At 36.6% G+C, this 144,179-nt stretch overlaps 1 protein-coding gene across 1 annotated transcript; it reads left to right on the top strand.

Annotated features, from left to right (window-relative positions):
• The first annotated feature begins 52,131 nt into the window (after nucleotides 1-52,131).
• Nucleotides 52,132-105,617, top strand: GNAT3 (G protein subunit alpha transducin 3). Its single transcript, XM_036087129.2, has 8 exons — nucleotides 52,132-52,249; nucleotides 74,298-74,340; nucleotides 80,142-80,283; nucleotides 84,650-84,807; nucleotides 90,053-90,181; nucleotides 101,866-101,995; nucleotides 102,200-102,353; nucleotides 105,427-105,617. Exons 1-8 carry the CDS (start codon nucleotides 52,132-52,134, stop codon nucleotides 105,615-105,617), a joined length of 1,065 nt encoding a protein of 354 aa, XP_035943022.2.
• The last annotated feature ends 38,562 nt before the right edge of the window (nucleotides 105,618-144,179 follow it).

Genomic DNA, 144,179 nt, shown 5'->3' with positions numbered 1-144,179 from the left:
TAAGACTTTCCCCAGTTCTGTGATCTTATGGAACAAAACCTGCCACAAATTTCAGAGAAAAAAGCTCAAACAATATTAGTGAGCTTACACTCTAACTTTGTATATCCTAGCTCCACTAAGGAGATCCCATACTCTGTGCTACAAAGGAAATGTCTTTCTTGTCTCTGATCATGGATCAAGTGGCCTAATAAGTTTCCATATAATTAGATTCTGGATTTTATTTAATCCTTCTTTCAGTAAACTCTCTAACAGTATGGTTGCAGAAGCAGCTCAGCCTATTCTGCTTCTAGTACATTGTGATAGCAGTTCTGTGGCTTTCTCCTTTTCACTTTTACTCTGCCTTACTTCCTTGCTTCCCTTGGCCACTTTGTCCTGTGTCACAGTATTGGAGTACGTGATCAAGGCACTTACACAATGTGTTGGCAACACCTCCTGCCTCCCTAGTACCTGGATCAACGTGCTCACGGCAGAGATTATCATGTGAATCTTTGGTTCGGTCTATTTAAGATAATGGAGCAACACACATAATATCAAAGGCAAAGTACAAAAGGTGCTTTGGAAACAGAGAAAAAGATGGAGAAAAATAGAGAATAATAGTCGAATAAGTGAAGAACAAATGGGGACAGGATGGAAGCAAACATGACAAGGTTTTATTAGAATCACATACCTGAAGTGTGATTTGTAGATGGTCTACTAAGAGCAATGAGGAGACCCAGATTCTTTTTTTTTTTTTTAAAGATTTTATTTATTTATTTGAGAGAGAGAGAATGAGAGAGAGAGAGCACATGAGAGGGGGGAGGGTCAGAGGGAGAAGCAGACTCCCTGCCGAGCAGGGAGCCCGATGCGGGACTCGATCCAGGGACTCCAGGATCATGACCTGAGCCGAAGGCAGTCGCTTAACCAACTGAGCCACCCAGGCGCCCGGAGACCCAGATTCTTGATGCAGTTCTTAACCTCAGGAAAGTCACTTATGTAAGTTCTCTGGGCCTCAGTTTTCTTGCCTGTTAAATGGAAAGAAAAATATTTGCCCTGCTAATTTGGTAGCCTTGTTGTTTACTGCAGAATGGTCCAATGGTCTATTACAAAGTCTGGTGACAAGCAGGAGCGCAGTAGAGCTGTGTACACCTAGATGGGAACCCTTGCAGACAAACTCCGAAGGCTCATTTTAGGCAAAAATTTGAAGTAGAAGTCTTAGTTTGATTCCTTGGCTTTCCATTCTTGTGAAATTATTCTCGATTTGGCATCTCTCTTCTTCCATCAAAAGCTATTGTGCCATTTCCATTTGTACCCTCTTTTGAAAATTTGCATTTAGGGCTACCTGGGTGGCATAGTCAGTTGAGTGTCTCTTGGTTTCCGCTCAGGTCCTGATCTCAGGGTTGTGAGATTGAACCCCACATTGAGCTCTGTGCTCAGCATGGAGTCTGCTTGAGAGTCTCTCTCCCTTTCCCCCTGCTCCTCCTGCTCATGCTCTCTAAAATAAATCTTTAAAAAAATTAATACTTATGAAAACTTCCACTTATACTGCTTAATATTTAAAACAGGCAAATCTTATTCATGTGCCTTAAGGATATAAGTATTTTAAGGCTTGGTTTTAATTGCAGAATGGGCTCTTTTTATTTCATAGGTAGGCCCATGTTTTATCACTATGCTGCTCAATTCAAAAAAAGGTAAAAAGGACTGGTAGAATGTAACCTCAATTCAGGTATTGATGGCAAAGGAAAGTGGTCAAAGAGGGCTATGTGAGGAGATGAAGGGAACCCAAGATAGGCCAGTAGGAAGGTCTGCAGAGCTGAAGTCATAGCACAGAGAAGAGAAATAGGAATACAGAAGATAAAATGCCACTATGTACTGTGTCTGCAGTCAAGTGTTCTTGGGTTACCTAATGTCTAAAACTTGAGGCATCCCAGACCCCAAATCAGTAAACTTTATGGAGTATGAGTGTTTGAGTAGGGAATGGGGGAAGAAGCAAAACTGTCACTACTTTCAGATGACATGATATTACATACAGAAAACCATAAAAACTCCATCAAAAATCTGTTTGAATAAACAAATCCAGTAAAGTTGCAGGATATGCAATCAATATGCAAAAGTCTGTTGCATAGATTATTAACAAAATATTGGAAGGGTAATATTAAGAAAACAATCCCATTTATAATTGCATCAAAAACAATAAAATACCTAGGAATACATTTTACCAATACATTGTCAAAGACTTGCATATTGAAAAGACAATTATGAAAGAAATTGAAAAAGACACAAATGAATAGAAAGATATTCTGTGCTCATGGATTATAAGAGTCAGTATTGTTAAAATGCCCACACTACTCAAAGCAATCTATAGAGTCAATGCAATCCCTATCAAAATTCCAATAGCATTTTTCAAAGATACACAACAAATAATCTTAAAAGTTGAATGCAATAACAAAAATATGCAAATAGCCCAATATTAAGAAAGAAGAACAAACTGGAGGCATCATGTTCCCTCTCTTCAAACTATATTACAAAGCTATAGTAATTAAAACAGTAGAGTATTGGGTCGCCTGGGTGGCTCAGTCGTTAAGCATCTGCCTTTGGCTCAGGTCATGATCCCAGGGTCCTGGGATCGAGCCCCATATCGGGCTCCCTGCTCAGTGGGAAGCCAGCTTCTCCCTCTCCCACTCCCCCCGCTTGTGTTCCCTCTCTCGCTGTATCTCTATCAAATAAATAAATAAAATATTTAAAAAACAAACAAACAAAAAGCCAGTATAGTACTGGCATTAAAACAGACACACCGATCAATTAAACGGAATGAAGAGCCCATAAATAAACTCGTGCATACATGGTCAATTAATTTACAAGAAAGGAATCAAGAATATGCAATAAGGAAAGGACAGTCTCTCAATAAATTGTGTTGGAAAGAACTGGACAGCCGCATGCAAAAGAATGAAACTTGACCTGTATCTTGTCCTATACACAAAACATTAACCCAAATGGACTAAAAATTTGAACATAAGACCTGAAACAATAAAACACCAAGCAGAAAACATAGATGGTAAACTCCCTGACATCAGTCTTGGTGAGGAGTTTTTGAATCTGACATCAAAGGCACAAGCAACAAAAGCAAAAATAAACAAGTGGGAATATATCAAACTACAAAGATTCTGCACAGCAAAGGAAACCATCAACAAAATGACAAGGTGAACTACTGAATGGGAGAAAATATTTGCAAATCATATGTCTGATAAAGGGATAATATCCAGAATATATAAAGAACTCATACAACTCACTAGCAAAAAAAAAAAAATCCCAAACAATCCAATTCAAAAATGGACAGAATACTTGAATAGACAATTTTCTAAGGAAGTCATATACATGGTAAATAGACACATGAAAAGATGCTCAGCATCATTAATCATCAAGGAACTGCAATTCAAAACCACAATGAGAAATGAAACAAAACCACACCAGTTTGGGGGCACCTGGCTTGCTCAGTGGAGCATGTGACTCTTGTTCTCAGGGTTGTTTGAGCCCCACATTGGATGTAAAGATTACTTTAAACAATAAATAAAATCTTGATATAGGAGCAAGATGGCAGAGGAGTAGGAGACCTAAATTTCATCTGGTCCCAGGAATTCAGCTAGATAGGGATTAAACCATTCTGAACACCTACAAACTCAATAGGAAATCAAAGAAAAGAATAGCAGCAACTCTCTGAACAGAAAAGTGACCACTTTCTGGAAGATAGGACGTGTGGAGAAGTGAATCCCAGGCGATATTCGGGAAGATGGACGGCGGGGGAGGGGCCTCCATCAGCCACTTCTGGCAAGTGATAGAGCTGCGGAGCACAAAATCAAAAATTTTAGAAGTCTGCTCCGCTGAGGGACGTCGCTCTGGTGGCTAAGCGGGGGGTGGAACCCTCGCAGAACAGTGTGGTCTCAGGACCCTCGGGGTCACAGAAAGACCGGGGGTGCCTGAGTGCAGCAGAGCTCCCAGGTATCGGAGCAGGGAAGCCGGCTGCAGAGACAGAGCCGAGGTGCGGGCTCTCAGCTCGGGGTTGCCATAAACTGTGATCCGCGGCACAGTCGGGCCACTGCTCCTCCAGCAGGGACCCAACAAGTGGCAGATGCGGGGAGACTCCCCTTCCTCACCCAGGAGGAGCGGCGCGGGAGCTCACCGCAGGGCTCTGCTGGGTTTGGAGACTCCAGACGGGGTCATGTGCCAGAGATAGAAATGCTCGGTCACAGGCCGGGTGAGCACGGAGTGCGGCCGGAGACCGGGGAGACGGGAGTGATTGACTGTTTTTCTCTGGGGGCTCACTGAGGAGCGGGGCCCTGAGTTCTGGGCTCCTCCGGGGCGGAGACTGGGAGGCCGCCATTTTCACTCTCCGCCTCCAAAGCTGTACAGAAAGCTCGCAGGTAACAAAAGCTCCCGAAAGCAAACCCAAGCAGATTACTTAGCCTGGACCGGGCAAGGGCGGGGCGATTCCGCCTCCGGCAAAGACATTTGGGAACCATGGCAACAGGCCCCTCCCCCAGAAGGTCAGCGAGAACAGCAGCCAAGACCAAGTTTACCGATCAATGAGAACGGCAGAACTCCAGTGCTAGCGGAATACTGCACATAGAATCCATGGCTTTTTCCCCATGATTCTTTAGTCTTTCAAAGTTAATTTTTTCTTTTTTTTTCATTTTTCTTTTTCCCCTTTTCAACCAACATCTGATTAATCCCTTTTTTAAAAAACATTTTTATTTTTCATTTTTAGAGTCATATTCTATCCCTTCATAGTAGTTACCCTTATTTTTGGTATATATACATAAGTTGTTCTCTCTTTAAAATTTTGGGATACAGTTTCTTCTAACAGACCAAAATATACCCTAAATCTCTACTGTATGGCTTTGTTGTAGTCTCCTGCCTGATCAAATTCTCTTCCTTTTTTTTTTTTAATCCTCTTCTTTTTTTTTCAACCAACTTCTTGTCTTATCAATTCCTTTTATAAAATTTTTTATAATTTTCATCTTTACAATTATATTGCATCCCTTCATCATATTTACCCTTATTTTTATACATATATGTTTTTCTTTCTTTAAAATTTTGGGAGGCACTTTCTTCTAACAGACCAAAATATGCCCAAAATCTAGAGTGTGGCACTGATCTATGCACCAGCCTGATCATATTTGATCATATTCTGTTTTATTGTTTTTTTGTTTTTTGTTTGTTTGTTTTTATCATTTTCTTTTTTTTTTCTCTTTTCTCTTTCTTTCCCTTTCTTTTCTCCTGGTTTCAGGTCTCTTCTGATTTGTTTAGGGACTATTTTTCTGGGGTCATTGTTACCCTGTTAGCATTTATTCTCTAATTCACCTATTGTCCTCTGGACAAAATGACAAGACGGAAAAAAATCACCTCAAAAAAAGAACAAGAGGCAGTACCGACTGCCAGGGACCTAATCAATACGGACATTAGTAAGATGTTGGAACTAGAGTTTAGAATAATGATTTTAAAGATACTAGCTGGGCTTGAAAAAAGCATGGAAGATATTAGAGAAACCCTTTCTGGAGAAATAAAAGAGCTAAAATCTAACCAAGTCGAAATCAAAAAGGCTATTAATGAGGTGCAATCAAAAATGAAGGCTCTAACTGCTAGGATAAATGAGGCAGAAGAGAGAATCAGTGAGATAGAAGACCAAATGATGGAAAATAAAGAAGCTGAGAAAAAGAGAGATAAACAACTACTGGATCACGAGGGCAGAATTCGAGAGATAAGTGATACCATAAGACGAAACAACATTAGAATAATTGGGATCCCAGAAGAAGAAGAAAGAGAGAGAGGAGCAGAAGGTATCTTGGAGAAAATTATAGCAGAGAACTTCCCTAATTTGGGGAAGGAAACAGGCATCAAAATCCAGGAGGCACAGAGAACCCCCCTCAAAATCAATAAAAATAGGTCAACACCCCGACATCTAATAGTAAAACTTACGAGTCTCAGAGACAAAGAGAAAATTCTGAAAGCAGCTCGGGAGAAGAGATATGTAACCTACAATGGTAGAAACATTAGACTGGCAGCAGACCTATCCATAGAGACCTGGCAGGCCAGAAAGGACTGGCATGATATCTTCAGAGGACTAAATGAGAAAAATATGCAGCCAAGAATACTATATCCAGCGAGGCTGTCATTAAAAATAGAAGGAGAGATAAAAAGCTTCCAGGACAGGGGCGCCTGGATGGCTCAGTCGTTAAGTGTCTGCCTTCGGCTCAGGTCATGATCCCAGGGTCCTGGGATCGAGCCCCACATCGGGCTCCCTGCTCCACGGGAAGCCTGCTTCTCCCTCTCGCACTCCCCCTGCTTGTGTTCCCTCTCTCGCTGTGTCTCTCTCTGTCAAATAAATAAAATCTTTAAAAAAAAAAAAGCTTCCAGGACAAACAAAAACTAGAAGGAATTTGCAAACACGAAACCAGCCCTACAAGATATCTTGAAAGGGGTCCTCTAAGCAAAGAAAGAGCCTAAAAGTAACAGAGACCAGAAAGGAACAGAGACAATATACAGTAACAGTCACCTTACAGGCAATACAATGGCACTAAGTTCATATCTTTCAATAGTTACCCTGAATGTAAATGGGCTAAATGCCCCAATCAAAAGACACAGGCTATCAGATTGGATTAAAAAACAACACCCATCAATATGCTGTCTGCAAGAGACCCATTTTAGACCCAAAGACAACTCCAGATTGAAAGTGAGGGGTTGGAAAACCATTTACCATGCTAATGGACACCAAAAGAAAGCTGGGGTAGGAATCCTTATATCAGACAAATTAGATTTTAAACCAAAGACTGTAATAAGAGATGAGGAAGGACACTATATCATTCTTAAAGGGTCTATCCAACAAGAAGATCTAACAGTTGTAAATATCTATGCCCCTAACATGGGAGCAGCCAATTATATAAGGCAATTAATAACAAAAGCAAAGAAACACATCGACAACAATATAATAATAGTGGGGGACTTTAACACCCCCCTCACTGAAATGGACAGATCATCTAAGCAAAAGATCAACAAGGAAATAAAGACTCTAAATGACACACTGGACCAAATGGACTTCACAGATGTATTCAGAACATTCCATCCCAAAGCAACAGAATACACATTCTTCTCTAGTGCCCATGGAACATTCTCTAGAATAGATCACATCCTAGGTCACAAATCAGGTCTCAACCGGTACCAAAAGATTGGGATCATTCCCTGCCTATTTTCAGATCACAATGCTTTGAAACTAGAACTCAATCACAAGAGGAAAGTCGGAAAGAACTCAAATCCATGGAGGCTAAAGAGCATCCTACTAAAGAATGAATGGGTCAACCAGGAAATTAAAGAAGAATTTAAAAAATTCATGGAAACAAATGAAAATGAAAACACACTGTTCAAAATCTTTGGGATGCAGCAAAGGCGGTCCTAAGAGGAAAGTATATAGCAATACAAGACTTCCTCAGGAAACAAGAAAAGTCACAAATACACAACCTAACCCTACACTCAAAGGAGCTGGAGAAAGAACAGCAAATAAAGCCTAAACCCAGCAGGAGAAGAGAAATAATAAAGATCAGAGCAGAAATCAATGAAATAGAAACCAAAAGAACAGTAGAACAGATCACAAAACTAGGAGCTGGTTCTTTGAAAGAATTAACAAGATTGATAAACCCCTGGCCAGACTTACCAAAAAGAAAAGAGAAATGACCCAAATCAACAAAATCATGAATGAAAGAGGAGAGATCACAACCAACACCAAAGAAATACAAACAATTATAAGAACATATTATGAGCAACTCTATGCCAGCAAATTACATAATCTGGAAGAAATGGATGCATTCCTAGAGATGTATCAACTATCAAAACTGAACCAGGAAGAAACAGAAAACCTGAACAGACCTATAACCACTAAGGAAATTGAAGCAGTCATCAAAAATGTACCCAAAAACAAAAGCCCAGGGCCAGATGGCTTCCCAGGGGAATTCTACCAAACATTTAAAGAAGAATTAATACCTATTCTTCTGAAACTGTTCCAAAAAATAGAAATGGAAGGAAAACTTCCAAACTTGTTTTATGAGGCCACCATTACCTTAATCCCCAAACCAGAGAAAGACCCCATCAAAAAGGACCAATATCCTTGATGAACATGGATGCAAAAATTCTCACCAAAATACTAGCCAATAGGATCCAACAGTACATTAAAAGGGTTATTCACCATGACCAAATGGGATTTATCCCTGGGCTGCAAGTTTGGTTCAACATCTGCAAATCAATCAATGTGATACAATACACTAATAAAAGAAAGAACAAGAACCAGATGATCCTCTCAAGAGATGCAGAAAAAGCATTTGACAAAGTACAGCATCCTTTCTTGATCAAAACTCTTCAGAGTGTAGGAATAGAGGGTACATACCTCGATATCATAAAAGCCATCTATGAAAAACCCACAGCGAATATCATTCTCAATGGGGAAAAACTGAGAGCTTTCCCCCTAAGGTCAGGAGTGCAGCAGGGATGTCCACTATCACCACTGCTATTCAACATAGTATTAGAAGTCCTAGCCACAGCAATCAGACAACAAAAAGAAAGAAAAGAGATCCAAATTGGCAAAGAAGAAGTCAAACTCTCACTGTTTGCAGATGATATGATACTTTATGTGGAAAACCCAAAAGACTCCACCCCAAAACTGCTAGAACTCATAAGGAATTCAGTAAAGTGGCAGGATATAAAATCAATGCACAGAAATCAGTGGCATTCCTATACACCAACCACAAGACAGAAGAAAGAGAAATGAAGGAGTTGATCTCATTTACAATTGCACCCAAAACCATAAGATACCTAGGAATAAATCTAACCGAAGAGGCAAAGAATCTGTACTCAGAAAACTATAAAATACTCATGAAAGAAATTGAGGAAGACACAAAGAAATGGAGAAATGTTCCATGCTCATGGATTGGAAGAACAAATATTGTGAAGATGTCAATGCTACCTAGAGCAATCTACACATTCAATGCAATCCCTATCAAAATACCATCCACTTTTTTCAAAGAAATGGAACAAATAATCCTAAAATTTGTACGGAACCAGAAAAGACCCTGAATAGCCAGAGGAATGTTGAAAAAGAAAAGCAAAGCCGGTGGCATCACAATTCTGGACTTCCAGCTCTATTACAAAGCTGTCATCATCAAGACAGTATGGTACTGGCACAAAAACAGACACAAAGATCAATGGAACGAATAGAGAGCCCAGAAATGGACCCTCAACTCTATGGTCAACTAATCTTTGACAAAGCAGGAAAGAATGTCCAATGGAAAAAAGACAGTCTCTTCAACAAATGGTGTTAGGAAAATTGGACAGCCACATGCAGAAGAATGAAACTGGACCATTTCCTTACACCGCACACAAAAATAGACTCCAAATGGTTGAAAGACCTCAATGTGAGACAGGATTCCATCAAAATCCTAAAGGAGAACACAGGCAGCAACCCCTTCGACCTCAGCCGCAGCAACTTCTTCCTAGAAACTTCGCCAAAGGCAAGGGAAGCAAGGGCAAAAATCAACTATTGGGACTTCATCAAGATAAAAAGCTTTTGCAAAGCAAAGGAAACAGTCAACAAAACCAACAGACAACCGACAGAATGGGAGAAGATATTTGCAAATGACATATCAGATAAAGGGCTAGTATCCAAAATCTATAAAGAACTTATCAAACTCAACACCCAAAGAACAAAGAATCCAATGAAGAAACGGGCAGAAGACATGAACAGACATTTTTCCAAAGAAGACATCCAAATGGCCAACAGACACATGAAAAAGTGCTCAACATCACTCGGCATCAGGGAAATCCAAATCAAAACCTCAATGAGATACCACCTCACACCAGTCAGAATGGCTAAAATTAACAAGTCAGGAAACGACAGATGTTGGCGGGGATGCGGAGAAAGGGGAACCCTCCTACAGTGTTGGTGGGAATGCAAGCTGGTACAGCTACTCTGAAAAACAGTATGGAGGTTCTTCAAAAAGTTGAAAATAGACCTACCCTACCACCCAGCAATTGCACTACTGGGTATTCACCACAAAGATGCAAATATAGGGATCCGAAGGGGCACGTGCACCCCGATGTTTATAGCAGCAATGTCCACAATAGCCAAACGATGGAAAGAGCCAAGATGTCCATCAACAGATGAATGGATAAAGAAGATGTGGTATATATATACAATGGAATATTATGCAGCCATCAAAAAAATGAAATCTTGCCATTTGCAACGATGTGGATGGAACTAGAGGGTATTATGCTGAGTGAAATAAGTCAATCAGAGAAAGACAAGTATCATATGATCTCACTGACAGGAGGAATTCTTAATCTCAGGAAACAAACTGAGGGTTGCTGGAATGGTGAGGGGTGGGAGGGATGGGGTGGCTGGGTGATAGACATTGGGGAGGGTATGTGCTATGGTGAGTGCTGTGAATTGTGTAAGACTGTTGAATCACAGACCTCTACCTCTGAAACAAATAATACATTATATGTTAAAAAAAAAAAAAGAAGAAGAAAAGAAGAAGATAGTAGGAAAGGAAAAATGAAGGGGGGAGGAAATTGGATGGGAGATGAACCATGAGAGACTATGGATTCTGAGAAACAAACTGAGGGTTTTAGAGGGGAGGGGGGTGGGGGGGATGGGTTACCCTGGTGATGGGTATTAAGGAGGGCATGTATTGAATGGAGCACTGTGTGTTATACGCAAACAATGAATCATGGAATACTACATCAAAAACTAATGATATAAGGTATGATGACTAACATAATAAAATTAAATTAAAAAAATTAAACCAACAAATAATTTTTAAGAAAAAGGTAAAAACAAGAGGGCTGAATGGTATTGAATGACATCAGTTGAATGATTATGAGTAATGTGAATATATTTAGATTAGCCTAACAGAACACATGAGGCGTTTTCTGTTTTTCAGTTTCCATGATAGGGTTAAAAAAACAAAACAAAACAAACAAAAAAACCCCAAAACTTTTACATAAATATAAAATGATCCTTCATGTATCAAGAGACTCATTTTTGAACTTCAAATAGTTCTGTCACCCCCTCTGTAATATTTTAAAGTGTGCACAGAAAGAAAAGCCTAGGGCTAAAGAACCATAACTTAAAAATCACAGAATACAATCCAAACTCTCAGTAACATTTATCTCTTTTCCCATATAAACTTAGATTGTAAGAAAGAAATTCAGGAAGAAGTCCATTATTTAAGATAACCAATGCCAGGAATTGATGATTTTACCGTGTGAAGACCACAGAGTCCTAGAAAGAGAAACCACAATTACATAATGATAAGAGTAATTAATTGAAACGTAAATTATGAGGCTGTAGACCATTATCTCAAATTGTATCTTGTGACTATTAGTAAACCAGGAAAATAAAATCAAAACAGAACTTTGAAAGTGATGATTTAAGGCAAAGAGAAACTTAATTGACTCCAACAGTTTTGAACCCAATAGAGCAAAAATCAGCCATGGAGTTTGTTAAAAATTCAGATGACTGGACGTCCTGCTTAGAAATTCCATTTACCCAGTAATGCAATTGCTGGGTCATAGGATGGCTCTATTTTTAACTGTTTGAGGAACCTCCATACTGTTTTCCAGAGTGGCTGCACCAGCTTGCATTCCCACCAACAACGTAAGAGGGTTCCCCTTTCTCCACATTCTTGCCAACATTTGTTGTTTCCTGCCTTGGTGATTTTTGCCATTGTAACTGGTGTAAGGTGGTATCTCAATGTGGTTTTGATGTGAATTTCCCTGATGGCTAATGATGTTGAACATTTTTTCATGTGTCTATTAATCATTTGTATGTCTTCTTTGGAGAAGTGTCTGCAGGGGTGGGGAGATGGAGTAGTCCAGTGATGGGTATTAAGGAGGGCACGTGTTGAAATGAGCACTGGGTGTTATATACAAATAATGAATCATTGAACACTACATCAAAAACTAATGATGTACTCTATGGTGACTAACATAACATAATAAAAAAATAAAAAAAATTTTGTTTACTTGGCTAAATGTATGGCAGAGATATTGGCACAACAACAAAAAAGCTACAATTAAAAAACAACAACAGAACATTTCCACAGCCAGATTTTAAAAATACTGACCTAGTTAATAGAGTATCTATCTATGTTTAGGATAGATTATTTCCACTTGAAATAATCTGATGATTCAGCTGGAAACAATCATCCTAAACATAGAAAAAAATGTAATATCCAGCCAAAAAATGTTAAAGCTAGTCAGGGTCAGGAAGTCATTTTGTTTTTGTTGTTCCCATCAATTCTAAGAGAAACAGAGCATCAAACAGGATAAACAGAGTATACATTAAAGAAAATTGTGTAAGACTACTGAATCACAGACCTGTACTTCTGAAACAAATAATATATTATATGTTAAAAAAAAAAAAAGAAGACGAAGATAGCAGGAGGGGAAAAATGAAGCGGGGAGTGGAAATTGGAGGAGGAGACAAACCATGAGAGACTATGGACTCTGAGAAACAAACTGAGGGTTCTAGAGGGGAGGGGAGTAGGGGGATGGGTTAGCCTGGTGATGGTTATTAAAGAGGGCACGTACTGAATGGAGCACTGGGTGTTATACACAAACAATGAATCATGGAACACTACATCAAAAACTAATGATGTAATGTATGGTGATTAACATAACATAATAAAATAAAATAAAATAAAAATAAAGAGTATCTTTGGGATATTACTGAAGCGAAATTAAAGTATGTGGTTGACATGGACTTTCTACCATTAGAGCCAGATTAAAGTGTGTCCACCAATTATCTGATACTCCTCTCTTCAAGAAATAAATATATATAAAATCTGACATTGATATCAGGGACGTAAAAGTAAGTGTGGCTTCTCAGTTAAACTGTGGGCTAAAATAGACCATGTAATAAAAGAGTCTAGGGCCTAAACCAAAGACCCACTCTGTGGTTATTTCCTTAATCCCCAACTGCCTAATTGGGATTCATACATTTTGTAGCTGGAAAACCCTAACACTGATTCCTTGACCTGAGAGTAAGAGCCATTCAAGTAGCATAAAAAGCACCAAGTGAAAGCCCTTGAAATTTCTCACTCTTGAATCTTTAGAAGCAATACCATATTCTGGATAGAATTGCAAGGAGTAGTGCCAAGATTTAAGGATATAGGTGTAGTAGTTTCCATTATCTTTCCATTTAATTCTTTTGAATGGGTCTTGCAAAAACTATACAGATGACAATGGAATACCATGAACTTAACCACGTGGCTCCAAATGCCACTGCAGCATAGATGTGTTCTTTTTTTTTTTTTTTAAGATTTTATTTATTTGCGAGAGAGAGAATGAGAGACAGAGAGCATGAGAGGGAGGAGGGTCAGAGGGAGAAGCAGACTCTCCGCTGAGCAGGGAGCCCGATGCGGGACTCGATCCCGGGACTCCAGGATCATGACCTGAGCCGAAGGCAGTCGCTTAACCAACTGAGCCACCTAGGCGCCCCCCAGCATAGATGTGTTCTTACCTGAATGTATCAACACAAAAGCTGGCACTAGTATGGATCTGCTGATCTGGCAAACAGATATTTTTCAATCCTATCAGTAGAGATAATTAAGACATCAGCTTGCCTTTACACAGGAAGGGCAACAATAAGCTTTTCCAGTCATGGTCCAAGGTCATGTTAAATTGTTTGCTGTCTCTGTCATAATATAGTACACAGGATGCTTGGTCATCTTCCTATGCTGCAGAATGTCACTCTGGTTTCATAGAGAGAGAATATAACATCATGCAAATCGAAACTGGTGTATAAAGCCCAAGTACTCTGTGTGGCCTTGTTAGACACATGTGAGTTAGATGGTGGAAGATAAACCCACAAAGATTCATGGGCTCATCAGAGAGGGTCTTAGGAGTGTAGTGGTATGTTGATTTTTAGGATATCCCCTTTAAGGTAAAGGGCAAGTTATTAGACCTTGCACTTGCTATGTTTAAGAAAGAGGCTGCAGATTGGTTAGTCTATTTGGATTCTGGAAGCAGCATACATGACATTTGAGAACACTGCTCCAACTAATTTATCAGGTGACTCAGGAGGCTGCCAGTTTTGAGTAGAGTCCAGAACATGAGAGAACTCTGGAGGATGTCCAGGCTACGAGCTGAGAAACCTGCTAAGAGTTTCACAGACTAAGGACTTAACTGGAGGTCAAATCTATGGCTCCAAACCAAGGAAAGGAACAGAGACCAAAATAGTTCTGATTTCATATTCCATATAATGATACATTTATGTTCTATGTAATACTCTGTATAGGTGTTGGTAATAGAATACCACTAGGAATCAGATTCCTGCTTTACTCAAAAAAAGCAAGTCACAATATAATTTACTGAACACATGCACAATTAACCAGCTTCATTGGTGTAGACTCTACCACTTTTAGAGCAACATACTAAAAGCAAGGAAGTGATTTAACTGGGATAGTGAGAAAGACACAGCATTTTCTTTATTCTGTGCTGAATGCAAAAGTAAAACATTTTCAAACATTTTGTTATAAGTTCATGAAAAAAGGCAGTGAAATAGAGTTGTTCATTTGATCTTGCAGACACCTTTATAAATATATACACAGTGGTTAAAAGTGTAATCTCTTCAGGCAAATATACATGCATGCAAATTTTGAATTACTACTAACTATGTGACATTCACATTCATTTTCCTAATGGTACATTGTAGAAATTTATAATTTATGGAATCTCTGATGATTAAGCAGAAAATGGCAGCACCTAGCATTGTGTCTAGAATATAATGGAAGTTTAATGTATATTAACTAGTTATCATTAGTATTATCAATCTCATTATCTTACATATATGTGTACACATAAACATATATATATATATTTTTTTTTTTTTAAAGATTTTATTTATTTATTTGAGAGAGAGAGAATGAGAGAGAGAGCATGAGAGTGGGGAGGGTCAGAGGGAGAAGCAGACTCCCCGCCGAGCAGGGAGCCCGATGCGGGACTCGATCCAGGGACTCCAGGATCATGACCTGAGCCGAAGGCAGTCGCTTAACCAACTGAGCCACCCAGGCGCCCATAAACATATATTTTATATGTAATTTGATATTTGTATATATAGGTCATTTGTACATACATATATGAACTCTCACTCATAGTTTATATTCATACATACATAAAACTGAAAAAGGAGATATTTTAGCATAATGTGGGATGGTCATTTGAATTCACCATTTACACTTTTATTCATTTGACAAATAATTGCAGAATATATCCATATCCTAATTTGTATTCTAAGAATAAAAGAGACCTGATTTCTACCTAAAGGAGACTACGTGGCCAGCTTAGAGCAAGAATGATTCCTATATCTATAAACATCCATATGTTTTTGTATTTTATTTTAAGTTCTTTACTTTTCCTCTCTTAAAGGTTACTAGGAACACATACAAAACACAGATGCAGCAGTTTGAAGTTAGTTACCAAGAATTCAATCATTCTTTTCTGCCTAGCTCCAGAGTTCCAGCATATAATACACCAACAATGCATGTCCCCTGGAATGAATGCTCCATATTGCTTCTGATGTATATTTGCGCCAAAAAGCCCACCAGGCTCCGTATTTCTTTATATATAGTTAAAACCCACTTTTATTAAGAAATAAAAAATACCTTTCCATGTTACAACCACCACGCAACCTAAATAAAATGCTGAGCATGACTAGCCCATCGAGTGTTCAATGCCACATTCAAAGGAACATAGTCCAGTAATTAAAGTAACTTAAAGCAATGTCTCTCTTAACTGCATCTCCCAAGACAACAAAAGAAGCTTGTGTTCCTGCCACTAAGGTGACATTCCTTAGTAAATCATTTCCCTTTTTGTTTAAACTCTTCCTTTTCCCCTACCAAAATTCTCCCCAACATCCAGACTGTGTAGGCCCTTCAATTATTTATTGTACATTATTTATTTATTTATTTATTATACATTATATATTATTTAGGGAAATAACTTGAAATAATCCAGTGCCCTACATGGACTGGATAGATGCTTAGCAGTTTAATCTGAAGAAACACCTATGTTCCTAAAGTTCCCACAATTTTCCTGGAAATCAAATACAGTCATTTGATAGCCAAAGATGATGCTCCATATACAACTTAACTACTGATTCCAGAAAAATTTCTTTTTTATTGAAGGTTTCCCAACTATTCTTATCTTTATGCATTAGTAGTGTTATTTGATGATAACTACCTAAATAATTCCAATATTAGCATCTTTAGCTCAAAATGTCTACTGCCTTTTAAATGTGATACAGTATTATGAATTTATATGAGTAGTCCATGGGAGTTCAACTGAGAATCAGAACTGTTATGAAAGTCAAGTGTTTGTGTTGCTTTTGTATTATCCAAGAGTATACTCTGTAAATTTTGAGGAATTTACACACGAATTTAAGTCCTTCTTCACCCAGGAGCTTACTTTTCTCTCTGTGGAGTCTTTTCATTCATAAAAATTTAAATCAAAAGATACATAAAGCATTCAGTTATAGCCAACTCTTAGAAAAAAATAGGGGGTGAGAGCTCTTCAGCCTCTCTTGCCCAGAGTTTTCACAATACGGTCTTGAGTTTAACACTTGAACTACATTCATTTTGGGGTTTCAATCTGTCGAACTGGAATTCATTCAACAAATACCACCTTTTGTGTGACAGGCACCGTTCATGAGCTAGAGGAGAACCAAAATTTACTTAGTATTTTCTGTATATTGGTTCATTTACTCTACACAGCAATGTTTAAGGCAGGGCAGACATTCTTGTCTTTATCTTACAGGTGAGAAAAATGATTTTCCGAGAGATTGAGTTTTCCATAGGACATACAGCTAGTATATGACACAGATGGATTCAATTATAAATTATATCTGATAAATAAGTTCTTTTCAAGTACACAAAATACTTTCACAGAAGGAAAGAATATTAACAATAACCATGTGGATAAAAATAATCATTCAACATATCTAAGATGGTGTATAACATGTAAATAGAAGTACAGGTATTTATGCATTGTAGGTATTTATTACTTTTATATAACAAGAAAAGGAATGAGTAAGTAATGTAAGGGGAATCAAAATCAGTATATTAGTTTCTGGCAGGATAAAATTATGCTTCACATGGCAGAAATGCTAGAGTAATCATAATTTAAACAAGTTTATTCTTTCTTTCACTTCACAGTGGAAGGGATCCAAGCTACTTCTCTTACTATTCTCTGCTGTGGCTTCTGGTCTCATGGCCCAAAAGAGAAATCTTTCAGAATTGCTGTTGAAGCCATGGACTCCACCTTCCCTCTATCAGGGAGAAGGTATAGAAGTTGAGCATAACTTTGTTCCTTAAGACATTCCCTGGACACTGAACTTAACATTTTACCTACTTCTTACTGACCAGACTTTGGTCACATGTCAGCACCTGTTTGCAAGAGAAGCTGGAAAATGTATTCTTCATTCTAGACAGCCAGGTACCAGTTAAAAATTGGAAGGTAATTTATTATGGAAAAAAAAGGAGAATGGGTATGATAACCACAATTTCTACTAAAGTACCCAAACCAAAGTCATTATCTTTCCCCATGGCTAGTTTTTCCTCCTGTCATTATTAGTAGCACCATCCTTTTTTCTTTCACTAAGACTCATAATCTTCTACTGTTAAATGCACTTTTGGGGAGGTAATGTAGAAAAATGAGGGATTGTAACATCAAACAGGACTGAACTTGCAAGAGTCTTCTGCTTGTAAGTTCTTTTTATTAATATAAATATTCTAACTCCTCCTTGCCTCAACTTCCTCTTTTTACAAATAGGAAAACCAATGGCATTTGACCTTGAAATTCACAAGCACTGCATGCAATAATTTAACTAAAATACTAAGCATCACACTTTACAGAGTGAATATTCAGTAAATATTAGCTTACTATTCTCTTCATCTTGCCTCTTCCTTTCCCTTCACAATCCACACCAACTCAGTCGCCACCTCCTTGAAAGTTTACCCAAAAATGTATTTGTAACTTCTTTTCCTTTACCATGGCCTGTGCTCAGCTTTATTAGCACTCCCACAGCTATCATACCTCACCTCCTAAACCGACCTCCATTATTTCATTCTTTCTTCCCTGAAAGCCGTTCAACCCAGCATGCTAGAATTTCCAAATAACAAATCTAAAGGAAAAGACTTCTGTTATCTATAGAAAAAGTAAAGGATGTCTTATATGAAATACACAATATAGATGAAAGCATGCAGCATAATGCCTGATGCAAAAGAAGTTAGATCCCTCTGTCCCCACCATGCTTTACCTACACATGTCCTTGAGCTTGGTGTTCATATAATCCAAATAGCAGCTATATGATAACCTTGGTTTCCTTCTTGTCCCATATTCTCTTAAATGTCTTATCTCTAAGCAACCCCTGAATGACTATCCTCGTGCCTTACCTTATAAAGTTTAACTAAAATGGCTTTCAACCATCAATTTCTAAATTTTTGAAGCAAATATGGAAAAATGTTTATAATAGTTCAAGATAAAGGATTGGGCATATGGGTTTCACTGTACTGTTCTTTCTGATTTCTGTATTTTTGAAATTTTGATTATAAATATTAAATTTTTTAAAAAGAATTCCAATGTATTCCTGAAGGATAAAACAACCCTCCAAGCTGGAAATATGCTTTCCTTCTTTTTCTTTTTCTTTTTTTTAACATGGCTGATGGGATGTGGCTTTCATACTACCTCTTTATTTTCAGGTAGTATTATAGCCAAGTGGTGTGTATATATACGACTTCTGCATACTAGATTGTATGCTCCATGGGGGCTTAGTGCGTGCCTCACTCATCTATGTATACAATATAAACAACTCAAAAAGAAGTCACTCAGACAATAAATCCTAATATCATAGTCAGTTCAGAATTCTGTAACAAAAATGCCATGAGCTGGGTAGCTTAAACAACAAACATTGATTTCTCACAATTCTGGAGGCTCAGTCTGATATCAGGATGTCAGCATTGTCAAGTTCTTGGTGAGGCCCATCTTCTTGGTTTATAGACAGTTCCCTTCTTCAGAGAGAGCAAGCTCTGGTCTCTGCATCTTATAGGTGCACTAATCCCATCCTAGAGCCTATGTCCTTGTGACTTCATCTGAATCAAATTACCTCCTCCAGGTTTCATCTCCAAATACCATCATATTGGAAATTAAGTTTTCAATATATGAATTTTGGGAGAACACAACCATCAGTCCATAACACCTAATATCTGGCATACCTAATTGAGTTAAAAAGAGAGATACCTATCTAGCAGAATTAGTTTCATAAAGTAGAAGAATTAGCTTCGTAAAGAATTACTGAAGAAAAATAAAACATAGACAACAGCAAAAGCAAAAATAAAACACTATATAGAAATATTTTTCAAAATGAGAAGGCAGTGAAAATTTTGGAAAAGAAAATTAAAATTTTCCCAAAGTTTATGGGAAAACTTTCTAGATGACCGAAGACATTCTGGCAATTATCACCATTCCCTGCCAGATCACTTTTGACATCTCAAAAGTATCTATTGAGACTTGAATCAGAGTTTTCAGCCAAGTGAAATCAGCACCAATTTATCCCCAAACTCCATAGCCGTACATATCACATATTCAAACATGTGCATGTCATAAGATACTGAGTCATAAGAGGAGAATTAAAGGTAATAAAATTTGTTGAATTGAGCAAAATAAAAAAAATTTATTAGAGTTGTACAAACTGGCTAGAAAGAAGACACATAGATGCATAGAAAAATGATTTAATTTTCTAAATACAGAAGAATATATTTGGTCTCATAAAAAAGTCATCACTGAGAGATGAGTACCTGGAAGGTGAGTTAGAACCTTCTACATAGTTTTTTCAGTGTGCATAAAAAGGAATTCCTAAGTTCGTTCTATAAATGTCTTTATTTTACACTAAATATTTAGCCATTCTCAACAAATAGTTTTGGCTCCTTCAGTTATTCCCAAGTTAGATATACTGTGTCAGCTACCTGATCAATTTACTCAAGAATTTGTGGCTCAAAGCAAGAAAAAAAAGAAACTTTACTAAATTATGGAGCAGTGTGAATTTCTGGATTTCTTAGAAATTATAAATGTAAGTTCTATGTCCCAATAGATTATTTAGCACATTTAAAGCATGAAATTATTCAATGTAATCATTGTAGAGTAGTATCTTTAGAGATAGCAGTATATATAGCCCCGATTTCCACAGCAACTCTGCAGGAGAAATTATAATTCTTGCTGGAAAATTTTATTATCAGGAAAGGTTATCTCTGGGTCATTAGAATGAAGGCTAATGCTGAGAGAACAGGAAGAGTAGCGGAAGGTCTGCCTATATTCCTGATTGAAAGGCAGGAAGTAGCAGAATGACTTTTCCTCCTGATTTTTATCCCACTAATTACATGTTTACAAGTTGTTAATTAAAGACGCAGAGGGTCTCTTCACCTAGATAAGTAGGTATATTTATACCATCAAAGATGAAAATTAATTCTCAAACTAGTCCCCCCCCCCCCACAAATTTCTTCCTGATTTGTAGATTCTTGCCTAAAACATTTCTTTCTTTCTCTCTGGTTTTATTTTTACGACGATAATGTGACACATCAAGTGAAAAAAAATACTTTTCTGTCAGTCACTGCATGGAAGGATAAACTTTCTTCCTCGTGGCAATCACATTGGTTGATTTTGAAGACCATATTCACTAAAAATGCATCAGTATTTCATTTCTCCAATGTAAATTCACATAGTCACTTAAGGGAACCTATATTAATCTGTAGAGAGTCATGTGAGGTATTCCTAACCACCCTTAAAAATTGCAAACTAAAATTAAGGAAGGTTTTTGGGTAATTGAGGCAAGTGTAGCACCATGCCTACTGATGACTTTGATGTTGTGGGAGAGAAAATTTTGGTTTTCATTCTGAGAGATTGGATAGGATAACCTTCCTTCTCTTAGCTTACAGACAAAAGATGGAATAGGAGGGAGAATGAGCAGGAGGGCCAGAAAGCAAAAAACCAGAAATACAAATAGGACTTGAAGAAAGGAGTAGCATCTAGTAAATACAAAATGGTAAGAAAGATCCTATGTGTAGGGCACAATTCAGGGAAATGCTTCTCCTGGAAGCAAGATAGACATCTCCATAACTGAGCATGTGTACTGCGGTGCAGTCTCCCCTCATATTTACCTTGTGTATACTAGGGGATGCTGTGTGGGGTGGGGAATATTGGAGCAACAGGAGAGGCAGCTTTTAAACCTGGGCTTTGGAGCCAAGATTTTGATTTCTCTACTTACTTCATGAAATTGGGCCAGTTACCTAAACTCCTAAGTTTTAATTTTCTTGACATTTAAATGTAACCTCATGGGACAATTCTATTAATATAAATGTATTAGGTATTATATTATGTAATACCTAATGCATCTAGAGTTACTATGTGGCCAGCACTGTTCCTTTTTTTTTTAAGATTTTATTTATTTATTTATTTTAGAGCAAGCAAGTGAGAGAGCGTGCTCATGCGCTCCCATGAGGCAGGTTGGGGGAGAGGGAGGGATAGGGAGGACTCCACACCGAGGCAGAGCCTCATGCGGGGCTTCATCTCATGACCCTGAAATCATGACCTGAGCCAAAACCAAGAGTCCTATGCTTAACCATCTGAGCCACCAGGTGCCTCTGTGGCCAGCACTGTTCTTAGTGCTTTCATTCAATGACTCCTTAATCTGCACACCACCACAAAGAGGTAAATACTATTATTATGCCCTTTTATACAGAAGAAAATTTTAATAAATTACAGATAGTGTGTGCAAAGTTCTTGCCATAGTCTCTCATACACAAGTAGAGCTCTGTTAACAAGAATCATTGCTACTTAAAATATTGCTCATATATCTCATACATTGGAAAAAGCTTTTTTTTTAAATTATGAAATGATCTAATTGCTAAACTATCCAGAAAAAGAATGTAGCCAGCAAAAAAAAAAATTTAGATAGAAAGGAAATATCTCAACAAATAATTAAGGAAACTCTAATTGTATTTAGCTGATGATTCTTATGGAACTAGAAGTTGATAAAATTTGTCAAGTATTTCTTTAAAAAAAAGAGAGACTCAATTATTCATCAAAATAGTATAAGCATTGAAAGGTAAAACTTGCTTCTCTTAGACTTAGAATATTTTTCCCCTCTAAAGTTTAAGAATGAGAAGTTTGGTTTTTAAATCTGATGTCAATAAAATGTAACACCATTAAATGTGAACACTACAGGGAATAAATATCTATCTAGGCAATTACATTTCACACACAACCAGGATGAAGCAATTAATATTTAATGAATGTTAGTTTTCCTTTTATAAAAAAACAAAAATATATAAAATGTTTAAGATCTATGGATTTTTATAGTATTTCTTTCTGCTGTCCATCACCCCTCCCCCCCCAACCACCAAGGAAGCAGAAGAAATAGCTCAGAAAAAGCAGTGGTTTTTAATAATTCTGTTCATTTCCCTTTTAATTTTACATGTTATAATCGTTCAAAAGACATTCTGTAGTACAAATCCCAGGTTTTTGACAGCTACATAATGTTCCCTGAATCCTAAGACTTCTTCTCATAATTATTTTTCCTTTCTGGGTTCTATCTCAGGTGAAATGTAAAATAGTTGTTTGATGCATGCTATCTTATTACAGATTTGAATTGGTAAGTCCTGTGAGTAGTTCTGGACTAGTATTTAGCCCCTTGGCACCATCTAAGAAACAGTTGGACTCCATTTGGCAAAAATACTCACCAAGTTGCTCTTAGGAGTCAACCTGATTGAAAATTTGCAGTCTAAGGCCACCATCTGGAACCTGACTATCACTGGGGAAATGGAGGAGGATGTCACTCCCATTGTACAATGAGGGCAAAAAGTGTTTATTTCCTCTCATGCTGATTAAATTTTAAAGGGAAAGGTTAAAATGGAGAATATGAAAAACAGAACTTTGGTCCCATATGTTCTTTCTGCCTTCTCATGTAAATTTGAAAGCATTATGGGAACTGGCAGCTCCTAAGACTGCCAATAGCAGGAACTGAAACAATCTAAAATTAGATGCTGATGGGGAAAGTCTCTGGGGATGTTAAAAAATGTCCTTTTGTTTGTTTTCTTTTGTGTCATTAAGTAAATGATTTAAATCATAGGTCACAGATCCTAGAATACTTCTAAAAGCCAACTCCCTTTAACACTATGCACAAATACCAAGAGAATTAGAGCCAATAGGAATTCACTGTAAAAGAGAAAAATACTCATAATGTAATAAACTGGTTATATTAAACAAACATATAAAAGGCATAACCACCAATTAAGGTAAAGTTGAGCTCTCAAGCTATAATAAGGGGTAGATAGTAACAGTTGAGAAATTAATTTAAAAAATCCATATTTATGAAATGTGCCTTTTTGAGAGAGAGCAAGAATGACAGCAGGAGCAAACGAGCAAGTGAGAGAACTAAAAATCAGAGTCTCAGTCAGTCCCTGCCTATAGACAAGATCCCTAGCCTTTGATTATGAACTAGACCTTGACTTGACACCAATTCAATGGAGCTTTTCCTAATAACCGCCCTCTACCCAAGAGGAACTAATAAACCCACCCTCTGCAGTCCTACTGCATGAAATCTTCATTTCTATTTCATATTTATGTCATTATGCTTCATACTATAGCAAAGCAGGCATATGTCATTCAATTATGGATATCACAGATATTTATTAATTCCATTTTATTTACCAGAAAAATTTACCAGGATCTTGGAAACTGCTAGTGAATGGCCTTGCCATTGGGGAACTTTTCTCCCTACTGAGGGAGACAGATAATAAATCTGTGAAGAAATGGCTTAGAAATGATTTAATTTGACAGTGATGTAGCATCTGAGATAGAGATAACAAAGACAGGGAGACTTAAGGATCTATAATGTGTGATTGGGAGTGAAGGGGGTAGAATTAGACTGGTGAAGAGATGGTGATGGTGTCACACTGAATCTATAACCTGGTACAAAGGGCTTTGAATGACAGGGAGTTTAGATTTTATTTTCTAGTCCAGAATCTCAACTGGTAGGGATTCAGAAATGTACATTTTAAAAAGCTTCCAGGATGATTCTTATGTTAAATCACTCAGCCTGATCAGATAAAATAACCTTTCTACAATTTGCAAAGATCACTAGCAGAGCTGATATGTCATTCTTCCAACATTATACAGCATTATTATTTTTTTCATATTCTTGGAATTACACATTATTGAATTTATGTCAGTGATTTTTCAGTTGAAACATGATATTGCCATTTTTATAGGTCAAAAATGTTGAAATATCAGTAGTTACATATAATTAAACTAAAATATTTACTAAAAATTCATAAGTATTTAAAGAAAATAATATCAAATATTTTATGGCTTTTATATCTTGGACCTTATTATTTTATATAGAAGCTTTCTTACAAACCCTTCAGAAATGAAGTCTTAATGAATCAATGTATTCAGTGCATATTCACATATCCCAAAAATATTTAAGTGCCTGATATGCTCAGACACTGTTTTAAACACCAGGGACACCACAGTGAAGAAGGCAAAAATCCTCGTTCTCAGAGAGCTTATATTATTAATATGAACAATCTTTTTTTTTTTTTTTTTTTTTATTTGAGAGAGAATGAGAGAGAGAGAGCACATGAGAGGGGGGAGGGTCAGAGGGAGAAGCAGACTCCCCGCTGAGCAGGGAGCCCAATGCGGGACTCGATCCCGGGACTCCAGGATCACGACCCGAGCCGAAGGCAGTCGCCCAACCAACTGAGCCACCCAGGTGCCCCAATATGAACAATCTTTTAAAAGTCACCCTAGAGGGGCACCTGGCTGGCTTAGTCGGTTAAGCGGCTACCTTTAGCTCAGATCATGATCCCAGGGTTTTGGGATCAAGCCCCACGGCAGGTTTCCTGCTCAGTGGGGAGTCTGTTTCTCCCTCTGCCCCCCACTCATGCTTGCTCTTTGTCTCTCTCTCAAATAAATAAGTAAAATCTTAAAAAAACAATAAAAATAAAAGTCACCCTAGAATCAGGCTTAACATAGGAAAACCTGGATTCTATTTTTGTCTTGGCTGTGAACTGGATGAATTACATTGAAAAAAAAAAAATACCCAGCTCTCTATTCCCATGACATAAAACTTTTTGATTATATAATCTCTCATATTATCTAGCCATAAAATTCCAAGCTTCTGTTTTCCCCCAGATTTCATAAACTTGCAAGCTTTTTCTCAGATTTTTATGTCAATAATTTATTAATATCTTACTTCACAATACTCTATTTGCATTTTGCTCATTCTGTTCATAGTAAGACTTCTATTTTGTTTATTGCTTCCTTTTCACTTTGTTTTTATTTGCACCCCCAACAAGTAAGTGTTCACTTTTTAGATTTCTTCTTAATACCTATCAAGCCATAGAACAGGTATAAGACAACAGGTGAAATGAAGCATTGCCCAACTGCCCTTAAGGATAACAGGTTCTGGGCATTACTTTTGGAAAGCCTCATAGGAAAGGATAAAGAACCACAGGAAGGCAGACTATATTCATTCCCTCTGAGAAATGCCTCCTTGATCTGAACAAACTGCTTTCTTTGGGCCTCCTCTTTCTGAAATATAAAGGAAAGGAGAGAACACAAGAAAAATAAAACAATGCTATCTTCAAGTATTTAAAAGGGCCCATTTGACGGGGGGTGGGGGGGAGAGGGGCAGGCAGAGGGAGAAGCAGAATCCCCGCTGAGCAGGGGGCCCAATGCGGGATTCAATCCCAGAACCCTGGGATCATAACCTGAGCCGAAGGCAGATGCTTAACTCACTGAGCCACCAAGGCACCCTTAGTTTTTAAAATTTAATATTACATTTGAAGCATTTAAAATAACAAGTGGTAGTACGTTATAAACCATAAGAACATTAAGAATTATTTTTAAAAATTCAAAATATAATGAAGAAGAAACTAATTACATTGACTATTGTCTTAAAATAACTTGAAAGAATAAGAGGAAGGGCAAAGTAGAAAAGTGGAAAACAGTGTGGAGTTTCCTCAAAAAATTAAAAATAGAGCTACCCTATGACCCAGCAATTGCACTACCGGGTATTTACCCCAAAGACACAGATGTAGTGAAAAGAAGGGCCATATGCACCCCAATGTTCATAGAAGCAAGGTCCACAATAGCCAAACTGTGGAAAGAGCCGAGATGCCCTTCAATAGACGAATGGATAAAGAAGATGTGGTTCATATATAATGGAATATTACTCAGCCATCAGAAAGGATGAATACTCAACTTTCGCATCAACATGGATGGGACTGGAGGAGATTATGCTAAGTGAAATAAGTCAAGCAGAGAAAGCCAATTATCATATGGTTTCACTTATTTGTGGAACATAAGGAATAGCATGGAGGACATTAAGAGAAGGAAGGGAAAAATGAAGGGGGGGGAATTGGAGGGGGAGACGAACCATGAGAGACTATGGACTCCAAGAAACAAACTGAGGGTTTTAGAGGGGAGGGGGTCAAGGGATCGGTTAGCCCAGTGATGGCTATTAAGGAGGGCACGTATTTCATGGATACTGAGTGTTATACTCAAACAATGAATCATGGAACACTACATGGTGGTACTATATGGAGGTACTATATGGTGACTAATATAACATAATAAAAAAAACTATGATTATTCATTTATTCATTGATTTATTCTCTCACTTAAGTGGACAGTAAAGCAGTCAGAAAAATCAGTAAATAAGTGTTAAGGGCCTTCCATGCCTCAGGGACTCTAGGAGAGACAAAATAAAAAAAAGATACATAAATATATTCCCCGCTCAGCAGGATCTTCCAGCCCCCAACTTCCACAGTTGGGACTGAACCTCCAGGAAATTGAGGGTGAATCAGTAAAACTACTGGGGTCGGGAGGGGAAGACAGGTGGAGGTGAGGGAGAGGGAGGTTCTAATAAGGATTAGAGCCTCAGGATGATATTATGAGTTTCCAAAAGTTTAAAACCCCAAATCCCCAAATTTTCTACTCCATAAATTTTTCTAGATGAGATATTTAACTAAGAGAAATCAACAATAGCTTTGTGATCTGGAGTGAAGAAAAAGCTGAATGTGTCTTTTCACTGTGTTTGCCTTGAAATTCCTTTTAGCTGGTTGTCAAGATGAGTCAATTGAAGAAAGCCCTAAAGAAGTCAGACTACAGGCAAATAGCAGATGTAGTCAAGGAAAAAAAAAAAATTAGAGTTTCTTATTGGTCCAGTGATGCCCCAGTATCCTCCTCTGCACTCACATTGCCTCTAAAATAATAAAACACAAGAAAGTTTATTTCAAGGTATACATTAAAGGATATAAATGAGCTACTTTATAGTAGGATTTCTTTACCAAACTTTTAAAACTACTCATATTATTATAGAACAATACTGCATGCAAATGATAACAAAAATAAAAATGTCTTAATTCTCCTCTGTCAATGACAATTTGAGTAATAATGAGAGCATGAGTGATTGATGGTAAATTAGCCTCAGGCATTACATTCCTTTGATTTCCTAAATTCAAATTTCATTTTCTCTTTCATGTGATTCCTTTGCATATCCCTCAGATAGGCCTGATAACTAATCTACACAGTAAGGATTTTTAGTCTTCATATGAGTTTGCATTGAAATGTTTTTTTTTATTCTTTTGAAGAAAGGCTAAAGCACATGTTTATAAATACTTTTTGCATATATCTACAAAGATCAATATATCCATGTTTAAGACCCCCAAAGTTGATGAACCCAGTGCAACTAAGACTAGATGCAGTCATGTGAAAAAGATACAGAGGACTAGGCATGAATTAAGTAACACAGCAGATCTAAGTGCATTGAGTGGAGAGGTTGTGGGATTGTGAGGCTCCTGTCATGCTCCTTCAAAAAAGAAGCCCCAAATTAACCTCACTACCCAGCCAGCTTTCTATAAACACTGCAATTAATCTCCCCCAAGGAGATATTGGTCATTGCCTACTGGGACAGATATGGATGTGGTTTGCTTGGTGGAATTGGTCAGCAGATTATGTGTCCTCTATGGTTGGTATATCCTAGCTCACTTGTTAAAAGGACCTTAGAAAAGACTTTAAAAAAGGTAACTCATTTACTGAGCACCTTGTGTCTTTCACAGAGGGATGTCTGACCCACATTATTTATTATTCACAACAATCTTATGAATTCACCTGAGTATTCTGAACTACTTGTTGGGAAACGAATTTTAAATCTGCTTTAAAACTACTCGAAAGAATAGATTTTCTAGGTTTTTATGCCAGAAAGCTCTTTAATAATTGAATAACATTTTAAAGTATATCAATCAATGTATTTTTTCATTCATTACTTTAGCAAGATTTACTGAAGGTCTTGATGTGCCAGGTACTATGGAAATTAAAAGGAAAAAAAAATGAAATCATTCTACCCAGGAAGTTCTCAGTCCAATTAAGGAGACACAATCTTAGCTATACAAGATTAGTTGGAAATAGTTATAATGGAACTGGGTGCCTTCCACTATCATTTACCTTTCAACTTAATTAGAAAGATATATTATTGGAAGACTTTGAAATAGTGAATAAAATGAGGATTAATAAATATATATATATAAATTATATATATATATTTATATTTATATTTCTTCTATGAAGGAGGACCTCCTTCATAGAAGAAAAGATGTATTCCTAAGGCATGGAAGAAGGATAGCTTTCCTTGACCCTTTCTAATCTTCCCTTGGTCAATAATTCTTATAGAACAAAAGAGTGAGTGATTTGAGCTATGCTAATAGTTTCTGGCCTATGACTAAAGCCTTTCTCTTCCTTTCCTTTTTCTTTAGTTACAAAATAACTCAACAATTTAACATTTCTTTTTAATATTCTGAGAAATAAAATGTGAAAACAGAGCAACAACATAGAGAAAATAGATAAAAAACATTTGTGGGAGTTAACATTATAAATGTGCCAAAATAGCTTAAGAAGCCTGCCCAGTGTGGGAATGTGAGACACTGGAACTGGGTGGGGGAGAAATTTGGAACTACTCAAAAGATATGGTATGCTTATCAATCCACTTAATCTACTCATAAGCTGAGTGGATCTTTTCTTGAGAATATTGCCTATAGAAAGAAGCAATAAGCTAGAAGAAATTGAGCAAGAACTGGAGGTAATATATGCTTTCATTTATCGAATGTGCTATAATCTGCATTATCAGTAGTAATAGACCTAAAAAATAAAATTCCTAAAGTAAGACATTCTCTCCATTTCTGGGAAATAAGCTAGAGAATGCTAGCACACCAGTTAGAAAATCAACAGTTCTCTAAATAACTGGAATAACTGCTATAACCAAATATTAAAAAAAATAATAATAAGGTCTTAGAATTTAATTAGAACTAATCTAAAACATAAAACCTGGAAAAAATATGGTAACATGCAAACAATTTGTAAACCATCACTAAAGTCTTCTGTGAGAAAGTGTTTCATTCTTGCTAATTCAGATACCTAAAGAGAAAATATACTTCATGTATGTTTATTCTGGAATATTTGGAAAAAAACTAAATAATCACTCTTTTAGACAAAATAGTCATATATTTCAAAATACAAATGTCTCACTTTCTAGAAAAATGTAATTAATAACAATGGCTTAGATATCTACATATTCTTAAACATTCAATTATAAACTATATGTAGGAGTTTATAAATTCATATAGGTGCACATAAATGCAATTTCTGTGCAGTAGAAAATATAGAAATAATTATCTTCTTGTAATTATACTGGAATACAGAAAAAGTTTCTTCTTTATTTTACTTGTGAAACATTCCCCAGTACTCTGTCCTCAGAATTCCGGTCTTTTCATTCCATGAATATTGTCTCCATGTAATGACTATATGAAATCATTGTTGTTTCAAGTTCCTGAGATTTTGGCATTATTTGTTAATGCATTATTTCTTGTTCTATTTTGCTTGAGGCAGAGCCCTAAAATTGTATCAATAACTTTAAGAGAAAAAAATTTCTCCCCAAAATGTCCGTAGCTTAGAACTATGCCTAGCCACATTCAAAACAATTTGATTATATCAATTTAGCAAAAGAAACAAACAAACAAAAAACCATTTCAACACAGAAATCACTTTTTTTTTTTTTTTAATTTGAGTGTATACCATGTCAGGCATTATGTCAAGATCAGAGACTAGGATAGTAAATAATACGTAGAATCTTCCCTAGTTATTTTGGAACCTAATTTAAGAAATTAACAACTAAGCAATTTTATGTATTGGTGAATAATATTAGCAAGATAAGCCAAGACAGAGGGAGCAGTTTGTGCAAAATAGAGAAAGAATGTCATGACTAGGGGTGCCTGGGTGGCTCAGTTGGTTAAGCAACTGCCTTCGGCTCAGGTCATGATCCTGGGGTCCTGGAATCAAGTCCCGCATCGGGCTCCCTGCTCTGCAAGGAGCCTGCTTCTCCCTCTGCCTCTGCCTGACACTCCCCCTGCTTGTGCTCTCTCTCTCTGTGTCAAATAAATAAATAAAATCTTAAAAAAAAAGAAAAGAATGTCATGACTATAAGTGACTTAGTATGACTACAGTGGGGGTGTGGTGTAATGACAAGAAATGTGACTGGGGAGTGAAGGAAGAGCTGGATCATGAAGAGCCCTGTGCACTGTAGTAAGGCAACCTGCTGCTTGTTGGACTGAATACCAAATCAGACAAGCTCTCCAGCAGGCAGTCTGTATGAATGAGCAAGTGAGTGAGAATAAAATTTCTGAGCTTGAGGATATCTTGGTAGAAAACTCCAAAAACTGAAAAGCAAAGAGAAAAAAGAATGAATAAAAGCAGAACAGAATATTCAAGAACTATGGGACAAGTACAAAAGGTATAACATATGCATAATGAGAATACCATTAGGAGAAGGAGAAAAAAGAAACAGAAGAAATACTTGAAACAATAATGACTAAGAATTTCCCCATATTAATGTCCTACACCAAACCACAAATGCAGAAAGTTCAGAGAACACCAAGAAGGATAAATGCCAAAACAAACAAACAAACAAACAAAAAAACCCCCAAAACAGGAGTACACCTGGACATATTATATCCAAACTACAGAAAATCAAAGATAAAACACAGATCCTGAAAAAGTCAGTGGGGGGTGGGGGGAGGAAATACCTTCCCTATAAAGAAACAAAGATAAGAATTAAATTATCCACCTTCTCAGAAACCATGTAAGTAAGAAAAGAGTGGGATAAAAATATTTAAAGTGTTGAGAAAAAAAAAACCTAAAATTCTGTACTCTAAGGTATCATTCTTCAAAATTGAAGGAGAAATAATAATAAAGTAGGACATTACATAATGATAAAGGTGTCAATTCTCCATCATGATCCTTATGGTATATGTGCCTAACAACAAAACAAGATAAAAGTAGAATTGCAAAGACAAATAGATGGATCCACTAGCATAGTTAGAGACTTCAACATCCTTCATCAGAAATGGACAGATCTAGCAGGCAGAAAACTAATAAGGACATAGTTGAAAAAACAATACCATCAATCAACTGATTATAATAGGCATCTATAGACTACTTGATCCAACAGCAGCAGAATACAAAATCTCCTCATGCTTGCATGGAACATTCATCAAGATAGATCATAGTCTGTACCATGAAGCACACCTCACCAATTTAAAAGGGTAGAAATCACACAATGCAATTAAACTAGAAATCAATAACAAAAAGATAGGTAGAAATTCTGCCAAATACTTGGAAATCAAAGAGCACACTTTTAAATAACACATGGGTCAAAGAAGAAATCTCAAGAGAAATACTAAAACATTTGAATTAAATGAAAATGAACACACAACATATCAAAATTTGTGGGATGAAGTGAAGTCATACTTAGAGGATAATTTATAACATTAAATGCATATATTACAAAAGAATAAGGATCTAAAATTAATCACCTAAACTCCCATCTTAGAAAACTAGAAAAAAAAGTGCAAAAAAAAAATACAAAGAGTAGAATAAAATAAGTAATAAAAATTACAACAGAAATTGATGAAATTGAAAACAGGAAATCAATAGAGAAAAATAAATAAAACCAAAATCTGGTTCTTTGAAAAGATCAATAAAATCAATAAGCCTCTATACAGACTAACAGAAAAAAGACAGTGGACAAATCACTAATGTTAGAAATGAAAGAAAGGACATCATTCCCATTTACATTAGAAGGAACAGCTGTATGCCCACAAATTTGATAGCTTTTATGAATTTGATAACCTAGACCAATTCCTTAAAAGACACAAAAGTGGATATTTAGATGGCAAATAAGCATATGAAAAGATGCTCCACATCGTATGTCATCAGGGATGTGCAAATTAAAAAAAGAGATAGTGCTACACATTTATGAAAATGGTCAAAATCCAGAACACTGACACACTAAATGCTTACAATGATGTGGAGCAACAGGAACTCTCATCCATTGCTGGTAGGAATGAAAAATGGTACAGCCATTTTGGAAGACATTTTGGTGGTTTCCTACAAAAGTAAACATATCTTTACCATTTAATCCAGCAATTGTGCCCCTTGGTATTTATCCAAAAGAGTTCAAAACTTATGTCCATACAAAAATCTACAGGTGGATATATAGCAGTTTTATTTGTAATTGCCAAAATTTGGAAGCAACCAAGATGTTGCCCAGTGGGTAATGAAAAAAATAAACTGTGGTACAACCACACAATGGAATATTATTCATTGCTAAAAAGAAATGAGCTGTCAAGCCATAGACATGGAGAAAACTTAAATACATATTGCTAAGTGAAAGAAAACAATCTGTAAAGGCTATATACTTTACGATTCCAACTACATGCCATTCTGGAAAAGGCAAAACTATGGAGATGGTAAAAAAGAAAGTCAGTGCTTGTCAAGGGTTAGGGGGAAAAGGGATGTATAAGTAGAACACAAAGGATTTTGAGGGCAATGAAACTACTCTGTATACTATAATGATGGATATACGCCATTATATATTTGTCCAAACCCAGAGAATGTACAATACCAGGAGTGAACCCTAATTTAAGCTACAGACTTTGGGTGATAATGATGTGTCAATGTAGGTTCATTAATTGTAACAAATGTACCATTTTGGTGGGGATGGTAGTAATGGGGGAGGCTATGAATATAGGGACAGAAGTATATGAGAAATCTCTGTGCTTTCTGTTCAATTTTGCTATAAATCTAAAATTGTTTAAAAAATAAAGTCTGTTAAAAATTGAATAGATTCTTTCTTTCCTTGGATGTGGAAATAAAGTGAGAGTAAGTGGCAAAAATACCTTGGTTGATTGAGTCATGTTCAGTGCACAAAATGTCAGGTAACTACAGGTTTGCTAGAAGTTGTGCTCTTGTTATTGGTGGTAGTCTGTTTTGGCTTGGAGCACGGTATTTGGTGTGGTTCCCTAGGAAGCCAACTCTGAAACAAGACCATTGTAAAGCAAGTTTATTAGGGCGTGCTCACAGGATCAACATCTATGAGGGAAGTAAAAGTATTAAGAATTAGGTAGAAGGGAAAGGTAGGGTGCCGTGCAGTAATAATGTTTCCACAAAGCCCATAAGGAGCTCTGAAACTGGGATGGTTCTTCAGATTTGTCTTGACTAGAAGCCCCAGTCATTGGATGCAGACTATCCCCTTTGGGGTGTATGACCTTGGGTGAAATAGGTATTTTTGGCTGCGGGAAATCTCTGGAAAAAACTAACAATCCCACAGCTATCATCAGGCAACAACATTCTAGCAATTGAAGGGGAGTAACCTTCAACCCTGAATAAGGGTGTAGGTGACTAGGCACAGGATCCACAACAGGATATCTATGCAAAATCCTAGTAAACATGTCCATTAGGCCACCCACAGGATAAAGAATTGTGCTGGAGATATAATCATCAGTGGTTACTTAGGGGAGTCCTATCAGAACATCTCTTTTTGGCACAGGACCAGGAAGAATATACTTTTTTTTAAAAAGTGCCATAGGCAAGGCACTATTTTAATATTCTCTCATGTGTTAACTCATTTGTGACAATAGACAGATTTTATTATTGTCGTTTTTAGAGATTACTTAAACTCGGTGAGATCTGCTTGACTTTCCATTCCCCTATACTGCTTACTACAACAGCTTTAATAGTGTGATCTTTAGAGGGTAGAGTAGGTCTGAATTAAGAGGTTCTGTTTTGTGGGAGGGTTTGAAGGAAGTTTGAAGAAAATGGGAAGTTTTGTGGGTCTCTGAGCTTTTAAGGAAGAATGTACCAAGAGATAGGAAAAGAAAAACTCTCAAAAGGGAGGTAGGGTGTGCAAATAATGATGTCACTCATTTCCTAACAGGGTAACTCTCTTTAAAGGGATTGGTCTCAGGTCAAATAAAACTAAGGGAATGATTATTTAGTAATGTTGGCTCTTCATTCCAGGTAAACATCGTGGTGGATAATAAAGCCTTTTTTGCCTTCTGCCAATGCTCCATTATCGCCCTCAGTGGGAAATGTTTGGGTTTACCTTATTTTTTTAAAGCTAAGAAAGGGAAAGGAAAACCTAATTCTTAAACTTTTTGCATCTGACCCAAATTGTTTGAGTCAACACAGAATGCAGTATAAATCTGCTACCCTGACTGCTAGATCTGCACTTCCCTAAAATAGATTTTCTAATTTACATACTCCACATTTTCAACTTTTAAATGAATGTTGCATAACCCTGATATCCTGGACATGCTTGGAATTCATAATGATATTTCACATAGAAATAACTTCAGGGAATAGAGAGATAAAGCAAAGAGTTTGTTTTTGAGGAAGACTGAAAAGTCCTGGGAGATTTTGCCTTGAAGAGCAAAGAACTTATGGAAATATGGTAAAGTATGAGCCAAAATGGGGATATTGGAGCTATTTAGCAGAGAGATCAGAATGCCACATCTCCAAAATTAATGGAAATTTTCAAATGAGGCTTAGAAAAATATATTTAGTCATAGTGTGGAGACTGAATGGGAAAGGTAAGAGTTACAGGCTAAGAAATCTATTACCTTGGTCTATAGCAGACTTCATCATGAGCTGCACTCAGGAATGGAGAGAGTTCATGAACCTCACCATTCTGACATTCCAGGCTGAGATTTCTACCCCATTCTTCCAAAATAACCTCCATTTTCAAAATAAAATAATGGTGTCTCTCTTGAGTACTAGTCATGAATTTTCAAATACCTATTTTATGTTGCCTCAAGGAGATCCTTCTATAATGTCAAATTAAATAAATGTTAGTCTTCTTATTTCCTATTTCAAATATGTTGCTCTTTTTTCCAAATCCTGTTCATTTACACCATCATCATTCCAATTCAAAATACAAAATGCATTACCATTCCATCATATTATAGTTACACAGCAAATTCACTGGTATCGTTAGTTTTACTTTACAGAGGAGATAACCAAGACTCAGGGAGATTGGGTATGTGATTAAATTCATGCAAAGAACAATGGACTCTGAAAAACAAACTGGGGGTTCTAGAGGGGAGGGGGTTGGGAGGATAGGTTAGCCTGGTGATGGGTATTGAGGAGGGCACGTTCTGCATGGAGCACTGGGTGTTATGCACAAACAATGAATCATGGAACACTATATCTAAAACTAATGATGTAATGTATGGGGATTAACATAACAATAAAAAAAATTAAAAAAAAAAATTCATGCAAAGAGTGAAGGCAGGATTTTGAGCCTAAGACTCTCTGACTCCAAAAAATTCCTTTCATTACACCAAATTTTCATTCCATATTCCACTTTTCATCAAGCATTTATTACCTTTCTGTAGGTAATATTTCTTCCATTTGTGTATCACTTTTAAGTTACTTTTCCATATTTGATACCTTAATTCTATTCCTTATTTTCTAATGTTTCAATTACCATACTGGACTCCAGACTTGAGACTTTATTTCTATTCCTCTTTCTTCCAAGTATGGTAGATCAATTTCTATTCTCAAAATACCACTTCTACTTGGCTACTGCGTTACTGAAGAACATTCATTGGCTCTTTCCAAGTTTTCCAGTTTATCATATAGATAAACTCCTTACCTTGGAATAAAATGCCTTTCACAATCTTGTTTCAATCTATTTTTCTAAGTATGTCTCACATTGCTCCCAAATATACACAATCCTTGAGCCAAACTGATCTGTTCATGGTAACTCACCATGGTGTCCCTTAAACTCTCTTGTGTCTGTGGGAATTCCTGCCTCTGGTTCTCAGGACATGCAGCTTCCTGCATCTGGAAAAGTCATAATACCACTCTATACTGAAATCCAGTGATCCTCTAAGCACCATGCGAGGAGTTTTGCAGACATTGTATCTAATCTTCAAATAACAAAAAGAATGGTGTTAAGTCTCTCACTTTACAAGGAAAGAAAAATCAGTTTTTAAATATTAAGAAATTTGCAAAGGGTGACACAACTACCAAGAGAATGGTGTGCCTACAAATTCCATGTCTTTGGAGTAGTCTATACTGTGTTCTGCATGCCTTTTATTTTATCCATTTGAAATTTTACCTATAATTCAAAGAATAGCTAAAATCATTACTTCTTCATACAAGATTCCTTATATGTAAAGGATATAGGTCTCTCCTCTGAACTCTTTGAATCTTTGTGTGCATGTGTGTGTACAATTTTTAAAAAATATTTGTTTTAGAGAGAAAGAGACAGAGGGAGCAGGGAAAGTGGCAAAGGGAGAGGGAGAGAATCTCAAGCAGACTCCCCGCTAAGCATGGAGCCCAACACGGGGCTCAATCTCACAACCCTGAGATCACAACTTGAGCCGAAACCAAGAGTCAGACACTTAACTGACTGAACCACCCAGGTGCCCCTTACAATTCTTTTGACTTTAACCATAAACTTCTTGTACCACAGTTTTCTTTTCTTGTGCACTTGTATTATTGACTTAGCCATTTTTTAATATTCTTTAGGAATATCATTCTGTGGTATGACTACAGTTCAAAACTTTGGTAGAGATATAAAAAGGGTTGAATAGGTAGAGAAATCATTTGAGGATTTTCTAGGGAAAAAATAATTCAATGGAGACATGAAATCATTCTTTTGCTAACACAACAAAGGAAGAGAAAAATGCATAGTCATTGAAACAGATTAACTTTTCTTCCTGCTCCATCAAGCACCCAGTAATGTCTCTCTGACCCCTAGATGCATAGAAAATAGAAACCACCCCACAAATAGAAATGAAAATACTAGATCATGGGCTAGTGTTTGATGAGTAATGGCTTTGTGACTGTTTTTAGGCTTTCATGTGTTTTGGGTAGTGTGGAGGAAAGAGCAAAACACTCAGATTAGGGTTAGTTAGCATGAGTCATAGAAAGGAGGCCAAAGGTGGTATGTACAGTGCAGTTTTTCAATGGCTGGGTGAGATGTGACTCTTATAGCAGCATCACCTCGAGAGTTTGCATGTGGTGAGATGAATGGATTGTGGTGACAGTTACACAGGAAATCTCAGTGTACACATGCAGGCCAAACATGTAGTACCTGAAAGCCATTACCTACTTGTACCTATTTAAATTTAAAACCAAAATAATTAAAATTGAATCAAATTTTAAATTTAGTTTTTATTTGCACACACCTCAAGTGCTCAGTAGCCACATGCAGCTAGTGGCTAGTGTATTAGACTGTGCAAATACAGAATATTCCCACCATTGCAGAAGATTCTATTTCAGAGTTCTGACTAAAGTGCAAGTAACATGCAGGTTTTTTTTCAGATTTCTCTGTCTCCAGAGCCTACAGCTCATCAATTAGTATGAATAATTGTTGGGGGAGGTCATTAAGAAGATGTGACTGCTGGTTGGCCTGTGAGATGGACCCAGCAACTGAAGACTCCTCACCCTCTCCTCTGTCCTTGGATTGTGGGGTCCACTTGCCTTCCCTGATCCCAGAGGCTGCTCCAAGGACATAGCCTTGAGCTAGTGATGTGCAGTTGAGACCATCTAGCTGGAATATGAGACTGAACCCAGTTAAGTCCTCTATATAAACTTTTACAATTTCATGGGCAGGTGCAGAAAACTACTCATCTTGCAGTCACCCAGGATAAGCCTCGTATATAAGTTCCTTTCCTTCTTAAAATTGCCACCTACCAATCTGGAGCAACCTCTTTCTTCAGTCTTTCTCTGCCCTCCATGTTGGGGGACGAGTTTCAGATTATCCCTGGAAATCCCCTGAGCTACTTGCAAACCAACAAGAAATAATAAACCAGCTATATAACTCAAATGAGTTGCAGTAAGTTCAACAACTATTATAAAAGTGGTCCCAATAAAATTCTATATTTTCAGACAATATATAAATTGCTCGTTTGGGTAGAGTTGAGAGTAGTAGATGTAGTGACATTGAATTAGGCATTAAATATTTTTGAGATGGGAAAGGGCATTGAGGCAACAAGAATAGCACAAGATTAATGATGAAAGGCATGAAGGGCTAACAAAAAAAGATATGAAAAATAGTGATTAATTTTGACTAGGATTTAAAATAAATGTAGGAGAGAAATGTAAAATTCAGGAGAAAGGTAGATTGAGATAAACTAGTAGAGACTTAAAAGTTTTTGATGTTGTTGTTGTTTTTACAAGGCATTTTATTTTATGATGTCTTCCTTCAAGCTGTAAACACAAAGTAAATATTTACAGAGATATTTGGAAATGGAAGGTCTTCTATAATGGATAACTTCAGTAGGCTTGCAGCTCTTTGGTCTTAGTGGTAAGTTTTGGTGTAGGGTGGACCTCAGTTTTATTTGAACTCGTAATTCAACAGTTCTGGGAAAGTACGGTCAGAAGTGGGGAGTGGAAATTGTGTGATTTCCATTATTGAGCATTTCAAGTTTTTAGGATAATGGTTTCTCAAATCCTACTGTTTAAATTACTAAAAACTTAAAAACTAGAAAAAAAACTAGTTTCTGTTCTTTGGGCCTTCTAAAAGTTTTTAATTTAAACAATGGACATGTTATAAGGGACATTGCCACTCATTCCTTGGGAAGATAAATCTTCTATCCCTATGATGTCAGATCCATAAGAGTTTAGTTGAAAGAAAAGAGGAAGTAGGGAACTTTAGGAGTCCGCTCCAATAATCAAGGAGAGAGGGTGAAGTATGTACCTGGATAAGAAACAGAAAGGGAACAAAGGATTTTAAAGAACTCATGAGTGCTACAGAACCTATATTAAATGCAGGAAGAAAAAAATCAGAAATGACTCAGATGCCCAGTACGTGATGCTGCACAAGGGAATAAGGAGTTTATAGAGAAACATGGTGATTTCAAACATGTTAATTTTGAAGTGCTATAGGACTAGCCACAAACTGAGGAGGGTCGGTCGAGGTGGAAGTAAACATTTGGGGCTTCATCTTATAACAGTTGAAACCTAAAGAGGAAATGAGATTGCCTGAAGAAGGAGCATGGGATTTAAAGACAGAAATGTGAAAGAACGTGGTTTTAGAAAAAGTAACAGGGAAAGAATACAGTGACGACAGAAGACCAGGTGTGAGGCATAAAAGGTTATTAGCCAGAACATGAAACCCTGTGTGACAGATGTTTCAGAAGAATGAACGGTTTAGCGATCTCCAAATTCTCAAGGGATTCAAGGACAACCCCTAAGGGAAAAAGGACTTGGTGATTTGTACACCACAATGACTGATGAGGCAACTTTGGTAGAGTTGAATGGGTGGGGTTATATGACTGATATAAAGGATTGTTTGGATAGAACTGGTAACAAACTGGACGACTATTTCACTCTTTCTCCTTTGGTATCTCCAATACAAGCTCCCACTCTTGCTTTCTATTTCAGTGAGAAAACAGAAGCAATCAGAAGAGAAATATATTTTATTTGTATTTGTTATCTTTTTACTGAAGTATAACATATACTGTTATGTTAACTTTAGGTGTACAATATAATGATTCAACAATTCTATACATTTCTCAGTGCTCACCAAAGTAAGTGTACTCTTAATCCCTTTATCTCTTTCACCCATATGCCCCACCCACCTCCTCACCTGGCAACCACCAGTTTGTTCCCTCTGTTTAAGAGTCTTTTTTCCCCCTTGTTTTATTTCTTAAATTCCACATATGAGTGAAATCATATGGGATTTGTTCTTCTCTGACTTATTTCACTTAGCATTATACTCTCTAGCTCCATCCATGTTGTTACAAAAGGCAAGATTTCAATTCTTTTTTATGGCTGAGTGATATTCCATTGTGTATACATACCACATCTTCTTTATCCATTCATCTATGGATGGACCCTTGGGTTGCTTCCATATCTTGGCATGGAATGTAAATAATGTAAATAATAATCTTGTAAATAGTAATCTTGTAAATATTGCTGCAGTAAACATAGGGGTAAACATATATCTTTTTGAATTAGTGTTTTTGTTTTCCTTTGGGTAAATCCCCAATAGTGCAATTACTGGATCATATGGTAATTCTATTTTTACTTTTTTGAGGACCCTCCCCCCATACTGTTTTCCACAGTGGCTGCACCAGTTTGCATTTCTACCAACAGTGTACAAGGGTTCCCTCTTCTCCACTTCCGCTCCAACACTTATTATTTCTGGTGCTTTTTATTTTAACCCCTCTGACAGTTATAAAGTGATATTTCATTGTGGTTTTAATTTGCATTTCCCTGATGAATAGTGATCTTTTTATGTGTCTGTTGGCCATCTGTAAGTCTTTTTTGGAAAAATGTTTATTCAGTTTCTCTGCCCATTTTAATCAGATTATTTGGTGGGTTTTTTTGTTTTGTTTTGTTTTTTGTTTTTGCTGTAGAGTTGTATAAGTTCTTTATATATTTTGGATATTAACCTTTTATCAGATATATCATTTGAAAGTATCTTCTCCCATTCATTAGGTTGCGTTTTTGTTTTGTTGATGGTTTCCTTCCCTGTGCAAAAGTTGTTTTTTTTTTTTTTAATGTAGTCCTAGTTGTTTAATTTTGCTTTTGTTTCCCTTGCCTGAGGAGACATATCTAGAAAAATGCTTCCACAGCCAAAGTTAAAGAAATTACTGTTAACATTTTCTTCTAGGAGTTTTATGGTTTCAGGTCTCACTGTTAGGTCTTTAATCCACTTTGACTTTATTTTTGTGTTTGATATAAGAAAGTGGTCCAGCTTTCCCAGCACTATTTATTGAAAAGATTGTCTTTTACCCATTGTATAGTCTTGCCTCCTTTGTCATAGATTAATCGGCCATATAAGCATGGGTTTGTATATGGTACCCTATCCCGTTCCTTTGATCTATGTGCCTGTTTTTGTGCCAGTACCATACTGTTTTCGTTACTACAGCTTTGGTAGTGTATCTTGAAATTTGGGATTGTGATAGTTCCACCTTTGTTCTTTTTCAAGATGGCTTTGTCATCTTAGGGTCTTCTATAGCTCCATGAAAGTTTCAGGATTATTTGTTCTAGTTCTATGAAAAATGTTACTGGTATTTTGATAAATGTTGCATTAAACCTGTAGATTGCTTTAGGTAGTATGGGCATTTTAACAATATTGGTTCTCCCAATCTATGAGCATGGAATGAATATCTTTTCCTTTGTTTGTGTCATCTTTAATTTCTTTCATCAATGTTTTATAGTTTTCAGAGTTCAGTTCTTTTACCTCTTTGGTTAAGTTTATTCCTCGATATATCATTATTTTGGGTTCACCTGTAAATGGGAACCCTTCCAGCATCAAATCTTAATACCTGTCTGTTTCAGGATCAATTTACTTTTCCTTCTTTCTTGTTACCGTAGATGAACGGTCTGGTCTTCCAGTAGAGAACTACCATCCACTTGTGTACTACCTCTCATTCTTTCTCACCTACTCAAGAAGATCACTTCAACAACACAATCCCTTCTCTATTACGCATTATCAAATCTTAACATTTTCCCTCTGCACTGTGTCTTCTCATCAGTATGTACAAAAGCATACCCTTTGACCAACGCTCCCTGTCAGTTACCCTGCCAGTCTTCCCCTTTCCTTTACAGAAGAAAACCTGGAAAGCAATGTCCATTGCAGTCTCTAATTTCTCTCCCCATTTTTTCACTCTTAACACGGCTTTAAAATGACTGTTATCAAGGTCAACACTTCTAAATTCTGTACCACCTCTATATTCAGTTAAGAGGGGACACTTTCCTGAGCCCCACAACTTAGAAATCCCTGCTCTGGCCCTTCACTGGCTGAGCTCTTCCCTCATAAAGCAAGGAGTTCATGAGGCCAAGTGGACATGACCTCTTGGAGCCTATGCTCTTCCTCTAGACCACACTTCAGGAAACCAGAATCCCCTAATTTCCTGCTAAAATCACTTCAGCCCACTTCAGGACCTGGATGGGCCTCTTTCTTGAGTTTGACCCCTCAAGAGTTGATCACACCAACTGTATACTTATCCCTAGTCTAGAAAGGTTGGCAATAAGCCCCTGTTTGTATGGTGTTAAGACGCTTGGCCAGAGCTTGCCTGTGCAAGAATTCCGTCATGGCAGAACACAGAGTTGATGGTAGGAAGAGAAGAGGGGCAGGATCCTCATTCTTTCATATTTTGGTACTGAAAAGCACTCAGTATGCTAAATTTGAATGCCCTTTTACAGCACTATGAAGTTACTTTTTTTTTTAAGAGGAAAGAATACCTTTTTTTTCATTGTTAGCTTGATTTATAATAAATATTTAGTTGTGTAGTATATGTGCTTTGAATGATATTCTTCCTTGAAAATGTTAGCGGTAGGCCTGATTGGAATCAATGATTAATTCTCAATATATTTTACTTATCAGTAGCATTTGACAGAGTGAATCATTGCCTTCACTTAAGAACCCTCCCTTTCCTTGGCTTCTAGGAGGACAGTATGTTTTCCTGGCTCTTCTCCTTTCACACTAGCAACAACTTCTCAGACTTTTTTAAAGTCTTGGGCACAACCTCTGAACCTATTTTCTATCTTTACATATTCCCTTGATTGTATCGTCTACTTTTGAATGCTTTGAATACCATCATCTGCTGATGACTCCTAAATTATATTCTATCCAGAATTATATTCTAGCTAGAATTTTACTTGAGACAGTCCTATACCCATAGACTCATGTACAAATGGCCTGCTTAAACACTTAAGTTTGGTTAATAATTATTCCAAATATTCAAGATATTTTGAGCTCAAATATTCAAAATTGAGCTCATGATCTTTCTCCTCCAAATTTGTTTCACAGTGTTTCCCATCTCAATACACAGCAACTACACTCTTACAATTACTCAGGCTTCTCTTTCAAATGTTGCACCTCTCATACCGTGTCAGTTCTACCTATAATCTGTATCCAAAATCTGACCATTTGTTACCATGGTGAGACTCTAGCCGAAATCATGTTGCCTTTCACTTTCATTATTGTGAAATTTTCCTAGTTAATTTTCAACATGCTATCCAGAATTCTGCTAACCCTGCAATGTTTTCTAATATCTCAGAGAAAAAGTCAAAGTCTGAGTTAACCTAGGAGTCTCTCAACAATCTGGACCACCCATCCCCCCACCTACTAACTATGCTTTATTCTTCTACTACGGTCCCTGTACTCATTCCACTCAAGCCACTCTGGTTCTCTTACAATTCTTCAATCACACTAGGCAAGTGTCTGCCTCACGGCTTTCACGTTACCATTCCCTTTGCTCAGATTTGTCTTTCTCCAGATGACTTTGTTTTTATTCCTCATCTCTTTGATGCCCCTGCCTAAATGTTACTGAAGTGAACATTCTGCTTCACCACTTAGAACTCTTTTCCTGACTGAGACACTTGTTCTTTCAGCTAATGGGAGTGTTGGCAGCTGAGTCCCTCTTCAGGAACTGTGCTTGACCAAAAGGAGCTGTCTTTCCCAAGGCTTTAACTCCTACCTGAGGGAATCCCCCAGCCAATGATTGGACAACTTGGGAGTATAAGGCTTCATCTCCCTTCTCAGTTATGACTTTGAAGACTCATTCTAGTTAAAGACTCCTTGTAAATGCATTGTACTTCAGCCTTTGCTCCTGCCAAGTTTTACTCTAGTTCCATAGAGGCATATCTGCCAAGGGTATTCCCCACTCCACTTCGTCGTGTAAATCTGTCTCAGATTCTGTTTCCAGGAAACTTAATCTGAGAGAGTTAGTTCGAGGAGTGTACCTAAGAAGCAGACTCAAAAATGGGACATTAGAAAAAGATTACCCACCCCTTACCCTCAATCTCTAGCCAGCTGAACTATTAGACTCCCTTTACTGGTGATAGCCGCTGGCTTCAGTAGCAGTTTAGTTTTGTAGGCTTTTCACCTGAGATGGCATACCAGTGAAAGTCAATGTACAGATGAGCAAAATCTTAATGTTTGAGATAAGGGAAATAGAAATTATAAGGACTGTAGTGGTGGACTATGAAAGGCCAAAAGTGATTAATCAACAATTAAATGCAAAGTACAAAAGCCAACAGATCTCTCGTGCTGCATAGAAAGAGACTCTCATCTCCTGTAGTAAAGATGAGGATGGAAAAAGTGATGATCAGGTGTAGGACTTAACTATAAGGGTAGGAGAGTTCCAAAGAAGATTGAATTTTCAACCTTGGCAAGACTCTTACACCAAAATCAAAGTCCTCATTGGAAAGCAGTGCCTGGTCTGAAGCATCAAAAAATCTTGAATCCTTAGATTTAGACCATCTGGACTAGCAAAAGTAGAATACTCTTCTTTTTTAAAGGCTAGCACTCCCCCTTGCACGAAGACAATACAGAGGCCTTTGTCTTTTTTTTTTTTTTTTAAAGATTTTTTATTTTTTATTAGAAAGAGAGAGCACAAGCAGGGGAAGCGGCAGGCAGAGGGAGAGGGAGAAGCAGACTCCCCGCTGAGCGGGGAGCCTGATGTGGGGCTCGATCCCAGGACACCGGGATCACGACCTGAGCTGAAGGCAGACGCTTAACCATCTGAGCCACCCAGGCGCCCCACAGAGGCCTTTGTCTTACAACATTTAACCTAATGAAGATCTATAACCACTGCTCCTATAGATCAGGTAAATAACTATAATCTACTTACGACATAACCTGGCCAGGGAAGCTCTGGACCTGCCATCAGAAGAGCCCACATACCAAAAGAACTACAGAAATTAACCAACATGTACAGGAGCTGGAATGCATATACATATATATCATATGCATATACAACTGGATTCTAAGGTTGCTAGATCAAAGGAAGGTGGGACATAAAGTTAGACAAAGGAGAGGTACCATACAGAAGCTTGTTCCTATGATACAGGGTGCCAGCACCCTGGCAGATGGTATTAACACGTTTTATAGGATGGCTCTTAGAAGACTGGATATAGTGTTGTCCCATGGAAGACGGTAGAGAAGAGCAACAAGAGGCTTAAAGAAGTTGGCATCCTGGATTGGAAAACCAACCAGACTTTAGGAAATGACCAAAAAGTTTTCTATGTATTAAAATAATAAGAAATACACTAGTGAAGAAAATTTCAGCATTATTGAGATAGCTCTTTATAAGCAGGGGTTAATAAAACATTCAATTACAGACCTAGGCTTCCTCAAAGCAATAAGAATAATAAGATCCCAAAATAAGAAAGACCAGGTTTCAGCACTTAATTATGAGAACAAAACTAAGTATAATATTGTAATGAGAGTCAAATTCAGAGTGGCAGCCCGGAGACCCTTATATGCAGAGATCTATGAAAAAAGTTAATAGAACAGAATGTTCTTAAAGCCCAAATAAATGAGTAGGCAATACAAGTGTTGCTCAAGTTAAACAACCAGAAAAGTGAAGGGTAATCATTACAGGATAAGAGTGGTCACTCTCAAAAAAATGTTATGAACTCTTGTTCTATTTCTATACCTGAGCTATTTCTCAAAGCCAGGACCCAATTACTGAAAGATCCTCATGAATGACAAAACTTCAACACCATGAGATATGTATAGGGTGAAGATTCACAAAAGATATCTTATGGGGTCTATGTGAACCGTGATACTTGGGGACCAGCAACAGCATCATGCCCCTCATGTTAGAACAGAGACATATGGGAAGCAGGTAATAAATGGTATCCTGGACCATATCGAGGTTACAGTGGATCCATTGGATTCACAGACTCAGCCAGTACTCATTTCTCAACTCCCTAAATGCATAGTTGGAATAAATAAATATGGCAATTGGCAAAATCCTCATATCACTTTTCTGGTTTATTCAGTAAGAGTTAACACAGTGAATATCAAATAGATGCCTATGATATTGCCCCACCCAGCCCCTGGCTGTTACGGTCCTTAAAGGAGGTGTACTGGTCCATTGTGGTTCATTTCAATATAAATCTGAGGGACCATCTCAGCTTTTGAGCTCCCCATAGGAATGGCTGAATTCTCTGTTGCAAGTGCATTGCAATCTAATTTCTCCTTCTGTCAATATTGCTTTCTTTACTCACTCACATGGATTGTTCCAAAAAACACTTTCTGGTAAACTCCCTGCATGATTTTTCATATTAAAGTCAGATTTTAGAAAACTTGATCTAAAATAATTACTTTTTCAGCTAGGTCTTCCCTGGACAAGTTATATAAAATTCTAATCTCTCATCCTCATCACAATTTTCATACTCCTTATTTCATTCTGGGTTTGTTTTGTTTTAGATTTTATTTTATTTGGAGGGGGGAGAGCACAGAGGGAGAGTGAGAGGGAGAAGCAGACTCCCCACTGAGCAGGGAGCCTGACGTAGGTCTCCATGCCAGGACCCTGAGATCATGACCTGAGCCAAAGGCAGACGCTTAATTGACTGAGCCACCCAGGTGCACCCCCCCTTTTTTTTTCATTTTGTTTTCTTTAACACTTGTCACCATCTATAATTCTACATACTTTAAATATTTATCATGTTTATTGTCTGTGTGAGCCCCCATACGTACTCACCCTCTAGAATTTAAGCTATATAAGAGGTGTTATTTAATTTGTTTACTGCTGAATCTGCCATGCCTGGTACATAACAGTTGTTAAATATATCAATTGTCAAATAAATTCCTGCAATTCTAGAGGTAATATTTCATACTTGCAATCACGTGGAAAGGAGAAGCATGTATTTCCAAGACAGAGCAAAGAGGTGTCAAATACCATATTTCCATCAATTACTTACTATTCACCAACTATTTCAATAAGGAAGATTTCCCCCTTTGTACTCTTAGTTTGGAGCTTGCAAACGGAAGAGAAGCAGAAGGCACGCTCACTGCAAAGTATTCTGCCTCATTAATGAGGACGAACAAACTAACCCGTGATAGAGTCCTCTTAGGAATTTGGAAAGTAAAGGATCACCCAATGGGTGGTAGCAGTTGTGAGGCATAATGGAGAATATACATATTAGGTTCTTAAAGAATGGATACTACGGAAAAAGTTAGCTATGGGAAGGCGAGATATTCCTACTGAGGAAAGAAAGCATGTGTGAAAGTTAAGTTGGGACATCTAGTTAGGAAAAAGATAAAAGCCTGGCTATAATAGAGAATGTGTTATGAGAAGTAATGGGAAATATATTGGGATAGTTGGATAGTGCTAACTGGATTCTGAGTATATGGTGGCAGGAAACAGTCACAGTGAAGGAGTTCTTTGATTTTTTTCAACAAGAAAAGTATAATCATGAAACTTGGGTTTGAGGGAATTTAACCTGGCACAATTAGACAGGTTACAGTGGAATAGAGCAGAGACTAGAATTTGCAAACCTAAGTAAGAGGTGGTTGCAATTACCAGAACTGAAGTGACTGAAGAGTAAGAGTTAGGGGGTAAGTGGTAGAAATATTGCATTAAAAAGACATAGTAAAAACATCTTAAATAAGATCAGAATCTGGGCCAGGAAGTGGTCCCTTGGAGATAATTATGATTCTCACCTTTGTCGATTAAGCTTATAGCATTTTTTAATCTCAAATAATCATTATATATAAGCATATTCTAGTCTAAAAAGAACATGTAGAATAAGTAAATGTAGAAATCCATTCCAATGAATAAAAACACATATTTGTATTACCTCTTAAGACGTAAGAGCTGCTTAATGCTGGTATTGTAAATTTATTGCACCACATGAATGTACTAACTTGAAACAGCAAGTTTTGCCTTATTCCCTCAAGATCAAAAGATTGCTCTCAGGAAGTCCCCAAAGATGTGAACTCTCTGGAGGAAATACCATGCACATAGCTCCCAGAAGTGCACATTTGAGTACCATTAGCAAAGGAGGGATGGTTTGCCTCAAATTTCATGGGAATATATAAGGATAAAGGTCATTGCTAAGGCAGCCAGACAATCCACCCAGGGACCCAGTGTCTGAAGTCAACAGTTCCTATAATACGTGGAAACAAAATAAAGAGTAATACAGATGGTAGCCTGCATTTACAATTTCCAGAAGGAGCTGAGCCACTGAAGCCACTTATGAAAATCAGCCACATATCACATCCTTGGAAGAAATCCAGCTTGAAGCCCAGGTAATACTGGCAAAAGAGACACCTACAAAAACATGGTTTGAAATCTCATTATGAAAAGCAGGTGGGGAATAATTGCATGTCCTCTCAAGCTAGATGTGGAATTATAAATGTAAAATAGTGATTACTCAAACTTTTTTAAAGGCTAATGTCCCCTTCTGAAGATTACACTGAGACCCTGACCAAAAATATCAAGAGGAAAAATTATTCATTCAAAAGCTTGTGGTATTTCAGTGACCTTTAGAGCTGAGGACTCTCTCTGTACTTTACCTCAAGCCAATTTTCTTTTGCACAGCCTGGTACCAAAAGAAGATATTCTCAGGCAGGCTGATGCTGTGGAAAAAAAAACAATTAAAAAGCAACAAGGTTCTACTAAGGACTCTGAGAAACAAACTGAGGGTTCTAGAGGGGAGGGGGGTAGGGGGATAGGTTAGCCTGGCGATGGGTTATTAAAGAGGGCACGTATTGAATGGAGCACTGGGTGTTATACGCAAACAATGAATCATGGAACACTACATCAAAAACTAATGATGTAATGTGTGGTGATTAACATAACATAAAAAAAAAAAAAAACCAAGGCTCTTAGAAGTCATTCTAAATGATTATTCTAAAAGACCATGACATTCCAGTACAATGTCTCCTGCTTTCGAGGTGTGTGTACACAGAGCGATCTATCCCTTCAGCTGGCTAATACATAGAACTCTAACATTATAGTGTCTTAGATAACTTTATGTTTGTTTTCAAGAACAAAGTTTATGGCTGCACTTTTCCCTGAATAAAAAGCTTCTAATTTAGTTACCTTTCTCACTGTCAACTTTTATCAATTTTCTCTCACTATGAAATGAGGTTTAACCATAGAAAGGGATTATGCTAATGTTATTCTTAAGGCTGAGGAAAAAAAAGGTAAATGTTGGGCTAACAGTGGTAATTGTATATATTGACATTATTTCAGACCAAAATTGGGCTTTTTCATTGATTTTTGGAGACACTCTAAAATTTCTAGGTTGTTGAGATAGACCCACTATGACAATGAACCTTGGAAAGGAGCCCTAACCATACTGTCACCTCAGCAGAGCATAAGAAATAAAGAGGACTCCAGGCCTCAATTTATTAGCAAGAAATAATTTTTGAACATTTCCTATGGAAAACACTGCCAAATACTGTGGACCACATCCAAGCTAGGAAGATATTGTCCCCACTCTAGTGGAGTTTATTATTTTACTTTCATCATTTTCTTAGGCCCGGAAAACTATAATGCTAAATGAAGCCACAGGACTAATAGTTGTATTAACAACCCCAGCTCATTAGTAAGGCTGTGGCCCAGGTACCCAGGGGAGAGAGCTGTAAAAGGAACCTTTCTCTTCTCCCTGGCCCTCCCCAGCCTGCCTCCCCTAAATATAGAAACATCTTGAATTTTATATCAAGCTTATTTGAATCACTGATGAAAAAAAATCATATAATCATCTCCAAGTTGATGACTGAACCTTCTGGGTTACACAGAAAAGTAGAAGTTTATAACTTTATACAGTGCAGAAAATTGCATACAGTCCTGAAGGAGTTGGGTCAGTTTAAGTTAATAACCTACTTAGGAAGGCGGAGTAAAATGCACACCTTTTCAAAGCCCAGGTATGTACCCACCAAAAAGCTGTGGGGTATATTTACTTAAATGCAAATTATATGAAGTGTCTTAGTTCATAATTGTTATGAAACATACATGAATCTTGTATAGTCAATGTACTAGGTATATTTGATTTTGATATAAAAACAATAGGCGAAAACAAATTTATTTTAATGTTTGCTATTTTGCAATGCTGTCATAGTAAACTCTGTGTTCAGGGATGGGTATAAATAAACTAAGCAGTGCAAATCTTATTCCTTTGGGGCAGGCCTTTTGCATTGTAAAAACAGTACCACACGATTTGCACAAAGCCTTGCGTACCTACCTTTCCACATCTTTATGCTATCATAACATGGCTTTGGAGAGGTGAAATCCAGGAGTTTTGACTATGCTTATATATCTACAGCCTAATATTATATGTGAAAAAGTAAACAAATCAGGAATATGTATTTAATTTGGAAGCCTAAATTTCTTTGTTTTATGAATATGCAAAACCCCACCTGTTCTAACTTTGCACAAGATTTAAAAGAAGGACAACACTGACATGTTGATGGACTGACTGTGTTCTATCATTTCCTGGTTAGGGCACATTCACAAATCCCAACATATTCACTGAAAGATTTGCCTGCTGCCACAGGTAGCCAACCCTGTTTATAAAATTATATATATTCTATATGTATAATATATATTATATAGTAATTATATAATTATATATTATATTATATATAGTAATTATATAATTGAGATATATATCTCAGTATTATATATAAAGTATTAGTATTATATATAAAGTATTATATAGTATATATATACTATATATAAGAAAGTATTATATAGTATATATATACTATATATATAAGTATATATAAAGTATTACATATAATACTTTATATATATATCAGTTATATATATAATTATATATATCTCAATTATATTATTATATACAAGATATAAATATATCTCAACTACCTAACAAGTACTTTTCTATGCCTCATATAAACAAAAAGTTGTACAACATAATCTTTGTCCCCAACCTTGGAGGTCTTCAAGTGCATGATATCTATTGGGATAGTTGAAAGGCAGGGAACATATTTAGACATATTTACTGTTCTTACTTTTCAGGGAGAACCAAATTACCTACCATTTCAAAGAACATTGTTTTTTATTTCCTTGGTACCAAATCAATAAAAGTCCTTCCAGCACAACAGCTGTTGCTTAATGGCCCCAAAGAGTGAGTGCACTGCCTAAATTGAACACAGTTCAGTGTCTACACCAAGTGGGCCCTCAAGTAATGTTGATGGATTGGCTTTCTCACAAGCAGTAAAAGCTCAATTTTTAGAGATGGCTCCTGTAAGACTAAAATCAGTAATTCCAAAGCAGTGTGTGTGTTGAATTCTAGGTTTGTGGCAATACAACAATGTGTATAAATATAAAAACTACATTTATTTGTTTCCATTTAAAAAAAAATGTTTTCTAGTTAATACTAAGAGATTCCCAATAATTTTGAGTGATAATCTGAATATACAAGACTAGAAATTTGGATGATTCAATATAAATATTCTGATAGTGATACTGGAATGATTATGAAGAATCTGAAGACTCAAATATCTGAAGATACAAGCTTGTTGATTAGTAATAACTTTAAATCACAGTAATAAAGAGCATGTTCCAATTGAACTGTTCATTGCAGATTATCTTTAGTGTATAGATTTGGACCACATTCTACATTTTTATGCACTATTCTTTAAACACGATGGGCAAGTTGTTGAAGATATGCCATGAGTGGTCATTTAATTTGAAAGCATAATGAATTTCCCCTTTTGCTTCCAGCCATACAACCATGGGGTTTTGTGGCTTTACCCTTTGATCAGGTGACAGCTCAGAAAGCATCTCCTTAGTCAAAGCAGAATCTCAGAGAGTAAGGGAGTGGGCTGTTAGGAAGCTCAGGAGAGCAGTGCTTCTGCATCCTATGTCCAAGGCAGAGCTGTGCTCGACGTTTGGAAAAGTTTGGGCAAATAAACTAACACGTATCTAACACCACAAGATGGGGAGCAGAATTAGTTCAGAGAGCAAGGAGTCAGCCAAAAGATCCAAAGAACTGGAGAAAAAGCTTCAGGAAGACGCTGAGCGAGATGCAAGGACTGTAAAGTTGCTGTTATTAGGTAATATTTTTTTTCCCTTTTGCTTTCAAAACCCCCACTTTTTTTTCAATTATGATGTATTTCCTTTTCTCAAATTTTAATTTCAGGTATATTACCATATGGGGGATGTATAATGAATATGTGCTTGGAAACTTAAAAAGATTTTATATGCCCTCTATAAATGTTTACTTTGCTTGTTTAATATTTTATTTTTTTGCTTAAGCAGAGAGACAAATATTTATGAGATGATTCAATTCCTCTTTGTTAATAATACAATTTACTATTATTAAAATAAAACTCATATCCATTTATTATTTTATCTCACCCTAATCATTTTCTGAATGTCAGTTATTTAGTACTGAAAACAATCCTTTAATTACAAGTTATAAAGAGTTACATTATTTTGTTTGAACAGAAACATGTTGAGTTGTTTGATATCAAATTTAATATGTTATTTAATTACTTGTGCTGTGAAAACCAATTAGTCTCAAGTTATTTAGAGAGTAATGAATGATAAGGTACTTTATATTAATAACACTGTGCAGGCTTCTGAATATTGCCTGTGATACTGTTTTACACTTGTAAAATACTCCATTTAAAGTCTTTTAGGATATTTATATATTGATTCAGGTCAGGAATTATGTTCCTTCTATCTTTTTATCCTTTTAAAACTCAGCACAATGTTTTACCACAACTCTAAATTCAACAAATATTTAATGAGTTGAAGGAAATCTGTATGCTGCACATTTTTCTAAACATAAAAAATCTAACATATAGTGGTCACAGCAAGAAAAAAATGTTTTTGAAATAAAAATCAAGACCTATATAAAGAGACCAAAACAAGAACTTTAATCAGTTGTGTGTTCCTCCTGCTTAGTTACACACAAAAGGACTTCATTTTATTTCAGAATTGTGTATCGTTCACATGAAATACCCTCATTTTTCTAAGTGCCCCCTTTCCTGTGTCTAGTTTGCTCCCAGTGGCAAGAGTGTCTCAGAAACCAACTGTGGGATTCCCAGCACCTGCTCCTCAAAGAAAAGAAAACATTCTCTCCCTTTCTGCACAAGTTCTGTGGCTCACACTTGCCCACAGCACTCACAAGTAACCACCTAAGGATGGGAACTTAGAAAGATGTTGGGGCCAGCTCTTATGAAAGCACCGAATATATTTTCCCTCACACTCCAGAGCATTCCCTGAGGCTTTGATCAAGAGTAAAAGTAATGTGGACATAGAAAAAGCAAATAAAAGAAGAGAGGGAAAGCCAAGCACTTCTACAAATGCATTCGGTGTCCCTCTCTTGTACTAAGAACAGTGATAGAAGAGTAATGATAAAATATATTTAAAAATCCCTATGTTGAGGGGCGCCTGGGTGGCTCAGTTGTTAAGCATCTGCCTTCGGCTCAGGTCAGGATCCCAGGGTCCTGGGATCGAGCCCCGCATGGGGCTCCCTGCTTGGCGGGAAGCCTGCCTCTCCCTCTCCCACTCCCCCTGCTTGTGTTCCCTCTCTCTCTGTCAAATAAATAAAATCTTTTTAAGAAAATCCCTATGTTTGAATAAAATTTCCAAAAGACTAGACCTATTCTCAATACACCAGTTATTTTTAGATTAAAGCGGTTGAGTTAGATCAAGAAAAGAGGGTAACTTTTAATACCAGAGATAAAAAAGAATCATTAGGAGCACTATTTTATCTTTTACTTTCCCCAGTCACAGTTTCATAAATTCAGTTCCAAAGTTACCAGACAATACGCTTGGATTTATTTGGTTCCGACAATATGTGCACCGAACTTCTTATTTACACAAGTGAATCAAATTCTCAAGTCTTCCTCTTTCAGTTTAGTCCAAATATTTGTCTTAAGTTTTCCCTTCTGGACTCTTGAGTTCTATGTATGATCGTTCAATTGTCAAGTTCAAAACAACAAAGCCTTGTAAAAACTCTGCTTCAATCCTCATTTTTTCCTTGAACTCAAATTCTCTAAACAGTAATTTTTTATATGCAATATGGCCTCATTAAGACATACAAGCATTCAGTGGAACTAACCTAAACCTTGCCATCCTCCTACGCTCAAATCCCCTTACAAATGAAATTTAACCTCTCCCATCATTGAAACAATGATTCCTATTCATGAGAGCAGTCTAAACAACAGTTTTTATATGTATCAATGTGTGTGTGTCATGCGGGACCGACAAGTTAAGGCTTGGTAGTGATCAGATCCTGATTCTAACTCAATTTTTTAAAAGATTCACATTGAAAAATATTTTTGACATAAGTCATGCTTTATGCTGATCCTCTTATCTAATAAATTCTAGATGCTTAAACACATAACACAACTTACCAAATTTAACATGTGCTGTAAAGCAGATGTACCATTTGGTATTATTGCAGGACACAAGACTTCACTGAAGTTAAAGAGCTATCTAATGGCTATTTTACAAATAAAGAATCACCTTGCAGACAGGTTCCCTCTTTATTATGCCTTTCAGACATTTAGTAATATTACAGAAGAGATGCCACATCTCTTTCCTTCGCAAAAAGCAGGCATCTAGGAAACACTGGAGATGACTCAGACATCCCGGCCACATGTGAAAATTGCTATCAGGACAATAATGTCATATGCTTTAAAAAGAGGGGGAAAAAAGCCTGTAAAGATGCCCCAGAAAGAGTACATTTTAATAAGAAGAACAAATTCTAATGAATAACATGTTCTCTTTTGGAGAATTCCTAAGTTAGTTATTTTTTAAAGACTTAATTTATAGATGTCTGATTAAACTTTATTTCTATTCAAAAGAAATACCTGTCATTAAATTGCAGAATCAGTGTGGATCATTTCCATTCTTTCCATGTCCCTTCTCTTTATATTTTACATTAATTTCTTTTGTACTTCTGTAAGTTCAGAGCTTAATGGGAAATATAAGGAAAACTTAGCTTTGTTTTCTCTTCATATTTGAAACACAGTCATATTTATTCTACAATTTTCAGTTATGATATTATAATTAGCTTTTAGCCAGTGATTTCCAGCACTATCCTGGACTGTTCATCATTCATTTTCTTTTAGCTCCAAACCTTTATATTCTTTATTTTTCTATGTGCTGTATTATAAATGTCACATAACTTTTTAATGGTGCTATTTGAGCTTTATTGTCTTAAAATATTATTGCAATCATCTGACTCTTAGAAACATGAACCTGAACATCCAAATACAAAAGAATATCTACTTTAAATGTGTTCATATTTACTTAGGTAATCAACATTTTCAAATTTTTCAAATGGCCCCACTTATTCAACAAACGGATATTTTGGAAAGTGTATCATTTTTCCAGTATGACAGTAGGAGAATTATAATAATTCTGACACTGTCTAAAAGCTTATTTCAAAATAATTGGTAAAACAAAATCTGCACAGCAGAATTGACTAAATAGGCTTATCTACCTGGCAGAGTGGAGAGAATATAATTCAAAACAAATGAGTACAATGTGTTTTTAAGCCATGTGAGATTAAAAAAAAATTGATTTAATGCTTTCATTATGTTATGCCTTTTTCACATCTCTGAGGTCCTCAGGCCAGCCACACAACCTCAGAGAAATGGTGGGTGTCAAAGTATTTTATAAACTGTAAAAATCCAGACAAATGTGATTTTTGTTGTGTAACAGATTTGCAAAACTGAAATAAATTGAATGTCAATGTATACAATTTTTCTTCCTTTTGTTTTCCTATTATGTATACCTAAGGGAAAAGAAGACAGAAATTCAGGTTAAATCAAAGTCCTTACTTTTATTCTTTTCTTTTTAAAGTAGGTCTACTTGGAGAGTTTTCAAATTTTCTCCAAAATGCAATGAACCATTTGCACCATAACAATTTGAAAGTTCCAAAAGCAAAGCCAAATATTTATGATGTTGTATTTATTTACCAAGAATGACAGATGGCGGTATCAAACAGCTCTAGATAATGTCCCCTTTTCCAACAGGCAAAAAGCACTTAGACAAATGTTTTGCATATATTTGGTTGTTTGTTTTAAGTTAATCTATCTTAAATAAGCAGCACATCCTATACATAGACTCAAGTCTCTCACATAAAAGATGCAAACCATTTATTAAGGCATTCCATATTTAGCCAAATGACAGTATTTGCTAATGAGATTAAGTACTCTGGAAAAGACTGGTTAACTCTAACTTAACAGAACCTCTCTAGTAATATCACAGAATTTTTTGCAATCACTTTTTTTCATTCAAACTCTGAATTACTGATTCAAGAGCAAGCGATACTGTACCTTTAAAAACATTTACATAAGCACCATGAGCAGCTAACAAAAAGTTATTTACGCCTCCAAACTGTTAGAGAGATAGGAGGGTAGTGAACTTTTGAGAGCATAATAACTCCATGATAGATTTCACATAAAATATACCTCCAGTTAAGATTTTAGACTCAAACTCAGAATCCATCTGCTTATCTAAGTTTTCTCCAAGTATTGATGTGTAAATACATCAGTGGAGCCTTGAACCTATAGAAGTAGGATTGATTCAATGTGAAACTGAGGATGAGACCCACCAAGATGTGGAAAAACACCCATTCTGTTCATTAGATCCTGATGCTTTAAAGCAGATTTCACCGCTTTCATTCCTGCCTCAGTATTTCATATTCAAATAGAATAAATGTGCTACTTAGAATTGTTCCTTTTTTAAGATATCTGAAAGTTTCAATCTCTGACCAGCATTTTATATTCTCTCATTCTTTTCGACTCTTGCTGAGTTAGTTCTTCGATTTCATATACTTTCCTGACCCCTTCAATCAGAATCAGCCATTTTAGCTTCATTCCTCTGACAGTTCTGAAATATCCTGTCCCTTTAATCTTTTGCCTTGAGATTCATACCCTCAACCCTAGCTAACTCCTCAAAATTCTCCATTCACCATTGTTCTAATACACTGAAGCCAACCAATTTCCACCAAAGTGATGCTATTCAACATCTTTTCAGCCCTTAGGGATGACCTAACCCTGACCCCCATGCATACTCCTAATTTCCTTCATTCCCAGGTGTTGTAGAATAAAATGGTATCATTTTCTGTTTCCTGGCTGACAAATTTCTGTTTTTAACTTTAGCTGGGCCAATAATTATTTTACTTAGTCCTAGTTTTCTCCTAAAGTCATCCAAAGGGAAGCTGTTTCTGTATTCCCGATACCACTTTCATCTAAAACTCCTCCTCCCCTCGCCTCACCCTAGATGAACATCCGTGAACCAGATAGTGATCAATCATCATCTCCAAATCTCACTGAACTATTCCATTTTCAGTTTAAAGCTAATTTCATCCTCTGTGTTATAAATTTTATCCTCTTCCATATCTTAAGAATTTTGCTTTTTGAATTATTTTTTCTTTTCCTTTTTTTTAAAGCAATAGAAGTTTATTAAGTGAATTTTCAGAATTCTCTACTGGCTCCTTCCTCTTGGCATATAGAGATATTTCTCTCCATTAGCCTAAAAAACATTCTTTGACTCCATAATCTCCTTGAATTGACCTTACACAGGTATCTTTTTAAACATGTTTTTGCATTGAAATACTTCTCATAGTGTTTGCTCACTGCTTGTTTTCTTACCCTCTACATTCTCTTCAGTAAATTACAATCTACCTGTGTATCTTCCTCTCTACTAAAATGTTATCTCTCATAGAGCCCTGATAACCCCCAATTCACAAAACTCAGACCTCGGTAATTTTGCATCTCTCTTCTTTCTTCATCCTGTAAGACTGCAATACCCTCTAGTGTTTTATATCCTCTCACTGCTCCCTTTATTGAAACTTGTTTCTTCTCCACATTCTTAAGTGGTTTCACCTATCAAAGTTTGTCCTTGGATCTTATGTTTTGCAATCTGTCCTCTTGGGGACCTCACATCAGAACTTAATGATCTCTTCTGGAAGAAGGACACTAATATCCTTCCTTTGCCCATGTTTTGATCCATATTTGCAAATTTCTGTTATTTATCAGCGAACTGACTGCAACTTAGGAGATCTCAAAATTATTTTTCAGGTTTATCTTGCTGCCTATTTATCCTTAAACTTTGTATTTTATGAGGCTCCCCATTATATTCTTTCTCCTTATATCAATTCTGTACTTCAATCTTCTTTAACTCCTTTGTGATCATTCTTTGTCCATTGCCCGAGGGCAACCTTGTGGCAAAGTTGAGTTTTATCTCTATCTCTGATAGAATGGATCTCATATTTCTCCACTGCTTGCTATTGTTTTCAATCTACAAAAACACCCCTATGAAATAGATATTATTTTCATTATACAGATAAGAATCTTAAGAAATTAAGAAGATAATTCAGTTTCTAAGATCACGAATTAGCTTACAAGAAAACAAAGCCTCTTATTTTTATCCGTGACAGTTTTAAATTTTTATCTGCATTCTAAGGTCTATGAAAACAAACATGTCAGGCTTTGTTCTTCATTGAATTCCTATGGCTTAGCACAGGAATGCATGCATGCATGATGTACGTATGGAAGAATGACAGAATCGGAATCTAAAATATTTCTGTAAGCTGTTCATAGTGTCTAAACCATACACATACATTTGATATGTGGAAACAGAGCTTTAAAAAAGCCGTATGTCTTCCCATAAAGAGCTTGTTTAATTCAATTGGAAGATATTGATAGGTTTTCAGAATGTAAGTGAGAATGATAATATTTGGATTTTTTTGGGGGGGGGGGTCAAAAACCATCCTGGCTATGAGACAAAGATTTTATAAGAATGATTGAGGTAGGTGGGCCATCTAGGAAACTGTCACTACTATGCAAATACTTGATGAGATCGTAAGTTAAGGTGGAAATTACAAGTTTGGAAGTAAGATTTGAGGGACATCCAGAGACAAGGTCAACAGAACTTGGTAGCTGACTGCATATGGTTTTGGTTTTTTTTAAAAGATTTTATTTATATATTTGACAGAGAGAGATAGTGAGAGAGACAGAGATCACAAGTGGGGGAGAGGCACCAGAGGGAGAGGGAGAAGCAGGCTCCCCACTGAGCAAGGAGCCCGATGCGGGGCTCGATCCCAGGACTCGGGAATCATGACCTGAGCTGAAGGCAGCGGTTTAACCAACTGAGCCCCCCAGGCGCCCCTGCATATGGGTTTTAAGTGAAAGGAATGATTAAAGGTGAAATTGAATATAGTGATCATTTTATTCATTGGTATGTGAAAGGCAAGACAAAGTTTAAGTTGGGGAAGATATGAAAGGAGAAATGATTTAGGACATTCAAATGGGTGATGTTTATAGCACAATCAAGTGGAATACCTATTAAATAGACGAATATATGGGTCTGGAAATTAGGAGGGACAACTCCAGTGAGCACTAGAGATTTGATATATTCAATCCTCTGTTTTCCTTTGCCCAATTATCAAATGTGGATAAAATAACCATGTAATTAACCAAGGCCTTTTTTTTTGAAACTTTATTATTTAAAAAAAAAAGGTGTTTAAATGCCTGTTCCACAATTAATGAACATTTAGACAAATCTATCTATCATCTATATTTCTAATTAAAATAGGCCTCTTTGGGGAAAACCACATAATTTTGTATTTTAGTTTCTTCCCTTTTCAGCCTAAAACATAGAGTAATAAGAAAGAGGACATATTTTTAAAATACTTTTTTTTTTTTAAGATTTTATTTATTTGACAGAGAGACACAGCGAGAGAGGGAACACAAGCAGGGGGAGTGGGAGAGGGAGAAGCAGGCTTCCCGCGGAGCAGGGAGCCCGATGCGGGGCTCGATCCCAGGACCCTGGGATCACGACCTGAGCCAAAGGCAGATGCTCAACGACTGAGCCACGCAGGCGCCCCTAAAATACTTCTTAAAATCCAAAAAGGCTCATATCATCTTTTAAATATTATATTTTTAAAACAAGTATAAAATTGGAAGTACTTAAATAAAATTTCATTAGAAAAGATAGTACATAGCCACAATATTTCTCACAAATGAAACATGCTTAGTTTGCCTGATAAGGTATCTTATAGATTTGTGATGCTTATTAGTATTCTATCACAGAAATAGGTACTCAGACATACTAATAGTCATAGAAATATATCTAATACCATAAGCATATTGATGTGATGCACAAAAAAACCCATATTATTTATATCATATTTATGCTAAAATATTTATGTCGAATCTAATCAGATAAATACAGAATACTGGACATTATATAAGAAGTTATCCTAGGGGCCCCTGGGTGGCTCAATCATTAGGCATCTGCCTTTGGCTCAGGTCATGATCTCAGGGTCCTGGAAACGAGCCCCACATTGGGCTCCTGGCTTGGCGGGAAGCCTGCTTCTCCTTCTCCCACTCCCCCTGCTTGTGTTCCTGCTCTCGTGTTCTCTCTGTCAAATAAATAAATCTTTAAAATAAATAAATAAATAAATAAATAAATAAAAGAAGTTACCCTAGACCTTACAAAAATGCTAATGTCATAAAAACAAACTAAAAACAATATGAAAATGGAAATATTCTAAATTAAACAAATTTAAATGGCATAATACCAGAGGGAATATATAAACCTTGACTGGATCTTGGATCCAAGAAATATAAAAGGTATGAAAAACATTTTTTGGAACAATCAGATAAAACTGGATGTAGAAAATATAGTAGATCAAGGGCGCCTGAGTGGCTCAGTCATTAAGCGTCTGCCTTCAGCTCAGGTCATGATCCCAGGGTCCTGGGATCGAGCCCCGCATCGGGCTCCCTGCTCTTCAGGAAGCCTGCTTCTCCCTCTCCCACTCCCCCTGCTTGTGTTCCCTCTCTCGCTGCGTCTCTCTCTGTCAAATAAATAAATAAAACCTTTAAAAAAAAAAAAAGAAAATATATTAGATCACATTTTGGATTAATATAAATTTTCTCGAACATGAAACTAGTATTGTGATTTTATAGAAAAAAAATGACCTTATTCTTATGCATTCTGAAGTATTTCTGGGTAAAGTGCTGCTTTTGAAGGTTCAGCAAAACAAAGCATATTATATATATGTATATACATATATAACATTATTTCATACATATATGAAAGAAAAGAAACATGACAAAACATTAACAATTGGTAAATGATATAAAATATAGGTTTTTAGGGGAGTCCAGGGAAGATGGTAGAGTAGGAGGATGCTCAGCTCACCTTGTTCCTTGGACACACTGAGAGAACAGCTACACATATGCAACTAACTCTGACAATGACCTAAAGACTGGCCAAACAGACCTTCCACAGTGAATTGTAGAGAGGAGTCCACATCAAAAAGGGCAGGAGCGGTGCAGATGCAGTTGTGAACCAAACCCCCAGTGAGACTAACCACAGACAGGAGGGACACCACAAGTGCAGCAAAGCAAGAGGATCAAATTCCACCCACACACCCCAGGAACAGGGAACTCACGGCGGGCGGACACGTTTCCATAAGGTCTGGCTTTGAAAACCAGTGGGGCTTAAACTTGAGAGGTTTTACAATCAGTGGGGTTTAACCCCGATTACTTCAAAAATCAGTGGGCTTAACTCCAGGAGAGTCAGAAGGCAATAGGAAACTGAGTCTCTGCCCTTAAAGAGCCCCCCACCACCACCACACTGTGCAAGCAGCCCCAGCAGGGAACGGCACCGTTCCAAAATGATTCCTGTCTTGGGGAGAAGGGAAGATAACCCCCAACACCAGCACACCACAATTCCTGCATCCAAGCTTCATAGCTGCCCGCACAGGGAGCAAGCCCTGCCACTGGATATGTCTGCACCCAATACATTGCAGCTGCCTGGGCAGAAAACAAGCGCAACTCAGTGACGACAGTAGGGCACCTGCAGCCACACAGGAGACACCTCTGGATCATCTGGTTCTGGTGACCAGGGTGGGGGGGGGGGGCATTGGGATACTGGGTACCACAGGACCTCTTCTACACAAGGCCACTATTTTGAAGACCAGGAGATGTAGCTGATCACCCTATTACACAGAGGCAAACACAGAATTAGACAAAATGAGACAGAGGAATAGGTCTCAAATGAAAGAATAAGACAAAATCACAGCAAAAAAAGCTAAGTGAAACAAAGATAAATATGTGTGGTAGAGAATTCAAAGTAATTGTCATAAGAATACTCACTGGACTTGAGAAGAATGGATAAACCCAGTGAGAGCTTTCACAAAGATACAAAATATAAAAAAGAATCAGTCAGAGATGAAGCATTCAATAGTGAAAATAAAAAAATACTCCACAGGGAATCAAGAGCAGACTAGAAGATGCAGAAGAACAAATCAGCAATGTAGAAGAGGGTAATGGAAAGCAAGCAAGCTGAACAGCAGAAAGAGTAAAAAATGGGAATCGGTTAAGGGAACTCAGTGACATCATCAAGAGTAATCATGTCTGGGAGAGGAAACAAACATTCAGGACCAGGAATCACAGAAAGTCCCTAACAAGATTAACCCAAGGAGGTCCATGCCAAGACACATAATAATTAAAATAGCAAAAAGTGATGATAAAGAGAGAATTTTAAAAGCAGCTAGAAAAAAAGAAAACCGTTATATACAGGGCAACCCCATAAGGCTCTTTGCAGATTTTTCAGCAGAAACATTGGAGACCAGAAGAGAGGGGCATAATATATTCCAAGAAAGGTAAAAACCTGCAACCAAGGATACTATGCCCATCAAGGTTATCATTTGGAATAGAAGGAGAGATACAGAGCTTCCCAGATGAACAAAGTTAGAGGAGTTCATTGCCACTAAATCAGCCTTACAAGTAATGTTAAAGGAAATTCTTTGAGTGGAAAGAAAAGGTCATAACTAGATGAAAATTATGAAAGGAAAAGATTTCACAGGTAAAAGTAAATACAGAGTAAAGGTAATGGATTTCTCACTTATAAAGCCAGTGTGAAAGGTTAAAACACAAAAGCAGTTAAAATCAATTATATCTACAAAAAATAAGTCAAGGGATATAGAAAATTAAATATATAAAATATAATTTTATATACCTAAAACATCAATGAGGGAGGGAAAATTTCATGTTTTTAGAATGTGCTTGAACTTAATGACTATTAGCTTAATACAGACTACTGTACATGTGAGATGTTATATATGAACCTAAAGGTAATCATAAATCAAAAACCTGTAACAGATACACAAAAAATAAAGAAAAAAGAATACAAGCATAACATTTAAAGAAAGCCATCAAATCACAAGGGAAGAGGGCAAGAGAAGAAAGGAACAGAGAACTACAAAAACAACCAGAAAACAATTCACAAAATGGCAATAAGTACATACCTACGAATAATTACTTTAAATGTAAATGGACTATGCTCTAGTCAAAAGGTGTGGGTGACCAAATGGATTAAAAAAAACAAACAAAAATCTGGGACCAGATGCCTTCAAAGGTAAATTCTACCAAGCATTAAGAGTGAATACCTATTCTTCTCAAGCTAGTCCAAAAAAAGGAAGAGGAAGGAAAACTTCCAAAGGTCTTCTATGAGACCAGCATACTCTAATACCAAAACCAGACAAAGACACCACAAAAAAAAAAAAAAAAAAGGAGAAAAGAAAAGAAAAGAAGAAAAAAAAAAAGAACTACCAGGCCAGTATCTCTGATGAACGTACACGCAAAAGTCCTTAAAACTGAATTCAACAATACATTAAAAGAATCATTCAGCACAATCAAGTGGAATTTATTCCAGGGAATGCAAAGGTGGTTCAATATTCACAAAATCAATGTGATATATCACATTAATAAGAGAAGGGATAAAAAACACATGATCATCTGAAAAAGCTTTTGACAAAATAGAATATACATCCATGATAAGAACTTTTAACAAAGTGGGCCTATAGGAAACATACTCAATGGTGAATAACTAAAAACTTTTCCTCTAAGATCAAGAACAAGATAAAGATATTCACTTCACAACTTTTATTCAACACAGTACTGGAAGTTCTGGGCACAGCAATCAGACAAGAAAAAGAAATAAAAGGCATCCAAATTGGTAAGGAAGAAGTAAAACTCACTATTTGCAGATGACATGTCACTGTATATAGAAACCCCCAAAGATTCCACCAAAAATATTACTAGAACTGATAAATTAATTCAGTAAATTTACAGCATACAAAATTAATATACATAATCAGTTGCATTTCTATACACTAACAATGAAGTAGCAGACTTTTAAAAAGTCCCATTTACAATTGCACCAAAAAGAATAAAATACCTAGGAATAAATTTCACCAAGGAGGTGAAAGACCTATACATTGAAAACTATACAATATTGAGGAAAGAAGTTGAAGACAACACAAACCTATAGGTTCAATGCTCATGCATTGAAAGAATTAATGCCATTAAAATGCCCATACTACCCAAAGCAATCTACAGATTCAACACAATTTCTAGCAGAATACCAATAGTATTTTTCACAGAACTAGAATAAATTATCCTAAAATATTTATGAAATCACAAAAACCCTGAATAACAAAAGCAATTTTGAGAAAGAACAAAGCTGGAGGCATCAAAATCACAGATTTCATGATATACTACTGAGTTTTAGTATTCAAAATAGTATGGTACTGGCACAAAAATAGACAGATCAATGTAACAGGATAGAGAGCCAAGAAATAAATACATGCCTATAAGATCAATTAATCTATGACTAAGGAGGAAAGAATATACAATGGGGAAAAGACAGCTTTTTCAATAAATGGTGTTGGGAAAAGTTGGAGAGTTACATGCAAAAGAATGAAACTAGACTACAAAAATAAACTCAAAATGGATTAAAGACCTAAATGGGAGACCCAAAACATAAAACTCCTGAAAAAAAAAATAGGCAGTAATCTCTTGGACATCACTCTTAGCAATTTATTTATGGAAATGTCTCCTCATGCAAGGGAAACAAAAGCAAAAATAAACTACTGGGACTACAACAAAATAAAAAAACATATATATATATATATATATATATGTATATATATATATATATATATATATATATATGCACAGTAAAGGAAACCATCAACAAAAAAAGACAACCTAGTGAATGAGAGAAGATATTTGCAGATGTTATCTCTTATAAGGAGTTAATATCCAAAATGTATAAAGACCTTATATAACTCAATACCAAATCATCATCATCATCATCCAATTAAAAAATGGACAGAGAACCTGATTAGACATTTCCCCAAAGACCTACAGATGGCCAAAAGACACATTAAGAGATGTTCCATATCACTAATCATCATCAGTGATGCAAATCGAAACCATGGGATGCAGGGAAATGCAAACCAAAACCATGGTGACCTATCACCTCATACCAGTCAGAAATGCTAGTATCAAAAAAGACAAGAAATAACCAGTGTTGGCAAGGATGTGGAAAAAGGAACCCATATGCACTGTTGGTGAGAATGGAAGTCGGTGCAGCCACTGTGGAAGACAGCTTGCAGTTTCCTCAAAAAATTAAAAATTGAAATGTTGTATGATCTAGTAATTTCACTGCTGGATATTTACTCAAAGAAAATGAAAACGCTAATTTGAAAAGACATATGCACCCCTCTATTTACTGCAACATCATTTACAATAGGCAATATATAAAAGCAACCCAAGTGTCTACCAATTGCTAAATGGATAAATAAGATGTGGTAAATACAATGGACTCTCACTCAGCCATAAAAAAGAATGAAATCTTGCCGTCTGCAACATGAATGGACCTAGAGGTATCATGCTAAGTAAAACAGGTCAGAGAAAGATGCATACCATATGATTTCACTCCTATGTGGAATCTAAAAAGCAAAACATGTGAACAAACAAAAACCAAACAGACTCTTAAATACAGAGAAGTGGTGGTTGCCAGAGGAGTAGTGCATTGGGAAGATGGGCAAAACAGATAAAGAGGATTACAAGCTTCCAGTAATAAAATATATAAGTCACGGAGATGAAAAGTACAGCAGAGGGAATATAGTCAATTCTATTGTAATAACACTGTATGGTGACAGATGATGAATATACTTATTTTGGTGAGCATTTATTATATACTCAATATATACCATTGAAGAATGTATAGAACTGTTGAATCAATATGTTGTATACCTGAAACTAATATAACACTGTATGTTGATTATACTTCAATTTAAAAAATAAAATAGAGGTTTCCAATGTACTATTTTCTCAAACTTCTGCAGGTTTTAAGATTATTAGAATAAAATGTCTGGGAAAAATAAGTGTACATTGAGATATTGTTTATTATCTGGCAAAAGAAAATGTACAAATTTATCTACAAATTCAGTATATGACTTTACAAGTAAATCCGACCAATTATCTCATGAACAAATCATTTAAAAATTACATGAAGAAAGAAATACCTCTTAATGCATTATTTGATAACCTTGACAACAAAATTTAACAGACGGTGACGGGCCTATCTCCCTCCTTAGAAACATAAATACAAAGACCAAAGCCAATATTAGCAAGCTGATTCTAACAATGCATAAAATATAAGAAAAAAAAAGTGTGTGTGTGGGCGGGGGGGAGTTATCTCAAGATTGCATGGTTAAAATAGTATTAGAACATTAATATCATTCACTACATTGTCACATTAAAGGAGAAAAATCATTATAGTTATGTTAGAAGCTGAACCAAACACAAATAATAAACTTCTTTCATCCGTTCCTGATAAAAACTCTTATCAAACAAGCTATAAAGGCAATTCCCTTAACCAGATAAGTAGTATGTATAAAACCCTTCCGTGGTTGTCATAGTTAACTACTGTTAGCCCTGCTTACTACACCGTTAGCGTTGTTACTACAAATAGTGAACAAGGGCTAGTGATGATTCAGGCACTTGAGGCAGTTTCCTGCCCCTCACCCTTTCCTATTCAATGCTCGTACCAGGGATTTGGGTGAAGGTGGATAGGCAGCATTTCACACTCAAGTAAGATTCAGAGTTTGGCAACATATAGTGACAAACAAAATCAAAATTCTAACTGACTTGAACTACCAGAAATGACTGGTCCAAATAAACTAAATGGAATTTAACAGAAATCTTCAAGTGAGGTTTAAAAAAGATGATACATGTGTACTATGTGAAAGAATCTGTTTGCTAAGAGGTGGTGTGGAAGAAAAGTAGAAAAATCTTAAATACTCCAAACTCAATATAGGTAAAGAATGTGATAAAGATACAGAAAAAAAAAAAAAAAAAGGCAAATGAATCATGGTCCGAATTAAGTTTTCTATTTAAAAACAAGCACCAAGAGCAAGGGCAGCCTAGGTTGCATTCCTATCCTACTACATCAGAATATCAGTGATGTTGATAAATCTCCTGATATCTATGACACAATTTTCAGTACCAGTACTTCATACACTGGCTTTCACATGGAGCGCAGTTCCGAGTGGAATGGGTCTAAATATTACGTTCCACGAGAAAGGATTAAAGGAACAGAACATATTAAACTTGAAAAGTCTCTTAGAAAAGAGAGCATGCTTCAATTAAGAGAAAATATTGAGAACTCACCATGAGTTAAAGTATGTCTTGGGTATTTCATATCTCTAATTTAACCTGTCCTGACCCTAAGAGGTAGATATTAATAGCTCCATTTTATAAAGGAGAAAACTGACTCTCTGATTAAATTTGATCAAGATCAGAAATGACTGCGAGCCCACATTTGTTTAATTCCAAAATGCTTATCACATTTTCCTACCTTCAGTCTAGACGATTTGAAGGGTTGTCATGCAGAAGAAACAGATAATTTTGTTGTTGCTCCATAAGAAAGAGGAAGAGTCCCTGCAATAAAATTAAGTTGTTCAAAAGGGCTACCCTAAAAACCTTCCATGCTGCAGTCTATAAATGCATGACAAGCAGACACTGCATACCAGAATCTATGAAAAGTACACTGCTTTCATATTAATTTAAAATGAAGGAATTTAAAATAATTTCTGTGTTGAAATCATATTGATATTGACATTACCAGTGCTTATTTTTTAAAAAAGCAACATTACAGTGTTAATATGGGAGTCAGAAGACATAGCTTCTCTGTTTTAAGGTAGATGTGGGACTTCGGGTGCGTATCAAAATTTCTACTGGACCCATTTTTCTCAATGCATGGAATGAAGAGATATGCACAGGTAACTGGTTGATTTCTGAGGTTTTATTCTACTGCACAGTTGTGTGATGTTTAAAACCACCTACAAGAAATCTTATGCAGGATAACAGGTTGGAGTGTTTATTCTCATTTTGCCTCTTTTAGCAAATGAATGTGTTCAGCTGAAGTTCAGTTACAAGTATCTATACAGCTTTAAAATTGTTTTTAATATTTGCAAATAAAAACATGGAATAAAATCTCTAATTCTTAGGAACAATTTATAAGTATTAAAATATGAGGCATAAACCTAAATATTTAATTATTTGAAACATTTATCCACTTCCAAGAAATAAAATTCCCTTAGTACCCCTTGGCCCAGAAAATTTTAGCGATGACCAGTTTGGAAGGAAGAGATTATTTCGGGACGCCCTCAGCCTATGTGAACATGCTGTTTTGATGTCTATATTTGACTCTGTAACATGATCTCATCATACAAGAATGGAATGGTTATTGTGAACTATGACCCAGAATCATTGTGACTATGGGACTTGATAAGTTATTTTGGAAATAACTTTATAATAGAGTTTCAGATAATAAATGAGATTTTAGAGAGATTTACTTTTCTTCAGAAATTTTCCTGTTAATGCTGTAGCTGACTATACTAGACCTTCATATAAAAGACTGGAGTCACTACATAGAGCAAGAAATGTTCCAGATACCTTTTGTAAAGTCTTCCAAAGAAAATACTCATATTTCATATGTAGTTTCATTAAAAAAAAAACCCTTACCTACTATTTTTTAAACATGACTGATTATTCTGCTTACCCAAGAAAGGTCATGAATGATCAACTAACCCAGAAAGAATCATTTTATAATAAGATGCCCTCTAGACTCAGAAATACTTTTGGAAATGTGCCAGATCTTAGTGTTGTCAGTATGATTCACAATTAAATATAACAGAGATGAGCTCCTTTTCTCAGTCTCAGATTTTCTCCAAAGTTCTTTTCCCCCCAATATTTCCATTCCGATTCAACAAAATGTAAGACTAAATACACCTGCATGAACAAGCAAGGGAGTTCCTATTGGGTCCATCGGCTTTCCTCCCACATCCCTATCACTCTGTAATTTTCCATATAGCAAAATTATTAACATAAATATAAATATAAACATAAATATAAATAATATAAATATAAATATGGAGAAGTGAGATATTCTCCAAATATGTCAGCTATAGAGGTTGATGCTATAATTTCTCATGTCCACATCTACTGCTAGAGAATTTAAAACAAAACTACCAAGAACAGTTTTATAATCTTGCCAGATAACTTTTTTATTTTTCCAAAGTAATGCACAGCCTGGAGCAAAATAGCAAATTTTCTGAAGCCAGCAAACCAAGATATTGTACAAAGCTCATCGATTTGCTCTTACCACTGTTGCAAACAAGCAATGCTCAGCCATGCAAAATAACATAGCCAGTTGTCTTCTGAAGATAGGTGAGGTGATAATGTGATTTTTATTTGATCCCCAAAAGTTTTACTCTTGGACATAGCAGTCACTATTAAATGAGATGGTTTTGCCCCATCTGTCAAAGAAAGATTAGCAAATTACTGTGGTTGATTTTGCATTCATCAAATTTTATGCTGTGTGGTGTAGACCACACTAGTATAAAGCCATGAGGAGAAGTATGCCGGAGGCTTACCCAAGAGGAAGAATCCATTTATCCCCACCAGGCAATAAAATTTCATTTCCCATAGCTTTGCCACTCTGATATCCTGGCTATATAAGGTGGGCAGCCGTTGCAGATAAACTGCAGGAACTAGATACACTTAGATAGGCTGAGACAATACAGATTCATTGTGAGGTAGAATTCAATTTAGCTGTCATTATATCTGTTTATCACGGCTTAAGAAAATAGTGCCAATCGGGGAGAAATGTTGCAATGTGAAAAATATAATATACAAGACAGAGGGCAAAATTTTAGTTTTGAAGCACGAATTTAAAGAATTCATTTATTTCATTGAAATTCTACGATTAGGCACTCTTCTAGATGCTTTAGATCCATCAGGGAACAAAACAAAAACCCCCGCCCTTGTGCAGTTGACCTCACAGCATTGGAAGACAGACAAGAAAAATTAAAAACAGCATGTGAGTAATTTGTAAGTTTGTAGAACAAGATAAGCGCTAGGAAAAACTGGAGTAGGGAAAATAGAATAAAGTGAGTGACAGTGGAGTTAAAAATTGAAACAGGGTAGGCAGGGTCCTCCGATTCAGTATATATTTTGATATAAATTTAAATAAAATTCTGAGATTCAGGGTTACCAAAAGTCATATTACTTTTGCTTACATAAAAACAGAGGTAAAACAAGGCAGTTGACTGCCATGCTGGTAAGGGATATATATGTTTATTAGTTTTCCTGAATTGGGATTTTTCCTGGGAAATTTTAAAACTGCCAAAATTAACAGGCACACAGAGACTTCGAATGTGTCTGTGACCCAATTTTTGGAGCTGACAGTAATATATCGGTTTCTTGCTTCTCTTAAAGATACAAAAATTAGGATGAGAAAACAAAAAAATCTACTCATTGGTATTTTAGTTCAGGTGCTTGGTCACATACCATATTTTAATGTCAAATTTCCAAGAAAAGTTTAGTTGTAACCTGAGGATACATCCTAAAAAATATTTCATATCAGTTACAAAATACTGAATTTCCCCCCCAATACTTTCAAGATTTATTGGTGATTGTATCTAAAAATTTTATGAACAAATTTGTATTATCAGGTTTTGCCAACTCTTGGTGACTCTCTGCTTTTCTCCTATCTATAAAATCAGAACATTCAAAGTTCAAGTGGTTGCCTGAATTTTCTCCTTTCCATAAAGATAAATACATATTTATCACATACACTAAAGATAAATACATAGGTATTTATCACATAAATACACTAAAAGGTATGTCATTATATCCCATTTTATCTATACAATATGTCCTACATCTTGCAGTAATTTTAACCAAATTCTCCCATCATTTTCACTCTCAAGAATCATATCCATTTTTAGACTCTTCATATGGCAGCCATCCTCACATTAGTCATCATTTTAATCAACACTCTTACATGAACATTCCTGAGTCCCACTGCATTTATCTTGTTTAAAGTATAACTATAAATATGTAATATCCTACTTCATAAAACACACATTAATGATATTATGGCACTATTAGACCTCAAAAATTGTTGGTGTTTTATGTTCTGTATTATTCTGGATCATGTGTATTATTCTGGATAATGACCTACAATGTTGTTGTTCTAAGTTGGTGAGGATGTATGTTTTTTAAGCAAGATTGAGATAAAATCTATATATAATAAACTACAAATACTGAAAGGGTACAACTTGATGAGTTTTGATAGACGTACACACCATGAAATCATTATTACCATGATTAAAGATGCTGAACATTTTCATCACCCCCAAATTTTCCTCAAGTGCCTTTACAATCCTTGCCTTTCTCCTCTCCCGTGAGTGGGAAGCACTGGTCTGCATTCTGTCACTATGCTTTGGTTTGTACTTTCTAGTTTTATATAAATGAAATAAATATACTATGGAATATATGGGATAAATATACTTTTTTGTGTCTTCTTTCACTCAGCATAATCATTTTAAGTTTATTAATGTTGTTGCACGAGTCAATAATGTGTTCCTTTTTACTGCTTGTAGCATTTCATTATAAAGATAGGCTACATTTTATTATCCCTGTTAATGGGCATCTGGGTATTACTGCTCTGGGGCTATCAAATAAGTCTCATGACCATTCATGTACAAATCCTTGTGAGGATGTACATTTTCATTTATTTGAAGTAAATGCCTAGGAGTATAATGACTGGATCATATGATAGGTTTATGTTTAACATCTTAGGAGCTGCCAACTACATTCCAAAGTAGCTATACTATGTACTCTTCTAACAGCAATGCTAGAGTCTTCCAGTTGCTCTATGTCCTTGTCAATAGTTGGTATTGTGAATCTTAAATTTTAGCCAACTTTACTGGCTATGTAATGCCATCTCTCTATGCTGCTATTTGCACTTCCTCAATTCCTAGTAATATTGGGCATCTTTTTATAAGATTATTAGTCACATATATCTCTTTTTGAGAAACATCAATTTAATTTTTTTGCCTAATTTTTATTAGATTTTTATGTCTTCTCATTATGAACTTACAATAGTTTTTATAAATCTGGTTACCTGTCCTTTGCCTGACATACATGGTGTGAACGTTTCCTCCTAGGAAACATTGGCTTGTCGTTTTATTTTCTTGATAGTGTTTGGAGAGCAAACATTTTTAACCATGAACAAGTCCAACTTATCAATTTTCAATTTTTTGTTGTTTTGGTTTTTTTTTTTTATGTCCTATCTAAGAGCATTTTGACTACTTCAAGTTTGGAAAGATTTTGCATCTACATATTGCTCTAGAACTTTTAGAGTTTCATTATACACAAAAACACATACATGTTTATGAATCAGTTCGAATTAATTTTGGCTTACTGTTATATAAAAGTCAGTGTTGTTTTTCCACATGAACACCCAGTTGCTTCAGCATCATTCACCTAGTACATGTCGGGTATCTTGACACTGTTCTCTTTACAAAACACCACAGAATTTCTTTCATCCCTGGATTCTTAAGTACATTGCTCTATGTTTTATTTTGCATGGTAGTTGGCAGATAAATTCATGCTTATTATGTCATTATAGTCTTCTAATAATCTTGTGAGGTAAATATTCTCAGTTTATAGATAAGGAAATTAAGAGGCTAACGAATTTACCAAAGATATCGCAGCTCCACACAAACACATATGTGTGCACACATGGGCACAGAGCCAAATCCTCAAACCTAGGTCACTTCACTTCAGTACTTCTTGGGTTTCATTTCCCAAGTCAACACTCATTAATGGCAAAGGACACTCGAGAAATATGCTCAAAAGGCCTTGAGACATAGCTGGAAACAATCAGATTTTTTCATCAAAGTTTCATCTTTTGTATTTTAAAAATCATGTGAATTTTGGGGCGCTTGGGTAGTTCAGTTGCTTTAGTGTCTGCCTTCAGCTCAGGCATGATCCCGAGGTCCTGGGATCGAGCCCAGCATCAGGCTCTCTGCTCAGCAGGGAGTCTGCTTCTCCCTCTCCCTCTGCCCCTTCCCCCTGCTCATTCTCTCTCTCTAATAAATAAAATCTTTAAAAAAATCATGTGAATTTTGCATCTCTTTATACAATGTTTGCCAAACATACCAAAATAAAGTTGTATATTGTATATCATCAACTAAAATAAACGTTCCAGGTAAATGCAACTGGTTCTCTATGGTATTACTGCCACCCCTTGTTCCTCCCCCTGGAGTATGCAATCCATTTGCAGATACTCCTGCATCATTGTTATCTGCAGGCTCTTTAGGTTTGCTTAGTGTTGTTAGTGTTATTAACTCCTTTACTTAAGCAGAAGAGAAAACACCTATGTACCAAGGTAAACACAATAATAAAGACAAGAGTCCATTCTTCAATTAGAATAGGCTTCAAACAATTCTGGAAATAAAAGACAATTGTCTAGTGTTCTTTTTTATTGCTATTTAATTAAATAGGATATATGAGGAGACATTCTGGGAGACAGAGTTTTCTAGAGACTGCAAAGTTGGGACCACTTTCCTTGGGGTGCAAACCCAGGAGACATGAGCTTTCCAAATTATGTTCAAATGCAATAATATTTTTTTTTTTCCTGAGAGTATACGATTCTTGTTTTAGAAGATACCCTTTCCCTTGAAGCCAGACCTATATCTGGATTTAACATCAGTCATAGAGGGTTTTATTTTCTTCTGCTCTCCTGGAAAGTAGGCAGCTAATATCTTTCAAGACTTGACAGAGATTATTTTTCTTCTTTATATAGGAGAGTTGTCTGGTCAAGATTTACCCACAAGAAAGTGACAATCCCAGATTTTATTATCTATATGAATTTAGTGTAGCAATTGATAACACTCCCCTCTTTCTGTTGCAGGTGCCGGAGAATCTGGAAAAAGTACGATCGTTAAACAAATGAAGTAGGTATACCCTATTTTACATGTGTGATATTTGAAGTCTGTCTGTGTACTCGACCAGTCTGAAAAGAAATACTTTGGGAAAATCCGACTGATGGTCTATCCGGGCAGGTGGTGGCAGGGCTAGCTCAATTCCCGTGCAAGCCTCCCTCCTATCCTTTAGCAGGGAGTGTAACTTATGTGTGGTATTGGAATTTCCATTTTTCTTTTAAATTTTGCCTCTCAACAAGATGAATACTCAAAGCAGTCATGTTTTAAATATATTAATCTGGGCCTAATCTAGGGCTTCGGTATTGTGGGCAGAAGCCATAAACATTTCAAAATATGTCCATCGATGACCCAATTGAATTTAAGAGGAAATGGTATTTTTAATTGGCATTTTGCCTACCTGGGAATAAAGCGCTTATTTAAAGTTATTACTATCGTGGATTTCAATTTATTTTTGCACTTCTTTTCTCTACTTTTTAAAAATCTTTTTATAATGAAATAACTAGACGTGGATTCCTTAATGAGACAACAAACACAAAAGTGCTAAAATTCAAGAATATAATGTCTAAATGAATAAAATTTCAATTGGTAAGTGGAGGTGATTATGTAAAACCTCATGGCTCTGTCACTGCTGGAGAATTTTCAAGGACAACTATTGCTATAGGAGAAGAAGATCATCTTTTTTTTTTGGCTAATTTTCCATTCTATGTTGGAGGATCTTGTTCTTTGGAATATGTCACATGATGACATCATCCCAGTCAATGATGCGATTGTTTAGAATCTAAATCACTGGTCTTCTCTTTCTTTTCAAATAATAATGTCATGTAAGTTCCATACAAACAATTATTTAAGTCCCACTTTTGGAATTTCCTGACAGGTGTACTTGCAACCAAATTTTGTTCCTTTTCTTCTGTCTTTGAAGAACAGGACACTCCTTTCTCCTGATCTCCTGATCATTGCTCAGACTGCTTTTGGGTTCTCAGCTCCATCCGTGCACCCAAATCATCCCACACCCCCCATCACATTCCCACTGGGTTCACCTGTTCTTTTCTTTCTGGTTCTAATCATGCTCGAATCCCTATCCTTTTTACCTCTTCATTCTCTATGAAGTTAAATGCAGTAAAACAAGACATAACCAATTATTTGGCTATTTAAAATTAAAACTTTTAAATATATTAAACCATAAATAAGTTTTAAAAAAGAAAAGAAAAAATCTATAATGAATATGATATATAATTGACTATCATAATATAAACAGTCATATAGACTGGTAAGAAAAATTAGCTGCCCAATATATATAAATGGAAAGAGACTATGAACAGACAATTCACACAAGACAAAATTCAAATATCTATTCAAAGCAATAATGAGCTATGCTTTATCTTAGCAGATTAGCAAACAATTTTAAATAATATTACCCAATAAAGGTGAGGTTTTGAGAAGTTAATATTTCTCATTACTACCAGTAAAATAATTTGTTATAGTAAATTTATAGAAATAATTTTTGCAATCTACATAGGAAACTGGGAAAATAATAATTATTGATCTAAATATATTTCTGAGAATTTTAGTAAAATAATTTAAATTTGAAAAAGCACAAAAATAAAATAATGTAAACAAGAAAATATGAACATTTATGCCCCAAGAGATTTAGATTCATCTTATTTAAAATAATGAAATATGAGATAGAATAAAGTACCCTAAACTAAAATAAAACACAAGGAAATAGATTGCAAAAGTATGGAACAATTCACCTTTCAATGGCAATATTTTGCATCCATTACAAGTTATAAGTATATGAGAAAGCTTTAATAGCAGAAAATACTTATGCTAGTTAAAAAAACTAAGATCCAAAATTGCATAAACATCTTTACCTCAACTATGACAAAATAGTTTTTCAAAAGGGAAGAATATAGGCCAATGTTCAATGATATTTATTTCTCAATACCGGGATTTAAAGTTACATTGCACCTTCATTTTGTTTTTGGATCATGACCTGAGCCGAAGGCAGTTGCTTAACCAACTGAGCCACCCAGGCGCCCCGCACCTTCATTTTGAATACTGCTGGACTTTTCACATTTTCTACAATGAGCAAGTATTGCTTTTGTTAGTAACAAAGAGTATCCTCATTCTATCTCCTCCTTCCTTTTCTCAGTAGACTCTATGAAGAATCATTGCCATTAGGTCTCTTCACTCTTCCACCTTCCATTTGCTCTTAAACCATTTCCATCACTCCTGCCTCTGGCATGCCACATCAATTGCCCTTATAAACATCAGTATTATCTCCTAATTGCCATTTTGTCTGAAATGCTCATGAGTTCCTATTTTATTTTTTTAAGATTTTATTTATTTATGTGACACAGAGAGACACAGCGAGACAGGGAACACAAGCAGGGGGAGTGGGAGAAGCAGGCTCCCCACTGAGCAGAGAGCCCAACGAGGGGCTCGATCCCAGGACCCTGGGATCATGACCTGAGCCGAAGGCAGACGCTTAACAACTGAGCCACCCAGGCACCCCATCATGAGTTCCTTTTTTTATTTTTAATTTTATTTTATTATGTTATGTTAATCACCATACATTACATCATTAGTTTTTGATGTAGTGTTCCATGATTCATTGTTTGTGTATAACACCCGGTGCCTATTTTAATTCCATTCAACTCCACTGGGCTTTTCTCTTCTAAAACTTCACCCTGGCTTTTAGAATAAGTCTTTCCTGGTTTACTTCCTAATTGCCTGCTTTACTCTCAGATTCTCTGACCACATCCTAACTGCTGGTGTATCTAATGCACTTGGCCCCCTTCTCTGCTTACTTTATATCTTCAAATGAAAACTGCTAAGGTACAATGATTTTTACTCTCATCTTCAAGCGGACTGTCTCAGGATATTTCTTTCAAATTCACTTTGTCTAAACTAGGGAAGCAGGTACCTCCTGCTTCCTCCATATTCTATGGATAGGTCCAAATCAGAATAAACAACAGTAAGTTATCTCCCCATCTGGCCTCCTTGTCCCTACAATGAATTATAGCAGCACAGGTCTCTAAAACAATTAATCTGAGTGTAGATAGGTTGACATTCACTTTCTAAGTTTTGCCACATCGACACAACTCTTGTCTTCAAGGCTGTCATTTATCCCTATTGTTGCTGCCTTAGCTTAAAACCCCTGCATTTCTGAACTGGATTAATACAATACCCTGCAAAGCACTTTTCCCCTCCCTCCTCTTTCTTCCACTGCAATATCCACACCAACACCAACCGATTTCTTTAAAAAGAAAACTGCATCTCTTTCCCGAATTGTACTCTTCATGAACTATCAAGAACAGACTCCTTGAAGGATACATAAGATACTTTAGAATGCAGCTCTTAGCTGTCTCTTGATTCTAATGTCCCATGACCTCCCCCCTCCTGCTTTCTACACCGGAAGTGCTGAACTCACAGAGTTCCGTGGACTGCAGAAGGCAGTACAGTTTAGCAGCTAAGATCACAGGCTCCCAAACCAGACTGCATTCGTTGCCCAACTGTACCATGTACTGAATAAGTTAGGGGTAGTTCCTTCATTTATCTGTGCCTACATTACTCTCCTGTAAAATGTAGGTAACAATTTTACCTTCTTTAAAGGACTTATTGCAAGAAATGAGAAGACGTATAAAGGACTTAACACAATGCTTTGCACACACTGAGAGCTTGATGATGGTAACCATCTATGTGGTCATACTGAGCCTTCTGCCTAGAATGTTCTTCCTTTTCACTATCTGGAAATAACGACTTCTCCTTGAAAACTCAACTGATCATCACTGCTCCCAGGCAGTCTCCTGTGATCCCTTACACCTACTCCCAATAAAGTTTATCACTTTTTCTTTTCTAGTTTATGGTACCACATGCAGACATTGTGGTTATATACTATCACTGCATAAAAATGGATTTTATGCTCTACCTTTCTATAATCTAGTACTGTCCAATAGAATGTTCCGTGATGACAGGAAGATTCTCTGTCTGTGCTCTCCAATATGGCAGCTCCTAGTCATATGTGGCCATTAAGCATTTGAAATGTGGCTAGTGTGAATGAGGAATTATTTTAATTTTAATTAACATCTAGTGGCTACTGTATTGGACAGTGGAACTCTAGTCTATAGGTTTTTGGGGAGGAAAGAAAGTATAATTCATTCTTTTCAGCACATAATGCAGTATGTTACAGAAAATGCCCAGTAAAAGCTCATTAACTGGAACAGATTTAGGAATCAACTTGCAAGTAGAAAGCTCTATCTCACAGAAATGGATTTACGCAGTTCCTAGAAAAACAACGTTGCTTGAAGTCCCACTACGGCTGGATTTTTTAAAGTCTGCTCTTGCCATTTTGCTTTGTGATGTTTCCTTATCCTATGATAAAAAGATAGGAATCAGAACTTGTTCCAGTTAGAAAACCTAAATGCCCCCAAGTTTAGTGGTAACTGCCATTTTAATTTAGTAATTAAAATAACTTTCCAATTTCAGTTTTTGAGAAAGAACTGAGATTTAATGAACTTATTCTTGATCTATCCACAAAGACATTTTACTGCATTTTTCTACAACCTTTAGTTGTCTACTTTATTTACTTATTAAAGTTATGTGTTTAATATAGCAAGATAAACATGGCCATGCTTAAAATAGAAATACAGCAATTATTGGCAAGCAAATGGCAAAAACAGTCAATAATGGATATAGGGGCTACCTCTATTTTCACTGCAGAAATTCTTATATTTGGGTTTTAGGGGGGAGGGGGTGGGGAGGATAGGTTAGCCCAGTGATGGCTATTAAGGAGGGTACATACTGCATGGAGCACGGTGTTATACGCAAACAATGAATCATGGAACGCTACATCAAAAACTAATGATGTAATGTATGGTGACTAACATAACATAATTAAAAAAAAGTTTTAATATCTTGGGGGGGCATTTGTATTCTTTTTCCCCTATGCGAAAGCTTCTCTGTGTATAGATAAAACACAAACCCTTCAGAATATGACTTCCAAAATGATGCCTAATGTACACAAAGAACTTCAAAAACAACAACAACAAAAAGGAGCAATAACATATTATACAATAAAGAAGCAATAAAGTAATTAGCATATGCAGAGATTTTAGCTTTTGAAGGTAAATCTATTTCAATCTAACATTCCTAAACAATAAAACTTTGAGTTTTGATTGAGTGAATGGAAGGAAAAGAAGAGTTCAGCCAAATAAAGTGAGCCTTTCAACTTTGAGAACTAGTGGCACGAACACAGATGGAAAAGTAGCAAGGGATTTAATAGCATTTAATAGGTAATTACCTACATTAAAAAAAAAAAGATGCCGTTGTTAATGCTATAAATAGAAAGCAGTCACTCCTATTTTCCAGTGTCTTAAGTGATAGGAAAAGGATTGAATGTTCTACTATATTACTTTGCTTCCTCTAGACATCGTGTTATAAAGACCAGTTTCAGAACTCTGTATGTATCTTTGTCCTGGGAAACTGGAAATTTGTTTTTTGAAAATAATAAGCTTTCTAAGTAAAATTCTCATGATTTACTCATTTTAAATACTGGTTTACTTTGGGCAAATTCTAAGTCCTCTTTATATTTTGCACAAGGAGCTCACAAAGAAAATATTGTATTAAGTCCCAATGATAATAATAAAAGTCCAAAGCCATGTAATTGTTCAGATTTAACATATACATATGGACAATATTTTCTGTAACAAATATATACTGGAATTTTAGTCAAGCAAATTATTGTTGATGTGTTTTAATATTATTTTAAAAAATTGCTCAACTCACAAAAGCTTTTCATGTTTAAATTATAGGATCATCCATAAGAATGGTTACAGTGAGCAAGAATGCATGGAGTTCAAAGCAGTAATATACAGTAATACATTGCAATCCATCCTAGCTATTGTGAAAGCCATGACTACCCTTGGGATTGATTATGTAAATCCCACAAGTGCAGTAAGTATGCAAATAATGACAGCTGTAGTCCTACAATGGAGTTTGAGCCGGAAAACAGAACTAAATTTGTAGTACTAATCTATACCAAAAATTTAAGAATATAAAATATGAATTTGGGGAACTTTAATTCTGTTTAGTGTAAGATATCCTTTTCTTCTTCAAATGAAACTTTGTGTGCCATAATATTATTCAGCATTTTTTCCTAGGAATCAAACCTAATATCAAATAATATACTGTATTAGAGTAAAATATTGATGTTTACTAAATACAGAAGAGTTCATCCCATAAAATCAAACTGCAATAGCTCTACTTTTATTTTCTTAGTTTAATTATGAGTCATTTCATAGAGTGATTATATTTATAACATTAGAGTAATAGTAATAATATTCTAATTATCATTATTGTTCAACAATAATTATAAGACAATGTTGGGCAGGGAAATGATTATTTTATAGTGTTAATTTTTTAAAAAAGAATTCAAAATTCTGTGACTAAGATTTTTATATAATAAATATACTCAAGTGGTCAGAGTTATGTTTACAAGGTAGCATCTAAACAGTTTCATTTCATTCTATTTTATATTTTGTAATATAATTATTTTATGTTAAAATACATTAAAAACCCACTTAGTTTCAAACAGTTTATGTGCAAGCATATAGAACTATTTTAGTTGGCAACTGAAACATATAGCGTTCTCCAAAGAACAATAGTTAACCACACGCAAAAAAGGAGTAATAGTGTACAATCAACAGGAAAACACTCATTTCCATTTGTCCTGTCCTGGAGCAGCTGGGTGCCCCCAGATGATATCAATTGAACTGCTCCCAGTGTAACTTAGATACCTGGTACACTAACAATAAGAAAGAGAGGAACAGCATGTTAAGCATAGAGAAGAATATGACCCTTGTACTTTCCTCTTCCTACCCCTCCAGGAGTTTAGGGTTAGGCCATGTAAATTACCATTGGACACCACTAGGATAAAAAGAAAAATACCTCTTTCGTGCTGTTAATTTTAAAGGAAATGGTAAACCCTCATCTTGTTGTGCCATTTTCCAACAAAGAGCACAAAAATTCTAAGTATGTTCTTAGGGCAGATCCTTTGTAAAGCAGAGTCAGGAGTTCGGCTAGACTCCTCTTCCATTTTTAGCTTTCCTCAAAGTGGGCTCCAGTAAGTCATCTCCTTCTTTAGGTTACAGTTTCCCACTCACGTGTAAGAGGGGAACTTACAAGAGCTCAACTCCAATATCCTTGCATTCTTTACCATTCCGTGACTTGGTGATCCCCTTTTTATTTAAGGGTAGTTTGGTTATCCCTCTGACCTTGGCTGTTCCTAAGGATCTGAGACTTTAAATTGGCCCTTCAGAAACAACCTGGTATAAGCCTCATATTTATAGATGTGAAAAATAAAGGCCAAAGAGGATTAGCAAGGTGGCTTGCATTGCATAGCCAGTGTTTTGGCAAAACCCACTTCCGGCTTCCATTAGAGCGCTTTTCCCAATGAAGGGATTTTTGTAAAAATACTTTTAATGATCAGGAATGATTGCTAATCCTCCACTGATTAACATCTTAATGATCTGGCATGCAGGTGGAGTGAAAATAATATAGACTCTGTAGATTGCTGCCACTATGCTGACAAAAAATTAAGATAAATGCAATTTATTCAAACTGTACATTAAGTGGTAAAAGAGTAATTTATGCAGCACTGAAGGACTGATACGACTTCTCAGGAGGACCTATGCCCTTAAGTATCAAACATCAGTTGGCAGGTACCATGTAACTCAAATTTTGATTTCAGTTGTTGAAAACTATAGTAATTTCAGTGACCTTCTTTAGTATTTGATTTTAAGATTAATATACTCAATACCTGGCTTGAACTGTTTCTTTAACAGATTAATTGCTAAACATCTATGTGTGTGTACTCTGAAAGTAGTTTTCTATAGCTTTCAATTTAGCTATTTATATAATTTATATATTTTTACACTATAGCCCTAAAGGAAAATGTCCATAAGCTTTATTGGTTACTGGTTCTGTAAATTTGGATGAGTTATTTAATCTCTCTACATTTGGGTTTCTTTATCCACAAAGCTTTAGTGCTTTTTTCACTAAGTTTCAAGGACTATTACAGAAGCAAACAGAAATATAGGAAATCCACTTAAAAACAAAACAACTTCTTTGGAGCTATTTGAAAAATGTGAGAAGTTGGGGCACCTGGGTGGCTCAGTCAGTTAAGCGTCTGCCTTCGGCTCAGGTCATGATTCTAGTAAATATTGAGTATTTATTTTCCAATAATCACTCCGAATGTAAGCTCATTAAAATTTATGTACTAAAATCTACACATCTAATATCATTTGAAAAAATTATATTAAACTATGATTTATATGGCAGACACCTGACTGGACATTGGGGATACCCTGAGGGATCAGCAGTAAATAAAATAGAAACAGTATCTGCTCTCAAGAGAGGGAAGTCTGAAGCTGAACAAGTAATTACAAAGCATCAGCTATTTCAAAAGTGCAGCACAGCTGGGATGGGGAGCCAAATCCTCATTTATGGAAAGAATTACTGAAAAAAGGAAATGCTATCACCAGTGGGGATAGGACAGAACTAGTACATTTCTTTTAAGAAGTGTTGTGTTTGTGAGCTCTGTAACATGTCCACACGTGTAAGTGGTTGAAAATGTGCCTGGGAAATTACTGGAGCTTTTAAAATATGAGAGTAAGATTATCAGTAGAAATCAGTTTTCCATCACTTTGGCTACTTACGTAGAAGACATCTTTTCATAATACTGGTTGATTTTGGTATTATATATTTTAAAAATTCAAATATGATTGGGGGGCCCAACTCCTTAAACACATGAATTTTGATTCTTTAAATTACCATGTCAGCCCTTTAACAACTGTAGAAGAACTTCACGAATTAAAATACCATATGTCCAATAAGATATTATTTATGGTTAAAGAAAACTGTATATTGTCAGGGATTCTCAACTCAGGCTGCGCATTTGAGCCACCTGCAAGATTTTCAAAAATACCTTTGTAGAATCTGACATCCAGAGGTTCTGCCTCATTTTGTTTGAGTTGAGGTCCTGGTATCAGTATTTTTAAAAAGTGCCCCACATGCTTAGAAGGCACAGCTGGTTTGAAAACCCCCACCATTGGCTTTACCTATGCAAGCAATAAGCTAAGTAATAAAAGGTCTTGAAAGACAAAAAACCAAGCGGATACAATGACCTGCCCTTTGGGGGAAGCACAAGGACTGAGGTGGCGGTCGAAGAATACTTTATCACATTTACATGTTCAAGATGAGACTATTTTCATGATATCTATTCAAATAAAGTGTAAACTGAAATTGGAAAAAAAATTTTTAACGAAAGAGTGTATTAGAAATTAGTTTGGTTTGTAAAGGAATGCTGACAGGGCATGTCATTTTTTCCCTTTAGTGACAAACTAGTCTGAGCAGCTGTTTCACTGCATCCTAAATTTGTCCTAAATGGTACCTTAACAGTGAAAGGAGGCAAATGGGAGGATGCCAGCTAAGCTGGCTGGGTCATACTTCGCTGGATTTGCAGCCCTCTCTCACACCCAACTTATTGGGAAGAAGGACTTAAAAATTTACTCTGTGCCAATATATGAAAATGGGGTCAGTCCTTGGATTTGGGCCATTTACAACTTTTGACTTAATAGTCATCTGATCAATTTGGGTTAGCAATAAAAACTGAATGTGAAGACAGATGTAATAAGATTTTTAGTCTTAACAGGGCCTCTTTTTGACAATGAGAGACATACTTTCATTTTTAATGCAAAGAACAGATTTTTAATAAAATGGTGAAATAAACTATTATTAGTATTTTAACATAATAAATTGAATTGTATCAGAAAAACAGCAAGTTCTCATTGGCCGTTCTTCACTGGGAGCCACCTCACACTGCACAAAGTAGTCTAAGTCTGACTCTTCTTCTGATGCTCATTGTCTTTCTTGGTTTCGCAAATTAGCCTCCTAGTTTTGGATTCATTTGTAAAAGACACTATATTTTCTCCTTGAATTTTGACTGAGATCTCAATGGATTTACATTGAAATATTATTAATCCCTTTGACACCATATTCAGAAGTTAATGATATATTCCAAAATATCCTAATTTCACCATATAACGATACATAGTTTTTGCAACAGAGAACTCTTCACCCAGCCATTATAAGGACACTTAAGATTCCATTGACCTTAAGATACACTGAATAGATGTTCAACAAAATTATTACCTAAAAGAATAAGATAAAAATAATAAAATGAAAGTGCTCTATTAAAAAAAAGTTACGTGATTCCAAATAACAACACATTTTTATCATTGTCACAAAAACATTGTTCTAGGAAGACCAACAACAACTCTGTGCGATGGCGAACACTCTGCAAGATGGCGGCATGACACCCAAACTGGCCGAGGTAATAAAACGACTCTGGAGGGACCCTGGAGTTCAGGCCTGCTTTGAAAGGGCATCTGAGTATCACCTCAACGACTCAGCAGCTTAGTAAGTGAATGCGTTTGACAACAATTATAGTTGAAACATTTTATATTAGGAATTCTAATTCTTCAAACTCTGCTTTTGTAATCACCAATGAGGAATGCAAACAGCTTCACATTTTGTTAGACTAAAATAAAAAGTAATTGAAGAGAAATAAAGATCAAGGTGACATCATGAGATTTAAAAATCTAAGCAAAGGAGCATTTAAAATAATTAATTTTGAAACTATTTGCCTGAGACCCCTATTTTGCAAATATTTTCTCCCAGTTGAAAGGAATTAATCACTGTGCACTGTGCTCAACATTAACGCAGATTGTTGACATCATGCTGAGGTTTTGGGCTATTCATTTCATTTCTAGTCCTATTGCTGAAATCATCTTCCAAAATAATTTTATTAATGACACATTCTTTCGCTCCTTTGGTTCGATGATTAGGATGCTGAATTCTAGAAGGAAAATAATGATTTCCAAAACATTTGTGTATTGTGGGATTCTGTTTGAGTCTTGAGAGAGATTATATAATTTTCACAGCTACTATCATCCAGTTGGCAATTATCAGCCATAAGGAAGTTAGGAGGTTATGACAGTCTGAATAATTTCATTATCAAAATTATTTTAAATTTCTATTTTAGTAAGCAATTTTTAACCTGTGCTGTGTGTGCACATGTATGCAAATATAATTTAATTATTCTATATTAATTATATTTAGACATGCACAGCAATGTCTAAAAAGGTATAAATACAGTCCTTTTGATGAACTCCCAACAGAACATGTTAGTAATACTTTAAAAAATATATATACAGTAAAAATGAAACAAATGAAAGATTGTATGAAGACAGAACAATGAAACTTGCATGATACTTCAGACTTCTGATCATGATGGTCAGAAGGATTATAGAGAGAAAACAAACCATATAAATTTTAGGAAAAACTAATAACAACAACAGTCTTCTGTGATTACTCACTCATGTTCATTTTAAATTCTAAAGCCCTTGGAGGAAAGTCCACCAAAGTCTCTTTGGTGGAGTAGAGAATGCATATCATCATGTGATTACACAAACTCAAAGAATTATTTTATGTGTCCCAGCACCTAGCCACATCTTAATACTAACAGAACTCTCTGTAGTATAGAAAACACTGCTTTTCTATATAAATCATTGATAAGGGCAGTCACAATAAGAAATTGAATTGTGGAATAGTCTCCTAAAACGTTGTTTAACAAAATTCTAGGGAAGAAGTGAGAGTTTAATGGTGTTGGCATATGTGCTGCCGAAACGAGCACAAGATAGTGTTGGGGACAAAGAATTCCTGTCCCCTCCAAGGTCCTTTTAGCTGGCCTAATAATCATATTGACATGAGACAGGTTAACAGGAGAAAATAAAATGTAATAGGCATACCTATAGGGAATCTACATGGACGTGGAAATTTCAAAGTCAGGTGAAATGAGGTATATATGTTATTCTGAACTAAAGAGAAGGGGGTAGTGGTCTGGGACTTGAGAGGAAAGGAATGTGTTTCACAGAGCAATCAGAAGAGCAGATGTTTGGTAATTAGATGTTTGCCCTGCCACACAGATGGGTCACTCAGATAAAATGTATCTCTGCTAAACTGAGGGCAACGACTCTCAGTTAAGATTCTTCTATGTAGTTGAGGGAGGGGCAAATGTTCTCTTGAGCCTCCAGGGTCTCAGGTGGCTTCAGCTCAAAATAATCCACATGACAAAGTGGCACATTCTGGGGTACGGGGGGATGTGCTGTCCTGAACCCCTTCAATAGCTGTGCTTAATAGATTTAGTTTTAGATATACATTAGCAATTAGCTTTATTTTTCCATTCAAATATTCTAAGTGTGTTTGCAATTATACTATCATTATGTTTACCAAACACTTTGCTCTTTATTAGCAAAAACATTTTACATATTGTATTGTTAAAATGGGTAGATGAAATGACATTTTATTTTCTAATCTTTCTAAACTTTAGTTTCAGTTTTTCTGTTTTGGCACACAAAATATAAAATTTACAGTGGAACTATCACATTATAGATTCATATTAAAAGCATTTCTCTGTTCAGGTTAAATGCAATTACACATTTGTACCCATTTTGTGAATGTTGCCCATATTATAATGGTTTTAAATACCCTGACTAATTTACAAAGCAGTAGAACAAGAAATCTGATCCACTCCTCCACCTTTACTCCCACCTCCATATCTAAGAAAATTTTCATTGTTAAAAACACCTCCAAATTTAAATATTATCATTTTCTGCCCCTAGAGGCCCTTAAAAGAAAGATTAAGTAAAACACAAAGAAAAATAGCTGAACGGCCATTGCTTTCTTCCAAAAATTAACGCTTTTTTTCAAATACTGCATCACATTCACATTTTAAAACTAAATACAGTATCAGAGAGGTACCAAACCCATGTCTATTTCACATGTACGATACACCGCAATGGCCTCTTTCCCTCGCTCCCTCCCTCCGTTTTTCTTTCTCCTCTCCCTCTCTCTACCTTTTTCCCTTTTTCCTTTTTTTCTTTTTTCAGTCAAAATAGGATATTTATTATTTTTTCAAACCTAGAGCCTCTTCAGGGCGCCTGCATGGTGCAGTCGGTTGACCTTCTGACTCTTGCTTTCGGCTCAGGTCCAGATCTCCGGGGTCAGGGCGAGATCTCAGGATTGTGAGACCCGCCCAGGTCAGGCTCCGTGCTAAGAAGGAGTCTGCTCAGGACTCACTCGCCCTCTGCCTCTGCCTCTGCCCCTCCCCCTTACTCCCCACCGCCACTCACCCTGCCCCCACCCCCACGCAGGTGTGCATGCACACGCGTTCTCTCACTCTCTCTCAAGTAAATAAATCTTAAAAAAAAAAAAAAAAGAAAGAAAAAAAAAAACCCTATGGCCCCTTCAAGTTTAAGCTAACAAAGAGGTGAGTCCTAATCAGAGCAGGGAAGGTCATGTCCGTGGCAACAGGACACCAAACTGCCTTCATCAGCACTAGCAAACGGAAAGAAAAAGGGCATGACAGTGACAAACATGGGAAAGATTTTGTTATTAATACTTCATGGTTTACTGATCGAGGCCATCTAATGTGCTATTTAAATTCTACAAGCCTTAAGATTTAACAAAGACTAACAGGAAAAAAAAATACTATTTTTACATGATTAGAAAAAGAATCAGGTTTATTTATTTATATATTTATTTTTTAACGATTTGAGCTATATGTATTTTGGACTTATGGCTTAAGTTCTAGACCACAGGCCTGAGCACTCAAATCTTGTACTTATTAAAAGCAGGCATCTTAAATGCAAATTTGTCACTCTGCTAATGCTTCTGCTTTGCTTGAAATCATTTGTATACGCAAATGAAAGTACATTAAAGGGTGCCTGGGTGGCTCAGTCGTTAAGCGTCTGCCTTCAGCTCAGGTCATGATCCCAGGGTCCTGGGATCGAGCCCCGCATCGGGCTCCCTGCTCAGCGGGAAGCCTGCTTCTCCCTCTCCCACTCCCCCTGCTTGTGTTCCCCCTCTCACTGTGTCTCTCTCTGTCAAATAAATAAATAAAATCTTTAAAAAAAAAAAAAAAGAAAGTACATTAAATGTGTCTTTACCAAAGTATTCACTTAGCTATCATTAAAATGAATTTAACCGCTATGTTGACAAGTTTGCTTTTGTTGTTGTTGTTCCCGCCTAAACCACCTGACCAAAAGTAGACTTTACCCTATGTGAAGACTTAGTCAGTAGGGAATTCACAAAGGGCCTGACTTTACAAAATAGAAAACAGATAAACTGGAAAAATCTTCTAATATTTTCTTCTGATAGATCTGTATCTTGATTTGTCTCTTGCTTTTAAGAAAAATTCAGCTTTTTTAGAATCAAGCATGGTGATAAATTTTCACATCACACATACATGTGTTTCTGAACTATGATCGCCTATTTGTCATTTGGCCAAAATCCCTTTGGGGCATTCACTCCGTTTGTTTCGGCTCAAAAGCAGAAAGATCCTCCAAGAATAAATTATCCATATTGATGTTGAATTTATTTTTTTAAAAAATGACAACATAGTTTTGCTGTTTAAGGCATTGTGTGAGGTGCTAACACGTAACAACTCTTCAACTAAGTCCCTGAAAAATTCAACTTTTGAATAATGTGTAATATTTAGCTGGATTCTACCCCTTGAATTCTGTCGGGATGGATGTATACCCGTCACGATCTTCCTGTTTAGCTACATAATGTAAACTTCATTTAATATAATGGCCAATTTTGTCATAGAAACCTTACCAGACTTTTACTATCTCTATTTAGCATTTTCACAGAAATAGCCATATTGCTAAGCCACTGAAGCCTTAGTATTGAAAGTCTAGAAGAGTGGTTGTCAAATGTTTTGAAAGCAATGAAATACTTTTAGTTTAAAGACATGATCTGGTTTCAAGAAGGAGGCAAAGAGCAGTTCCTTTCCTCTCATCTAACAGACTCTAATAGAGCACACAGTTTACTCAGACCTGTTCCTCCTTCTCAGGACCCCTAGATCCTGTGGGCAAAAAGAGGGCAGAATTCAGCTTGGTAACGGTAGGGTTTTTAAATATGTTCTCCAGGAAAGAGTTAAGGACACTGACACATGGGTGGAAGAGAAGAGTAGTAGGAGTGGGTGTAATGTCTAAGTTCAGCCTTCTGTCCCCTGGATGGGTCACCAATGTCATGAGTTAGTTCCATTGTGAACCAGCAAGAAAGTCAAAAGTTTTTTGTTGTTTTCTTTTTTTAACTTCATTAACTGTATATAATCATGGCACTTAACACAAATGGTCCAGAGCCCTAAGCTAGACAATCTGTGGAGAACAACATTATTGCAACCAATTACTCTCTTAAAATTCAAAGTGCCTAAATTCAAACCACAGCATTTTTAGGATAGTCTAGTGCCTAGCATTACATGATAGCATTTTTTTTTGGATGATCAAAACCCAAAAATAGAACTTTTCTCTGAAATATATCCATACACCATCAATTCTGTTACATACACCTCATAAAACACAGGCTAAGGCAGCATCACTCTAGCAATCGGTATAAGAGGCCTCCATGGGTCAGCTGTGCACCACACTTAGCCCTCGGCCTCAACCAGCCACCAAGCTCTGATGAGCGGAATTTAAAAAGCACCAGTCTGGAGCTTAGTAATTTTAATGGACCTTGAAGTAAAGCTTCATTTGTACCGAATCCTGGTCTGTTCAAACATAAATTTAAAAAATATATGCTATTTTTGTTGTTTTATTAGCTATCTGAATGATGTCGACAGAATCACAGCTCCTGGATATGTCCCAAATGAGCAAGATGTGCTACATTCTCGAGTGAAAACAACCGGAATCATTGAAACTCAATTCTCCTTTAAAGATTTGCATTTCAGGTATGCACCATGTCTTTTCTAACCATCAACAAAAATATTCAATATTTTTTCACAGAGAAAGGTCTAACCCAGATTCGAGCCAAGTGAGCGCTTGGGCATCCTTCCCAGGCCTGGTTCGCTTTCACTACCACGTGCTCTTACTGCCTTCCTGTGACCCTACACCTACCCTTCATCCTAAGCTCCATCCCTCCCTCCAAGAAACATGCCTTGTCTTAACTAGGTGAGTGCTTGATTTCATTTTCCTCTAGAAACTGATATCCTACTTTGAAAAAAAAGAAGACAGAGAAAAAGAAAAAATATATTTAAATAAAATTTAAGTAACAGGTGCTATAGATAGTATGTCCTTTGCCGTCCAATCTCCCATTTGCCTGAAATATTCTTATTCATTTCCTTAATTTAAAAAATGCAAATAATTGAGAGAACTATTTGAATGTGATGCTATTTACTGAAATAACAAGACCTATTTTATAAGCATGGTTTGGGTATGAAAATGAGTCCACTATTTTTATTGCCATCACATTATCAAGACCTTTCTAGAAATGCTATTGCAAAACCACTCATCTACTATACCAAGAAATGGAAATCCAAACCGTAGTTGTTATAAAATGTCACGACACTTAAGTGCCTCTCCCTGCGGATTGTGGATAAGATGGACTATTAAACATCAAAACCAGGTTCCAGATGTACCACTTAATAAATGAAAAAATTAATTAAAAATGCAATTAATAAACTCATTCATGTATGCAAACTGGGAATATTTTTTAAAAGTAGAAACACCGAACAGAAGTGACATGAATTATCTGTATCCATTTGTGAAGCAAAACTTACTTCAGTGGGATAAAAGCTTTAAAAATTTTTTTATTATTGGGGCACCTGGGTGGCTCAGTAGTTAAGCGTCTGCCTTCGGCTCAGGTCGTGATCCCAGGGTCCTGGGATCGAGCCCCGCATCGGGCTCCCTGCTCAGAGGGAAGCCTGCTTCTCCCTCTCCCACTGCCCCTGCTTGTGTTCCTGCTGTCGCTATCTCTCTCTCTGTCAAATAAATAAATATAATCTTAAAAACAAAAAAAAAATTTATTATTAACATTGGTGAGACAGAATATCTAACTAGAATAGATGTCATATAGATAGCCAGTATATTTCCAAGTTAATATCAAAGAAAGCTCTTCAAAATTTACAGCTGAATTTCAGGTCCACAAATAGTGAATTTTCTGACAGATGAGTCAAAGATCAAACCAGGATAAAGAGACTGCCAAGATTTAGGTCGACATCTACTCTTGGCAGATGTAAGCAGTTTGTCTTCAGTCCTGTCATGGCTGCCGTACAATTCCTCTTTGGCAACTACTTTCTCCAGACTCCTTGTTTTCGATCCAGTTTCTAAGGTTTTCCTATGGGAATCCAAGTCCAATTGCTTGGACCGTTTGCCCCTCCTAAGCCCGTCAAAGCATTACACAAGTTAATGGAATTTTCTAGAGTTTAGACTGGATCATGAACCAGTTATGAAAATTACTATCACATATTGAATACCTAGAAGTTTACAACTCCAGTCAGTCTAGGCAACACCAATTTAGTATCTTCTCTGAAATAGTCACTATCATAAATTATCTGCTGTATGTATCTGTTCCTTGAACATTCCAAACCCAGGGCCTTTGTACTTGCTGTTCTCTTTGCCTAAAATGCTCTGACCCTGGATCTCTGCAAGGACTGGCTCCTTGTTATCATTGAGTTCCGAAATGAGATGCTGTCTCCTCATGGAGGCTTGATCATTCTGTTTGCCATCCCTGCATATACTTGTCACTACTATACCCAATAGTGTGCTGGTAAACATATCAGTAGGCTCTCTGGGACGGGGGAGAAGGAAAGCCCGATGTGTGGCCCCTGCAGCTTCCCTTGGTATAAAAATACCAATACTCAACAATGGCTAATTGCAACCTAGCAATGTGAGGTCACTAAGGGCGGTACCAGGAAGAAACACAAACAGCTCTCACTTGCCATACCAATGTGAGCCTGCCTTCAAGGATTGAAATATCACACTATTTTGTCCTTTAAAAAAAAAAAAAAAAATCCTTACTAATATGTGAAATCGACTTCTTTATTTGTTTGCTCTTTGGTTTCTGTTTCTGTCTCATATGCTCTGAGCTCCCGGAGGGTAGGGGCCACGTCTTCACGGTACCATCTCATGTGATTATCATGGTGGCTATCACAGAGTAGGCTTACAGTCAGTTCTTGCCGGATGAATAAATGTGCCATGCCAATCACTGTATGGACCCTATTTGTACACACCCCTTGTAACATGTTGAACTGAGCAATGCTGCCCTTATGTTGGACAAAGAGTGAAAAAAAAAAAAATGAAGGCTAAAATGAGGTAAAAGATTTCCCCACGATCATACATAGAAGTGCTAGAGATGTGAATAGAACACATCTTTCTAACTTCCAAGACCACACTTCTTACACTGCATATCTCTGTGCGCTACGAGGTAAATTGGAGCAGAAACCGTTCTTTCTTCCACTGAGTAAATGCTCCTTCCAATGTTGTTGGTCCTCCGTGACTCCCTTCAGAGAGAAGAGGGAACAGGGAAGAAAACGACAGCCTGCTGGGGAGCTGTCTCTGAGTTGACGGCTTGGTACCTTCGCACGTCTGTGCTTCTGAATCCAAGGGACGTGACGACTACCAATGAGCACCCAAAACCTCAGAAAGTCACATTCATTTCCTGGAACATCTATTTCTCTCAGTACCAAATAATAGTCAGAAAATTTTAAAAATTATATTCTGAGTAGAATACAGTATTTGCATTAATTTTTAAAAAATAAAACATCATTTTAAAGATATATGACCTCATAATAGGCCTCTTCAGATTATACCTCTAAACTCCCATTGGTGCATCATCATCTTCCTGTCCTTTTGCAGTTCTGTGGTTTGTGAGACTGTCTGAGTCCTGCAGGTAGGTGAGTGCCTACGCTGCTTTCATATCTCGCTGGCCCTTACGAAGGAGCAGGAAAGGTCCTGTTAGATCCTCTATGACAGCATCAGTGCAGAAAATGGAAGGTGTTTGTGAACTGGATTGTAAAGGCAAGTTAGGACTTCTTTTGACATAACATTCTCTATACTACACAACCACTACCTCTTTGCCATTCATTAAAACAGGTTTTTAACTCTTTTAATAGGTTCTGTATTTCCTCCCGCTCAAGAGGGTCTGTTAACAAAAGGCATCTTCTATAAAGAAACGGAGAATATTAATTACTCAAATGCAGGGAGTTTCTCTAAACACAAATATTTAAACAATGAAATTTTGAAAATATTTAGGTTTTACTACAAAATATAAAAAAGGCAACTCTTCTTTCTTAAGGAACTATTTAAAATCACTTAATTACATTTTTAAGTTTGATCACAGCAACTGAGATATATTAATCCCTTAATAAATTCCCACAGTTAAATAACTTTTTTTTTTGAAGGGTTGAATAGGATTATCTAAAAATGCACACAGGCTTTTGTAGTGTAAAATTTGGTAGTATTTCAAAACAGAAAGTATAAAAATAAGATACCTTCCGACTTCATTTCAGTAAGTGCCCAGGTATTAAAATATATTGCATTAGCATTGATTTGTATTCACATAGCATACATCATCCTATGATTATTTAAAACTAAAGATTTAATTTGCATATTAAATTAGAGAACTCTAGAATTTTAAACAGGAACATCAAAATGAAAAATTCTCTCTGCCAATATACTGTATCATCTTCCTGTATCACCTAATTTAATGGAAATTACCTTAGAGTTCTTATCAAACCAGAACTCCAACAGTCAAACATAAAAGAAATTATTTTTACAGATGTGAAAGTACTATGTTAATGGAAAACACAAGTGTGAGCTCTTTTATTTGTTATAAAATAATTCCTCAGGACAAAGAACTTAAAGATTTACAAGATTTTATCAAACAATTATAGAGAAGTCGCTTTCTTCCTAATTGTTCCACAATTAAAGAGAGAACTGAAAGGACATAAAACTATGTGGAAGTCAAAGAAGAGAAGTCAACAGCTATTACAATGTGGAGCTTTAGGTTTTGTAAGTTCAACATAACTATTCTCAACAACGTTTGAGTGGATCTATGATATGACATAAATTATAATTTTCTTGAATTTTAAATTGATCATGTGCACTGGGTTCCTTTTTGTGGGGGTATAAGCTTAGGAGTGAGTCTGATTGTCTACCCAGCTGCTAGATCCCAAATTAGCATTGTCATTGTCTATTAAATCTCACAGAGCAATAACTCATATATAACTATCTATTTGTTTCAGGTATGTTCATGGTCAATATTATCCAAACAGTAAGCTTTATAACATGTCTAATTTATTCTAGTAATATATTTTAATGATTTTATGAATTATGTTATTCAATAATTAGAGGATTATCTAGTGGGCATTTTAAGTTCCGAGCAGACACACACACATTGGTAGAAAGTACATCATGTTATTAACAACTATGAGCATTTAGAGACCTGACTTTTTTATGGTTATAAGTCCTTTTGATTCCGTTTTTTAATCACAAGCAATTGAGGGATCTAGAATGATCTCTGTGCATATCTCTTTTGTCTGAAAATATTTACCCTGATCTATTTTCAGAACTTGGCACAAGGGAAAGACTTGGTTAGGCCACTTTGTTATGTGTGTATAGTGATGACACAGATTTATATGGCCATCTTAAGAAGTTATGCCAATTCTGATACAACCAATTATCTTGGAACAACTCCACTCAACATAATAATTTAAAATAAATTCCAACTCAGATTAGGTCTGCTTTTTCTGTGGTCAAATATATAGATGTCAGAAATTGTGATTTTTTTTTTTCCAAGAGAAGTCATATAATTAGAAGAAGAGCAAAGACTTCTAACAAATTAGCTGCAGTAGCATTAGTAATTTTTGGCTATCCTAGATTATGTAATAATTTTGTAAGCACTACAAAGTACAGATTACTTCATTATAATCTATTCTAATATTAAGTGTGAATAATCTGGTGTGGTTAAATATTTAGCCAGCTGTTTGACATAAAGCCATAAAACTCAACAGCTTCCCCAGTTGTTTAAAATAGACTACACAACTCAATTGCTGAATATAAAGCCATAAAATCTTGATGACTTGCCCTATGTTAATGTTATAGGTAGTTTAACAAATAATCAATGTTCAACGGTCACTTAAAAGCCTTGCCTGTGGATTTTTAGCTGTATTGTACAGCTCAGGCATTTTAAACCTTTTTTTTTTTTTTAATTTAAGAATTCTAACTGAAATATCAGACTTAATAAGGAAATATGTATTACCAAACAAATAAATAAGTAAAACAAAACTTCTTCACACAAAAATGAGAACTGCACGTTCCATTCACTATCGTGAAGACTCTGGTTACTTTCACTCCTCAGGGAATCAAGGGGACTCAATCTGTATCACATGTAAGTTTATCTCATTAATTGTTCCTGTAGATTTGACCAATCCAAATGTTCAGTCAGCGAGAATGCATGTTTTTCTTGGATTTCTCCTTCTGTTTTTCACAAAATGGTCATGATGGAATATACATGTATTCACATTCATGTATATTCTGATATACTTCTTTTATTTTTTAAGATTTTATTTATTTGACAGAGAGAGACACAGCGAGAGAGGGAACACAAGCAGGGGGAGTGAGAGAGGGAGAAGCAGGCTTCCTGCTGAGCAGGGAGCCCGATGAGGGACTCAATCCCAGGACCCTGGGATCATGACCTGAGCCAAAGGCAGACGCTTAACGACTGAGCCACCCAGGCACCCCTATTCTGATATATTTCTGTACTCATATATCCTTACATATATTTTTTAGATAGATACTTCTTATTCAATAATTTAAGTAAAGGCTTCTACTTTGGGAATCTCTAAATTGTTTCAATAGGCTTTAATGCTTTACACCTCTAAAGTAAGTCGCAAGTTAAAATTTAGAGGAAGAGCTAAAAGTGAGGAGAGACGTATGAAAAGAAATTACTACAATAGCAGCAAAACAACACGTAACTTCTTAGAGCTAACATAATATCCAGTAGACTCAGTATGAAAGCAAAACTCCAGCTGTTGTTCTGATTTGCTAATGAACATTTAAATTCTGTAATGGCAGATGGCATGTTCTATGCTCCCTGGACCTTTGTCTCTAACATCAACCTGAGCACGTGCACATAGACACGCACCAGTGTTGATCAAATGAGTCATAAAATGAGAAGGTAATTAGCATGCCATCTAAGACTTTCGAAAGCCATTTTTATCAATATGACAAAACCCTCAGAGGACAAATCTTTGTCTTCCCTTCCTCAGGAGAAAGCTAAGCCTATTAAAACACGTTTACTGAAGGCTGCATGATACATTAAAAGAACAGTGGTCTAAGGGTCATGTTACACATTATACACCTCAAGAATTGTATATATTTACCTGAAGAGGAGAATAGCTACCCTTACACAAAGGTGTTAATGTCAACAGTAGGCTGTGAAGAAGCTGAATGATCAGAAAACATCAGGAGAGAGCCAGCGAGCTTGCTGGGCTTGCTCTGAATTTCATCTCAAAAGATTTTTCAAACATTCTATTTCTTGGGAAAGTCATTTGAGATCATTACATTGTAGAAAAGAAAAACATAGAAAGTACATGAAGTTTCTGTTTTTCCCTTTTCCTGGGGAGTTTAAATTCCCCCCAGAGTTCATAAATTGGTGATATCCATATCTTGATAATTCTTATTACTGTTTTCATTGCAAGGGACTCCCTGCAATTTTTTTTCTGATTTAAAAACTATTAACATGAGAGCAATAAGGTTATCCTCTTTGAGATAAAATATTTGATCACTGTGCCAGGAATCTGAGCAGTTCTACTAGTAGAATATCCTCAGATTTGTAAGTTTTGAATATAATCTAATTGAAAATATAAAAGTAATTAAAAAAAAAGAAATCATCAGATAGATGGAGATAGCTTATTTAGTTGGCCATAAAAGCAAAGAAAAAAAGACTCAAAAAGAAATGTTAGTTAGACAAACCCACGTCCCATTTATCTGGTGGAGAAAACTTAACCAAGGTGTCCTGGAGTTTGGTTCCTACAGCAATATCATTTCTACTGTAGAAATTCATTATCAGGCTCTCTCAGCACAGACATTCTATTCATCCAGCAACTTTTCTCCTCATTCTGTTCACTCTCCATTGTGGGATGCCCATGATGGAAGCAAACCCTGAAGAGAGGACTAGAACAAAAGAGAAAACAAGAATTATGGAGATACTTACATATCCAAATCTAGTGGGTGGAGACACAGCAGGTGGTTTTAGTTTGAAAAGCTTACCAGGAGCTTAAACCTACTGATGCATATTCAATCCTCAACACGCCAAAATCCACAAGTTAATGTATTTTTGTTCAATCACAGTATCACATTTCTTTGCCAACAAATGATCCATCATATATTTGTCTATGACCAAATGGAGAATATACACAACACCTAGAATCCTGACAGTCTGTACTATCACCATTAAAATCATGGAACAAAACACCTGGGAAGGGGAGAATTTTACATTTTTGCCCAGTTTGACAACATATAGACCTACTGTCTGACCCTAAGGGAAAAAGGACAGACTACAGCGAAGGTAATTCCAGCCCACTGGTAAGAGTTTAAGAGTTTTAAAGCTAACTGTGGACACTAGGTATTAACTGAGGAACTCTGGTCTAAATAAATAAATTTACACTTGATGAGCTTCACAACAAAGCTTCACGATCATACCCACAGAACCTGTCATGGTGCCTGGTACATAATAGCCTCCACAAATATGACTTGAATTAATAAGCCGTGGGCTAGTTGCTTTAACATTTCATATGAAAAATAGAAATAATAATTGTACCTACCTTATGAGTTTATTATAGTTTAAAATTTGAGTCAATTGTTGTAGATTGCTCACATGCCTGGCAAATAAACTCTCATTAGGCATGTTAAATTAAGATTAAGACATTACAGGGCGCCTGGGTGGCTCAGTTGGTTAAGCGACTGCCTTCGGCTCAGGTCATGATCCTGGAGTCCCTGGATCGAGTCCCGCATCGGGCTCCCTGCTCGGCAGGGAGTCTGCTTCTCCCTCTGACTCTCCCCCCTCTCATGTGCTTGCTCTCTCGCATTCTGTCTCTCTCAAATAAATAAATAAATAAACTTTAAAAAAAAAAAAAAGATTAAGACATTACAATTGGTGGGAAGGGGGCAATAAAAGTCATGATCTAAATTATTTCCATGTGTACTACATTTTATAATTTCAACAAAACTATAGATAAAATGATTTTTCAAATTCTGAAAAAAGACTACTTTTATAGATCAACAAATTATTTGACTAAAATTTAAAGGTCTGACTGCATATTAATTATCTTTGTTTCCATACGAGTGTTGACTCATTTTTAAAAATTAAATGTGTTGGTTGGTTTACACATAATATAAACATGAAGTCAAAATTTTGTCCTCTTCCTCCGTTTATATTACAAGTCTGATATTGCAGAAGGTTTGGTATTAGCAACATCTATAATAGTGTTTATTGACACTGGATTTAAATTTCCAAAGCACCCAACTACTGAACTCTTCAACATTATCTTGAATATTGTGAGCATCTCTTCTTTCAATCTACTACTGAAATCTTTTTGCATTGGTTGGTGTTTGTGTGTGTGTGTGTGTGTGTGTGTGTGTGTGTGTGTGTATGTATGTGTAGATTTGAGGAACTCAGTTCTATATGTCTGTTCTCTGCCTGGCTCACACATCAAGTGTAAAGTAAGTAGAATGTACTCTACAATGTATTCTACTTTTGATTATCTTCAACAAGTCAGCTGATTGGCATTTATTACCCCAGGTACAGTTATTGCCTTTGAAATCTCTGTACAGCTTGGATGTTTCTCAGTAATTAACATGTTGTGGTTAAACTATTATGAAAGCCCCATAATTTCTTTTTCTGCCTCTAGTCTCTTCCTTATCAAATCTATCTTATGGACTCAGATCAAAGTGACCTAACATAACAACAAGCAAACAAACAATGTTAATTCCCTGCCCCCAAATCTCCCATAGCTCCCCCACTGATTGCAATAGAAATGTCATCTTCTTGTGTAATACAAAAGACCCAGTTAATCTATTTCAGGGCTAACATGTCAGGTTTACTCTTGTCTGCTCAAATCCTTTGCTCTTCCTGGTTCCTCCACTGCCTCTACCTGGAACGTTTCCCCAGACATTTGCTTGGCTTAATCCTTCAACTGCTTAAATTTTTAATTAGCAGTTTCCAGTTAGTTTAGTTCAAATTATGGCCCACCCCTACACTCCCTCTATCTATGTCCTAAGTCTGTTCACAAACACACACACAAACACACACACACACACACACACACACGCCCCACCACCACGGCCACCACCACCCCCACATAGATTAGAAACTTCTTGAGGTTGAATCTCTAATGCCTGGCATAATCAATAAATATTCATTGAATAAATGAATAATTATCAGGCCATTTATCTCGATGGTTTTAGCTAAGTTTTCACGTTCCTGAAAATGTAAATTCTGTGCTTATCCCAGACATGCCGTGTTCTCTCTTTCCTTGATAACTGACATGTGCACTTGATATCAACCCCCCCACACCCCGGTCCCATTAACACTATCCTATAAAGCAATGCTTTATAGGAAAGAAAATGATGTGAGAGAAAGTAAATGGAGATGGGGAGAGACACAATTCACATGGAGGCTGAAGGCGGCTTTCTTGTGGAGGAGACACTGACTGTAAGACCTGCGAGGTGAGAATGAGGCAGGGTCATGTCATGAAGAAAGGAATCATGTCACCTGGGAAGGAGACGGGCTGTGCCAAAGTCCTGAAGCAGCAAAAAGTTAGGTTTATACTAAAGGAGTTTCTAGAGTAGCCTTGTGATCTCAACTGTATTAAAGAAGAAAGTGGTATGAATTAAGCTGGGAAAAGTAAGCAGGAACCAAAATCTCCAGAGCTTTAGGGGTCATCAGACAGCCTGTGTGTTGTCCTATGGCTGAGAAGCCTGCAGGAAGTTGCAGAACTCTGGCCGTGGCCGTGCTGAGAAATGTTGGTGGCTGGGACAAGAGAAGGGGCCTTGGAGAGAAGTGGATGAATTGGGAACTGCATTTTGCATGGGTGTTATATGGAGGGTAAGGGAAAGGAAGGTCTTAAGAATAGCTCCTTGTGGGGCGCCTGGGTGGCTCAGCCATTAAGCGTCTGCCTTCGGCTCAGGTCATGATCCCAGGGTGCTGGGATCGAGCCCTGCATCAGGCTCCTTGCTTAGCGGGAAGCCTGCTTCTCCCTCTCCCACTCCCCCTGCTGTGTTCCCTCTCTTTGCTGTGTCTCTCTCTGTCAAATAAATAAATAAATTCTTTAAAAAAAAAAAAAAAAGAATAGCTCCTCGTTTCTTTACTGAGTTACTAGGTCCATGATGGGGACATTTCCCAAAATACTAGCACTGGGGGAGAGCCACATTTTCAAACACCTCCTCTGAGGAAGTTCCAAGATGACTCAGGCTGATTTAGGTTTTCCTCTGGGCTCACATTTTACCTTGTGTATTAGGATACTCATTATATAGTGCTGGGCACCGGGATGGCTCAGTCAGTTAAGTGTCCGACGGTTGATTTCAGCTGGGGTCATGATCTCAGGGTCATGGGATCGAGCCCCCTGTCAGACTCTGCACTGCGCAAGGAGTCTGCTTGAGATTCCCTCTCCCTCTGCCCCTCCCCTCGCTTTCTCTCTCTCCCTCTCTCTCTCAAATAAATACAATCTTTAAAATAAAAGATTATTTATCATATAATCCTATAATAACATACTGGTTTTCTCTCTCCGAGACAACAGGCTCTTTGAAGATAGTGACCATATCTTTTCATCTTTCTGTTGGTAGGCCTAACACAGTGTCTCGCACAAAAAATGCAAACAATAATTGAATGAATGAATGAATGAATGTAGGAAGAACTAAGAGAAGAAGCAAGAATCATAGTATTAGAACTATGTTAGCTTCCAATCTTTTTGTAGGTTCTGTTCATTTAAGACTATGCATAGACTTTTTTTAATTTTAGCTGCTGTACAGTTCACAAGCAGTGTCCTATTAGTTTTAGGTGTGCAACGTAGCGATGTGACACTCCCACACTCTGCATAGACTTTGATCAAAAATCTCTCAAGTCTAGTAAACTTCTTACTAAAACTGTAAACTGCTAAAAACTGCCCAGTCCCTGGGGCGCCTGGGTGGCTCAGTTGGTTGGGTGACTGCCTTCGGCTCAGGTCATGATCCTGGAGTCCCTGGATCGAGTCCCACATCGGGCTCCCTGCTCAGCAGGGAGTCTGCTTCTCCCTCTGACCCTCCTCCCTCTCATGCTCTCTCTCTCTTTCTCTCTCTCAAATAAATAAATAAAATCTTTAAAAAAAAAAAAAAATTGCCCAGTCCCTCAAAGTCAGTATGCGATTTTATCTAGCATGCATGGATACAAAAAAAAAATAAAGAAAAAAAGATGACCTTTTTTTTCTGTAGTCCTTGAGCTGCAAATTGGTCAAATAAAATATTTTATAATCAATGAAAACAAAAGACTATCTTTTGAAGATATGAGAGCGTTCGTTTATAGTTCTAAATGTTAATATTAATGTAACTTTCGGTGGGTATTTCTGAGACTTGTTATCCTGTTTTTCTTTTTTTAAAGAATGTTCGATGTAGGAGGACAAAGATCTGAGAGAAAGAAGTGGATTCACTGCTTTGAAGGTGTTACATGTATTATATTTTGTGCAGCACTCAGTGCCTACGACATGGTCCTGGTGGAAGACGAGGAAGTGGTAAGTCTCAAAGGAAAATAAAGCCAGGGTAAAAGAAACAAACAAAAAACCAAGCATCAGTTCTTCCCAACATGACTACCACATTCCCCAACTCAGGGAAGATCCTCCAAACATAGATGTTACTTCTAGATCCTTGCTTATAATGCCCAATGTTAATATTTTGCCAATAATAATCCTACACATGCCCATCTTTATCCCTAACAGAACAGAATGCACGAGAGCCTTCACCTGTTCAACAGCATCTATAATCACAAGTACTTTGCAACCACCTCCATTGTCCTGTTTCTCAATAAAAAAGATCTTTCTCAAGAAAAAGTAACGAAAGTGCATCTTAGTGTCTGCTTTCCGGAATACACTGGTAAGATACTTTTTTAATTCCATACAAAACTCTTATATGGACCTCTATTTTCCTGTCTTCATCTTGACAGGTAACATTTATGAAGTTGAGGCTTATGATAATTGCTTGAGTCACATGTATGATCCAAACTGGAAGAAGTCTTGCAGCTAAATAGGAAATGCCTCTCTACACTGTCGGCATTAAAGAAGAGCTCTAATGAATAAATGGGAGGTTAGATGGACCAGCGTTGCTAATCTATGTATTAAACAACACCGCAAACTGTGTTATCTTAAACATCATAAACAATATAATATATTACAAATTGGCATTTTTTTTAAAGATTAATTTTATTCGAGAGAGAGGAGAGAACAAGCAGGAGGAGCAGAGAGAGTCCTAAGCAGACTCTGCGCTGAGTGGGGAGTCTGACGCAGGGCCCAATCTCAAGATCCAGAGAGCATGACCTGAGCTGAAACCAAGAGTCAGAGGCCCAGCTGACTGCACCACCCAGCATCCCCCCCAAATTGGCACTTTTTATGTATCTCCTGATGAAACTTTATAATGCAGTTGTTTCTCAAAGTCTGAATTAAGTTTCCTGAGGGACAGTTTGAATGATTTTTGAGAATAGTGACATTTTCTCTTTCCAGTTTTCATTTTCCAGTTTTCCTAGCTCCTAGAATGTTAGTGCTGATCCTGTTAATGACTATAAATGTCAGGTTCTATAAGTGGGTTTTTTTTCCTTCAGAGACACTTTTTTTTTTAATATAGCTACATGCTCTGTTAATGAAACTATGTGTAAGATGGAAATACTTATGAATGAAACGACAAATAGGGGTGCCTGGGTGGCTCAGTCGGTTAAGCATCTGCCTTTGGCTCAGGTCATGATCTCTAGGTCCTGGGATGGAGCCCCTCGTCAGGCCCCCTGCTCGGTGGGGGATCTGCTTCTCCCTCTCCCTCTGCCCCTCCCCCCCCACTCATGTGCACTCTTGCTCTCTCAAAGAAATAAAATCTTCTAAAAAAATAAAAATTAATTTAAAAAAGCACAAATAGAAGCCCAATTCCACCACTTTGTTTCATGGGTAGCCCAGATGTTACTAGAAGCATGGCATTCTGTCATAGTAGCTATTTATGCTAATCTAAAACTAGTGCTTCTCTTTCTTCTAGCTTTGTAAATATTAATTATGTGTTAACACATTTATCATGTGATTAAATATAATCATGATTCCATGTTGATTTTTACAAACTAAATATAGACTCAATAAAGCTCTGTATATTTTCTTCTAACTAATAGGCTTTATTTCTTAGAGCAGTTTTTCGTTTACAGGACAAATGAATGGAAAAGGCAGAGTTCTCACCTCCTCCCTCTCTGGTCAGCTTCCCATTTCCCTTACTATTCACATTTTGCATTGATGTGGTATATTTGTGACAATTGACTAACAGGTATTGATGCGTTATGACTAAAGTCCATAGTTTATTAGGGGCACTCTGTGTCATGCAGTTCTGTGTGCTTTGCAAATTCATGTCACGTCCCTACCATTATAATAACATACAGAATAGTTCCACTGCCATAAAATTCATCTGTGTTCCACTATAAATCTATGCTTTACCCCTCCCATCCAACTTGTGGCAACCTCTGATCTTTTTTACAGTTGTGCCCTTTCCAGAATGTCACAGAGCTGTAATCATACAATATATGGCATTTTCTGACAGATGGCTTTCACTTTCCATTATAAAAACTATATGCATTTAAATTTCCTCCATGTCTTTTCATGGGTTGATAGTCCATTTCCTTTTATTGCTAAATAATAACTCACTCCAAAAACCAGTTTGCTTAATCTTTCACCTATCGAAAGACATCTTAGTTACTTCCAATTTTTGGCAATTATGAATAAAGCTGCTATAAACATCTATGTTCAGGATTCTGTGTACATGTAAGTTTTTGTGCAAATATCTAGAAGACATGTGCTGGGCTGTACAGTGAGACTATGTTTAGCTTTGTAAGAAACTGCCCAACTGCCTTCCAAAGTGGCTGTACCATTTTGAGTTCCTGTGGCTCCACATCTTTGCCAGCATTTGGTATTATTAGTGTTTTGGACTTTAGCCACGTTACATGGTTGTAAAGATGGTCTCTCACAGAATTTTTCTCCTAGTTACAATAAAGTGAGGAACACAAATTGTATCTCCTTGGAAAATTTTCATGTTGCTGCCCTATCCTACGTTAGGTTCCCTGAAAGTATATTCTGTTATAAAGCCCATCAACATGGGTCACTTTTAGCTGCCTTGTGTTTCTTAGCATTTGTATTTTATTTCTGCCTTTTCCCAGTTGATCCATTGTGTGTCCTGCTACAAGGCTAACCATTCCCGAGCCCACCCTTCATCAACTCTCCATTTAGCTCTACTAAAGCATCAGTCAAGAACAGCTCTCTCTAGTTTCACCTATGTCATCTCAACTCCTTTGTTTGGTTAGCAACATAGTCCATAATCTGACCCGTACCATCCATTCTACTTGATTTGCTACAATTCCTCTGCAAAAATCTGTCCTTTCCATCCAACTAGACTCTCCAAAGTGCACATTTGACTCTCAACCCTACCCTCAAGTCTAGTGACACAGGCCATTCTCACTCCCACTTTTTGGCCTTCACTCAGACTACTTCCTTCTCTCTTCTAGCTCCCCGTCAAGATCCAGCTCAAACACCACCTCGTTCTGTAGTCCACTCATCTACAAATGCCATTCTTCTTGTAGTTCATATTAAAACACACACACACACCCACGTACACAGATAAATGAGCAGCCTTTGTCATATATATAGACTTCATTGCTCATTTATGTATAAATGTTAGTATTTTTACTGTATTGTGAGTATTTGAGGCAAGTGAAGCCCCCACTCAGTGGGGCATGCATAGTTCCCAGCACAAATTTAATATCGCATAAGTCCCAGATAACTGACCATTGCCATCTTGATTTTTCAACACTGAGTATATCAAATAGCAGCACACAAAGTAAAATCCTAAAACTTAGTGATATTTCTAATTTTATTCCTTTTAAAATGCAATTAACGTTTCTTTTCTTTTCTTTTTTTTTTTTTTTTTTAACAAGGACCAAATACATTTGAAGATGCAGGGAACTACATCAAAAACCAGTTTCTAGACCTGAATTTAAAGAAAGAAGATAAGGAAATTTATTCCCACATGACCTGTGCTACAGATACCCAGAATGTCAAGTTCGTGTTTGATGCAGTTACAGATATAATAATCAAAGAGAATCTAAAAGACTGTGGGCTTTTCTAATCAATCCTTTTTTTCTTCCACTCTTGCTCATGTACACTTCTCAAGATACAGAAGGAAAGGTGTTGTGCGATGTGTTTAGTTTCTGTTAAAACTAAAAACTGTTTTAGTGTTCTAAAACAAAAAGTTTTCATACAAAAATTTTACTATATTGTCAGCTCTATCTGGTTAAGTTTCAATTTCTCTGGGACATTGAGGATGGGGGGTGTCTTTCGTGTCCTCAGGTCTGAAAACGTACATTTTGGTAATGTATCGGTACATATTAATGACAGTGAATTTGCTTGGTAGTAAATTTCTGTATTGTGATCTATTTCTAATCATAGAACAACGAAAAATGCAAGGTATCCCGTATTATTTCATTGGCCACATTTTGAGAGACATTTGTTTTCACTGATACGTAAGTGTGCCTTTACTATAACGACTATTCATTATTGGTCAATTCCTCCAATCAGTAAGTTGTTAATGAAATGTTCACTAGACATGTACTTGTCGATGAGAAATTCCATATGCAAAAGAAACGCATGCAATTTTATCTGCTACATTTTTCTTAGGGAGAAAAGTCATTCATGCTGAATTTACCCTTAGAATTGGAGATTTTAACAATCTATCTTTTTTGTACCAGCCTAGTAGAAAATGGGACTGTGTGCGGTCAATATATAGGGTAAGGCTGATCAGGCTGAACAACAGTCCTTAATGGAGTACTCATTTCCCACATTTTACTCCAACGTGGCATGGAGCATTATTACAACTGATGGTTGAGGGACAATAATTTTAGACCACAAGAGAGAAAAATAATTCCGTTTCTTCGCATTTAGTATGTTTTGGTTTTGTGACTAAGAAGTAGGAAGTAAGAGTTAATAATTAGGAGATTTTGTAGAAGAGAAACATTGAGCTTCTCTATTGGTACCATAGGGTCCGTTCTAAATGTTCGACTGCATGATAATGGTCAAGCGTACTTTATAAAAGCTAATTTGGTGCCTTACAAACAGAAAAGATGTCATTTGCAAACAGAAAAGATGACCTCTCTTTTTTAAAGTATGTACCACTTACAACATATCCTTTTCAAGCAGGTCTCAATATTGTTTACTCTCTATCCCAGTAGAAGGTGATACATAGATCAGAATAGTAGGTCAGTGGATGAGATTTATAACTACCCTGAAAAGACAGCTAATTAGTGTTTTACAAGCTAAATTAGGAAAACAGAAATTAAGCAATTTGCCAATCTGTAGCTTAGATGGGTTTAGGTAGCTATGTCTCAGGGTCACTTCTTCCTGGTTCTGTAACGTTTCCATTCTAAACACTTAGGAATGATCACTATTCAATAAATAGCCTTGACTGGAGTGCTTCTGGCTTTACTTTCAAAAAACACAAAGGAATTATCAACAAATATAATCCAATAAAAATGTCATGGTAAGAAAAATTAATTGGAAATTTCTTTGCAGAATATAAATTATTAAGGAGCCTAAGATAGCAAAGACAGAAAAAAGAGAAAACATTTAGTTCAAGAATTCAATAAAATTTTCTGGCTAAGAACCAATATCTAGATGACAAAAACCCAACATTTTGCTAGGAGATATTCAATGCTCAGAGATTCTAAATTAAGATCACAAATGCTATCATTTCATCTTTTGCTTTGTCTTTTTATTTTTTCCCATTCTACTTAACCTGCTTTTCTCTAACAGTGTGAAGAGAATTTTCCATAATGGAGTAAGATAGTTTGAGAAGTATTACTATTTTATTTGGATTTTGACTTTGTCTTACCCTTAGGATTTCTCTTTTCGGTGTAAATGGTGGGGAGAAATGGTTCAATTTGTCTTTTAAAAATACGTAACTCATTTCAATATGTGCAAAAATTTGACAAGTATCAATATTTATAAAATACTATTCTCTGAGAAATTAAAAAAATATGTTAAGTGATCAAACTAAAATTAGAGGTTACTTTGGATTACAGGAAAACAAAACAAAACCTATTCCTTCCAACCCAATGATTGGAATTTTAAAAATTCCTTCACAATCACAACAGTTGTTATGCTAAACAATTCATTTTCATTAAAAAGAGAAATTTTTAGTAGAGAAAATAGATGTTTGCATTATGACTTTAGTGATCACCCTCCTTAAAAGTGAGTCTATGTCTGATTTCATTTTTTAAATTTTTAACAAAAAAGGTTGGCCTAGACGCACAGTATTTTGAACTAATTAAAGAAAGTAACAAAATGGAAAATCTGGAAAACCATGCTTTAGCCAGAAGAAAGGTGCCCTGAGACCAGCAATATTAAAGTCGGTTAGAACTCAAATACCTAATTCAATGGAAATTTCAACCTTCCCGCTGTACAGGTAGGGTTCTCGTTTGACGTGTCTCAAGGAAGCAGTCTTCGTCCTTCCATCTTGGGACTAGTGACTAGAGAGTTAAATGAAGAAGAGTATTCATTGGTAATACCCTGGAGTCAAAATCTTGAAGTTGGTGACTCTAAAAGCAGCTCTATAGAAAAGGGGTTTCAAATTCTGTGAAGTCTACAGCATGCGTTATAGATATCCCAGATCCTATTGGTTCGCAGAACTTAAAAACGAACACCAGTCTTCATGTACATCATACAAATTGGCAAACTAGTTTCTTTCAGGCTATGGGCCCGTCCTAAGACAAGTTTTCTTATTTGATCCACTCACTATCCTATTGAATCACAAACTATAGTTGCAAATACTTGCACAGATCCATCAGGCTTGACTTAATCACACGCTACATACATGAGAAAAAAGAAATCTTTCTTGTAGAGATACGTGTTTTTCCGAAGTGACACGACTTCAGAATCAGAGACGGATGTGCTAGTTAGCAGGAGTAACTACTAAAAGTAAAATATTCATAAGAACTATAGAAGCAATTGTGAATCCTCTCAGAATAACTTTAAAAATAGGAGACGCCACCCTCTGCCTGGATGCAGCAAGTATTCAATTGATAATCTAACCAGTTATGACCCTCTTTCTTTGTCAGCCTTTTCTGACATGCTTACTGACCAGTCTACAGCCACACGGGGGCACACTAACATCATGTGTTTTTCTACCCAAATGTTGCAAACATAATAAATTTAGATTACCAATAGCTTTAATGGGACAGATAATCAAATCCTATTAAGAAACATAGCTCATTTTGTGCTTCCAGCTCAGCAGCATATGATAATCTTCTGATCATAATACACGCTACTTTAGTCAAATCTGTGAATAACAAAGCTACTGACAACAGCTCCAAATTTGTTCAGTGTTATACAGGTATTTAGTCTTTGCTCATGCTCTATTTTTTTTTTTTTTTTTTTTGCCATTTCCAAGCTCTTGTTTAAATCTAAATTACCGTTCATTTTGTACAGTGGGGTTTTCCATTCATCTATATTGTTTCCAAAATCTTGATTAGCTTACGGTGAAATGTAGGAGAAAAAATAATTTGATGTTTAACAACTCTTGTTTCATGAATAGTAATTAAATGGCTGCTTTTCGATGGGTTTCTTTTCAGTAGATCAAAGTAAAATTCCACTCTGCTAGAACATTAACCATCCCATTATTATGTTGATTACAACTTTTTCCTTAACTACCACTCCACCAAATCGACAGGAAAATAAGTGCGCTGTGACATTTTGCGATTCTCAGCTCTGCGGCTGCCAACACATTTTTCATTAAATAGCACAATTTTTACTCGAAACCACATTTGTCACACTAGTTAAGAAGTAAATAGAGTCACACGAAAGAAAGAGGAAATAAAAAGGCCCTAATTTACTTCAGACGGACAGTAATAGCCGTCTAATTTTTACACCCTTCAGAAAGCAAATAATATATGAGACACATAAGCCAAGTGATTATTTGAAAGACATTGATGTTTTCTAAATTCATCAGATTGGAACCAAACCTAGCACATATATGTGATGGAAAATATTTTTCAGGGTAGATTGTGGTGTTTTCTTTTTTGAAAAAGAAAAATGGCCAAATAAGACATTCCATTAGAATATCAAAAACAGTGGTGAACTGTTTCTACTTTAACATATTAAAAGCCTTACGTTGGAGAAAACAATAGATGATTGTACTTAGAGTTAGCGTAAGAAAGTTTGGCATAAAAAGCCCCACATGCAGAATGCCAAAGAAAAAGGTGCTGTATGCTAGGATTATTTATCCTATCCAATTAAAATCTGAATATTTTATTACATTTAAAAAATACTGTTGTAGAAGTGTACATTTATATGCTGGTGTATCTTGCTTTATCGCACTTTGCTTTACTGTGCTTTGCAGTATATTTTGCTTACAATTTGAAAGTTTCTCAAGGTTTGACCGTCTCCAGCAAGTCTGTCGGGGCCACTTTTCTGACAACATTTGTTCACTTTGTCTCTTTACATTTTGGTAATTCTGGCAATATTTCAAACTTTTTCATTATTATATTTGTTGTGGTGATCTGTGACTGACTACTCTGCCCACCAGCCATTCCCCCTCATCTCTCTCTCCTTCTCCTTGGACCTCCCTATTCTCTGAGACACAATAATATTGAAATTAGGCAGCTTATCCACCCTACAACTGATGTAGGAAAGACCTTAGGGTTCGAAGCCGATAGCCAAGAAAGCATTCTTGAGATGTCTTCGGTGCAAAAAAAAAAAAAAAAAGTGGTTTTATTAGAGCACGGGAACAGGACCCTTGGGCAGAAGGAGCTGCACCGGGGTCATGAGGAATGGCCCATTATATACTTTCAAGTTGGGAGGGAGTTAGGGATAGGGTAAGTCTCGAAGGAATTTTGGAAGCAAGGATTCCAGGACCTTAAGGGGGCTAGCTATTCTTAGGAAAAGGTCATTTATTACCGTCTAATAAAACCTTAGTCATGAGACCCTTCCGATGTGTATCAGTGGGTCATATGCTTGGGGGATGATTGCCAACATATATCTTGGGGGGCAGAGATAAAGTTTCCAAAGGTATTTTTATAAGTTAAAGTTGATTTACAGGATCCTGGAGGGTTGGGCTAAGATTGCCTTTTGCCCTTAGCATAGTCTTAAGATCGAGGCAGCTGAGTCCCTAGAAGAATGTCACTCTGCCTTTTCAAGGACTTGTCAATGGGCTGTAAGTAGTAAGGAAATTTAATAATTTTTCTTCTGCCTTTGTTTCCCACATCACAATGATCTCTAAATGTTCAAGTTAAAGAGCTGCACATCTCTCACTTTAAATCAAAAGCTAGAAATGATTAAGCTTAGTGAGGAAGGCATGTCCAAAGTGGAGATAAGCCAAAAGCTAGGCCTCTTGCACCAAATGGTTAGCCAAGTTGTGAAAGTAAAAGATAAGCTCTTGAAGGATATCAGAAGTGCTACTCCAGTGAACACATGAAAGACAAGAAAGCGAAATAGCCTTATTGCTAATATGGAGAAAATGTTAGTGGTCTGGATAGGAGGTCAAACCAGCCACAACATTCTCTTAAACCAAAGCCTAATCCAGAGCAAGACCCTGACTCTCTTTAATTTTATGTGAGCTGAGTGAGGGAAGGAAGCTGCATAACAAAAATTTGAAGCTAGCAGAGGTTGGTTATTAAGATTCAAAGAAAGAAGCTGTCTCCATAACATAAAAGTACCAAGTGAAGCACCCAGTGCTATTGGAGAAGCCATAGCAAGTTCACCAGAAGACCTAATTCAGGAAAGTGGTTACACTAAACGACAGATTTTTGATGTAGAGAAAACTGCTTTATTTTGGAAGATGCCATCTAGGACTTTCATAGCTAGAGAAGAGAAGTCAATGCCTGGCTGACTCTCTTATTAGGGGCCAAAGCGGCTGATGACTTTTATTTGAAGGCAGTGCTCATTGGCCAGTCTGAAAATCCTAGGGCCCTTAAGGATTACGCTAAATCTACTCTGCTTGTGCTCTATCAGTGGATCAACAAAGCTTGGATGACAGCAGCACATCTGTTTACAATGTGTTTACTATATTTGAAGCCCGCTGTTGAGAACCACTGCTCAGGAAAAAAAAAAAATCCCTTCAAAATAACATTGCTCATTGACAATGCACCTGGTCATCTAAGAGCTCTGATGGAGATGTACAGCAAGATTAATGTTTTCATGTCTGTTAACACAACGTCCTTTCTATAGCCCATAGATCAAGGAGTTACTTCTACTTCCAAGTCTTATTACTGAAGAGACAGTTCATAAGGCTATAGCTGCCATAGATAGTGATTCCTCTGATGGATCTGGGCAAAATCAAGACCTTCTGGAAAGGACTCACCATTCTAGATACCATAAAGAACATTTGTGATTCGTGGGAAGAGGTCGAATATCAAACTGAACAGGAGTTTGGAAGAAGTTAATTACAATTCTCATGGAGGAATTTGAGGGGCTCAAGAATTCAGTGGAGAAAATAACTACAGATGGGATGGAAACAGCACAAGAATTAGAATTAGAGGTGGAGCCTAGAGATGTGACTGAATGGCGGTAATCCATGAGAAGTCTTGAATGAATGAGGAGTTGCTTCTTACGTGTGAGGAAAGAAAGTAGTTTCTTGAGATGGAACTTAATCCTGGTGAAGATGCTGTGAAGATTGTTGAAATGACCACAAAGGAGTTAGAATATCCCAGGAACTTAGTTGATAAAGCAGCAGCAGGGTTTGAGAGGATTGAACCCAAATTTGAGAAAAGTTCTACTGTGGGTCAAATGCTATCAAACAGCACTGCATGCTACAGAGAAATTATTTGTGAAAGGAAGAATCAATAGATGAGGAAAAATTTATTGTTGTCTTATTTTAAGAAGTTACCACAGCCACCCCAACCTTTAGCAACCACCACCCTGATCAATCAGCAGCCATCAACATCAAGGCAAGACCCTCTACCAATAAAAAGATTACAACTCGCTACAAGCTCAAATGATGGCTAGCATTTTTAAGCAATAAAGTATTTTTAAATTAAGGTTTGTACATTGTTTCTAGACATAATGCTATTGCACATTTAATAGACTACAGAATAGTGTAAACCTAACTTACATGCACTGGGAAACCAAAAAGTTCACTGGACTCACTTTAGTATGATATTCACTTTATTGTGGTGGTCTGTAACCAAACCTGCAATATCTCTGAGATATGCCTGCAATAGCACAAATTACATGAGATAGTTTTCCAACAAAAGAAACAATTTTATTTCCCTTATAAAGTCAAGTTAATTCATCATAGTGAGTCTACAAATCTTTAGTTGGTCTCTATTACATTCAAGAAATAATCACTTCACATTTTTTATTCATGTATATGGTGTGCCCCCCAATGATAGCTGTAGTGGTGGAGAATTATCACCCCCACCTCTCGAAACAAAAGGCAGAGAATTTTATTATAAAAAGTATATATATAATCTGGAGTGTGTGGGTGACTCAGTCAGTTGAGCCTCCGACTCTTGATCTCAGTTCATGTGAGGAACTCTCTCTCTATATGTCTACCATATACATCACCCCAAAACAGACACAAACGTCTATTCCTTTTCTAAATATAAAAAAAGAAGTACTATTTTTCTATGAAACAGTAATGTAGGTATCTGGGCAGTTCTATTCTGGACCACCATGCTTAGAAGCCTCCATTAAACTCAGAGATTCCAACAGCAAATTACTTGTCAGGTGTTTCATTGTGAATCTGTGGTAAAAAGTTCTCCTGAACTATATCTTGTCTCTGGAACAGGTGACATGGTAACTTTAGGGAACTCTGCACTGTGCTTGAGAACTTGAACCTAAGTATCAGTTCTAGGATGAACTCTCTCCCTATGGAAACTTGAACAATTCCTAATTTTACAAGGTGGCTATATTTTCTTTCTTGTTTGAATTATTTTTTTTTCACTGTCATCAATATTTATTGAGCATTCTTGTTTGAATTACTTAAAGAAAATAGAAATAGAAAGAAAAATGGATTATTTTTTGGTTAACAATATGTGACTTAATGTTTAAAATTTGTGATCTCCTTTACTTTTCAGTTTTAAGTTGAGGGCTTAGAAATGTTATTTATTGCTGGGTAGAACAATCAAGCATCTAACACTGGCCCTAGTAAAGGCTTCACAAGGCAAGATTTCATCGTTAAGCCTGGTAGAGGCTTTTGCCATCCAAGGGAGGAAAAACACATCAATTAAGGTATAAAAATTTCATTAAAGATAATGTGACAACTTAGTAAAATTACCAAATTTTTGACTTATGCACTTAAAATGGGTGAATATATAAGTTGTCCCTCAAATTATAATAAAGTTGATTTAAAAAAATATGGAACTCATTCTTCCCCATAGTACCTCACACATATTATATGTAATGGAATAAATATTTAATAAATTATTAAGTTCATATTTCCCATAATTAATTACCTCTCAGCCTAAAATCGAAATGTACCAAACTCCAACATCCCTGTTGGTCTAGGACCACCATCCTTGCATGGTTGGTTCCATAAAAGTAATAATTTATTTTTTAAAAATTCCTGGAAGCTGAGATCATTCTCACGCTAAAAGTTTCAAGTTAACTCGTAGAGCTCAGGGTACATGGCCAAGTCCCTCACATAGTAGGTGCATAATGTTTGCTATTTCATTGCCAGAACTGCCCCCTCCCACTTCATGCCTTGTTAGCTCCTCCTTAAATCTTAAATCAGAGTTTACCTCTTCAGACAGGGGCTCCCAAAACTTACAGAAGTTCAACTGCTTTATATTTTTTAGAGTTCTTTATGATAATTTTACTCTTTTTGACTAATTGCAATTTACAATGAAATGTTTGTGATTATTTAATTTACATTTATTTTCCCACCTTTCTTTAAGTTCCCTGAGGGCAGAGCCCTTATAGGGGTTTTCCACAATTCTGCTTGATGCAAAGTAGAAATTTATTGAGTATTTGTGAATTAATGGATGAATCAATGGTTGTTCACTAATTTCTCCTGGAAAGCTTCTATTCTCTTTGCCTTTGGAATACAATACTTTCCCGATTTTCCTCCTATCTAGTGTCTTCTCCTCCAACTCCTCTGGCCATCCTATAAATATTAGTATTACTAAAAATATGTATCTAGACCATCTTTTACTACTCTACACATTTTCTGTTAGGAATCTTAAGTACTTTTTATGACTTCATTCTTTTGTAGGTAAGATCAGTCTTCTGATCTCTAGATGTATATCTTAACTGCCTCTTGAGACATATACAAATAAAACTCAACACTCAAAAATTAAAGTCATGATTTAATGAGTTTAATTAAATTTAAACTCACTGAATCTATCCCTCCTCCTATGATGTCTCTCAGTTGTTCAATGCCAACTTTAGGTTTTGCCTTTTTTTCCCCCTCATCTGATACCCAACTCAAATTACTCACAAGTTCTAGTGATTCTGCATGCTAAGTATTTCTTTAATTGCCTGCATTTTCCATCATCATTATTCCTTGTTGAATTCAAGTCTCTCTCTTGCAGAAATTTCTGGGACAGCGCCTTCAACTGTCTACACTGCATCTGTTCTCACCACTTCCAATCTATTTTCCAACCAACTGACAAGATGATGGTGCTCGTTTTAAATTGCAAAACAACTTCATGTAGAGCTTCAAGTGCTTCCCTGGTTCTCCACTATTACAGAATCAAGTCCAACTGCCATGATGTTTAAATGTCCTCTATGCCCCAATACCTTTTCACCTCTCTAGTTCAATCTTTTACCATTCTTCAATCTAAATCCACCGGCAAATGTGCTCCTTCCTAGAATATTCCTCCTTCTCGCCATTTGTTGACTGATTAACTCAATCTTTAAGTTTTTACTTTTTTCAGACATTCTCTCCTTACCTCCCAGGTCTTGGCTACCTGTCTGTCCTTTGTGCTCCCTGACCACCTTATGTCTCCTTTGTAAGCCTTATCATGATAATGAAGTCAAGTAAATCCGTGTCAGTCCTTGTGAAGAGTACATAATCCACTTTAAGATAAGCATAGTTATATGTAGGCTCTGTTTATGATGAGGGAACAGAAGGCAAGCTGAGGACAAAGCTGAAGCTGACACCCTGTAAACCAACCCCCCCACCCCCTCCACCGCCTTGGGATATGTGTGACATTCCTCAGGCACTGCTGGCTGCCCTAAAGGAAAAACAAATAGTTAACTTGTAGAGATCATAATCCTGCAAGACCTGAGTCTCCCTCAGTTTACAAATGTCCTAGTGATTTACAAGGAAGAAGCTTTCTTACCAATAGCCTAACTTTCAGAAACCCATAACTCAGTTTCCTGAAGCCCTAATATCACCCTCCCCTCCATAAAATTGAGGGAGGCTGAGGCAGAAGGAAATGTAAATAAAATTGAATTTCTTGTAAATCTATAGCCCATTGATAAGGACGTGTGATAGGAGGAATGCAACATTCCTCCAGGAAGCTCCCAACTATCTTACTGTTAATGTCTTACTAGAAGGAAAAACAACCTTAACTTGACAAATAGCAAAGCCTCTGGTGTCCTGTGTGTCTTCTTTAATACAGGAAAGTTCTTTCAAAACCTCCCTTTTTTTCCTTGCCTCCCCCAACCCCATAGTATATAATCAGCCACCTTTCACAACCTTGGGGCAGCAGCTTTTTCTGCCCAAGGGTCCTGTCCCCGTGTTTTAATAAACCACCATTTTGCACCAAAGGTGCCTCAAGAATTCTTTCTTGGTCGTCAGCTCTGGACCTCACCCCACTGAACTTCACCTATATTCCAAAACCCCATCGTTTACACCATCTGATTTGTGTCCATGTGTTTTAAAGTTCACAGCTCTGTCAATGTTCTTGGTGCAGTAGCAAGGGATAATAAAAGTGTCTAAAGAAAGTCATGTATCATGACCAAAAAAAAAAAAAAAACCAACCTATTTTCTACCCAATTCAAACCTAAAAAAATATCTTGAATGCATTTAGTAAAGTTTCCAATCAGCCATTCTTTACCTCTCTATTTTATATTCCAAAGGAGGCTACAGGAATATTTAGCAATCTCTGTTTTCTCAAAGCTATTTACCATGGCTTCTTAGTAGCAATATGAATTACACAAGCTTCTAGAGAGGAAGTCAAACCCATCACTATTCTAAGAAATAACAGTATCATCCTAAAGACATTTGAAAAGAAAGCAACACCACTCTTGCCTTTGCTGCCACACTGGTCCCTTCATAAAAAGAAACCTGTCTAGCATAACTCAGAAGGCTTGAAATGAGACTGCTGATCCAGAGCAGACATGTACATCAAACAGATTTTTTTTTGAGGCTTTGGATAATGAATAGCAGCATATCACAAAAGCCTGTAATAATTCCTCCATTACATGAAAAACAAACCTTAAAATGTGAGCATTTCTCTTTTCTACCAGCTTATAAAGATAGAATTGTCACATGAAGCACTGTCCTTAGAACAGCAAAACACAATAATAAAGGAACCAACCTTTAGAATCTTTAGACATTTCATAGCTTTTTATGCTTTCTTTATGATAGAGGTTAACCTGTTTAGATTTACTAATATTTTTATGTTCTTTTTATTAAAAAAAGAAAAAAACACTGTCTTTAAGCCTTGCAAAAGCAATTCTGTTCTTAAAAACAGGACAGATTTTGAACTGCATATGTATCCAACTGCTTTACAAACATAGATCAGATTTTTACCAAAGTATCAGTCACTTTTAACACTAATAGCAACTGTAGTAGAAATGACCCCATCTGTAACTTTCCAAAAGAGCGCAAATCATATGTGCAATCAAAGTTCTCTCACAGAGCTTTGGAAAATGCTTACATCTCAAAATTTACAATATAACTTGTAAAGTTAATGAATAAATTACCTTTCAATGCCTATAAACACGAGTAGGTAATAATGAAACGCTTACTTCTATATTTTCTATAATCCAAATATATTTTTTCTTTTAAGTTTCTCACATTTTAACATGTTTTTATGTAAAAAACATTTCCTTCACTGAGATGTACGTGAATATATTTAGTTGTCCGGGGTAGATTTCAGTTGAAAATCAATACTTTTTCTCAATGAAGTTTAGCGATCATGATCTTTGATATAGTTTTGGGAATTTCATCATTTCCATTAGAGGGTGTTTAATCATGAGATTTTTGATTTCTTTTACTGCCATCCCTTAAATTTATAAACTCACCAAATCTAGCGAGTTTCAGTAATTTTATCTCCTTGATATAAAGTATGCAGGCAAGTTGCTAAATATAATTACCTAAATCATCTCATGCTTCAGGAAGACCTAAAACACCTTTGCTAAACACAGTTTAAAAAGTGTCTTTTAAACTAATGAAACCTGCCAGTTGCTTAGTCCTTTAAATCAGAAGCTAAAGTCCAACCAGTTAAGGGTTGTAAATGTTTTATTCAATTTCCAGGGCTTTTTAAAAAAATTCAATAAAATTGAATTTTAAAAAAGTCAAAAACTGAATCTAAAAAAAAGTCAATAAAAACCTTTAAAGAAAGATTCAAGGAATTTACTGTGCATGTACTCTGTGCTATCTCTCAGTTGTGTTTCGATTCTAAAAATATAACCAGCATAAGTTTCAATTTTTAAAGACATTTGAAGGGGCAGATTTTCTCTCATGCATAATGACCAAACTACAACAGCTTTGCCATCTATTAAACTCCCACAGTGTGAATGGTGAATGTACACAATTTGACTTCCTGATGATCATTTAATTGTCTATAAAAGGTGTTGTGATATTTGCCTTCTGAAAAAAATATTTTCACTTTGGAATTCTTTTTTCTCTTTGAAGTCAAATCAAGTCTTACTTCAGGAGAGGCCCATCTTGAAACCCCATCTCAGCAGAAGCCCAGAAGATGTCTGTTTATATTACCTTTGTGAGCAATGACAACACAACGCCCAGCTGAGCCCATGGCATTTTACAAGTGCTCCAAACCCAGGAGATTGGCATATCATACATCCACATACTAATTGTGACATTAATCTGTAACCATCAGCTGACTCAGGGTGTTAGAACTGTATTGGAAACATGTTGCAGTTTTAAATTGCTTCATCAAGTAACTCATCTGGTGCCATATTTTATTACTATTCCAACAAGGGGAGCAAGAATAGTATAGCTGAGTATGAATTTTAAACAAAAAAAGCTCTGTTTTGATACACAAGTTGTATAAGCAGAATATGATAAAACTGTGCCATCTGGAACTCAAAGGACATTATCATCTGTCTAATGGGAGATTTCTTACTAAATGGGGTGTTTTCAAACTACTAGAGTATTTGCTCCTTTCAAACCCTGGTATCTTAAACCATAATGAATTATTCAACGGTACTATAGACCACTCTACCTTCTGAGATAGGATATATTCAACATATTTTCTTCTTTCTTTAATGTCCCATCATCATTATGATGAACAATAATTACTATATTGTAATACAACAATAGCCTTAGTTTCGTTTTAGGCATGTGGGTTTTATTTTATTCATTGTCATAAGAACTTATACATGTGAGGAGCTAATATGAGTGATCTGGCAAAAGTGCTCTTGGCTTTAAAGACAAAGAGGCAAGAGAAACCTCCTCTTTAGTGTGGAGATAACATAAACAGAAAAGAGCAGTGCCAAGTAGGGTCCTTTAGTTAGACATCTGGGCTGGTAACAACTCTCACTGATTAGCTGCCAACCTGGAGCAAGGTCCTTAACTCCTCAGTATCCACATTCATAAAATTAGAGTAACAACAGCTACAGGTCCAGAGTCCATAAATGAGGTAATATGTGTGGAGTGTTTAGAAGAATGCCTGCTCCATGTTAGAGATTATTGGTTATTAACGGAGGGAGCAGAAAAATTAACATGCAATTATAATGTCGTATACAGAAATATGAAGAGGGTTCTTGGTATAACAGAGAACCTGGTTGGGTAGGAGGAAGGGAATGAAGGAAAGTGGAGGTAAAAAAGGAAGAGATTTGGAAGAAATGTCCTCTAAAAGGTTAATACATTGATTAAAAAGGATATTAGAGGATATATAAATATATATATATATATATATTGCAAATATTGGTTCATTTTACTGGTAGCATCTGAGTTTAGCAAACTTGATTTCATCTTTACTATATCTATGTTACATTCATTGTATTAGGCTTAAGAGTTTTTATTAATTTATTTACTTGCTCATCCTTCCATCTATCCATCCATCCACTAACCCATTCATTTATTAAATTTTTCAACTACTACAAATTGGCACTTTGAAAATTTCTATGAAATCATTCAAGTTTAATATGAGGTCTCTGTTACCAGGATACTTTCAAATTCGTAGAACTGTTTCCCACATAGGACAACATCAGTAAAAGTAAGGATTGAGGGGTGAGCTTTCTCAGACAAATTTTTAACATAGGTTAAATAAAGTTAAACATTTCTTTAATGCTGTGTTTTTTTGAGGAGACACAGTATAAAGCTTCCTTTTTGGAACCCCTATTGTTGCAGGTAGTTCTGGGAAATACAGTCTGGGCAATATTAGATAATAAATTCACAGCAATAACATTATTGCATGGATTTTGTGACAGGTTTTTTTGGCAAAGGTCTTTTCTACTTCATGGTTTTCAGTTTTGGTCAGCATAAGGTGACATGGCCACAAACTAAATTTCAGTGAAATAAGGGCCCTATTTTGTATTCCTTTAGACCACACACATGGGAAACAGATTGCAGCACAGTAAAAAGCAGTTTTAATAACTGACCAAGTCCAGGTAGCAAGACAAGGAGCCATGTCCTGGGCATGGTGGGGCCATCTTGTAGGTAATGCTTTTGTGCTGGGAGTCAGCACTGCCTTTTTTTTTTTTAACAGAATGGATCATAGATACTATTTTGTGTGGCAATTTTCTTTAAAAAAACAAAAAGCTGTGAATAAGGGAAGGCCTTTGTGGTTCTCCAGGGCTTTGACTTTCATCCTGACTCTCTGAACTACATTGAACAGCCATCTTTAAGTTATGAAATCCTAATTCAGAAACTCAGATCCAACTCTAGCAGAAATCTTACTGTTCTAAAACTGAAACCATTAGAATGTCATTAATCTAATTTATTATCATTTTAAAAATGCTGAGACAGAAACAAGATCCTTTCTCTCTTTCCCTAGGAAACCCCTTGCCCCTTTGTATAAAATCAATATGAGGTCATTCATCTCAGTACAACTCTTCCTTGACCCTCTTAATTTTTCACTAAAATGCTGTTGTAATAATCCTAACATGGCTTTCTCAGCTTAGCTATTTTCCAGACAATTTAACCCACACAGTTGAACCTAGAAAAACGTTAGCACTTAGGTTGAGATTTCCCAAAAGAATATACAAAAGTTGTATGAGACTAATTGCACCACTGCAGAACAAAATAAATTATACATTAAGTACAACCACACTATCAGCAGCCAATCTTAAGTAGCATATCCCCAACCTGAAGACATAAGTAACAATTCCTTTATCACACAGGAAGACAAACATGTTTCTTCCTTTAGCAAAAAATTGATACAGGAAATCTCAAGTGTACTTATGATTCAGGAAAAAAACGACACAATTTGCAAGTCTGCTGTAAATAAACTTGATTTTGATTTTGGAATACATCAGTATGAATGTATGGTTGGAAAAAAAGAAGGTAAGAAAAATAGAAGAATGTATTTTTTTGGGACATGTGTGAATGATGTCATTTTTTGCTCATTACTATGTCTATTATAAATATAAATACATTAATGATATTAAATTGGTATTTCTCAAACTAGTCTTGCTAACACCAGAGAGGACTGTTTAAAAATGTGTATTTGAGGTTCCCACTCTGATTCTGCTGAAGAACATCCATGAATTTGCGATTGCTATGATTAGGTAGTAGGGGAAACATTGCTTAAAACATCAAAAAGGAAACACGGATTTAAATTTTTATTTCCACTTATATATTTTTTTAGTTTAAATGTTAACGAAGCACTTAAACTGTGTTCTAACTTAGACATTTGAGGGAAATGTGAGTGGATTAGATTAGTGTCTACTTTCAAAACCAACTATTCTAGTAAGGGAGATAAGCCAGGTATCTCAAGAGGAATTCTGTAATAAAGGTATTATCTCTTGCATTTGTTAAATCATTTTCTTATTCATTTATTTACTCAGTAAATATGTGTCACTCACCTGCTACAGCATAGGCATTATGTCAAATTAGGGGTCTATAATCGTGAGCAAAAACAAGCACTTGTTCTGCCTTCATCAAATTCCTACTCTAGGAGGGAGAAAGCCATTACACAAATTAATAACATAGTGAGTATAAAATGCAATGTATGTTATGAAAGCAGTGAATGTGATCTCATTAGCACATAACATGCAAACAGTGATCTACTCAGATGGGGCAAGTTCTTTTCTGAGTAAATAAACTTGACCCAGGAATGAGGATGCAGTAATGAGATGAAGGGAGGAAGGGAACTATTCTGGGCTAAGATGAGTGTTCAGAAATGAGGTGTGATAAGATTAACAATTAGAAAAGTTCACCTTGGCCATACTGTGGAAAAATGACTAAAAGAAGACTGGACTTGTACAGATCTGTGAGAAGCTATTCAAAATGCTCCAAAAGGAGATAATAACCTAACCTAGGACTACAGAGATGGAGAATAAAATGGCAGACAGACTTATAATGTATTCTGGAGGCCATTGCAACAGACGTCGTGATTAATTCATCACTATGAGACATGATGGACAGTTAGGGAGAGAAAATGTTAGGGATAGTGGTGAGTTACCAAGATAGGGAATGGTCAAGAGCACCAAGTGTGGGGAAGGAAGGAGGAGTACAGGAAAATGGTGTTGAACACGATGACTTTGAGGAGCAGTCCGGATCAGAGACAGGTATTTTTGTGAAGCATCAAGAAATAGAGAGAAATAGAAACTGCGGATGCAAATGAGATTGTCTGAGGATACAGAGTAGAAATCAAAAAGAGCTTGGGACACTGTTAACAGTTATTTGGCCAAGAGGGGGAGATTGCAGAAGAGAGTCAAAAGTCAAGAAAAATACAGGTAAGATTCAGACCAGGGAGAGTACAGGGACAAGACAACACAGGAGAAATTTTCAAAACTGGAGAAGAACTATCAGTAGTTCTACACAGGAGGGGTGCCTGGGTGACTCGGTTTAGCCTCTGCCTTTGGCTCAGGTTGAGATCCCAGGACCCTGGGATCCAGCAACATGTGTGGCTCCCCACTCAGCAGGGAGTCTGCTTCTCCTTCTGTCCCTCCCCCAGCCATCGTGGGACTTCCTTGTTCTCATTCCTTTCTGCCTATAGAAGTTTTTCATCTTGTACTGCTCCTTGGAGTTCCTTTCCATCTGTTAGATTGGGTTTTGTCTGATTCCTAAGTCACTGAACACAGCTAGTAAGATCTTTAAAATTTACTCAGTTTAATTTCTTTTTAAAAAATTTTTTTAGTTTAAATGTTAACAAAGCCCTTAAACTATGTTCCAATTTAGACCTCTGAGGGAAATGTGAGTGGATTAGATTAGTATCTACTTTCAAAACCAACTATTCTAGCAAAGGAGATAAGCCAGGTATCTCAAGAAGAATTCTATAATAAAGGTATTATCTCCAATCTTGCATTTATTAAATCATTTACTTATTCATTTATTTACTCAGTTTCCATTAACTACATGTATAAATGAGTAGGAATGATCTAAAATGCAGCTGAGAAAATTAACCTTTAAATAGCAGTTCAAATTAAGGTGAATCACAAAATAGTCCTCTAAATTTTGTAACAATCACATTACCTTAAATAGATATGTAGTATGCTATTTCAATCTAAGTATTTTTTTTTGGAGAATAAATATTTTATTCATTTCGTATGTAGATCTCATGTCTATTTTCAGGAATATTTTAATGCTAACTTTGGAGTATGACGTTATTTCTGTCTTTTCAACTCCAGTCTCATGAATCTGTAAGAACTGTAAATCCTTAGGATAGGAAGTGAAGCAAGGTCCATTTCCTAGACTCAACTAATTCAATGCAAGTATTCTTAAAACAAACAAAAATCAAACTGAGGGTAAATTAGTTCAAGTCATGTATATTTTTTCTATCATTATTTACTGAAAGGTTAAGAGGTTAACTTTAAAATAATTCGATAATTTATAATCTTTTTCACTTAAGGAGAATTTTAAAAATAAATTTGCAGTGATGTGACAAAAATTAAAGTTTAGAGTTTATCACTTTTATTTTTAATATTTGGGATGGGCAAAAGTTATTCTATTTAGAGGAGCAGAGACATAATTTCCACTCACTCACTTGGGTTTGCAAATTAAAAAGAAAAAACAAGCCTATATGTGGAAAAGTAAAAGAACATCGGAGGAGAAAAATCAAGAGCCATTTTACCAAAGAATAGTGGAAAATCATGCATTAATTTTTTTAAAAGTATCCATTTTCCTTTGTGTGAATGATAGGTCTTTGAGATCTCAAACAGAACTAAATTAGAAAAAGGTGATCTAGTAAAGTGAAAAAGAATAGAAAAAATGTCTCTTTATACTCTCATTAAATTTTGGTATAAAGTTGGAAAATTTCCAAGATAGGAGCAATGATTCTAGGGGAAAAAAATTGAGGTAGCAGTAATAGAGATTTTAATACACTGGTGATTAACTGAACATGACATAAATAAGGAGAAAACATTTATGAGATCGTAGCTTAGAGAATAAATCATAACTTTCTGTAGGAGAGGCACCTACAATCAGTGGAACCCTGGCAGGGAATAATAGACTATTAAGTGAGAGAAATCCTATTATCCACTCTCTCCTTGCTCTCCTAGACTGCTGTCTTTGAAGAAAATGATACTGTGTGATCAGAGTCAACCCACTGCCAAGCCATGTCAGATCTAGAATGCCAACGTAGGATGCAGTAGTCTCCCTGAGTTCAAATCCCAGCCCTACCCCTTACTAAATGTGTGACCTCACCTCTGAGCTTCACTTTCTTCATCCTTAATGAGTATGTCTTAGTCTGTTGGAGCTGCTATCACAGAATACCAAAGACTGGGTGGTTTATAAACAACAGAAATTTGCTTCGCAATTCTGGAGGCCAGGATGCGGGCAGATTCAGCGTCTGGTGACAACTTACTTCCTGGTTCACTCTTCACCACATCCTCACTTGCCAAAAGTGGGTGGGGCACAAGCCATTCATGAGTGCTCTACCCTCACACCCTAATCACCTATCAAATACCTCACCAATTAATACCATCACATTGGGAGTTAGGATTTTAACATATGGATTTTAGGGGGGCACAAACATTCAATCTAGAGCAGTGGTGATAATGGTTTTCTCATTTACTGAGCTGATACAAGAAGTAGTGTATATAAAGCATATTGTACAATGCTTGAGACCTATTAAACATCAGATAAATGCTGTCAGTATTTGTGATTTCAGCCTTCCAAGAAATACAGAAATGACAATATAGAAACCTGACCTTGCAAACCAACAGAAAATCTCCAAGTTGTACCAGAGACTACCAAGACCTGTGTCCACTTCAGCTAATTCTCAAGGGAAAAGTGATGCGCAGTTTTTTCAATACCAATATGGAAGCTCAGTGGACATGACCTAGAGGTATTCATACATAAAGCCATACTGAAAATCCTGTGAAATGGCACAAGGTAATGGGAAGAAGTCAGGCCGGACTCCGTATGCACTCAGCATGACCGCAGATGGCAGGAATTGATATGGATGATGAGCTGGAGTCAAAGGGGTGTAATTAGAGAAAAAGCAAGTGAATGCGCTGTCTGGGGTCTGACAGAGAACAGCAGAGGAAGGGCGGGGAAGCAGGTAAGGATGAACATCACAAGCAAGCCATCCAGGCAAGAATTAGGGAGATCAGCGAGATACAGTGGAGAGGCTCGGGTTTGACATCATGAGTAATTCATTTTTTTTTTTTCTTTTCTCATTTCTCTCTAGTTTTTATTATGTCGCTATTATGCCTATAGCTTAAATTGTATTTTAAAGTAATTACCTGGACTGACATGTCTATAATCAATATGGTTTTCCCATGACATGAAAATGGATAGTTCTTTGACAACTTTTAACATTAGGACATTTCAAATCCATGTGAAAAAATAAGGCAATTATCCTTACCGTCATGTAACTGAGGTTAAAATGTTTACTTCCTTATTTCTTATATGATTATGTTTGTCTTCCATTTCATCATTCAACAGGTCTCCTGACCTGACTCCTGATTATCTGAACAGATAATTTTCTATCTGTCCAATATAGAATCTTAAGTTCTAACTTTAGCTCAATGTAGTAGGCAGAAATCTAAGATGGCTCCAAGATTTCTACCCTCTGGTGTACACAGCTTGTAGAATACCCTCCTCTGAGTGTGGGCAGGACTGTGAATATGATTAGATATCACTCCTGTGATTAGTTATCAGTTGATTTTGAGCTGATCAAAAGGGATAATACACTCGGTGGGCCTGGCCTAATCAGATGAGCTCTTTAAAAACTGCAGTGTCAGAGAGATGCTCTTCCATTGGTCTGAAAGATGAAGTACTTTGTCATGTTGTGAGAGGGCCTATGAGTGGGTGGGCGATCTGTGGTCTCTAGGAGGTGATAACAAGAAAACAGGGACCTCAGTCACATAGCAATTAGGGACTGATTTCTGCCGAGAACTGAGCTTAGAAGAGAACACCCCAAGCCTCAGATGAAACTGCAACCCTGCTTAACAGCTTGATTTCAGCCTGGTGAGACATGAGGTAGAAAAATCCATCTAACCAATACCCAGACTCCTGATCAAGAGAATTTATAAGATAATAACACTATAATGTTTCAAGTCACTCAGTTTGTTATTTGTAGCATTAAAAAATTAACACCCAGAAAAAAGTCAAATGAAAAAATTCTGGTAATAACAAAGAGTAAACTGTAAAGCCACAAGGTATGTCAAGAAATCTTATCAACTATTAATTTGACAATAATTTTTAAAAAATTCTTAATGCTAATGAGTATAATGATGTAACTCCTAATGCTCATGAGAATGTGCTAAGAACAATTTATACAGGCCTTTTATTTTTTTTATTTTTATTTTTATTTATTTATTTATTTTTGATGTAGTGTTCCATGATTCATTGTTTGCATATAATACCCAGTGCTCCATTCAATACAGGCCTTTTAGACAATATATCCTAAGAATAAATATGCCCACTTTTTAAATGTAGTTGTCTAAAATCCAGACATTTATCTACAGAAGTAATGCAAAAGAAGGAAAAGATTATGGCTATGAAAACGTTCACTACAACACATTTTGGGCCTAAATATGGATTATATTTTGAAACATACTAAGTGTACAATGGTAGAAGAATAGCCAGATACACGATAGTTCAATTTGATATAATAAAATGTTCAGGTTAAAAATCATAATAACGACCACTGCAGAACAACAAGAAAATGTTAAAACAGAATATAAAGAGAATACTCGGTCTGATTGCAATTTTGTCCACGTTACAAGCATAGGGTTAAGTGCTAGAAGGATATATATAACCATTTAGGAGATAGGTTACTATGATTCAATTTCTGAACCATCTGAAATCTCACTGATGTCATTACAGTATTACTTGTATAATAAATAAAATGTTAAAGGGGATAAAAATTTCTTTGAACCATCGCACATTTGATTCACATTTTGAGAAAGCACAAAATGGCAGAGACAGTTGGGTGGTCTTGCATTTGTTGGGATTTGACTAATCAAACTTAGGAAGTTTCTATAAACTGTGTTTCTAAACCAGCTTATATTGTAATCACTATTTGTGTTATCACTATATTTAGTCACGTATGTACACTCTCAATATTGAGATCGCTATAGATCTACATTTCTACCCAGATGTGGAAATACACTTTTACCTCGTAACATTTGCATTTTAAGCAAATGGCTCATGAACTCTCTTACCTGCTGCCACTGGTACTGACATTTACATCAGTGGCTATAGATCAGAACCTCCTCACATCCTCTTGGCTTTCTCTCTTCTTACCTCAGCCAGGGCTTCACCAGCTTTAATCCTGTGAAACTGTACAGTGCTTTGTCTGGGCCATGCAGCATCCCTTTGCTTCCTGACTGGGGACAACTCTAATCCTGTGGTGTGGGACACTCTCAGGAGTGCACTGGACATTCAGAGAAGTGCATTTGGGCAGTAAGGGTGGTTAACACCGACGGGGCCAGCCAGCGTAAAAGAGGTCAGCAGCTTGTCCATAATGCTTTCCTCCTTTATCCTCTCTGGATACATAGTTCTGGGAGGCAGTTTCTAGGCTCCTCAGAAAACCCTAATGATGGAGCACTAGGTAGAGTAATAGCCAACTCAACATTACATCCTTACCTTGGGTTTCTCTGGTGTACATTCTCACTTCTCCTATTCTTCATCTCTACTCCCCAGGATCACTTCCCAAATAAATGATTCCTAAGGAATTTTTTCTCTTCAGGTTTGCTCTCTGGAAAACTCAGGTTAGGATAAAATATATGCAAAAGAGGGGTGCCTGGGTGGCTCAATCGGTTAAGCCCCCGACTCTTGATTTCATCTCCAGTCATGATCTCAGGGTTGTGGGAATGGGCCCCACATTGGGGTCCCCGCTCGTTGGGAGTCTGCTAAAGATTCTCTCTTCCTCTGCCCCTCACCCCCACTCTGTCTCACTCTAAAATAAATAAAAATCTTTAAAATATACATATGTAAAACATATCTACATTTCTCAAATTTTAGTATATTTAATTTGATTAAAGATATTTTAAAACCTAATAATTATGTTTTTGAACTCTAAATTACAACCTTGTGATAGCATGTTTAAACAGAAGTGAATAGTCTCAGGGTGCCAGGTGGCCTGGGTGGCTCGGTTAAGCATCTGACTTAAGCTCAGGTCATGATCTCAGGGTCCCGGGATCGAGCCCTGTGTCTGGCTCCCACTCGGAAGTCTGTTCTCCGCCCTTTGCCCCTCCCTCCCTCATGCTCTCTCTGTCTCTCTCTAACATCTTAAAAAAAAAAAATTAAAATTAAAAAAAAATAAACAGAAGTGAATAATCTCAGCCAGATTAAAATGTTTATCGTATTAAAGAGAATGAAAATGTAACGCTCTTCCCATTAGCTGTAAAATGTATGGAGCTGTTTATTTTCCCTCTACCTTTACTGAAATCTTTACAGTCACAAGCATGCATTTTCATTTGTGTTAAGTGCATGCTGATCAAGCCTTTCCAAATCATCTGCCTTCTCCAAACTTGGATGCAGATTCTGGTCCTGTTCTCATCCAGGAGGTGTTGCCTCTCACATGCTGGCCTTAACTGATCCCAGCAGAAGATTGCTTCTTATTAATACTATGGGGTCTTCATTTGTAGGGCAGAGAATGAGAGCAATTACAAAACATCTGGACAAAACAAAAAATGGAGAAACATCTAGGCTGCATGCAGATGTGGAAGATTGGCTTGAGAAGTGACCCTGGCCCGGGTCACATAGAGGGATGTGGGGGACACCGCATCCGTGCAGTTCAACCAGCTTGAGGGTTGAGCATGTGGTTTGTTTATTGCAACAAAGTAAGATGAAATTTAGCAGGAAAGAGTGAGAGGGTAAAGAAAAGCTTCTGTTGATTTTTGTAATTGCTCTAACTAAAAACCTTAGAGAAGAGTGGGGTTTGCTCTTAATGAGAAAAATAAAGGGCACAGGGCTCACGAAAGAACTGGAAGCCTCTAGACAAACAGACCACATCAAAATGCATCATCAAGAATTTTTCATAATAGGAAGATCATTTGATTCAGTGATGATGGCTGAATATATAGCAAGAGGTTATCCAATTAAATGAGCTTTATGAAAAAGATGACAAATTATAGAAAAAATTAGGCTATGGGAGAGACTCTTAATTAAAGGAATACAGTGATTTTGCTTAACCCTGAAATAGTTCCTATTTTGCTTTAACTCAAGATGGGTTTCTTCAAAGTAGAACAAATCTGAAGTAATGTTACCCAAATAAAATGCACCCTGGCTCTCAGGATGTTGCTGGATCTTTACTTGGGCCTTGGGAACTCAAGTAGATCCATACGTTCCTGAGTTTCCTTAGCTGTCTGTCACTCCTCACAGACCCATGGTTTTTTGGGCAAAGACTTTAAAATGATGCTTTCATGCTGTTACTGTCTAGAGTTAGCTCTGCCTGAGAAGATCTGAAGCTATGTAGTTTGACTCAAGACATGCCAAGAAGGTTCCATACTCCTTTCATGTTTGAAATTGCCCTGGTGGAAGGCAGACAGGAAAGACAAAAAAAAAAGGTGGCTAACATTTCAAATTATCTCTGCGTACCACCCCCTACACCTGATATACACCAGGGAGGCTATCTTGTGTGTATATTTGGGGGAAAATCTTCAAATGATTACAGTAAAGCCATATCTCCCTTCTCCCTTTCTCCCCCCGGCTCCCCCTCGCTAAAAACCCCTTAAAGGCAGACAGTAGCTTTAAAAATATAAACCCCTTAAGGTTCAGCCATATTGTTGAATATATCAGTAGCTCATTCTTTTTGTTGCTGAGGAATATTCCATTGTGTCAATACACCATACTTTGTTTATCCATTTACATATGGATGGATTTTTGTTTTTCAAGTTTGGGGCTATGACAAATGAAGCTGCTATGAATACCCATGTACAAGTCTTGGTGTGGACATATGCTTTCATTTCTCTCAAATGAAGTCCTGAAAGTAGGTAGGTGCCATTTCACTTTTTAAGAAATTTTCCAACTAAAGAATGTCCAATGGAAAAAAGACATTCTCTTCAACAAATGGTGTTGGGAAAATTGGACAGCCACATGCAGAAGAATGAAACTGGACCATTTCCTTATACCACACACAAAAATAAACTCAAATGGATGAAAGATCTAAATGTGAGACAGGAGTCCATCAAAATCCTAAAGGAGAACACAGGCAGCAACCTCTTCAACCTCAGCCACAGAAACTTCTTCCTAGACACATCACCAAAGGCAAGGGAAGCAAGGGCAAAAATGAACTATTGGGACTTCATCAAGATAAAAAGCTTTTGCACAGCAAAAGAAACAGTCAACAAAACCAAAAGACAACCTACAGAATGGGAGAAGATATTTGCAAATGACATATCAGATAAAGGGCTAGTATCCAAAATCTATAAAGAACTTCTTAAACTCAACACCCAAAGAACAAATGATCCAATCAAGAAATGGGCAGAAGACATGAACAGACATTTTTCCAAAGAAAACATCCAAATGGCCAACAGATGCATGAAAAAGTGCTGAACATTGCTCGGCGTCAGGGAAATCCAAATCAAAACCTCAATGAGATACCACCTCACACCGGTCAGAATGGCTAAAATTAACAAGTCAGGAAACGACAGATGTTGGCGAGGATGTGGAGAAAGGGGAACCCTCCTACACTGTTGGTGGGAATGCAAGCTGGTGCAGCCACTCTGGAAAACAGTATGGAGGTTCCTCAAAAAGTTGAAAATAGAGCTACCATACGACCCAGCAGTTGCACTACTGGGTATTTACCCCAAAGATACAAATGTAGAGATCTGAAGGGGTACATGCACCCCAATGTTTATAGCAGCAATGTCCACAATAGCCAAACTATGGAAAAAGCCAAGATGTCCATCGACAGATGAATGGATAAAGAAGATGTCGTATACATATATATACAATGGAATATTATGCAGCCATCAAAAGGAATGAGATCTTGCCATTTGCAACGACGTGGATGGAACTGGAGGGTGTTATGCTGAGTGAAATAAGTCAATCAGAGAAAGACATGTATCATATGACCTCACTGATATGAGGAATTCTTAATTTCAGGAAACAAACTGAGAGTTGCTGGAGTGGTGGGGGGTGGGAGGGTTGGGGTGGCTGGGTGATAGACATTGGGGAGGGTATGTGTTATGGTGAGCGCTGTGAATTGTGTAAGACTGATGAATCAGACCTGTACCTCTGAAACAAATAATACATTATATGTTAAAAAAAAAAAAAAAAGATAGTACAAAGGGAAAAATAAAGGGGGGCAAATCGGAGGGGGAGAGGAACCATTAGAGACTATGGACTCTGAGAATTCTGTGAATTCTAGAGTTCTAGAGGGGAGGGGCGTGGGGGGATGGGTTAGCCTGGTGATGGGTATTAAAGAGGGCACATACTGCATGGAGCACTGGGTGTTATACGCAAACAATGAATCATGGAACACTACATCAAAAACTAATGATGTAATGTATGGTGATTAACATAATAAAATAAAACAATAAAAAAATTGTCCAACGGTTTCTTCCAAGCGGTTGTACCATTTGACATCCCCATAGCCGTGTACATGATGAGAGGTTCGGTGGCTTTACGTCATTGCCAACACCCGAAAAAGTCCAGCTTTGTACTTTTAGCTAATCAAATAAATACGTATCAGTATCTCATTATAGTTTTAATTTACTTTTTGCTGATTACTAAAAGTATTAAACATCTTTTCATGTAGTTTTTTGACCATTCATATACCATCTACATATTGTATAATTCTATTCATATAAATTCAAGATCTTGTAAACAAATCTAGGATGACCAAAAACAGATCAGTGGTTGCCTGTGGACAGGAATGGAGTAACAGCTGGGTTGCAAGGGTACAAAGAAAAACTCCTGTTTTCTGTCTACGCACAATTCCATTACTACCCTCAGTATTTTACTTTTGACACCAGATACATGAGTTTGGATTTGGGCTTTTTGTTGTTTTTTTGTTTTATTTTTCTTGTTTTCATTGTTTTGCCATACTAAACAATTCTCAGATTCTCCAGACACCAGCTGAGTGTCATTTAGCTCAGCTCTGACAGTATCTCTCTGGAGATAGCATCAGGTCCCACAGGTTAAGGGCGGGCTCAGTCACACAGGACTTCCTCCAACTTTAGATGACAATAAAGTCTAGGTTGTCATCCATGCTTCTGACCAACCCATTATAAATGAGAAATTCCGCATCCCCTCCTTCAGCTCCATCATTTGCTTGAATGGCTCACAGAATTCAGGGAAACTGTTTGCTTATTAGAATACCAACTTATTATAAAAGGATTCAACTCAGAAACAGCCACATGGAAGAGATGCATCTGCAGAGTAGGTGGGGAAGGGCACAGAGCTTCCAGATCCTCTCCAAGCATGTCACTGGCAGGGACGTCCTCATACTCACCACCCCAAAGTTCTCAGAACCTATCCTTTCGGATTTTTTTAAAGATTTTATCTATTTATTTGAGATATATAGAAAGCACGTGAACAAAGGTGGAGGAGGGGAGGGACAGAGGGAGAGGGAGAAGTAGGGAGCCCATTGAACAGGGAGCCCAATGTGGGACTGGAACCCAGGACCCCAGGATCATGACATGAGCTGAAGGCAGATGCTTAACCAACTGAGCCACCCAGGCCCCCATCCTTTTGGGTTTTTATGAAGGCTTCATTATATACACATAACTGATTAAATCATCGGCCACTGATGATTAATTCAACCTCCAGTGCATCTCTGCAACCAAAAAGCATACTGTTTGTTCCTTTGTTAACCAAACCCCATCCTGTGATTACTAGGGGCTTCCGGAAAATCACCTCATTGACATGAACTCAGGCGGTTGAAAGGGCTTATGAATAACAAAAGACATCTTTGTTGATCTTATCACTTTGAAAATTCCAAGGGTTTTAGAAGCTTCTTACCAGAGATGGGGACAAGAGCCAAATATTTTTTTTATTATAAATTACAATATCACAAAGGGGCACAAAGAAACTTTTTGGAGTTATGGAAGTATGTGTTACCCTCATTAAGGTGTTGGTGTTACAGATATATGCCAAAGTAAAAAATAATCCAATTGCATACTTTAAATATGTACAGTTGATTATATTTCAGTTATGCCTCAGTTAATTTGTAAAATATGCAGTAACTTTATTACAAGGTGCAGCCATTATTAAATGTACCTCATAGATTGGTTATTAGTCTGCATGGCAAAGCCTGAAATTTTTTTGGTATGGAGTCTGTCTAAAATGTTGGAATGGACTACAAGTAAGAGAAGGAAGCCCAGCACAGCACATGAAAGGGAATGATCCAAGAGAAGAAGATTGAAGGAAACTGGCTTCCTGAGTAGGACAGTGTTCCAGGGAAGAGAGGCATAGGAACCAAAGGAAGAGGTTGTTCTTTCAAGACATGGCTCTTTAATTGCTTTTGTGGATGATAGACACTGTGTCTAGAGTCCTCCTCCTACCCCATCCTCGCTTTTAGACTTGGTCTGAAGTATCCTGGAGGAGGGGGAAAAGGAAACTTTGGGAAGGCAATCTACTTTGTTACTGGCTCTTCTGAGACATCTTGGCCTCAATCTTTAGGATTCTCACCTCATGAGAAAGCATTCTATATGGTAGATTCAAATACTTATAGTAGGATCGTGGGAATGATGTGGTGTGCTTTTCAGAAAGATCATGGGATCTGGAGGTAGGCCTGTGTTTGAATCCTAGCTTCACCAACTATGCGACACTGGGTAGCCCTTTTTTTTTTTCTGCTATAAAATATTGTCTATTAAATAATACATAATTAGGTCACTCAGCCAATCTAAGCTTATTTTCTATGGGTAATGGAACACTCTAGAACTAGAATTAATGTATTTTTAAGTTTTGTGTTAAGGAAAATATCCAAAGTTGCCTTGAAATTTGATGTTTTAAGCAAAAACTATCACTAGATGGGTTCTATTTTCCTTTTATTTCTAAAATTTCTAGTCTCTGTTCTCAGCAACCAACTATATACATATATATGGGGGGAGGGGTCTGTGAATTAATTATACCAAACTAAAATAATTTTTTTAAAACAAAGTATCTGATGAAATAATGGTGATTTGAACCTAACTAATAAAATAGCAAACATAGGATGTGTCATATTAACAAAAACCTAAAACAGTTGAGTGGCCTTCAAAAAACAAAAATAAATTCCATCTTGTAGTATTATTATGTTGTCTTTCATATAGCCAATAACTAGTATATCCTTACTCATATCCCAAAGTTTTAGACGCTGGGAGATCTTAAATGCATCAATTTCCAAGCACTGATGTTGTGAAATTCCTTGTTCTGAGTTTTAAGAATTATGTTTTTATATTCAATTTATTTGATGGAGATTAATTTATTATCAGGTCAATTTCTTAGTATCTCCATATGACTCTCAAGGAGCATTGACAACATAGCTCTGCTAACTAATGAATAAATCATATAGGAAGAACCAAAACTAATCTATGTATTTCACAAAATGCTTCCTCAGGGCAGGACCCTATTATTATAGGCTCAGTTTTTTTACTACCTTTATACAGTGGACTCTTCAAAGATCTTTCTTTGTATTGTTTGTGTTGGTTGGAGGCACAGTGAATGGGGGCGTATGTTGGTGTGTGCTGCCCCCTACTGGAGAAGGGCAAAGCTAGGTTTCCATGAGCAGGACGTTGCTTCAACCAGACTTCATATCATTGGTCTTCACATGGACTGTTAAAGATAGACATTTAGAAATCAGAAGCAGCTTCAGCTCTCATATTCTAATCTACTCTAGATTTGTATTCCTACACATTAAAACAGTCACAGATTCAGTCATCCATATAGCACACTCCAAATGTCAGCAACTGAAATCTTCTAATTTATAGAAAAGATGAAGGCCAACAAAATAAAAAGACTAATATACTGGTTAAAAGCAAAGTTACATAAGCCTGGGTTTTAAATCATATCCTCATTTTTCTGTGATCTTTTAAGTTGCCTGAACATTAAACCTCAATTTTATCATCTGTAAATTGATGTTATTCTATAAAATGGCTGTGAGAATTAGATTTCATGCATAAAGCACTTGACATAGTTTCTGGAACAAAATACATGCTTAATATATGTCAAATAATCATTCAATGAGCTACTTAGTATTTTCTGGAACTAAAACAAAAATTCCTCACAGAATAACTTCTCTCCCTACCCAAATACAAATGTGTATTTGTTAGAATGGTATTTCCTTCTTTCAAAGGCTCCACCCTGCAATTAGTTGTGTTCTTTGCCTTATACTCTTCACCTCATTTGTCATTTTCCTCAATGAACAATTCCCTTTCTTTCAGAGTTCCTTTCTTTGTCCTGACTTTCCTTCTCGGATTACAAACATGCTTTCCTACTTTGAACCATAGTCCTGTCACTGTCTTTCCTTTCAAAAATCAAAATTGCTAAATATTACCCCACACTGGCCATCTCCCTGACTCTTACTCTTTAAGCCTTTGTTATGTAGGATGACTTTTTTCAATCTACAAAAACTGTTCATCCCAAGGTCACCAATGCTTGATCTCCTTTGCGCCACATTTAGTATCCACGTCTCTATTCTTGCTCTTCCTGAACTCTTTGCAGCATTGGCATGCCTTTCCTCTTCAGTGTCCCTACAGCTCTGTTTTACTCCCTTCAATGTCACCTTTCCATTGACTGCTTAACTATGGACATACCCTTGAGGCATTTTGCCACTTTCTCTTTTGCTCTGAACTGTTAGTGATCTTTATTTTCATATTATCTTATCACTCATCATCCTTCTAAAAATGAGTCTCAAATCCACCATCCCCTGCAGTATTTCATCACACTTACCATTATAACCCAGCAGTTCCATTCTTATTTATAAACCCAAGAGAAAAAATGCAGCCACACAAAAATAGACATAAAGTTCAGAGCAGCATTATTCACAATAGCCAAAAAAGTAGAAGCAACCCAAAGGTCCAAATGATGAATGGATAAATAAAATACGATGTATCTATAAAACAGAGTATCATTTCACAATAAAAATAAATGAAGTATTGGCACACAGGACAACAAAGACAAACCTTGAAAACATTTTGCTAAGTCAAAGAAGCTAATCACAAAAGGCCAGGTATTATGGGATTCCTTATAAATATGAAATATTTAGGCAAATCTATGGAGACAGACTTTAGATTAACCATTCATCAGAGTTAGAGGGTGGGAATGGTGATTGACTGCTAATGAGGACTGAGTTTCTTTTAGGAGAGAAGAAAATGTGCTAAAATTTGTTTGTGGTAATTGTTGTACAATCACGTGAGTATATTAAATACTGAATTGTATGCTTTAAATGGGTGAATTGTAGGGTATGTGAATTAGAACCCAAGGCTATTGAAATTAAAATAAGTACATACAGAAATAAAACACTAGTAAGCATCAAATAGCCTTTTACAAAACCACTTTCCCTTAAAGCATTTTCATTTTGAAAGCTCAAATTGTGACTTTCACATCTTCCTGTGTTTTATATCAATACCTGTTTCTTCTCTAGTTAGGCAGGCAGTCTTTGAACCCAAAGAACCTGGAGAGAGAATTCTACCTTTATTTACTTTTTTCTTAAAAAGCACAGACTTAGGAAACTAATAGAACACCAGATTCATTCCATACTTAATGTGAAAACACTACATACTACATTTTTAATCTGCAGTGACAACTTGAAACCCTGAGTCTTCTTTCTTGCAAATTTTCTATCCTTCTAATGTTCCAATGGAAAATATGAACTTTTGGATGTCCATGACTACATATATATGACAGGGTATCCATATGTCTTCTAACAAGGCGATGTATCTATTGAGGAAAAGAGGACCCCAAGGACAGACTTATTTTTAGCCACAAATGCCAGTTATTCCGTAGAAAACTTGTCCTCTAAGGAAGCAATGGCAGCGTTTTTGTTTTGTGTTTTTAATTAATACCATATATGACCTTTGTTTCACCAAATGTTTTACTCCTACAATAAAAAGAAGGTAAGTGACAGGGAAATGGTACTCTATTTTTCAGAGTAAATTATCTGTCAAATACACAGCAAAGCTGCTCAACATCAACCCTAGCTTGTTTTTGATATCTTACTGTACACGGTGCTAAAGTTAACTAAGCATCAATTAAGATATAAAAGACGGGTTTGGGTGGTTTTTTTTTTTTTAATGGCACATATTTTTCTTAAGAAAATCCAGAGTATTGTTTTCTGTCAATAGGTCCTGTTGAACTGTTGAAAGGGATGAGGAGCCACAGATCATGATTAATCTAGTCTGATCAGAACTAAAAATATGAACTATTTTCTGAAATATACAAAGACTGAAATGCAGAGAAATGGAAAGAATAGAAGATAAGATTAGCAGAAAAAGAAGACCTGAATAATGATTTAAACAAGACAAGAACATACCACTGGAAATACGTGACATCTCAGAATAATAGGCAAGTGCTCTTTGTTCTCCGACATGGTTGGTGAAGTTAACAGTTTCAATCTTCACTCCTTTCCATACAGTTGAATAACTTTAAAAACATCTTTGTGTGTTGCTGATTCTTAAAGTTCTCATGTCTAAGTAATGTTTCCTCCTTCCTTTTTATTTAGAAATAGGTTTTCTTAACATATGTAGTGACAAAGTTATTTATGATATACTGTACATAGGAAAAATACTTTTATAGTTTCTAAAAATTTTCTTATGTTTTAGATCTGTTTTCCCCCTGCAAAATTCCAGGATCTTGGGCAGGGCTGATATCGTTATACATAGTTTACAAATGAAGGGGCTGAGGCTTAGAAAGCTTGACAAAGTTGCCAAAGATATGCATGGGGCTAACATGATCAAGAATAGTTTCACTTCTTAAAAAAAAAAAAAAAGAATAGTTTCACTTCTTTTAACCTTAAACTCAAGCATTCTAAGATTTTAATTGTGATTTACTTTTTACATCAAAGTATCTTTTTATCTTTTCAAGTCAGAAGGATAATGCATGCACATTAGAAAATATCTATATCTTTTTTTTTTTTAAAGATTTTATTTATTTATTTGAGAGAGTGAGAATGAGAGAGAGAGAGAGCATATGAGAGGGAGGAGGGTCAGAGGGAGGAGCAGACTCCCTGCTGAGCAGGAAGCCTGATGCGGGACTTGATCCCCGGACTCCAGGATCATGACCTGAGCCGAAGGCAGTCGCTTAACCAACTGAGCCACCCAGGCGCCCAGAAAATATCTATATCTTGTACAAATTTAGAGAGTAAAAAGTGAGAAGCCCCAAATGTTAAATCGCACTGCTAACCACCGTTAAGTGTATGGTGTCTCCTCCTCCACTTTATTGCCCTAATACACACATATTAGGATTTTTTTTTTAAAGATTTTATTTATTTATTTGACAGAGAGAGAGAGAGAGAGAGCAGCAGAGGGAGAAGCAGGCTCTCCGCTGGGCAGGGACCCTGGACCCTGGGATCATGACCTGAGCCGAAGGCAGACGCTTAACTGAGCCACCCAGGTGCCCCACATATTAGGGTTCTTAACAAAGTAAACTATATAACTATCTTGGCTCAAGCTGCCATAACAAATACCAGGGACTGTGTGGCTTAAGCAACAGTAATTTAGCTCTCACACATCTGGAGGATGAAGAGTCCAAGATCAGTCCAAGATATAAGCAAGGCAAGTTTCTTTCTAAGGCCTATTCTTTTGGCCTCAGGTAGCCACCATCTGGCTATGTGCTCACATGACCTCTTTGAAGGCCCATGGGGAGAGAGAGGCAAGCTCTCTAGTATCTCTTCTGGTAAGGGCACTAATCCCATCAAGAGGGGCTCGCCCTCAAGACCCCATCTAACCTCTATCACCTCCCAAAGGTTCTATCTCCAAATAGCGTCGCATTGGGGGTTAGGGCTTCAACCTATGAATTTGGGAGGGATACAAACATTCGATCCATAACAGTTATATATATATTTTCCTGCAAACTGTTTTTATAAACTATATTTGTAAAATACTCCCTATTAATACAAACATGTTAAATCAACAATTGAATGGACATATATTAATCTACCACATGGATCCAGTAAGACATTAAATTATTGCCAAAATGAATATTCTTCATGTACCATTGTATGCTTGACTTGGCAGCCCCTGCAGGTATCAGTAACTGCACTGGTAAGTGTGGGCACATATCAATTTAAATGGTAGAGCTATTAACTTTTGTTTCTTAAGAGAAATTCTATGAAGGAGTGACAACTTTGTGCTTAAAGAAGTTAATAGCAAGGGCTCCTGGGTGGCTCAGTTGGTTGAGCATCTGCCTTCGGCTCAGGTCATGATCCTGGGGTCCTGGGATCGAGCCCCAAGTTGAGCTCCCTGCTCAGCAGGAAGCCTGCTTCTCCCTCTCCCTGCCACCCACTCATGCTCTCTCTCTCTCTCTCTCTTACTATCTCTCTCTCAAATTAAAAAAATCTTTTAAAGTTAAGAGCATACAGAAGTTTCTCATCAATATCCTATTTGGTTCTTCCAAGGACTATGTAAAATACACAGAGTAAACATATTTAACCGTATTTTCATATATTAGGAAATCAAGGCATAGAGATTAAAAAATACTCCTCCAAATTCACATTTGAGTAAGGACCGTAATTGGAATTCAGGCCCAGATCTGTAGGAGTCCATGGTTAATATTTTCCATTTTCACAGATGCACTCAGAAATAAGAAGGGCCAGGGTGCCTGGGTGGCTCAGTTGGTTAAGTGACTGCCTTCGGCTCAGGTCATGATCCTGGAGTCCTGGGATCGAGTCCCACATCGGGCTCCCTGCTCAGCAGGGAGTCTGCTTCTCCCTCTGGCCCTCCCCCCTCTCATGCTCTATCTCATTCTCTCTCTCAAATAAATAAATAAAATCTTTAAAAAAAAAAAAAAAAGAAAGAAAGAAGAAGGGCCATGTAGGAAGTGTGTACTGTTCACTTTAAAACTAGAGCTCTTTTGCTTCTGGGATTTTCTTTAGACTATGTATGTACCTGTTTGTTTGCTCAGTCCCACCTTTTTTCCATATTATACTTCCCCCCAAATTCATTTCAAATTCAGATATGACAATTTCCAAATTGTGTATCCATTTCCTTGGAACTAACACTCTGGATCGTGTGTTTATACCCAGCAAAAGAAGAGAATGTTGGAGAACAAGAAATACCAGCAGAAAACACACAAGGCTCCTGTCACAGTTCTGCTGTGCACACATAGTTTTTCCATAGTGGGAAATGTTCATTATGGAAAAGACTAGGGAGAAATGTACGTGTCTAAAATCTGTACATCATAATGTCAGTCAACGAACTATATGAACATGTCTCTAATTATGCTGATAGTTATGTTGGTTTTTCTTTCATTCTTATCTATAAGAGATCCTTTCACCTGTATTTACAGCTATCCTTTTAACAAAATAGAACTTGTTCCACCAAAAACAAAAACTCACTCATCTAATGAGCAGAAATTAAATTACTATGACCTGGAAAGAAACTGGCGCATGACAAGGATTACACTAATTTGTGCTGCCAATAAAGACCAAGCATTTCATCCAAGAAGTAACCAAGAGGAATCTTGTACCTACAATATTACTAAATAACGTATGCAAAATTGGGCAAAAATCACAGGAAATATGTGACCAGGCACTAATGGGCAAATATCAGCATTTCAAGAACGGGATCTGGACATGAATTACATAGCCACTTATATCACACACCTCAGAAGTTATTAATTATGCCCTTCCTTTTCTGAGTTCTCTCACAATCCCTGCTGTTTTTCCTTTTCTCACTTGCTCATAGTGACTGCATTACCACCAAATGAGTATTTATTGAGGTTAAAGTGTCTTATTTTAAAATGCCAATTTTTCTCAAAGGGTTTGGAAGTGGGTGTGGGTTATCAGCTATTCATACTTTTGGTATCAATTCCTATAATCTAATTGCTTTCCTTTTAGATCCAGCTGACGTGAGACTGAGGGGAGGACCGTGAGTCTGAGTAGAAAAAAAAGGTTTAGTGCAGAGTGCTTCCAAGGGAGTGAAGAAGGTGGCCGTGTGTGCATTCTTGGTGCGGCAGGTGGTTTTGGACAGAAGAGGACGCTGAGCCCAAGAGCAGGGGAAAGGAGACTGCTCTAGGCTGGCCTGGACCGACGAAACGCAGGGATGAAGCCAAAGCCAAATTGTGACTCGCAGTCTCTCTAGGGGACTGGTCCTTAAGGGGACAAGGAAGGTAGAAAACAAACATCTTAATCTATAAACTTTTGACTTCTATAGAGCATTAGTTAAGTTCCCCAATGACCAGTTCATAAATCTATGCATTTCATCTTTCAGACATTTTGTCAAGCGCCTTCACTACAGCCCAGAGCTTCCTCTGCTGTGACTCAACTTCCTGTTTCCCTTGCTACCTCTCTGGTTTCAACTCCTTTTTGTATGGACAAGCTAATGTAGGCATTAATAGCTCACACAGGCTCATTATCCTACCAACTCAAGGCTGTTGGCCGTGTCATTCTCCACCACTGAACTCCAAGCAAAGGAAAGGCTAGATATCCTATTCAAAAATTACAGAGCAGATTTCTTCTTTATCCAGAAAAGGACATCACACCAGGATCAAGACCAAAGAAACTCTGAAAGGCCATATCTTACTAAATTGCTCAGCTGTTTGATTCACAGAGTTCATTTTTCTGGTACTTGAAGATCATTCGTGGGTGCCAAGACAGATTCACAAAGAAATATGCCCAAGCTGAGATATCCATAGTTTATCTTGATATGGATAATCATACATAAACACTTCAGTTTATACTAAAATGGAAAGGTTTTTCCTTTTCCCATCAAGCAGAATCTGTTTACAAAGTTTTTTCTATGTAGTCTGAAATGCTAATCTCTTAAATACAAACAGATAAGTGTATTTAGACAGATGTAGATTAATTTCTTCTTCTGTGGAATTACTAATATCTGCTATGTAGAAGTTTTGGATGGCCATACTAAGCTCATGCCCTGTCACTGTTGATCCACAGCATATCATCAAGGCCTCACACTTCTTGATAGAATCAAGTCTAATGTCTTGATATGTTTTTAGTTCTTTTATTGACTTGAATTCCATTGCTTTTCATCTTTTTAATTCTATTACCTAGTTGTCTAATCATTAACTTTTAAAAATTTTTCTTGGTTGTGTTTATTGTCACAGTTTTTATATTGTAATTTATGCTCAACATTTTTAGTTCTTAATTCTTACTCTCATTCTACAATCTTACCTACTTATGTTATAAACATTGAAATATTTTATTTCTATTTTTACTTAGGAACTTTTCCTTTTAATATTCTTTTATATTGTAATTATCTTATAATTAAATTTTTATTTTTCTGATTTTCAATTTTTTTAAATCACAGATTGCTCTTTAAAACTCTCATCTATTTGTACCTATTTTATTTCCTTCTTTTTATTTGTACTTAACTGCCTGCTTTCTACTTTTTAGTTTAATTTTCCCTATCTTTTATTTTTTAATTTCCTTAAGCTGGCCACAATAATTATGGCCCTTGGGTAGACATATGCTTCAAGTCCACAGCATAAGTCAGGGTTCTGGGAAACCTGCTCTGACTCAACTATCCACACAGCTACTGCTCTAACCCTCTCGTGGATTTCCTGTCTTCTCAAGGAATGCTTTCCACAAGTCCTTATCATAACCAGCCCCTAAGAATAATATATTTTATCTCCTAGGAAAAATTATTCCCTCTATGGAGATGTTATACTTAAAATATTGTTACTGGATGACAGACCTCTGATTGTTTATATGATGAGTTTGTGTTTGTATTTGCTTGTTTAATATATGTTTTGTGACATATATAAACACTAGACTTGGAGAAAATATGGCAACAGCCTGTTTTGGCTAAGAAGCTGATGTCTGGAATAATGAGGGGCCAGGGAGTACTGATCCTCCCAGTAGACATTTGTGGCAGAAAGCACCAGAAAATGCTACCATTTCAACATTTGCTTCCTGCTAATGTATTCCTTAGCAATTTGGCCCTCTTCCCTTTTCTAAAGTCCGTGGGAGAATTTGCTGAGTCCATGACTCTCCCTCGCCCCGTTCCATTTTGATGGTCTAGGAGAAGCCGTATAGACAGGAGGTTATCCTAAAAAGGGTTTCTGTGGTCATTTGCCTACTGGTGTCTCCCACAGATTTTCAGAAACTCTCCGTTCTGGGTATTTCCTGCCATACAGAGACAGATGTTTCTCTGACACTTTTTTTTTTTTTAACTTTTTCTCTATATAGGTAAAGAGTAAAGCATTTTCAAAAACTGAAATTATGGTCACTCTCAGAATAAATTATATGTTGAAGCTTTTTTTTTTTTTTTTTTAAGATTTATTTGAGGGGGGAGTGGCAGGAGGAGAGGGAGAGAATCTTCAAGCAGACTCCTTGTTGAGCACAGAACCCGTTGCAGAGCTCGAGCCCAGGACTCTGAGATCACAACCTGAGCTGAAACCAAGAGTTGGACGCCTAACCAACTGAGCCACCCAGGCACCCCTGTCTGTTGAAACTTTCTAAGGACCAAGTATAGCCCTTTGCCAAAAATGACCTAAGTATTCAATCAAACCCGGAGTATAAGCTCAAGGATGAAAGACTGTAAAGTGATTATAAGTGAGAAAGCTCTTATCTTGGTCAATTCTTTTTCTCTGTTTGAATTGAAAAAAATATATTCATGGAAGGAAAATGGTCTAAACATCATCTATAGAAAGAGAACAAAGAACAAACTGGCATGTTATCTTCAGCATTATCCCATAAACACATATTTTATGTGGCAGGTATGCATATATATGGTAAAAGTGTAGCATTGGGTACCATGGTCTTAAATGAATTAAGTGTAATCCCTGTATTCTCATTGGCATGCCCATGGTCAATTTCATCATTTGTGAAAAGGGAAAAACAGCATCTACTTTATAATAGGGGATTTAAATAATGTAACGGTCTCCTAGGAGATATGT

This window comes from Halichoerus grypus, chromosome 12 (assembly GCF_964656455.1).
Source record: "Halichoerus grypus chromosome 12, mHalGry1.hap1.1, whole genome shotgun sequence".
NCBI lineage: Eukaryota > Metazoa > Chordata > Mammalia > Carnivora > Phocidae > Halichoerus > Halichoerus grypus.
The sequence above is the reverse complement of the archived record's forward strand: the minus strand, read 5'-3'. Positions and strand labels throughout refer to the sequence as shown.

What these genes read in the sequence shown, in the direction of transcription:
- GNAT3 (XM_036087129.2), top strand. Translation starts at nt 52,132, where the DNA reads ATGGGGAGCAGAATTAGTTCAGAGAGCAAGGAGTCAGCCAAAAGATCC. An exon ending in TGTAAAGTTGCTGTTATTAG is followed by an intron (nt 52,250 to 74,297) that starts GTAATATTTTTT and finishes TTTCTGTTGCAG; the next exon opens with GTGCCGGAGAATCTGGAAAA. An exon ending in ATGTAAATCCCACAAGTGCA is followed by an intron (nt 80,284 to 84,649) that starts GTAAGTATGCAA and finishes ACATTGTTCTAG; the next exon opens with GAAGACCAACAACAACTCTG.